We start from the raw sequence: 117,867 nt of genomic DNA on the forward strand, positions 1-117,867 counted from the left end.
AATGCAATATGCACTTAGAAAAAAAATCTAGTTTTCCAGTGCCCTGGACTATTTAGAAATATAAACACTGGGGAAGGAAAACGGCCTTGTTCTGGTTAAAACGAGCTAAAGATTGGAAACAATCTTTTTAGCTACTACAGACCAGAATTTAGGAAGACAAAATATTGTTATCACCATTTATAGTAACAGCAGTTCCGCAAATTAAGATAAGCATCATCTAATCTTCTGTTTCAGAAAACGTATTAAGTTTGGGAAGTATTCCCGGACTGCTGCAATGAACTACAGGTTTTATGATTATCCAGGTTTTGGTCTTCCTCTGAAACTCTGGAGGTGCAGTTCTGACTCAGCCGGCTGAGCAGAAGTGGAGTCCCAGGTTTCCTACCTCTCTGCCCTATCAGGCATTACTGACCCTCAAGCAGGAGTGGCAGAAGACGATAATATGTGATCAAGAGGTACAGATTACAGTCCTCTGTTCTAATTTAAGAAGGAAATTAGTGACAGTTCATATTAATCTGCAGGTTGTGGACTGCAGCGTAGCAGAGTTGTTTCATGCTGTGTCTCTGTTGCAGGGGTAGGATGCTGCAGGAGGCAGAGCTGAAAGGTATAAGCAGTAATCATTGAGCCATCCTATCCAAATTCACATGTGAACATGAGTCAGAGCCACTGCTAGAGATGGGATGTTTACCCAACTCCATTACCACGGAAATCAGTGGAAAATTATTATAATGAGTAGGATTCACTCCTCTGATCAGGAGAATTTTATAAATGCCTCCTCTGAATGTTGTTTTGTTTTTTTCAGGAGTATGCAGAGGAGAATTTTCTGTTTGGATTTCCTTACTTTTGAAGACTCTGTATTAAAATTCACTGTGGCAAAACTCACTTTTTCATTAGTATACCTATAAGCATGGTTCTGTATAAAATTTCATTTTCTCAAGGTTATTGTGAAAGCGAAGATTTGTCCTGACTTCTTGACTGGTTCAAAGCTCAGCACAGACAAGGTAATGTTGTCCATTAAAATAACGTGTACGTTCTGTGCCACCCAGGAGTTTTAGTTTTACCTGCTCACTTGTTTGCAGTATTGAGTAGATGTCTGCGTTGATCAGATAGTTGATGCAACTAGTAATGGTGTCCAGGAACTCTCCACCTCCCATCTGCTCATACTGCTGATAACACTGTTGAACCCCTGAATGATGGATTTCCTAAGTAGGTGAACAGTAATAATGGCAGTGCAGCCGTAGAGTAGGTTTGGTGGGGGCCTGGAGTGAGAGCTCAGCTGGAAGCAGCTCCCAAGAGAAAGCGGGGGAGGCACTAATGCTTCTTCCAACTCTTCTAAACTGCTCTTATCAGTGAGCCAGCCTGGAGCAGCCAACTACACTCTGAGAAGTGGAGGGGTTGCATTCCTGGCATGGACCCAAAGAGCTCTTTGTATGGCTAGGAGATGCTAGCACTTCCAAAGCTGAATTCCCAGGCAGACACTGCTCTAAGAAGAGCCAGAAGGAGAAGAGATTAAAGGGCAAGCATTTGTTTCTCTTTCCTTCTTAGTCTGCTGCCTCCTTTGAGACTCCAGTGTGCCAGGGAGAAAGACAGAGATGTTATCAGCTGTGCATCTGCTTCTTCAATTCAAGGGAATAAAAGTATTTTGAAGGGATGATAGGGATAGAGCACCAGTGTTATTACATCAGTTGCAGTACCCAGAGAAACTGGAGAAATACTTCTGCCTCCACATGTGCCATATTCTGCTGCTGCTTATAAAAGGAACAATTTACTCATGAAAGAGGGTTTTCAAATTCCCTTTTCAGTTGTTTTTTCCCAGCCTCTGTACTGTGCCTACTATTGGCCACACTCAGCTCTGGAAATGGTTCTTTTCTGGACTGAGATTTGCTAGTAAACCTTGAAAAAGTAACCCTGACGTCCCAATGTATATTTGGGTCACTGAAGCCTTGCGTACAGAAGAGCAGTTTATCCACTAGGTGGAGGCCTGTAAATACTAATGGATGATGACCACTGCAGCAATTAAAAAAGCCAGCTGAGATGGACTCTAATTCTTTCTCCTGATTTCTAAAGAAGGAAGGCAAGGTTATCCTGCTCTCTGGGTAGACCCAGACACCTCTTACACCAAAGAGCTGTCTCCTTAGGCTTCAGTGTGACTGACTCAGGAAGAACAGGGAATGGTAAACGAACAATGCCTATTTTGTAAATATTAATTTAGCTTCCATATGCCAGTCATGCCATATTAGGAAAATGAGGAGCTCTAAAAATCCAAGTTGTCTTCTGCTGCCTATGTTCTGTATTGAATTTTGTTGCTCTGCATACACATCACAGAAATTAATGCTGGTTTTGCTGTGTTCACAGCCAGATTCGCTTGCTGATTTAAGGCAGGTTGCATTCCAGGTGGAAATAAAAAGGCAAAAAAAACCCCAAACCCACAACACTTTTTGTACTGGAATTAGCTTCTAGAGTCTTTTTCAGGTTCATAAAATCTGAAATTTGGAAATCTGAGTATGTGCTTTGTGCACAGCCAGCTCTAGTGTAGTTGCACTGTGATTGCAACAGGTACGTTTAATAAGATTTTCTCCATTTAGACAGTACACTCAGCACTCTATTTTCTTGTTGATGTTTTGCATTTTCTATTCAAGTTCATAGGAAGTATATTTATCTATCTAATAATTTACATGCTATTACTGTAATTCCACTAAGCAGGTGACATGATCAAGCTATATGAACCATACAATGCCTGCACCATACAGCAGTCAGCGTGAGATCAGATCATTTCTAGATGGATGTCTATCTACTTCATCGGCAGTTACACTAACAAAATCAAACACTGAAAATCAAGTCAAAGGTGGTCTGTACCGTAAGTGGCAGATTAGTACAAGATTATCAATTAATCTGCATCTTTAATTTTCTGAAATACAGGGGCCAATTGTATCAGTGGCTCTTTTTTTGTACTGTTGATACAAACAGGTCCACAATTCTGAACAAACTGTGAAGCCACGTGTCTCCACTTCTCTGGTTATAGCTAGCAGAGAATCTGTAGTTGAGAATCCTTTGCTTTCAGCTGAAATATTCATACACCTGGAGTAGGATATTCAAAATGTAACCACTGAAGTTCTGGGCTATTCATTTGGATGAAACATCAAATGATGGAAATCATGCTGGTAGATTCATCATGTCTCTCAAATCTGAAGACTGAGAAACGTTGTGGGCTTGCTGCATTTATTAACAGAACTTTCATATGAGTCAATCTTAAACACGTCCAGCAGAGAACTTGGACTGATGCCTGCTTAGAAATGCAGTGCTAGACACATGCCGTATGGATCACTTACCCACAGGTTCATCAGTAACAGCTTTCTACAATACCTGATCTAGGACAAACATTTCAACTCACAGTCCTGATTAATAGTGCCTTTTCTGTTCAGGTGATCTGCTAAATTGCCAATGGGTACGCAGGAGGGTGAAAGCCAATTCAGAGCTTACCACAAGGCATATTGTTTCCTGACACACCAGAGATATCTACTTGTTCATACAACAAATAGCAATTATAGTCTTACAACAGTGCTGCTTCGTACAACATGAGCTAGAGCTGGAGTGCCGCTAGAAGGGAGCTCCAGTCCACACAAACATGCCCGACCATCTCAGACAGATCTGTAACCAGAGACCTCATGTGAACTGTAGACAAAGCAGATCACCTCTGCAGACATTTACTAGTCCATCCACCAAGGGAGATGTGGCAGCATGCAGTGAAGAATCTCCCCAGGTGGTCCATACTCTGTCTAGCTAATACACTGTCCTGAGGCTTCTGGAAAGTAGCAGTACCTACAGACTCAAGTAACCACAGGCCATCACAAAACTCAGAAGCTGAAGCCAATTCTCTCCACAGTTCTAAGGTCAAAATGGAGAAATAATGCAACTGATGCCTTGAGGAAGAAATGGCTTTGCTATGATTTGGGGTCCTGGGGTATTCCTCGGAAATCCAGTTCTGCATACAAGCCTAATAATTTTGTAGCTGGTTTACCTAGAATCAGCCCATTTTCAGGACAAAGAAACACATTAAGACCCTGTAGAGTTTATTAACTGCGGGTAACTACAGTTAGACAGTTTCTAGTTGCATTGGAACACCCTGGAGCAAATGCTTAGACTGGTGCTCCTGGGCGTCACTGTGCAGACAAGCACCTGGAGTAGTCAGGAGTGCTGTGTTTGCACCTCTATGAAGAAGACAAAACATAGCAAATGCTTCTTGATTGTTTTCCCTTCTGAAATGGAGTATATAGACCTTGAGACTGGAGTCTCATCTGAGATTAGCCAGACACTACAGACACTTACTTATCTTAAGAACAAATGTTCCTGAACCCAAGATTTTTGCTTGGCAGTACTCCTTACATGAACATCTCCATAAATCATTTTGATCTGAAATATGGCTAATGACAATATAAACTAGAAGCCATATTGCCTCAGGGTTGCCACTACGGCCCAACGACAGCACAGTACAAGAGAACAAAAAGTGAACGCTTGTACTGCTATCCTGTATAACCTACCTAGCTGGGAGTCCCTTTACCTTCACAAGAAACCCGGCTAAAACCTACCTGTCAGGGAAGACAATTTAATTAACAGAAAAAGCATGAGGTCTAGCCAACTAAATTCAATCACTAAAGTGCTTTTCTGTCTCAGCCCAGACTGCTTTCTCTCCAGCTGGATCCTTGTCTACCCCATGGGTTTCTTTCCCACAGCAGCTCAAGTGAATCCTGAACCACTAGCCTATGCTAATTGCTGTGAAATATAATCCCTGCCATTTCTTAGCAGGGTGTGCCCTCACAAAAATATCTAATTTAAGCCCGTTAGAAACCCCTTTGAATTTTCCTTTTATTATTTTTTCACCTACTTGCTGACCTCATTCATTACCTCTGCTGTGTATATGGTTAGCTGTCAGCTGCAGCAAAACAAAGCAACCCCATTCTTCCTGTCTCTGTTTACACTCTATCAGCTACAAACCCCATCTGTATCACTTCCTCCATGTACAAGAGTAATTTCCATGCAAGACCTTTTAACATCTGTCCTCCCTGTGTCTGAATCAGCTGCTTTTCTTGATTTGGCAAAGACTCTGGCATATGCTACAGAGAACATATGGGCTAAGCATGCCTTTCTGTTACAAGACAGAAGGTGAAATTCCTCTGAAGATCTCTACAGATTGGAAGCAGAATAAATCTCTGCTGTTACATCTTTTGAGGCAACTGCTGACACTAGTGAGGCTGAGCAGAGGTCTTATGTCACTGCAAGAGCATGGGAGGTAGCAGAGGTAGGAGGTGTGTCCAGGGCTAGGCACCATGGTCCAGGACTGACTGGTACACAAGGTAGGTGACTCGTCGCCGTGGGAAGCAGATAAGTCATTACTGGTGATGATAATACAGACATCTGAAAGTGAATGCTCTGGGGAAAAAAAGATCTGTTTACAATACTTATGAGTCAGGCACACATCCATGAGGGCAGAAAACGGGGTCCGTGGTGGACCACAGTGGGGTTCTGAAGGCGAGGGATGTGCTGGATGGAAGAGCTGCAGGAATGAAGGAGCAATTCTGAGCAATTATTATGTTTGTCAGTGTGATAAACAAAACCCCCTCTGGTAAAACATGAATGACTTCAAGCGCCAAGCAGTATCGACAGGTCTTTGATCCTGCCCTGAGCAGGAGGGGGTCCTGACTGTCACCAGGTGTGTGAACAGGCAGGTTTAGCTGAAGTAAGAGATACTTCACTAGTGAGCATCTATCTCTGAGGAATGCATGCCCTGAATTCTTTGAAGTGAGTACCTTTGCAGCAGGTCTGCACTTGAGGGACACCGAATCTTCGACTTAAAGCAACTGTCAACAGGCATCTGTGGCTGTTCGTGTGACTGTCAGATGACTACGAGTGTACAACTGTGAAGTACAGTTACCTCAGACTAAACACACTGAGTGCATGACATGCTGATTTTAAAGCTCACAGACACATTCTTTGCCTTTAGTTATGTTTCTAAGTGAAACAGACACGTACTTGCAAAGAACTGAGAAAGTTCAGACCAGTTGAATCTGAAGGACAACGCCTGCCCACATCTGGGAGGAAACATTTTTGTTATTTTAACTTGTTATTATAACTTCGAATTATCAGTCACGGGGCAAGGATCTTTTGGGGAGGAGCTTTGTGCTTTCGCTCGCTACACGGGGCAGGGGCTGCGTTCGGCGGGCCGGGGGCTGCGGGCTCGGCTCTCCGGGGACGCCGCTTGCCCATCGTGCGGGCTGGGCGGTTCCAAGCTTGAAGCCGCATCAGGGACTGGGCAGAGCGGTGAAGCAGCGCGGTGACACTCGCCTGCCTACGCGCGGGGCCCTGCAGAGCGACCCTACTGCCTCCCAGGGGAGGGGACCGGGACGTCCCTCTGGCCCGTGACCGGTGCCCTCGGGGCGGGGGGCACGGCACGACCCGGCCCCGGCGAGAGGCGCCCGGTACCCGAAGGTCGGCCGAGCCCTGCTGGAGACAACGAGAAGTTTCCAGCCGCCCAGCTCCTCGGTGTCCCTCCTCCTCCGCGTCCCTCCCCACCGTCCCTCGTCCCTCCCCCGCCACCGCCCCCCGCGCCGCCGTTTCCAGACACTTCCAGCCCCGCGCCTCCGCCCCCCCCGCCCCGCGGCAGATAAAGCCGCCGGTCCGGCGCCCCCGCCCGGCACTGGGCGCACGGCACGGCCCCGGTACTGGCCCCGGCCCGCCATGAGCGCCGCCGCCCACTCCCCGCCGCCGCCGCAGACGGAGGGCAGCGCCGAGCCGCTGCCCCCAGGCTGGGAGATCAAGATCGACCCGCAGACGGGCTGGCCCTTCTTCGTGGATCACAACAGCCGCACCACCACCTGGAGCGACCCGCGCCTGCGGGCGGCAGCGCAGGTACGGCGGCCGGCACCCCTCCCCTGTCCGTCTGTCCTGTCCGTCTGTCCGTCCCGTGGCGGAGGGCGGGGGGGGCCGGGCGCTCCCCTCGGCGCATGGCGATGCAGTGAGGGCAGGAGCTGCCTTTTGTCTCTGACGCACTGCGGTCCCTTTTTTGTGCATTAAATCATTTGATACCTCGGCCCTGTAATGTTTATTTAAAGTTGGTTAAGTCCACCCGGCCTGCCAGGGGAGCCGCGACCCGTGATTTATTTTTCAGCTGTGAACAGCCCGAACAATGAGTGCCCTTTGAGAAATCAGAAACGCAGCCCGGACTTTTACATGTCAAGTTTTGTTTTCCTTCTTATTTTCTTTTTTTCCCTGGTCACTAACCCTCTCGGCAGCTGCCTGGTCTGGATTTGTTCTTAAGCATGCTCAGAGAAAAGCCCTATCTTAGTCCAAATATGTCCATGGAAGGAGAGGCGCGGAGGGGAGAGCGGCCGTGATTTTGCCGGGGCCGTCGGGGATGGCCCTTTCGGGCGGATCCCCCCCGGATTTGGGATAGGCGGCCCACTTGGGGCGCAGCCCTCCGCGCCGCCCCGGTATTTCAGCAATGTAGCGGCTGTAGCAGAAAGTGCTGGAAACTTGAGCCGAAGTTGGAAGTCGCCTGGTGGGAAAAGGGTCCTCCCGGGGTTTGGTGGCGCTTCCCTGCGAGCGGCGCCGCGGCACAGCGGAACCGGGGGCTGGCTCCGGGGCGGGGAGGTGGGGGGGGGTCCCAGCCCGGAGGGGGTTCCCCGCCCAGCGGCCCGTTGCGGAGCTCCGTGGCCGGCGCCGGGCGAGGCGGGGGCGGGGGCTGGCGGGGAGCCCGCGGGCGGCTGCCGCCGTGGGGGGCCGGAGCGGGGCCGGGGGGGCCGGCAGCACCGCCCGGAGCACCGGGGACTCGGGAGGACGGTGCTGCTGGGCACCGCTCTCAGCGGAAGCCCCCTTGTTTTAAGAACTCGATGTCGCTTAAAATAGTAGTTGCCCAGTTCGTGAGCGCAGCCCGCGGCTCGGTGTGAGAGCAGCCCGGCGCTGGAAAGCCATGACAGGGACGGACTCCTCTGCCGCAAATTAACCCCCTTTCTCAACTTTTGAAGGGCTAGTTCGTTTGATCTATAAACAACCGATAATAGGAATATTAAGTAAGGAATAATTATGTAGGAATAATATGTAATTTGATAATAGGAATATTGAAACCGGCATAGGAAAAAAGTTCTTTGACTCCTTTTTGGAGGCACCATCTTCCTGCTGTAAGGAGGCACCTGCTAACACTGGTGATAAAAATAACAAATAGCGTGTTTTTTATAACCATAAAACATACTTGAGAAGAAAAGTGTGCTGTTTACTCAAAGGCTTTTGTTATGGAAATACCACTTGAAACTAACCCGTTTAACAGAAAAACCACATTTAAGCTGTTTTTGGTAATTGTGAGAACACAGTTTGAAGTGCTCTGGTGGGTCAGTGCTCTGCCTGCGCGGGGGCCTGAAACAAAACAAATTTTCACCCCTATCTGATGGGAAATCCATGGTAGTGAAAAGTGCCTCCTTTTCTGCTGACTTGCAAGGGTTATTGCAGATAGAAGTTGCACCTGCTCTTGAACAGCTTTTGTGGGATACACTTTTTTGCAAACAGGAAAACCTGTTACTGCTTGCTGTAAGCAGGAATGCGTGTGCTTTGGGAGAGAGGGAAATGCTTCCAGAGATGAATATAGAAAGTGAATCTGGAAAATTTGGGGGAGTTCCAGTCTAATGCTGCTCCAAGAAAAACCCCTCTAGTGTGTGGTGGTGGAAGTTGTGTGTGACTGTGATCTGATACAGCCAGTTGTCAGAGCTGTGAGTTAAGAATATCTGCTGGAACTACTGGACAGCTTCTGACACAGCTCTTAAGTGTGTTTCACAAGAACAGGTACTATTTAGCAAAAGAGTCTCAGAGCCAGACCCAGTGAAAGTATTTATCTTCCTGAATAATATTTTCTTAGCTAGACGATGCCAAAGAAGACAGATGACCCACTGACACTGAATTTCAAATCCAACAGTGATTTTTGAAGGCATTAGACCTATTTTAAACCTAAAGGGGTAGGAAGGACAAAACCACAGATGTCGTCAGAAAGAGAGCCCAGATATGAACAGCTTTCAGATTTCCCACATTTTTACTCTAGCTGAGATGAGAACTTGGGGCTCGCTTTTGGAAGTGATATGAGAATTGCAAAAGTTGACCACGTGTGTCAGACTTCACGCATTTTTAAAGGATTATTCTACCAAACTTGCACTGACTTAGCACTGCCTTGCTTTCATTGAAATCAGCCAGTGAAACTAGTGATTTTGTTGATGGCAATCAGAGGTTTTGTTGATTGTCTTTAAGTAACCTGTACAGTACATGTATCAATATTCTCTCTCTGAATATTCCTTCCCTTTCTGAAGAGACCTAAGCAACTAAATGAGTTGTGACACTGTAAGTGGACAGTGAAGAGAGCACAGGTCTAAAGCCAACTGAGCTTTTTTAGCTAAGTACTATAGCCAAGACAGTATTAATAATGAAGTCTGTGTTTCCCAAGTAGTTGATCTTGGTCTTCTCACTTACTCTAGGCTTGACATCAGTGTAACTATGCTGACTACAGTGAACTGTACCGGATATATCATCAGGTAAAGGGAGAGATGGCTCTTTTAAAATTTTAACCCGTGGGAGAGCCATTTTAAAGCAAAGGAACCAGACCTTGATTTTGCATTTAACTATGTGTTTCAGATGCATTCATAAATTCAGCTGGCTCTCTTATTTTCTCATTCAGTCTGGCCCTTTTTTAACCACACAAAGGATGGGTGTCCTTCCCCTCTGTGTTTAGCTCTGCCACTTGTATGAAATCATTGCAGTATAAGGCCAGACTAGGGACACCTTCCTGAGGAAGAACAGTAAATCTCTTGCTGTACTCCAGTGAGAAATAAGCCATGACTCTGCAAATGACTGACCTCTTGGTAGACTATTTTCTTCCAAGTGTCTAATTAGGTCATACTAAGACATTCAAAGGTACAGTCAATATGATGAAGCACATGTATGTATAGTTTTACTAGAAAAGTGTTTACTAGCAATGCCACTCCTCTTCCTATCTTTTCTTTGGTAGAATTACTGATTTCCTATGCTTATCTATTGTTGGTATTCTCTGTGTTAATCTACACCATGACAGCTCAGCATACTTGCTGCAAGATTGTCTTAAAATGTTAAACTGCTTACTTGGTATTCCCCACAGTGTTGATAAAAATAGGTTATATTTAAAGAAGAAAACAAAAACAAGCTTGTATAAGTATTTATTGATGCCCCTTGCATATGTCGTTTCTGCATGCAGTAAACCCAATGGGAAATACTGCAACTAAAAATAGACTAAAGGAATTGACTGTGCTGAGCTTCACTGAACTGATATTACGATGATCAATAGCTCACTAATGCCTTAGGTTTGAGATAAACGCTGTGCCAGCCAGCGACAAAGTCTGGGAGCCATCCTAAAAGCGATGCACTTACTGATTGCAACAGTGACTGCATATGCCTAAACAAAGGAAGAAGACGCCATCTTACCCTCTTACTGATGACTTTGCTGGTATTTGGGGAACAACTAACTACACCTAAGTTTCCATCCTCACCCTTCATGACTGCTGCATCTCTTTTCTCTCTGCTTCCCCAAATAAGTCTTAAGTCACTTGATTCCCATCTCTTTAGCAGTGAACTTATTTTTGAGCCATGACTTCTCACGTTCGAGTTGACTAAAAAATTCTTGGTAGACCAAATTAGAAATTGCACTGACAGTTCAATACAGCCTCTCTGAAACTCTGCGTCTTTTGCAGTGGTTCGCATCAGTGGAAGGGAATGTAAGGTTAGGTAGCAATTTAGGTCTCTTACCTGCAGTGATTCTTATATTACTAATGCTGATGTACATTCTGTCTCAGTCAGGTTAATAAATTAGTTACTGGATTTAAAAGGTACTGAATACTAAAAAGGCATAATATGTAAATATTAATATAATATTTGGTATATTAATACCATAAATTTGGTGTACCAAAATAAAATACCAAAAATTTGGAATATTAATATAATACCATAAAAATATGTGGTAAAATTATAAGTAGAGGATTTTTGGAAGGTTGTGTACTGGCTTTGTCCAGATCCCCTGAAAATGCTTTGTGTAGTTATTTAAAGCCCCCCTTGATAGAACATGGTAAGCAGGGAGTTGATTTATGGAGAAAGCAATTAATCTGAAAACAAGGGATGGATCAAATAGGACATGAGAGAAAGCAGCATGCAGAAATGATGTTAGAAGTAATGCGGCAGTGCCTGGGCAATCATGCAAGAGGAAGAGCAAGTAAGGTCTTGCATGGTTCTGTGTAACTCCCAACACGGCATACTCCTTATCTAAGGAGAAAGGAAGAATACTTGTGCCAGGTGTCAGCATTCTTACCTAGGAATCATATCTACAACACTTAGAACATATACACAGGCAGGACTTTTCCATAACCACATGGCAAAAATAGAATCATTCCCACATGAACCGTGATAAGGCAGGTAACAATCCAATATGCTTTGGGGTATATAGGTGGTATCACTCTCTAGGTAAGCTCTGTCTCCACCTTTTTCTGCGTCAGCTATGCCCTCTCTTCATGCCAAGTTAAATATAAATATAAAATAGAAGAAATGGCTTGTTCACACAGATTACATAATTATAGACGAAAAATGCTTTGTCTTCAAATAAGCTGTAGAAGCTGTTGCTTTGATTATTTTTCCTTCTTGGTTTTACAGACAGGAAAATGAGACATGGGGGTTGAAGTGACTGGTCTAACATTGCCCAGTTGGTCAGGTAGCACGTAAGTATGTTTTTATGGCTGATGGCAAAGCCTTATAATATAACGATAAATAGGATGCAGTTTAGCAAGTGTTTTTAGTGTTGGAAAATTGCTCTTTAAGGAAGCGAAATCAGAAAACTGCCGTGTGCAGAACGAAATTTAGATGAAAATGTAGACCCTGACTATAACCTGTGAAATTTGCAGCTGACTCTTCACTTGATAGCTGCTGCTACTTCTTTTTTTAATGGGGCATTGTTTTGCTAATTTTTGAGGCTTGTACTTTCTTCCCTGTTACAAATTTCTGGCTCACTGGTAAGAGCAGGAAGGCAACAGGTTGACCACCTGTTTCTTAGGTAAGCAGGCAGTGAACAGAAATAACTGAATAAAGTGCGTCATTCTCATCACCCTTGACAAGGGTATTTCTGTTAGCACTCTAAAGGGCTTTTCTTTAACCCTGTCCACTAAAGCTGTCAGGGTGGGTGGTGACACCAGCTCTTTCCTAAGAGTGCTCTACCCTTCGTAGCAGTCATTACTTCTTTCTCTGAATGTGTTCATTTTGGCCCATCGGATGCTTTACTGTGCAAGGGCAAACTTCCACTCCCGGGCATAAAGGGCAAGTGTTGTCGTGTCTGTGCCAGGACATTTTAGCCTAAGAAAGGATCATCCTGGTGATCAAAAAACCAGTTTGAGTTCCTGAAACAAGATTGGTGTTCAAAATACCCAACATATATGTTCCAGTAAGGCTCTCTGTTCTGAAAAGTTTAGGATTAGATTTCCCCTTCAATTTTTAATAGTGTTTGTTTATTTCTATTGACATCATTGTGCTTCATCAGTTAGAGCATATGTTAATGTAATACTTGTATAATACAACATGATAATTATAAGAGAGGACAAAAGGCCTATTTGCCTACACGTGTGTATGTTGGGAAATAAAACTCAGCATTCAACAAGTAAAACATCAAAAGCAGCTTGGCGTATAAAGGGGTTACATGATGTGATCGACACAAAGTTCTACTGGGACAGCTCATGTGACTAAGCTTATTCATGGTTTCCTTCAGTCATTAGCTAATGATATCTTGGCCTATGTGCTCAGTGTATATATTTAAGCACAAATTGTGAGTAAAAGAGTGAGAATGTAAAAAATCTTCAGTGGCTGAAGCGTGGCGGTAGGAAGTTAGGGGTCAGCGCTGAGAGCAAATCACTCTCCACCTGCCCACTTGTATAGTTCTCTGGGAAGTATTAATGAAGTGTACTTCAGGGTAATGTTGTGCTATTAATAGGCTTAAACACAAAGACTGTTGAGAAACTTTTTAGTACTTTAATCAAGTTAGAAGGAATACTTGGATATGCTGATTTCTATCAGTAGCAAAGCTAGTGTAGTAGTTGTAGTTTGTCTAGTTAGTGTAATAGCGAGAAAGAAAGGTCTGGCCAAAAGTAAAATATGAGCAGGTATGAAATCCAATTCTAATGGTGAAAGTTTTGCCTTTCCATGACATAAAATGGCTGTTTCTTTGTTTTTTAAATAAATAGGTTTGGTACATCATTCTCAGATTTGAATATTAGGTACTACTGGCTTTTTTGGTTATTCATGGCTATTTTTGATAAAAATTAGATTTGAGTATATGTGCAAAAACTTAGTTGTCTTATTTCAGTCAGTCATTCTAGTTTTATTGTTGTATTCTGTTGTGAAAGAACAAAATCATACTACTCCTGTCTTCCTAAATATAGGATCCAGGCATAAAATCATGGGAAGTGTGCTCTCAAGTCACATTTTGTCAGATACTGGCGTTTTCTCAGTCATTTGAGCAGCCAGAATACTTTTATTTGCATGATACTCTTCACAGCAGCAGCTTAGAAGTTCAGAACCATACTGAAGTCTGTTTGCATACAGAAAGAGACATTTAATCTCTTGGTAATATTTGAAATTTGTGTTCCTTTGCTAGATAATATTTACAAAACAAATACAATTTAAACATTTGCACTGCTGCCCTGCAAGAGCTACAGAGGTGCTGCACGTATGTATAATGCATACATGCTTTAGAGAACTGAATTTACTACAAATAATATCAGTACAGGTGAGGAAAAATGCAAGAGTGTGATGGCAGCAAAACTTGCTTTTTAACTTGTTTTTCTGTAGACCATTTTAGTATAAGAGGAATGAAAAACATACTATGCAAGCAGTCTCAAAAGGGAGATTCCAAGTTTGATACAACCATTCAAGTAATCTAGCATGCATACAGAGTATTTTGACAAATCTCATTCTACTGGTACAGCCATCTGGATGACTTCAGTGGCAATTTGCTAGCATCAGCAGTGACTGAGTTTGCAGGTTTTTGTGTTTCAGTCTGGAATCACACTTGAGCAGTCACTGGGGCACATGAGGAGTTAGGCCATTATCCACTCCAAAGTACAGCTGTACTGGGAGTTTTGTTGCAAGGTTATGTTTTATTCTTGCTGTCACTTTTTTCGATCCAGTGGCGTGCAGTGTCAGAACTCACTTAAAATCTGAGCAAGTTTGAGGATTTCAGCGTCACTGCAGACTGTGCCCTTCCCATGGGAAGCCAAGAGTAGGATGTGGGGGTATGAAGTGTTTTTTCCAGTTGCACAACTCGTGCTGGCTGCACCTTTATTTATCATGGTGATGGCCTCACAACAGAAATGCATGTCCTCGTCCCAGAGGTGGGAGTGCTGTCATTCGGCCTGAGCAGATCTCCCAGCATGGCTTGGCTGCTCTACTTGCAGCTTGTTCAAAACGCAGTGATGCTTTTTTTCTCTTGGCTGGCAATGATGGCTCCTTTATACTTGTCTGGAACCTCCTGAAATGGTGGATTGGGTCTGAGTTTCTAGTGGTGTTCAGGCTACCCGAAGTGTAGGCCAGGACTGTTGTCAAAATTTCTGAGCTGCTCGAGGGAGGGTTTAGGGTTTTTTTTCATTTTATTTTGTTTCTTTTTGGGGATTCTGTCTCTTAAATGTGAAAGTGTGTGATCACAGCTGGGATTCCTGCAGTGCTGATTGTCAGTCCTGCTACTGATGAGAAGATTCATCGATACTCTGTTGCTTACAATTACTCTCAATGTTACTGTCAAAGAACTTGTTTCCTTGAATGAGGGCAGGAGAAACTTACTTCAGTTTTTTTAATGCAGAAATCTGAGTAGGGTTCCTGTTTTTTATACTTAAACTGGGAAAGATGACAGACTACCACTTGCATTTATTTATTGGTCATATCTCTCTGTGCAGATTTGTGTTAAATGTGAGCTCTGGGCTTTTTCAGGTAACATGTTTGTTAATAGAATGAGCAAGAACTGTATTTGAAAGAAGGCAAATAAAACAAAAAAATGGCCATTTTTGGTCTCCTGGATGGCTGTCCTGTGGAGCAGGAATTAAAGCATTCAGAGGGAATCCATAGAACCATAGAATAATTTCATTTGGTTCATAGCGTCCAACCATGAATCTCTTCTCTGTAGAGTTAACATTGAGAGTTTTCCAGAGCTCGGTTCTGTTCTTCCCCCTTGCCGCAGTGTCCCCAGGCACACCTGAGCTTCTCCTGAAGTATTCTAGAACCTGTTTGTCCAGGCTGGAAATGCAGGCTCCCTTGCCCAAAACAGAACGGCTTTGGCTGAAAGCCTGACTGTGGGAGTATTGGGATCTGTGTACACTTGCTGTTGTTCACCACTTGCAGCCATCTACCTGACCCCAAGGCCTCTTTAGCCTTTGGTCATGGTGCTGCAGTGTCACACCTCACTGCAGGGAGTCTCAAAGCAGACAGGTTGTGTATGTTCATGGGCATACAAAACAGTGGGGAGAAAGGGAACAGGAAAGAAGGAATGTTGAAGATGTTGTGATATAGAGTGGCTAACACCATAAACCATTTATAGAGGTAAATATTAATGGTTGAAGAGAACAATGTGGATCAGGAAGCCTCAGAGCTACTGACAGTGGGGGAAAAAGAAAGGGATGCTACATTTGTTTACTGAGGACTGCTCCAAGACAGTTGCATGGTTAAGAGACACAGACACACACACACTAGGGCAGATATGTTGTACACCCAGGTGGAGGGGAGCAAGTGTGGCTGAGTGCTTTCTCATATCCGGACATCTGTCAGTGCTGCCGGCCCACCCAGCTCCTAAACTCTTCCCAGCACCGACCCTTCCCACGGGGAGTCTGACAACACTGGAAGTGAGTGAATCTCCTTTTTATAGCTGTGGGAGCCGTGCCTGTAGGTGGGGTGGCTGGCTGTGAACTCTCGGGTTTCACCGCAGCCTGCTGCCTGCTCCCTCCATCAGGGAGACTGTGCCGAGCAGCTGGTGCACGCTGGGCACAGAATGCATCGAGTCAGCGCAGAGCAGCAAGGTGCTTCTTCCGACTGTCGAATCATCAGTTTCTCTCCCTGCTCAGCTCTGCTCGCCTGGCCGACATTTGGCTCTGACACAGCCTCGCACTGTTGCTAGCTGAGCACACCTCAAATTTATTTTCCGGCAAACGGAGTTTGCTGGCATAACTGCGCGTCCCTCCAGATCCTGGGAGAGATGGCTGCCGGGAGTGCTGCAGGTTCAGGGTTTTTCTGGTAGAAGGTGAACTGGCAAATAAATGCTTGTTGTTCCTCAGGGTCCTGAAGCCTCTAGACAGCCTGCATTCAGCAGAGGAATGTGGTTTCCTGGTAGAATGAATTTAAAATGACTCATCTGTCGGCAGTGGATCCTGGTGCAGACCTTTGCATGAGATCATCCTTGTTCTGCAACTGGAAAAGCCAACTTCAAATTACTTCTCTGTGCAAACTTTCTAGGCTTGGCTCTCCTCTGTGCCTCTTTCAGAATTTTTCCTTTGTTTGTGGTTTTTAATGAGTAAAAAGAAATGCAACATCAAAGCTCTGACTTTGAACTTGTTCCTTTCAGTGCTTGTTATCTTTATTTTATTAGCTTACTTAAATAATAGTGTTTATTCTCTGCAGTTTCGCTGTTCACAGGAATTCTCAGAAATCACTTTTTAAGGGGATACTGTTGTATAGGAAGGAAGCTCAAGATCTGGTTGGTAAAATAGTTAATTCTCAATTAATTAGTATGTTAGTGTGTACAGAAGTGACATTAAATGTTTTTGTAGCTCAAATACCCCTTTAAAAATAGGGTTTCCAACACTTGCACCATATGTCCCCTTATTAAATTCTCCTCTTACTGAATAATGACATTACCCTCTGAATGACAGAGGTGCTTGTTATATGATCTGACTTAGAGATACATCTGGAACTTGGCCCTCACAGGGCCTCAAAATAGAATGACCGATGCAGGAAGAACTTACTAGAGGACTTGTGAGGGCTCTTAGTACAAACCACTTCCACCCTTGCCAGAGCTTTGATATTGTCCAGTAGGCATACTCAGGCATTGCAGGGGTTTATTTTATCTTGCTTTTCAGCGTTTTCCTCTTTGTTACACTGTCCTGTGTTCCCCTTTCCTCTCCTTCAATATTTACTGAACTGGATCCTCCCACAGCTGAAAGTGAATATATCCTTCAGTATGTGGCATTAGTAGCTGTTTAGATAGCCAGTGGGTAGAATAATACCAGCAAACATTGCACTTATGATGGGATTAAGCTTCCTTGAAAGTTTCTTGTCAGATGTTATCTATAGCATCTGGTAGGTTCTGAGAGGTGTAAGGAAATGTGTCGGGTCCTGCAGGCACGTGTTTGGAGGAGCTCTTTCAGAAGGGGCTGGGCTGATGGCTAAATGCAAGTAATGTATGGTAAGTAAGAAATCCTGTTGTAATTAGGCAGGTGTTTTAAAGGGGAAGTTGGTATTTATGAGAAGTGGGGGTGAAACACTCGTACATAAGCAGATTTTTTTAGCTTACTTTCTTCTCTTGCCTGCAGATCTGGAGTGTTAGAGCCTGCTGTGAGCTGTCCTGCATGGACCCAAGAGGGTCTGAGCTTCTCATATTCAGCTGATACTGCTTTTAGGACAGACCTTTAGGGCAGCTTTTTCTTACCAGGTGTATTGAGCTGAGCTACCAGCAACTGCTGTGTCATGTTTTTAATTTCTAGGAAGGCCAGTCGTCAGCAAATGGTCCATCTCGCGATAGCCCCAAGCAGCCACCAGCAAGAGAAGGCAACATGGGATACCCCAAGCTCCGGGCTGGCTATATCCCTATTCCTGTCATCCATGAGGGCATTGATGGCAGACAGCAGCACCCGTGCTTTTCTGCTCCACAGCCTAGTGTGCAGCGATACAAGACAGAAGCTGTGCCTACCACGATGCAGGTGCAGCCACCTCTAAGGGGGGCCTATGCTAGCCCCGAGTCCCCTCCAAGGGGACCGACAGAAGCTTCTCAGACAGATAAACAATGTGGACAGACAACAACAGCTGCAGCAGCTCAAGCGCAGGCCACGCACGGACCCGAGGTAACTTGTCAGTATTGCTGGGGTGTGTTTGCATTGGTCTTTGCAGCATTTATGACCTGAATGTCACACGGGTAGTTTACCCTTCAGAAAGCCAAACTTGCCACAGGATTACATTTTCCCAGTACTTCCAGAGTATTAAAATGCAGAAGCGCACAGTCATGGCAGCATAAATATGTAAGGTTTTTCTGTCATCACCTGCTTTCGTTCTGGAATGATTCTGCAGAAACAGATGCATGTAAATGACTTCTGCAAAAAGGGAGCCTCTGAGCCATGCAGGTCCTGCAGCAGGGAAGGATTGTTTTAGGGTTTATAGTGGTTCCCCCACAAGTGGAGGATCCAGGCACATGTCTTGTTCTGCATCATGAGTCAGAAACTGAAGAGAACGAAATGGGAGAGAAAAAACCAAAATGGCCAGTTAGCTAACAACACGGGCCATTTTAGAAGTGGTACTGCTGTGATCTTTGCTTTCCAGTTTAATACTTCAGTTTACAGATATACAGCTTTCAAAATGAATTGTAAAGTATTTTTGTCATTCAGTGGCATGTTAAAATACTTTAAACTATGAACTTTTTTTTAAAAAAAAAAGTCATCCTGTTTGCTTTGTGTTTCAGAGAGTAGGATTTTGGCTTGCCTGTTCCTCTAAAGAATTAGTAGAATTGGTATTCTTGTAAAATATGGAAATATCAACCTCATTTTCATTCAAAGTAAGATGAGCAGGAAATTCAGCCTTCGCCAAGCTGAAAATACATCATCAGGTCTGTAATTCAGCTGTGGTGGCTCTGAAACCTGTCTGGAGTCTCAACGATGTAATTAAATTCTGTTAGCAGGTTTCTCAGCTGTCTTGACTAACAATGTCTTGTCCATGCAGTGCCAGGACAGGAGGCCCAGTTTTTCCTTCTCCCAACACTGCACAGTTGGGACTACATTTTATCTTGTATACAGAATAGCTCAGCAACATGTCTTCTGTGCCTCTTGCCAAAGCCCTCTGAGATAACTACGGAGGACCTCAAAACTTGCTGTTACTTAGGCAGCGCAGTGTGGGTACCAACTGACCAGAGTCTTTAAACCCCATGTTGACAAGGCCACCAGTAGTGGCAGTGACAGGTACCATAATACAAACCAGCATTTATTTATTTAAGGTTGCTGTTTCATGGGTGGCTGAGCTGAGCAGTTCCCCAGTACCAAAAAGACAGGCCTTGTTGCCCTTCTCCTGCCTTGCTTGCGCTTCTTTTGCCTCTGGCTGCGTTATCCTGCTCCAGTCTGACCTGGCCTTTTACTCAGCTGTGTAACAAAGCTGCCAGGAAACAATTTTTTTTCTGCCTCTTACTTAGTGAAACTGGTCAGAGAATAGCCTAACAACTGCTGGAGCTGGTGCAAAGTAGGTGACATGATGGATTGGCATAGCAGGAGGAGGGAGGGAGCTGTGAGCAAACAAGCTGCCTTTCCTCAGGTTGCAGCCCCACAGCCTGGAACATGCTGGGAATGGGATTCTGCAGTGAGGCTGGTACTCGCTCCTGCTAACAGCAGGTCCAAGCTAGTGCGGCTCTCGCTGCTAGTGTCAAGGGGCTAAGCTGTCGGAAGCTTTTAGGGATCTAAGGGGCAGTAGCCATACTTGCATTGCCATAGCCTGCTACCCATTACAAGCTTTAAAAAAAAAAAAACCAAAACAAAACACAAAAAACCAACCCCAAAAAACCCAAAGCAAACGAAATCTGTTAGTGTGACTGGGATCAGAAGTCTAAATGCTGTGTGCCTCTGTTAGGAGTTTGTTTTCATCTCCAGTATATAATTTGTTTGCTTAACTTTTAGTTTGCCTCAAATTTAACAGGTTTAGACAGGAACAGCCATGCAAAAGCAGCAAACATTCTGACTGAGCATCCACTCCCTGTTCATTTGAGGGCTGGGAATGCTGTAGCTCAGGTTTCTACTCGTTAAAATGATGCTCCCTCAACTTCTGTGGTTTGTCTAGTGAGGCCCTTCGCCAAAAAAACAAGGAAATGGATCCCTTGCATGCCAGAAACATGAGTTCAGTTTCTATGACCATCTCCTCTTTTTCTCTTTGGAAATGAAAAGTACTGTGAGCACAAAAATGGTTAAAATTTAGTAATGTGCTTTGTTTTCATGGCAGCCTCAATCTCCTGGAGCTTCTGATTCTCCAACGGTTTCCCCTCAGTCCTCTGGCAGACCCAACACAGGAAGCCATCAGCTTCCTCGCGGTTATATTCCAATTCCTGTGATCCACGAAAATATCCAAAGGCAACCAACGCAAGTCTACCACCAGGCCCAGAAGACACACTACCCTGCCCAGCAGAGCGAATACCAGGCCCACCAACCAGTGTTTCACAAAATTCAACCAGATGAGAGGGAGCCTAAGACAACGCGAGCACAGTCTCCATTCAGAGTGTCTCAGAGAGGCTCATCAAGCCGTGAAAGTTCACCGGCCAGACTTACCACCCAGATACAGCCCCCAGGTCCCATCAGAGTGCAGACAGTTGTAGACAGACCCCAGGTACGTAGAATGGGGAAGGAAATTACCTGCCAGGTATTCTGTTCAGTGTGGCTAGAGCTGAAAAATTGTCTCATACTGACAGGTACATGAAAGCATGTAAAGCAGTCTCCATTTCTGTATTTAAACAAACTGGGAGATACTGAGATAATACACTAGCAGCAAGCTGCCTTTCCACCAATCAGGATTGTGGACTCTTTGGATCGCTGAAATATGATTTCACACACAATTTGATTTTCCTCTCGTCAGAGTATAATTTGGTGTAATTACACTGAGGTCACTGATGTTGCATTATGTTTGTGAGAAGAAAATCAGGTCCGTGGGATTTGTGGCATCTATGTAAATATACCTCATTGATGTCTCAGAACCATTTAGGATAGCATCAGATGCACAAAGTAATTTTAGTTGTGAAGAAAGAGGATACGCAAAGTCTAGTCTTACAGCTTTTTATTCTTCCCACATGGAGCATGTTCTTTCTCATAGAACATGTTGCTTATTGAACACTTTTTCCATGTTAAAATTCTTACTAAAACTACAGTTAGAGACTACTGGGAATTTGATAACTGTGAGTGTGTGGAAGGAGGGATGTATAAAAACAAGCCCTGATTTCCTCTCTGGAGAGATTTCACATTGAAAATGACAGGAACAGAATGAGGTTAATAGTTCTGAAAACCTGGGTGCTAGGACAAAACAATGGCAGACTGTTGCCATGTTCAGACTCAATGGCATATTCTAGGTTATAATGCTAATTTATTTTTATGGGTGAGAATTTAAGCTACCTAATAAAATTTTACATTTAATGGGTAAAGCAGTAACAGATTGTCAGCGCAGGCCATTGCTTATTTGGTTTAAATATAAATGTAGGTATTTTACTTCAGCCATCTAAATCCATGAGAGCTGGATCTAGTACCTTTCCAAAATCACTGTATAAGTGCTCAATTAAGTACTAAGGGGGTTGCAGGGAAAGGAAAATACAGATGTCACGAGTCTACTTTTCTGCTAAGATTTCAAAACTAATCTCAATTTGAAGAGATTTCTGATCTGATGACTCTTAGATCTGTAGTAATCCCAGGGATTGTCTCTAATCCCTATGGTGTAATAAGATTGACATAGTAACCTCTGTGTGTAAATACTCTAAAGGTAAAATGAGCAAAAGTAAGTAGTAGTGAAAAAAGAAACATCCTGAAAACAGGAATGGGATGAGAATATCCCAAAATGGGATTAAAACTCAAAGTAGTTAGCTTTTCAACAAACAACAGCTCTCAGTTAGTGACACACTGAGGATGAAATCCTGACTGTGCTGCAGTCAGCTGCAACAAATCTTGCTGATGTAAGTCAGGTGAGGGCTTTGCTCTAAGGTAATTTCTTATAAAACTGCTTATAGGGCTCATTTTCGTGAGTATGGGCAGGATTTGGTGGGTTGAAGTTTAATGTCTTTGAGAGTCGATCGGTGCTTGTAGTCTGCAATAGCTTGAAAACAATAACTGAGCTCTTCAGCACAGTGCTTTTTCATTTTAAAACAGTAAATTTCAGCAATGGACAGGAAAGATTAATCATCTGGCATGTGTGAAAATTGCACTTCTAGAAGTACAGAAAATTGGAAGTTAGGTTACTTGTTCTTTAGAAGGAAATAAGAAGCATTGTTCATTGTATCTCAACACAAACTTGCCTTGCTCATCAGGTTTGTCAGCAACAAGTTCCACCTCAAGAGCCACCAAGACCACCCCCACCGCCTGAAATCAAACCTGAAAGCAAGGCAGTTCCACCACCCGAAACTGAGGCGCCGTCACCATATATCCCAATTCAGGTCACCCACCAAGAACCAGATGCTAAACTACCACCCCAGAAGCCTCCAGCCATGGCAGAGAAAGCTGATAAAAAGGTTCCCTGCCCTGCTAAGATTGTTACCCCCCAGGAAAGGCCTCCTCCTGAAGAAGCGGCGACACCTAAGACAATGGAAACAGGAGAACCTCAAAAGCATCCTGGTGTTTTGAAAGTGGAGGCAATTCTAGAGAAAGTACAAATGCTTGAGCAGGCAGTCGACTCCTTTGAAGGCAAGAAAACTGACAAAAAATACTTGATGATTGAAGAGTATTTGACCAAAGAGTTGCTAGCCCTAGACTCAGTGGACCCTGAGGGTCGTGCGGATGTGCGCCAGGCCAGGAGAGATGGTGTAAGGAAGGTCCAGAATATTTTGGAAAGACTTGAACAGAAAGCAGAAGATGTCCCAGAACCAGTTGATGGACTTCAGCCAAATTTGCCAGAGCCTAAGCCACCACAGGAAATCATGGAGATTGAACCTGTGGTAGCCAAGAGCAAGGGAGATACCAGTAATAAAGATACTAAAGAGGAAACCGAAGTGGAAAGACATCAGCCTGAAACTAAGGAAGAGGTGTTTACCAATCTCACCACCACGACAAACACATCTAATAATCCAACTGAACCATAGCCCCATGCTGAAATTAAAATCTCTCAGACTTTATAACTTAAAGTGTGGTTAAGTGAATTTTAAGTTGCATGCATTTCCAGAGCTCTTTTCAACTGGTTTTTAATCAACATAGCAGCTTGGGACACAGTAAACACTTTGGGGAAAGGAGGGAGTTAGAAAGAAAGAAATGCATTTATCCTTTATTCTTACACTATGTAAAAGACATGTTTCAAAAATAAACCCTGTACATTAATCACTTTTAGATCAGCTGAGTGGGGAAAAAAAACCCCAACAACAAACCAACTACTTCAGGGTTAATATTGCTGCGTGTTGTTTAGGGTGTATTCTTTTGCAGGTGATTTTTGTAAAATCAGTGGCCTGCATTGTCAGAACACCAGTCCTTCTATAAGTGTAGCCACTCTTAACAGTAATGTTTTTATTTTTAATGTTCACAGTTGGGCACTTTAAGTAATGATGGATAGAAAGTGTGTAAGAAACTCTAGGGATATTTATATGTGTGCAGGACTTCAATGCTATATTATAAGAGGGAAATAAAATAATATAGAAGCCTGATCTAGTCTTGTGATTTTATAAGCTGGAAATGTAAGGGCAGTAATCGGTTTAAAATACACTCTTCTAAACATAGAGATTTCTTTTAGTACACCATTGTAATTGAAGTCTTGACAGGTGCTTTCTCATAAAGACCAAAATGTGCCTTCCTCCATTGACTTGCTCCCTTTTAATGCTATTGCTGTAGCACTTATGTGGTTTGAGGAAAGAATCAGCTTAGCATTTCCTTTTTTTTTTTCTTTCTTTTTTTTCCTCGCTCTTCCCTGGGAGTCACCATTTAACAGAAATGTTTATAACATAAAGGAATCTGTATCTACTGCTGTTGGCTTGCAGAAATTTACTTTACAACATCCTAACTTGTTCTGCAAAGTCATTAGCCTTTTGTTAAAAACTACTGCTGAATTTCCAGTCAAACACACTTTGTATTCATAGAGCCAGTATGATTAAGAGGTTGTTGTCTTGTTTTGTGAACAGTTTACGGAATACTTTGTGGTTGTTCTAAGTGTTTAGCAACTTACGCTTAAGCAAACTTACTTAAAGCATGCTTCAGCTACATCCGAGTAAAATGAAAGCAGCAGAGTCAGACCGGTGCAGAACGAGTGCAAGGGTGAAAAGAGTCCTAACCAAACTCCAGATGTTACCTTTGACTTGCATTATACCATAAACAAATCTTTTTACCTGCTAGCATATGTTTACAGCATATGAGGAAAACTTTAGTATAGCTGTTCAAGGCAATAGATTACTTATTGAATTATACTCTGAATCACAGAATTGAATTGGAAATTAGGTTCAAACCCATCTGTACCTGGTTTTAGGAGGCAGGTTGAAAGTGGTCATCTAGAACTGTCACTCTTTACATGCTATATTGTTATTTTAAAATAAATTATAATGCAGCATGTATTTTGAAATGACTGTTGGACTGTGAACTGTCTGCTTAGTTGTAGGTAGAAGGTTGACCCTTCTTTTAGTTTCATTTTGATAGTTAGCAGCACCATATAAGAATACACAGTTTCTTGTAACCATTTGCCTACTCCAGCTTTTGGAGCAGCGTTGTAGGCATTCCAGCAGAAGAGGTGTGAAAGTTCATCCACCTGCATAATTCTTCTATGAGCTCACTTCTGTGACACATTTCTCCTGCAGGATTTACAGTTCAGTTGAGGACACATGTCTATGACATCATATAACAGAAATAACTTAAATCAAGGAAAATCAGTTATGGGTTCTTAAGCTATAAACATGGTCTGTGGGAGGCGTGAGGCCCTATCTCTTTCTGGTTTCCCTTAGTAGCCCATTAAAGTAATTCAGATCAAAACCACCTCATTAGCTGAGATTGCAATGTGAAATTTCAGATTACAGTCATAAAAACATAAAATTTAAAAGAAGTTAAACAGGTGCTATCCTTTTAAAACATGTCATGTGCTGCTAATGGAGCCTGACTCATTCAATGTTGGTCAGAGTAGGTGGAGTCAAATTTAATTACAACTTTTTTTTTTTTTAAAGAAGCAAAGCTAGAGGTAGAGTTACATTTTGCTAAGCAGTACTTTAAAAGTTGATTATTAAAGTCAGTGATACTACTGTAGAATTAGGTACCACGCAAAATGAAGCAAGGTTTCATGATCTGGCCTAATAAGGGAAAGTACATTTAGCTGCCCTGGAGCTGCCTAGCTGGAAGACTGTTGCTCTGAGTCATAGTCTCTGTTTCCTCTGTTGCTCAAGATTAAACTACACCCAGTCCAGCATATATGCCTTGACACATCAGCATAGCTACAAATACTGCATATGGGCTGGGAGAAGGGAGTAGCAAAGGAGGAAGCAGATGAAGATTCCCACCCCATTCCCTGTAAGCTTTGCAGAGCCTGCTTGCTTGCTTGCATAGGTACCAATGATGTGAGTACCTGGCAGAAGCAGGGAAAAAGACCCTTCATTAATTTGAATTTCTGCAGTATGGTACTAGCTGGTCTGTGGTCTGACCCTGGGTAAGTTGAGAAACTTGGCTTTGAAACTGGTAGAAAGTAATTAGGTTTTTAGTACTAGCAGTAAGAATGACATTACATCACTGCTTTTCAAAAACAGACATGCAACAAACAGCAAATGTGCCATGGAATACAAGGTGTTCAAATACAGACACTGCATTTGCAGTAGCCATTTTAAAAAACGAAAATACCTCAAAGATTTTTCAATAAGACAAAAAATAAAGCTGCCTGTTGCTCATTTTGAGTCAATGTCAAGGATTTAATTTATTCAGGAAGGAAATAATCCCCACGTCAGCGAAAGACACTGTTTCAACTCTTTTAAAAGTAGCAAGAGGGATATGAAAAGCCTGTACGCAGAACCACAGTAAAAGCTTAGGCTATTTTCTGATTGCACTATCTTGTCCAGCTAGTGATATTTTAAATGCCAGTAGTGGCCGATTCCCTATATTTCAACAATTGCAGCAGCAAGGCATTGTGTTTCCTATAAATACAGCATTTTGACTATTTACACATGGCCAAATCATACCACACCCTGAGGAAGGGGCAGCAGATAGTTACATTGCCCCCAAAAGCACACTAAGACAGGACAGTGGCACTTCCTGGTGTCCCATTCCTCCCTTTCTCTGGTGAGAGGTACTCTGGGCTCTGGTGAGAGCCCTTTATTTGGGATACGTTTCACTTCCAACTTCATGTTAGCTGTGTTTGCAGACCAGCTGGGGAAGGAAAGGAGTACAAGAGGAACTCCACCGAGAAGGCAGGAAAGCAACACACCACAGTTTGTAAAGACAGGTTGTTCCCCTGCACTCCAAAAGCAATGTAGGCCAGCCTAGGAAAGCCTTAGTCTCAGTATCGGTGTCCTCAGTGAGGCTATCATGTGGCACTGTTTACTTTTTAAAATGATAGTTGAAATAATAGGAAAAAAAACCAACTTCTGGTGACTGGCAAATAGCTGCTGAAGAAGACAAAGGTTAATCAAGGTATGCTTATGAGAAGATTTTAAATTGCTAGGTTTTCAGTCTCCCTCCTTAGATATGCATGTATTGATCTTTTTAATTATGCAGGTAACCAAATAAAAGACACTACTGCATCATGAACTTAAATAAGACGTACACAAACATGAGGGTAAAGTGGGCTTAGACTAAAGGACTAGTTCTGGGCAGTAACTTCTGTGCTCTTGGTCCTGTTGTGTCCAAGGAATGAAATGCATGTGTCTTACGAAACTAAAACCTAAATCATTGGCTATAAACACTAAACATTGGATCAATCTTTGGTTTTGTTACAAAAGCTAATATTGATCAATAACAGTTTGTTGACAGAAACAAATCCAGCCCTTTTGGGCCACTTGGGTAAAGGAGGCCTTTAGGAAGAGCTAATCTGAGCTCAGTAGCACTGGCTGTAGAATAGAAGTTTAAGCCATAAGTTAATAATACAAAATATGATTTCCTGGAGCCTTAACATAAATATAAAGACCCAAAATCCAAATTTCTCTGGATATATAATATTGTCATTAATGAAATATGAACATAATAATTTTCGCAATAGATACAATGATCTTATTGGCACTTTCTTTATGTGGGTAGGAGTATCTCATAATGGTACACAGGAGATCCAAATGAACTAGTCTGTTTAACTATTTTTCTCTTAAGACAAAGCATTAGCTTAAAGATAAGTTGATGACACAGCCTTGCTGTGTGAAGAAAGAGCTATTTATACTGGATAATTGGGACTTCCTAGCTCTGCACAAACAACACATTCATTGTATTGTATCTGGTATCAGTCTACACTCCCGTGAACCACTGTGCGAATGTGAACTGTCTGTCCACTCTTTGTAATACCAGATACAATGTAATCATATGCCAGCCAGTGTAATCCAAAGCAAGAGTTATTTTAAGATAGGCAAGAAGCTGGTTACAAAGCAGTGAAATGTACCAATTCTCAACCACCTTTCCAGAATTTACAAATAGGCAACTTTAAAAAAATAAGGCGGGTAAAAATTAGAGGCTAGTTCAGTTTTTGCCTACCAGAATTTTCACTGCTGTCTCCAGAAGCTGGGAATTGCACGAAAGGAAGGAAGAGGTCCAGCCTTTAGTATCCATACATCCCTGCACTAGCAAACTGTAGGGCAAGCAGAAGGAGAGGATCACGGGTTAAATTTCAGATTATAAAAAGAAAAGTGCATTTGCTATGCCTTTTTCAGAAAACAATGCCAAAGGGCACTGATCTGTAAAGACACGCTTCACGTTTCAGAGTTAAACATGGAATACGGAGCTCTTCATCTCTGGTCCTTTACATCTGACAAGGACTGTGCAGTATTCTGTGGCCTGTTCCAAAACAAATACAAAAATCACCATTAGCATTTGCACTAATCGATAACATTGTTGGAAGTCTTGGTAAAAAGGCTGGCGACTGAACAGACATGAAAATAAGTAGCTTCTCCTAATGAGAAATGGCACCTTTTCTAGGAATGAGGTGAGCAGGCAAGAAAACTTTGAAGCGTTACTACTTCTTTTATAACTACTCAGTGGATAGAGGATCTGTCTGCAGAGCTGTTCAGCTGCCTTCACAAATGCAAAATTAATTAAAAAATCTTAGTTTTAAAATAGTAGAAAAAATAACTGAATTGAGCAACAAAGGGGTATGGAACTTTGCCTGGTTTTACTGTATTTCTGCAGCACCTGACAGTGAAGAGAATAGATTTGCAAAATCATCTACATGGATTACTTGAAGCCCTGACAGATTGCTTTTCATCATTTGGTGAATTTTGAGTTCCCATCCATTTCTGTCTTGTCAGGAAAGCTCAGCTCCTTCCATTTGCAGAAATGAGCAATGTCTGGAATAATTCTCTTGTGCGTTTCCCACAGAGTTGGCAGGCAGATGATGTACATGATCGCCATGTACCAGTACTTAAGGGGCAGCTACAAAGAAGATGGAGACTCCCTTTTTACAAGGAGTCACATGGAGAAGACAAGGGGGAACGGGCACAAGTTGCTCTTGGGGAGATTCTGACTGGACACAAGAGGGACAGTCACCATTGGAATAATCTCCCCAGGGAAGTGGTTGACTCGGCCACGTTGGACATCTTCAAGAGTTGTCTGGACAGGGTGCTGGGCCATCTTGTCTAGACTGTGCTCTTCCCAGAAAGGTTGGACTAGATGATCCCTGAGGTCCCTTCCAACCTGTGGTTTTGTGATTCTGTATGTTTTCGGCAGCCCATATACATCTGTGGCAAAGAATATGAGGAGTCAGTAGCCTCCCTTTCCTCACCAAGTACACAGTTCAGAGTGTAAAATCTGTTAGTAAGAGCCATAACGTTTAAGTCAGTGCAAGTTTTTTATTTAAATAAAATTGAGATTAAACCACAAAAAACCTAAAGCAGTGTTGCCCAGTGGCCAAAAATACAGAGATTTTTACTTCCAAAGGATTGATGAAATGATAACACATATCCCTAGTTAAGCATTTCAGTAGGTGTTGGTGACTACTTAGTCCCTAGGACCTTCCCTCAGTGTCATAATTTCTGATGAGCTCTCATCCCATCTCCATTCCTGCTCTCCTCAACTGCCTTTCCAACTACCATGAAATGCCTTTCTTTCTCTTGGCTTGTTACCTCTTAGGAAAGAGTGAGACAGAGCAGATTTGCATGTGAAGATTTCTCTTAACAATATAGAGAGCTTGGTCAAAACAAGTTGGGAGTTCAACTCTAATTTATCTCTCCAATCGAAAGTGATATTTATCCTCAGCCATTAAATTCAAACGTTTAGCAAAATTTCTGCATGCCTGCATACCAGGTATAAAGCTACCTCTTAAGATGGAACATGCCTGGAAGTATGGGGACGAAGATGAAACTAACTGTAATTCAATCCAAATTGCGCTTCTCTCCACCCAAAATACTGAAATCATATGATTTACTTTAAAACTTGGGAATTCTACACTTGTGAAACATGTAAGCACCTGTAATAGGTGCTGAAAGCGCACAGAAGAAATACCAGCTTTTAATTGGCCTTGTTTAAGTATTTTATTCGGTTTTGAAGATTGTACAAAGAAAGAATAAAAATGCTAGCAGTACATCCTGACAAAGAATAAATCTTCTACATCAGAGATATTTTGTCATTCTTAAGAGTAGTTACTTCAATATGTTACTCTGTGAAAAAAAGTATCCGGACTGAAATATAACTGTACGGATAAATTAGATTACACTGAATAAAGGATATAAGGTAGAAAGGGTTGTATAACAATATCATAAACAAATATTGCTGCCTAGAAACAACAGGCATAGACACATTAAAATATTTAAGGTACCTTAAATATTAACTACCTAGCAACAAGTCCCTGATTACTTCAAGGAAAATATGCACTACTAGGGAAGGCAGAAATCATAGCATTCTTTTTTTTTTTTTTGTAAAGTAACAATTAGACACATCACTCTTGTTACATAACATACAATTACATGCATAGGGAATCCCTGCCTTAAATAGTTTATGCTTGACTATACTAAGAAACAATATATGGCTATGAAATAACAGGATGTGTTTGATAGAGCTGAGAAATTGGATCTCTGCATCACTAAGTTCTAGTTCCTCCTCTGCCTCTGATTTACAGTGAGACCACACCAACTTGCTTATGTCCACCCATTCCTATTTTGGTGCTTGCAATTACAATGTAGCTGTGCCATAGCACAGGCAAACCTAATCTGAAGGACATTACATGACGTCATTTGACAAGAGAACTAGGATAGGCTGTGAGTCTTACTTCTCTTGACGCTGCTTATGTCACTTAATGTTCGTGTGTGTTACTCTCATAGTGACCTACGGTGCACTCGCATGAGGGGCTCCCAGGGGTTATAGCTCGGCACTGCTAAGTCTTCCTGCACCATTGCACATTCCAAGCATATGAGCCCGAAGACAGAATTTCCTCCTGCAGTATTTGTAAAACAGCTGAAAGGACTGTGATGGAAAATGGTTTTCAGTAATAGTTAAACAAACTTTCTAATCTTGCATGTGTTCATTACAGCAGTGAGTAAACATGTTGGCAGGATGCTTACACACTGTGGTGGCAGGCTCTAGTAGATGCCTACATTCTTATGATTTTTTTTAAAGTTTATAAAAGGTGTCAGGTTAATGCAGGTTTGCAGGGTGTTGGACGTCTTGGGTTCCTGCAGTTCTAGTTATTACAAACCACACTGACATATCCAGCATTTTAAAAGCTGGGATACTTTCAGATTTGGCTTCCAAAGCGGGTTTTGTAGAACCCTAGTTGCACATGACACTCTCAAGCTTCATGTAAAACCAATAACCATTTCCAGACTGGGTTCTACATGAAGACAGTAATCCCCTAGCAGAGGGATTAGAGTTTACCAAAAAGAAAGCCATTGGCTCATTTCTGCACCTCTTTATTCCCTAACCACAACTCTAATCCTCCTTCCAAAGTTTAACTCTACAAACAACCCTAATCCTTCAGTGTCTACCTGCCTCAAAAGAAATACAAGCCTGCAGGCTTGGGCAGAACAAGCCTTGAATTTTTCCAGCAGCACTTCTAGACTGAACACTAGCAGCAGTTCTTAATTTCCTGCAGGCTTGAAACTGAGCACAAGCTAACTGAGGAAAGGATGGTAAATTGGAAGTGGAAAAACACTGAGTGAAGGTGTAGTTTCAAATATTCTCAGTGACACCTAACGTTTGCGATTATTTAACAGATTAGCTTTTATCTATTAGGCTTTGCTTTTCAGTAGGAGGGAATGAATCAACCTTTTATAAAATCAGGCCCTATATAAATGTTGGTCCAGAAAAGGTTCACAGCTCTTACCCATTCTCTTGAATCTGTGCTTTTATTGAATGAGGAATGAGGAATTTAGCCAGATCTTTATTATTTGTGAATGCATATTGAGCTTTCTTCTCATAAGCCAGTACTTTATTCGTTTACCATAAGTCATGCTTTCTTGTTTTTGTCAGTTATTGAAAAATGCCCTAGTGCATACCTCACAGAGGCGTTTTCAGACACCTGGCTCACCTGGGGCAACAGCTGAGTGGTACAACCTGTCCCTTTTATGCTTGTGGTCTGTTAGCTTCAGGACACGCTGCTTGGGAAGACTCACTGACACCAGTTTAGCAGAGGATCTGTATGTAAGTGCCATGCAGAGAAGGGTGAAGGAAGACGAAAACTTCATGATGTTGGTTCTGGTTGCTTAGGGTGATGTGTTCCTTATGATCACCATTCCAAGCAAATTACTCTGGATTGTCTTAATTACATTAAAATAAAATGTGTTCTAAGATTTTTACAGGGAGGCTTAAAGCATTTATTTTTACAATTGCTTGATGCAGATTTTGTACTACCCAAGCCCCTTCATCGCGAGGATGAAATTATCTTAGTGTCATATGGTGATATTTTTGCTTTTTGTCCGTAAGTTTTCCACTGGGAATGCTGCATGAGTCTGCAATAGTTGTTGACAGAGCCTGATCCATCAGTGTAATCTATTGCTGATGTACCCTTTCCTGTAATATCCCTCTCATACAGGGGCAGGAAAGTCAGGGACCTTTTTGTGCTCACGATTCCCCCTGTTCTCCCTGGTGCATTTTCTGTCTCAAGGATTGCGTAGCTGGAGCTTGCTTTGTTGCCTGAAGTTGGAACAGAATCTGAGTATATTTATGTAAATGATGGAGGAAGAAAAGACCACTTTTTGTATTAGTTCATACAGACACTTTGGGTGTGATTCAAGCCGGTCATGTGCAGAAGGCACGTCTTGGCAAAATCAAGCCCTGAGACTTTTTCAAATTTAAAAATCTAAAAAACTAAAGTCACTTGGGCTTGAGCCAAGAAACATGTTTCTAACGAGCTTTATTTGCTACGTGGTGCTCTGATAATGGCAAAATCCCACCAGTGGTAGAACCCAGCAATGTCAGTAAATGGCTATTTAGCATTCATCACACAGCCAACAGCTACATAAAGGAAACATCATTATTAAAACCATCATATACGGCATAATTTTATACCGTGACAAAATTCTCTCTCTCAGGGCCACCGGATGCAGTGCATTACTGTAAGAGGAGAATACGGCCCCTTTGCTCATGCCAGCCGACTGTCGCCGTTAGATGCGGTACTTAGCTCCACGTATGACGTCAACAGCAACTTGACGTCGAAGCCGGGAGGATAATGGACCCCAGCGACCAGCAGAGGGCAACGGAGTACCGCCGGAGCGCTCCCACAAAACCGGGCGCGACCGCCCGGAGCCCCCGCCTTTGGAATCAGGGGGCGATGGGGGAATTTACGGGCTCGGCGTCTCTTTCTAAAGGAGCCACTTTAAAATATAATTTTACTTAAGCACCGAGGGTTGCGTGGAATGATGAGGGGAGAGAAGGTGACACAACTAATTTGTGCCACAGCAGCTCAGAGCTCATGCTGTAGAAATCCACCAGCAGTTCCAGGTTTGACTGTTTTGTGGAGGGTTTTATTGGTTGGTGGTTTGTTTTTTTTTTTTAACAATACCTACTGTCAGTATAGAAAAAATATAGGAAAGAAATGAAACTCCTTAATTTCGTTGATTTTATTCACGTCTGCTATCAGAGTCACAGAATCCCAGAATTGCAGAATGGCAGGGGTTAGAAGGCACCTCTGGAAATCACCCCGTCCCACCCCCTGCTTGAGCAGGCACACCCAGAGCAGGGGCACAGGGCCGCGTCCAGGCGGGGGGTGAATGTCTCCAGGGAAGGGACCCCACAGCTCCTCTGGGCAGCCTGTGCCCCTGCTCTGGCACCCGCACAGGGAAGGGGTGTTTTCCTCATATTGAGGTGGAACTGCCTGTGTTCCAACCTGTGCCCATTGCCCCTTGTCCCAGCATTGGGCACCAATGAAAAGAGCCTAGTCCCATCATCCTGACACCCGCCCTTTAGATATTTATAGGCATTGCTAAGACCCCCCCTCAGTCTGCTATGGCACTATGAAATACAGGTTCTTGTTCTAACTTTGCACATTTGTATGAATATATGAATGATATTAAAAAATCCCACCTGAGACCAGCACAAGAAACAGGGACAGTCACTGAGGTATGCACTTCGGTGCCAGAGCTGGTAACATTTGTGTCAGTCTTTTGGCACATAATCATAATTTTCAGCTCAGTACCGGTGTTGTATGTATGAGTGTAGACTAGCAAGAGGTGGCTGGAACCCTTCAAACCTCAAAACTACAAAATGTGAGCAGGGTTAAGTAGTTAGAGTACGTTGTATCAGAGTGCTTTTTCCTTATAAGGCACTGGGGAGTTGTACTGTGAGGCTTATGAGGACTAGCAAAATACAAAATTTCAGCTGTGCTCTTTAATAAAGTGCTGCTTCAAGTGGAAGGTTGAACTAATGATCCTCAGAGGTCCCTTCTGACCAACACTGGTATATGTACGCTTTGATTTCTGAAAGACTCATTTTAAGAAAGCAAGACATGAAAATCACAATCAGTTATTCGGTAAACCTGTCTTTTGCTGGGAGTGCCATCTCTTAAAGCCAGGCCAGGCCAGAATTCGTATAAGCCACTTTTTCCCTGAGATGGAGTGATTGGATATTCTATTTTAAAGTGACTTACATCAGCAATAAAAGCTGCCAAGAAGTCACCATCATCTGACTCTAAGGGTTGCGCCAATCTTTTTGATATGATAGCTGATGCAGCCTTCTCTTGAACAAACTGGACTATCAGAAGATGACATGTAAAGCATAGAGCAAATATTGGTCTTTGCGTAATGGAGTACTGTCAACATAAATTCATCCTATTATCACAATGGTTGGGGATTATTTTTCACCTAATTTCCATCTCAGAGAACCTTGCATGCTCTTATGTGTACTTATCTAGTATTTTGATTATATGATTCTAAAGTGCTTTCCAGTCATAAAATACTCCACGTGCATAGGTCATATGCATATTATTTGATTTATGAGTGGCATGGTAAATTATTTGCAATATCACTAGTATAACACAGCGGTGTTGATGCCCAGTCCCTCCTGAATCCTTTTCCAATAGGCGTTATACCGCTGTGGCAGGACATAATTGTTTATTTTATCTTCCATAAGAAGAATCCAAATACACTATAAAAACTTGAGGATACATAACAGCTACTTAAACTGACATACTCCAACTGAGAATCAACAATCACCACAGCTGGTTTTGTTAGTGTTAAATTGCTTTTGCCTGTGGATGCTGTGTTTGCTTAAGAGTAGGGTAGTAGCATCTATTTTTAAGATTGTTATCAAATTTAAATAGTCTGTTTTTATCTTTTTCACTATAATTAACATTGAGGCTTGAGGCAAATCAAATCAGCTGACAGAACAACTGCATGCATAATGCACTAGCTGGACTCAGAAACCTCATTTCAAACCCTTTTAGTTATTTCAGGACTTGCTCATGTTTGTTTTTTCTTTTTGGGGGGTTTGGGCTTTTTTTGGCACGTTCAGAGCTACTGCTTCTGTAAAGAAGCAATCATGGCTGACTGGAGAAATATGGAATGCCTTTTTTTGCTTTTTTCCTGTTCTCTGTGTGAACTTTTTTCTTTACATTGCTTATTCATTGCTTTTTGGAAAACATTATAAAAATCTCCCTCAAATTTTAAAGTACATTTGGACAACAGATGCCTAGAAAGAAAGCATCGCTAAACAGCACAGAAGGAAACAAAACTGTTGTGAAGAAGGCATTTTTTCTTAACTAAAACAATTGGGAGGGTATGGCCCAAACTGTCTGACAAAGTACTTACACCCTTAAGGAAGTGCTTGATTACATTGGCCTGAAATTTCAAAATCCTACCATTTCTCAGGTGGATCTGAATGTTTAAGATCACTTTGCACATTATTTATAATGAGGCAGGTTTAAATTACATTACCTCACAAGACCTGAGCATAGGACATGTCACTAAGGCCATCATTCTGAAGACCCAACCGGAATAAGTGCAGCAAGTGAAGAGGGTTAGGTAGGATGAATGTTGTGATTTCTGGTTAGCTAGCAAGTATTTGCAGTTCTGTGGTGTTGGTACGCCTTGACAGGAGCTTCTACTACTACTTGATAGATACATGCACAAAAGAAGAAAGACAGAAGGGGATGGATGAAAAGAAGGTCAAGGAATGTGGAGATGGGCAAAGAGACTGAGATTCAAAAAAATAAGTTTGCAACAAACCATCAAAGGCTGTGAATAGGAAGAGATCTCATTACCTCATTCCTGTCTTGCCCAACCTGTTCTTAAAAAACACTAATGGTGGATATTGCCCAGGTAATTTCAGTGAGCAGTCTATTCCCATGCTTATTTATCCAAATTCTTTGCTTCTAACTCATTCTTCCTGCAATTATGCTCACTACTTCTTCTTGTATCTGGGATGAGATCTGGGATTGTTCAGCCTCAGAAAGAAAAGGCTCAGGGGGGATCTTATCAATGTGTATAAATGCCTGATGGGAGGAAGAAAAGAAGATGGGGCCAAACTCTTCTCAGTAGTATCTAATGGCAGGACAAGAGGAAATGGGCACAAACTGAAATACAGGAAATTCCACTTAAAGATGGAATGGTAAGGGTGGTCAAACAATGGCACAGGTTGCCCAGAGCAGCTGTGGAGTCACCATCTTTGGAGATACTCAAAACCTCACTGGATGTGGTCCTGGGCAACCTGCTCTAGCTGACCCTGCTGTGAGCAGAGGGGTTGGACCACAGGTACCTTTTAACCTCAACCATTCTATGACTCAGTGAGAGTGAACACAGAAACCAGTTATTCTTGTCCTCTTTCCAGCAATTTTTATAGATTTCAAGACTCTTTTCCTGTTTCCCATGAGAAACTCGCCTAAAGAATCCTAATTCTTCAAATCATAGATCGTAGCTTCTAAAATTCAGAATATCCTTGATTTCATTTGGCTCATTTTCAGCTGATAATTCTTGAAACGGTTCTATCAAACTGAACATGGTATTCTCACTGAGGTCTTACTCATAGTAGAGTAAAGGGATTACTGCATAGGTCTTGCAGTATTCATTGTATCCTGTGTATTCATTTTAGTACAACTGGATTTTATTTTACTATTTTCTTACTGGTTGGTTGATTAATTTATGATCTAGGATTACCCCAGAACTCCTAATTAACCAGCTGTTCTTGCACTTATATTTATACAGATGATCATTGCTCTTGGAAATTTTTCTCTTGCCAGATATTTCATTCATTTCAGATAACTTATTCAACTTGCCACAATAATCTCATCATGGAATCCTTATATCCAGTGGGCTTTCAGGCCCTCCTAGCTTGACACTTTACTAAGTACACTTGTTATTCCATTATTTGGGTCATTGGTAAAGATACAGGACAGTACTAAACTCGTGAGTTAACCATTAGTAACCTCTCTACAAGAGAAACTTCCCAACTATTTGGGACTGTGGAGGTGTCCTAACTGGACCATATTTCCTTACATAGTTATGGGAAAATCACAAGAGACAGGATCAAAGCAGATATACACTATCACCCAGGACTGCTGGACTGTTTTAAGAAGAAAAGATATTGATTCAAGCTTAAATTTATGTAAACTGTTTCTTAACACTTTGCTGTCTTGCTGGTACTTGACAGTACATACTTTGATTATTTTTTTCTATCCTTTTTTCATTTAAGAAAAGGATCTGACTGACCTAAAATTCCCCAAGTCTTCCTTCTTTCCCTTTTTTAAGGCTCAGAATGGTGGCACAGATTCATCAACATATCGAAAGCTATAACCTCCAATTGACTTTGCAGACGTTAGAAAACAATAGCAAATTAGAAGCTCAAATACTTCTGCCTTCTGGGGCCTTGCTCATCCTCTGTTAGTCTTCAAAGATCAGTACTTACTTCTCCAAGGTTATTGTGTTATAGTGCTCTTATTTATCACACATAGTCATAGATCTAGGGTATAAAGCTATTATGGGTATGCAGTATAGATATTGCTCAAATATATATATAGTAACATAATTAAAATGTAAAACAAAGTGAAAAGCATGTTAGTAATTGCCAAGTGCTACATGTGGCTCTGGTTTTCCTTGGCTTCTCCCTGGTGCACCCCTTCACAAATGCAAAACCTGACTGACTCCAATGACAATACAGAACTTCCCTGATTTGTCTAAGGTATAGTCTTATACCAGGGTTTTTTTTTCTTATTATTTCCATAAAATACAGAGCTTGCTTTCATTTATCTGGATACAAATATGATTGTAATCTCTTTCACAGTAGCAGTAAAAAAACATTTTACACATATCAATATAGTCATGCTGTAATACCTCTGCACAGTAGGGAAATACTACCTTTAGTCATATATATGTAAAAGTGAGGTAGAGAGAGATTAAGTTATTAATCCAAGGCCAGGCAGAGAGGACAAGGATTTAGATTTTCTGACTTTCAGCCCCCTTTTGCAGTCTCATGTCTATCTTTTTTCCCTAGGTTTTACAATGACCTACATATGATTGTGCAAGAAATGCAAAGCCAGCAATAAACACATTTAGCCTGTATAGAGCAATAATCATCTACCCTAGTTATTCAAGTATAGAACATATAATCTCACAGGACAATAAAGTTCTTTTAATCTTCTGGTTTAGTCCTTTGAGAGTCATAAGAATTATAATTACTGGTACAGTACTTAACTGCACATCAAGAGCTTGAGGACTGCAAATTCTATACATGATTTTTTTTTAATCCGCTAGCCACAGATGAAAAGCTGGTTGTGGTTTTTTGACCTAAATTATTGCCTAGCAGCTAGAGATTCTGCTCTTGGGTGAAAAGGATTGAGTGTTACTCTTAGAACTTCATGCATCCCTACTCTTCTCATAAACACTGGTGTGTTTATCTGCAGTATAAATGCAGCTTTATGCAGAGGTTGAGGTTCTGTACACGAGTTCTATTAGAGAGCAGGGGGCATGTATGTGAATAAGATTTTATTAAGGCTCTATATGTCTTTTAGAACAGCTGCACTAGCAGTGTTAAAAAAAAAAATCACCTCTTCAGCCAGCACATTTGTGCTGGTGAACCTGGTCAAGATACAGCAAGGCTTACAGAAGACCACTCTCACTGTTCCAGCTCATGTCATTTGGGAAGGTGTTGTAATGGTGTCTGGAAAAGCTCCTTCGCATGGCACACTCTGTGTCTCATCACAGGGCTCTGCTGCTCTAAGTGTAGATGAGCACATGAACTGGATTCCTTACAGTTGAAACAAAACCAGAAGATGCACTATGCACTCCAGGACTGCATCTGATGTCCTCCAGTTGCCAAGGCATCTGTAGGACAAAACTCCATCTAATCTTCAATAAAGCTCCTGGAATGTACAGAGGGCAGAAGCTAGAACCTCAGCACCAGCTCCAGTTCTCCAGATGCTTTCCTCTTGTCTTGCACTGCTTGCTAACATAGGCACGACTGGCATTAGCGCATTCGTAATATAGTCGTGATCTGATTCTGCATTGCTCAGCAACTCAGAATGAATTGCCAAGTGAGTGACACGAAGGTAAACCCTGACCCTAAAAACTTAGGTTCTTCCCATTCAGTAAGGGCCAGGTAGGTCTACTATTACTCTGGTTACTGCTATTTGGAGTCCAGTTCCATAAACAATACTTTAGTAGGTCATTCTGCATCTGCATTAGTTCCCTGAATTCAGTTCACAATATACTGTGCAAATGCTTGTGGCTACGCAGTGCAGGCATGGGACAGGAATAGAAACACACAGCTGGGAAGGAGGAAATGATTATTTAAGCTGGCTTTAGCAGTATTGTTGCTGAATGTCACAGCATCTCAAACCTTACTCGGAGAAGTTGCCTCTGGAACATCTCCTGGGGTAAGGAAAGGAGAATTTGACCCCAAATTAATTTATTGCATAGGCTTTTGGTGCAACTCTACAAGTACACGTGCTATTTAAAAAGCTTATTAGTCACAATATAGAAAATTAAGTAAACTAGAGTGATAGCATACAAATATCTTGTAGTAAAAATGTAATAGTTGAATGGAGTACTGAAGTATGTTTTCCCTTTTTCCCTCACATCTTGGTAATGCTTAAACCTTGGAGTGCTGAGACTGCTGGCTTCCAGGCTGATCAATAATGCCTCATTTTCTTGCGTTCCATCCCTTAAACATCTGTTTGTTATTGTTCCTTGTCTTGTAATGATTCTAAATCTCTGCAATGTGAACAGACGTTATGCTCTGGCTTTGTGCAGTACCTGGCACAGCGGGGGCCCTTATCCATAACTAGAATTCCTGGCCATGACAATAATGTAAACAATGCAGAATAATTAATAAATATTGTATAAAATAATAAGTGCCATGAGAAAGGGGAGCAAGAAGAAAGGGATTTAAAAAAAAAAAAAACAACCAGAGGTTAGACTTTTCCTGCATTTATTTCCATCACATTCAACAGACAGAGATTTTTGTACCGAATAATAAATACAGTTCTTTTTCATAGGCTAGCCAAAACCAGGGTGAAGAGTGACAAAAATAAATGTATAACACTTCAGTACTTGGCAGCTATTGCTATTCTTCAGGCATTATTTGATGCGTGGTCTAAACAGTATTCATGGCACATAAAGTTAGCTATGTGAAGAATGGAATACATATATTCTGTTATTTCTGATACTTTACTATCAGATTACAATACTAAGAAACTAAGTAGTCATATTTATAAATAGAGACAGAAAGTATGATAAAACTCGAGGGAAAAGCTAGATTCAGTGAACCCTAATAACATTACAAAGATAACAGGATGTTTTTGTTTCTATAATATTAAAATAGAAAAAAAATCAGGGAAAATAAAGCAAATTCCAGGAAAACTACTTACAAAGTTCATTAAAATTGGCTAAATGGTATGAGGAAAAAAAAAAAAGACTTAAAATTTTTTTTTCTAGAAGACACATTAATTTCCAGTGATCTTAAAATGTCACTTTTCATCCTTTCTAAAAGCAAAAGTCTTGGTTTTGTTTTTGAAATGTGAAATGTTTTACTCTTAAAAAAACCAGCCTAAGTTAAATGAAAGGGAGATAAGCTCTTCCAAAGGGTAATATAACCATTAACTTGCTCAGACTGCTTTTAAATCTTGTTTTGCTAAGTATATCTTCAATGAATTGCTAATGGATTTCCATCCCATTTTTTATTAAATTTATTGTGCTCCGCTCCCAAGACACAGAGTTAAATACTGTTTTGTAGCTACGACCACCACCAAGACAAAGCTGTCTGTGAAACATTTCTGTAGAAGCCCAAATTCTGACCTCATGCCACCCTAATAAAGACACATACAGTTGTGAGGAAGCCTGTTTTAGAAACACCTACACTGAAGCTTCCTTTGATCAAACGTAGGTCTAGAAAGGGAAGCCTCTTGTAAGGCAAATGTGCAAAAGCCCACACTTGGGAAAAATGAGTGGATTGTGTATATTGCCTTGATGCTTTCTGGCAAATGGGATTGATGCTTAATCAGCCCTTTATCAATGAAAGGGCTGAAATGGGGCCATGGAGCAAAAAATACAGAATCTACTTGGTAAAGGACTTTCTGCGTCTGAACTGGTCTACTCTGTACATTTACAAAACTACTGGCAAAGCTGCATGCCTAGGTGATCAGATAAGGAAAAGCAAGTAGAATCTATTTTAAATTAGCTGTGAATTTTATTATGACAGCCATGAAGAGCAGCCTGTCATTTACCTTGGAGAAATTACAAATTCAATGTGCCCTTGGTGTACTACAAATAGTATTTTAACTGATGAAGGCAGACCAATGACACCACAAGGAACCTTTTCACATGTGATTGCACTAGCAAAGTGAAATTTGTAATTGTAGAATACAAGAATTGTAGGCAGTCACAATGTTCTTGTTTACTTTTCCAAATGGTCTCATTTGATCTTACCAGAAAGTGCAACAGAAGAAAATCAAAACATTACCCAGAAGCCATATAGTATACTGCAGATGTTAACCACGTACGCGTTGCTTTGAAGGGAAAATGTTATTGTTTTCCTGCGTGCTCAGTGAAGTTCAGTGAAGTCAATGGAAATATTCCCATTGGCAAGTAAGAGGTTTTCATGGGGAAGCAGGAAATACCAGAGTCCGTCTTCCTTTAGAGATAACTACTGCGGCTGCCATATGAAAAAGTCATTTAAGTGGAAAGAAAGCTAAAAATAAATTCAGGCAAAACTTCTTATGCCAAACTGCTTTCTCTGTTTCTGAGAAAGTTTTAATTTTCTTGCCAAAAGCTATTCATGCCAGTGGTTTTGTATTTTTCTGTTATAAAACACAACATACAAGTATTTTTCAGAGTATTTGATACTGAAAGCACATTTACAGGTACTTCAGAAGTGTTCTGGTGGCAACTGTTGGCTGTTACAAACAAATCTTATCTGCTATTCTGCCAATCAGAAGATCCTACTGTGTTACTTTTGTTCTGAGGAGGTTCTTTCTCAAAGCAGGCTTTACAGAGTGTCTGTTTAATGCATAATATAACTTCCCTACAAAGCACAAAAAAGTCTTTTTGAAAACATATTTCAAAAGAGGAAAGTAACTCAGGAGCACTTCTTGCACCATAGTTTATTAACCATCTCACACAGGTGGGCAGCTACCAGGTTAAGTAAATACGTGATGAAGGATTAGGTAAATTAAAGAATCTGACTGGAATATTGTAGAAGCCCTGATCCATGGGTGTGATTTAAGACAGTAAGAGTGTAGCAACATGGATTTATCATTCATATTGCTGTACTAGTAGGAACACATTAGAACCATCTAAGTTACAGAAACAGGCAAACCAGTTTGTCTTGCCTGCAGAAAGACAGCTTGCAAGGAAACCAGCAGGTGTAACAGGAGGCTGGCCTGACTGAATGCGGAAAACCTACACAAGCTCAAGTGCAAAAAGGAAGCATATGGGAGGTGTGAGTGGGTAGGGATTACTGAGGAGGAATACCGATGCATTGCCTGGGCACACGGGGGTGAAAACAGGAAGGCCAAAGCACAGCTAGGTTAAAAACTGGCAAGGAGTATGAAGGGTAACAAGAAAAGCTTCTATAGTTACTTTGGCATCAAAAAGATGACCAAAGAAAACTTAAGCCCATGGCTGAGTAGGGCGGGCAGCTTTGTGATAAAGAACATAGAAAAAGGCCAAGGCCATTTTGCCTCAGATTTCACTGGAGGATCTGCTTTCAGGCCACCCATGCCTCTGTGTCTAATAGCAAAGCTGGGGTACAGAAGCCCTACTAGTGGTAGAAGACGACTGAGATGGGGACTACTTAAATAAGGTGACATACAAGAAGTCCATGTTACCTGATGGGATGCATCCAGAAGTGCTGAGGGAGCTGGCTGATGTCACTACAAGACCGCTTTTCATAATCTTTGTCATAGCACTTGACAATCCCATAAACAACTAGACTGCATACACCTGGAATAAATAATAAGGCAGCAAAAATTATTTTCACTCGTTGTCAGATAGCTAAATAAGTGATGGCTCAACCTGTCAGCTGAAAGCAAAGCAGCAAATGTCCATACTACAAAATTTCCACCAACTGCACCTATGAACTGGTATCTCAAATAGCAGAAGAGGAATTAGCTGAGTACAACAGTATCATGCAGGCAAACAGGAGTGCTCCAAATACGTTACAGGTATATTCACTGCCAAAGAAAAATTTTCTAATATTCATCTGGAAGCTACCAGGAGTATGAAAGCCAAACAAACAAAAAAATGTTCCATGACTTCTTAATCACAGACACTTAGAAATAAAGATCCTCATGCTCTCTACAGTGTCATTTCCAAAACTGGTATCATTCATCCCAGGAAGAGTTGTGTATTTGTCCAATCTATCCAGTCAATTGTACTTCCAAGTATAGAGTGTTGCTTAATCACATCACTTGCCATTAATCAACATTTAAACTTGAAATCAAGCTGTGGGCAATCAGGTAATATTGAGAGCGAGAGTGCATGACTAATTGCCAGCCTGTGCATGTCCTTACTGCTAGCTATTGACAATGAATTGCAAAAATGCAAAATTCCTTTTCCAATTTTTTTTCCTATGCTAACTAAAGCTGACAGGCTCATAAAATCACCGCCCAGCTGTGAATCTACAGAAAACACACTGAATGTAAACAGAAAACTACCCAAGGGGAAAAAATCCTGATCCCAGGTGAAACAAAGGGTAAAACAAAGTCTGTCCTTGAAATCCTTGCAACGAGCTCTGAATTATTTTAATGGCAACCTTATGCACTGCACTACAACACTGAACTATTTGGGAAATGCATGCAGAATAAAGATGATATTGGAAGTGGCAGTGATAAATATTTAGCAAATAATAGTGCAGACTGCCCAGAAGTAGAGGGAAGAGATGGGAGCAAACATAAAGGGTTTTGTTTTGACCCCTTGAGATGTTCAGTTTCTAGTCATAAACCAGAAAAGTTCTGAAGCACATGCTCATCTTAAAAGATGTTAATGTCCAATCAAACATATTTAATTTACACATCTAAAGCCATGCATACACTTAAATGCTTTTCTATACTGGATGCTCAGTACCTTCTGAAATCAAGCTCTTACTTGGGTCTTGAACATTAACATTTATTAAAGAGATTTATCATTTCTTAATATCCTTTAGTCACATGTTTTGTAGCATAACTAATACATATGAGTAATACATTAATGGAGAAACATTGTATGAGAGAACTTTTCAAAGAATGGTTTGAAAGCAGTGCTGTTCAATGGTAGGTATTTTAATAATCATTAGTATATGTTTTTATTTGTGACCTGAAGAGGCTAACCTCCCTAGTAGTCCATCCCTCTCCGTCAGCACAGGCTTCAGTGCTCCTAGCTAGTGTGTGCCCAAAGGAACTCTTGATTTGGTGTGACAAAGGGAAGCAGAAACCTCTGGCAGTGGACGGAAATTCCTAAAATGGATCTGCTACTGACAGAACAGACTCACTCTGGAAATCTCTGCCCTCAGCTCCTGGTTCCCATACCCCCACTGGAGATTCCCCCTCCCTTGTTGTGTGACAAATGCCAAGCCAACTGTTCATGGAGCTGTTAACTGAGTGGGTGAGTCCACAGCAGGGGGCAGGACACCTTTCTTGCTGTCATTTTCGTATTATTGTTTATACTTACAAGACAATATTAATCATCTTTGCTAAAGCCTTTATGGGTTTCTCAGATAATTAATTCAACATATATGTAAACATCAAATGCTTACATTTACACAATGAAATGAAGGAATACCACTGAATAAGGTGTTTATTTGCACTGTCCAGAAACCACCAACAAAATATTCAGGCTGGCAGGTGTGTACAACTGGCAGCTAAAAGAGATTCTTCCACCTAAGGAGAGTTAACTTCTCAAAGATCTGGCTCACCTCCCATCTTAGCAAATCTCAGCTCCAAATAATTCTCAAATTTTTTTTTCTTAAGCCTTCACACATTGCACTGTGAAAAAGGGAATTCTGCAGCTACTGCCACTAAGATGGCGGTTGCCTGTGACACAGGCGGTTGCCTGTGACTTATTATTGCCCTGCTCATAGTGCAAGGCAGGGAAGAGACAGAGCAAAACTCGAGAATCTTTTCACTGTCAACTGCCGGTTCCTTGCAGGGTCGCAGAGCGACTTCTCTCCCAAAGAAGCTGCTGCTACAATTTTACTGAGCTGAGCATTTGAAAGACCTGAGGCTCTTTCTGTCCCTCACCCTTCCCTCTAGGCAGCTAAAACTGGAAGACGCATGCAGCTTTCTTACCACACCAGGAGCTTTTGGTTAGAGGCACAAATTATGTCCCATTGCAATCACAGCTCTGCTGTCCTGTCCGTTCCCTTTACCTGAAATTTCTCAATGCCTTCTCTACTTGGGCTAGGCTTCATTTTATGGCACTATAAATGTATATCATTTACAAGTGAGAAAACAGCACTATGTTGCCCTGCTAGGAAACAAGCTGTGGACCAGTCCATCCCTGTACTGCATTCTTGTGTATGTTTGATATGTCTTTGAAAATATGTGACATCTTGCTTATGGGAAAATCAAGAAGAAAGTAATTCAAAAGAGATATATTCATTAAAATGTTGAGAACCCATTTAAAACCTTCTCTTGCCCGGTACCTGCAGAGTGATATGAATTACTAGCATTACTAGCATTCTGCCAAGGGCCTTGACTGCTACATACAAGAACTAGGCAGGACAGTGATACACTGGAAGCTGTAGGGCATTCATAAAGCACAGGATTTTCAAAAGTGGGATCTGTAGCCAAGAAAGAATAGTGCCGTCTGTTTGCATACCTGCCCTGGGGAAAATGTTAAGAGATACTAGCATCTATTATCAAATCAAATAGAGTTCAGTTCCATTCATATCGTTCCTATACTATTTAAGTGTACTTAAAAAAAAAAAAGCAAAAATATCAGAGGTAAGACCTTATATTTGAAAGTAAAGTTTTAAATTGCATTCAAAATAATATAAAGCCTGTCTAGAGACACAAAAAAAATGATTCAGGAAAGAAGCACAGATGGAAATAAATAAAAGGATGAGAAAACTGGTTTTCCAGTACTATGTAAAACTACTTACTTGCATGTGCCATTAGTTTTCAAGATATACTGAAGATCTTCTTTCAACAAACCAAACTGTTCCCAAACGGCTGTATGCACCATGGGATGCTTTTTGTCTACGTCCATTTCTACTTCAGTTTTATAGGGAGTGGGACTTCAGCTTCGGTCAACAACCAAAAGCTCTGGAAACCTGTGGACAAGTGGACAGTAAGGCTGGGGTAGGTCTGTAGCAGTGACGGGTTTGCTGGCACATTTTCCAGTGTTGCCTGGAGAGGAGAGAGGGGGTATAATTACCCTTGTACAAGGAGGTGCAAGGGCATAAATATACTTTCTGTATAAATATTTAAAATCATAATGAGTCCTGTGCTCTGGCGTTGAGATTTCTTTCCACCACTAGCTGATGTACTATATCAACTCCTGCCTGTTTCCACCTATTATTAAAATTGCCCCTTCTTGGGAAAAGCTGCAAAAGCTTGGGGGATACAGGCTCGGCTGTTACACTTCGTCTGTGGCGGCTAACTGCAACCTCCTGCGGCTTGCGCTGCTGAAGGCTTCCAGGCCCTGCGGGGGCCCGGCTCTCCTCCAGGCACCAAGCGGCGGCGAGCGCAGGCCGGGGAGAGCCGGGGCCCCCCGGGGGACGGGCCGGGCCGGGCCGGGGAGAGCCGGGGCCCCCCGGGGGACGGGCCGGGCTGCTCTCGGCCTCGGCGAGAGAGCGTCGAGGCTGGGCATCACCGGCGCTGAGGGGAGGGCACGCGCCCCGCCTCTGACCCAGCCGCCGGCAGCCCCGAGCGCTACCGCCCGTTATCTCCGCCGCAGAGCGCACAGCGTCCTGCTACCCACCTCCCTCCCCGCCACGGCGCCTCAGCCCGCTCACCTCCCCGCTCCTCACCACCTCCGCGGGCTGCCCCGGCGGGGGGCTTACGGGACCAGCCTAAGGGGACCAGCCAGAGAGGACGGCGGACGAGGGCGGGGCCGGGGACCGCAGCCCCGCCCCCGTGCTCCTCAAGCCCCGCCCCCGCAGCGGTGCACCTTTAAACGCGCGCCGAGGAACTGACGGGTAGTATCACGTGCGGTGCGGGTGGGGCCTTAGTGTGCGCTCGTGCCTAGGCGGCTACGGAAGCGAGCGCGCGCACCCGCGTCCGGCTCGGGAGCGCGCCCCGGCCCTCCCCCTTCCACCCGGCGGGAGCCCCGCGGCTGCAGAGCGGCGGGAGCGCCCCGCTCGCCCTCCTTCCTTTCCCTTTTCTCCTTCCCGGTGGCGGAGTGCGAGGATGGAGCTGTTCCAAGCCAAGGACCACTACATCCTGCAGAGCGGGGAGCGGGCGCTGTGGTGCAGCCGGAGGGACGGCAGCCTGCAGCTGAGAGCTGGTGAGCCCCCACCGCGGCGCCGGGGCCGGGGCGGGCCTCCGTGCCCGTTTCCTGTGTGGGGAAGGGCGGGCCGGGACCCACCCGCCCGGGGTGCCCTCGCCGGCGCGGGGCGGTGGCTGCGGGCGGCCGGGACGGGAGGGAGGGTCGGCGAGGGAAAGGGCGGCGGTGGAGGGACTAGCCCTGGGGCGCCCCGTGGCGGTGCCGAGCCTCGGCTGAGGGCGGGGGGCGGCTGGGCTTGGTCGCCGCGGGTCGCCCTGGAGGCGGCGGCTCGGTGCTGCGGGGCTCGGCGCCTCCTTCGCCCCGGTCCCCGCGGTGCCGGAGGTCACGCGTGTCCGGGCACTGGTGGCCCGGCGGCAAACGTTATCTTCTGCCGGCTCAGGAATTGTTTTCTTTTTTTTCTTGCACAACGTGTTTTGTTTCTCTGCCAAACCCAGCCGGGCTGCCCCTGCCAACGCCCCGAGCTTAACCTGAATAGTTTGTAGCGTTGAAATGCATCTGGTCACCCTTAGCGGGAGCATCACCAAGTAAGAAAGGGCCATCTTGTGTTGGTGTCAGCCTTATGTAAGTGATGCTTGCCAGCGTTTCTGATAAACGGTGATTGTGTCTTTGAACGCCTGTGTTCTGCGGTCTGCTTTTTTGGGGGAAATTGAACAGGTGTCTGAGCTTGCAAATCGCTCCCAAATTTTTGTTTAGTGACTATAGGCAGTGTAAGTGACAATTACACAGGGGGCTCCGTGTATTAATATCAGGCTGCACAGAAGGTAGTGGGAACAAAAATTGTAGATGGAGTGAGTTGTGTTAACAGATATTTCGAAACAATGGTAATTATAATGTGTCATCGGGGAGGTTAGTCAGTAAAGGTGTCCATAAAATGAAATTCTGTCCGTAGAGATTAGCTTCCTTTGAGTAATATACATAGCTTAGACATAAAGGACTATAGTGTACCTGCTTATAAGTTAAAAATACTCTAAGTAGCTGGATGTCTCACCAAAGAGGTGGCAGGTTGCGCAGATGTTGCATACAGCTTTCTAAAATCGGGATCCATGTTGTGCTGAAACAGCCAGTTAAGCACACATATGACCGGGTTGGCTATCCGGGGACAGTATGCTTCATGAGCCCTTTTTTTTTTTTAAATAAAAAGGCTGGAATAACTTTATACTTAAACATCAAATACCATTGTTATCTGTGTTTATCCAAAGAACTGTTTTTCATACTGGTGTTTCTTGTGTTATGTTTTGTCAGTGCAATTTGTTGGCATCACTTAGATAAAATTACAGTCTGTCTCAAGTTAAACTGACTTATAGCAGCTTCACTTAAGGTTTAATGTCCAGTAATGCTTTGATTTATAAATCACCTCACAAAATATTTGATGTTAAGCTAGCAAACAATACTGGTAGTCAGTGAAATGCATGTTTCTGGGCGGGGTGGTGTGCGTGGAGGGAAACACCTCAGTTTTAGGTTTACGATAGTTATAGTCATCTGCATAGGCATAAAAGCTTTTATTTGACCCAGGGTAGTAAAAGAACAAACTAGTGAACTGTGGTTGTGGAGACTGATGCTTCTAAAAACTAAAGCTTTTGAACACCCATAGCTTGTTTTAATGCAGCCACTTCTGTGATTCTTTTTCTCTTGAAGTCTCTTAACTTCATGGAGACTTTGCCAGTGCCCAGCTGTTTATCTGCACACTGTTCAGCAGCATTTTGTCCTTAGCCTACCTCTAAATTTTCAGCCAGTATACATGTGATCCCTGTTGTGTGTCACCTGCAGATTAATGAAATGTAATATGATATTTGTTGAAGTCTCTTAGTCTGCTTGAAACTGTTGACTGTTAGTCATGCTTTCCCGTTTCAGTGTGTTTGTAGTTTTGTTTTTCCAACCGTGTCTGTCTACCCTCTTACTGGAAAGCGGGCTCTAGGGCTGTGAAATGAAATACCTTAGTATGGTAAAACTAAGCCCAAGAAAAAAACAGTTGCTGCACAAGAAGTATTTCTTGGATCAACAGCTCTTGTTTGTATTCAGATGAAGCTGGATATCCTCAAGCTTACAATTTTATTATGTTTGACGATTTATAATCAAGGCCACTGACTGGAAGTGAGTAAATGTATTACTGTGTGATGAGTCACTGCCATATTAAAAAAAGCCCAAAGTCATAACTTGTGTTCATTGACATGTTTAATAGTCTGTCGAAAGGCTATAATCTAATTATGTGTCTTCACTTGTTTTTGGGGACCTTGGTTTTATTCTGTCCCACAGAGGCTGCTCTGATTTAATCTTTATATGTTTGTGGATTGAAATAGATAATAAAGCAATACTATGCAAGGCTTGCCAGTATGTGAAAGGTCTGAATCTAAAGAGCTGATGCTAAGCTTTATAATACTCTCCTCCCTCAACTATAATGGCATGTTCAGAGATTTGCTAATCTTGAAAGCTGTATTTCTGACCTCTTTGAATCATGGAGAAAACAGTTTGAATTAAAAAAAAGGCAAAAAACCTTGGTAAATATTTGCTATAAGCAAAGTCTGAGGTTGGCCCTAGTTCGAAGGATGTCTGTGTTTACAAAATATTTCTGGTGGCTTTTTCTTTTTCTGAAGTGAAAGCACTAGTGAGTCACCTGCAGGAAATACATGAATCACTCTGGCACCATAGATTTCGTTAGGAATTTAGGTGTCTACAGTGTAATTTTTCAGTGTAGTGAAAAAATATCTGTTGTTCAGCCATGCTCTGAATACGTTATACCATGTCTTGATTGGGATTTCTCTCTTGGTTGACTCTGTTTATGCTCTGCTTGGCTGCTCCTGACTGGTAGATCTACACAGATTACAAACATTGTTTTGTTGATGTTGTTGGTATAAATTTTGTGTATACACATGCATATATAAATACATATAGAGAAGAGCAAAAGTATTGAAGACACTGAATTTTCTTATCAGCAGAAAAAGGAATGAGACTAGTTTATGGGATAAAAACTTCTATTATTATTGTGTTGCCCTTGATAATATTCCAGGCAGTAATGCCAGACTAAATAAGATTGCTACTAAAACTATTAGTAGTAGTTGGGCTTGTTTCTACCACCTCAGAGGAAAAAAAAAAACAACAAACCAAACTGAGATATTGACTGATACACAGATTGGAATTCTAATGCAACTTTTGGGGACTTCATGGTCAAAGACTCGATCACCTCTGCTTGTAGGAGTAAGGTGGTGGTAAGATGTGTCTTACCTCTGGAGCTATAACCAGAGGCAAATGAGCATTTGTTTATTTTAAACACTTTAGGAAATTAGTGTTACAGTACTGATTTTCATCTGTTGAAAATGGTTGTGAATCAGTGACTGAAGCAATGCCTCTTAAATATTTTTCTTTTAATGACAGTCATGTTACCAAACAGTATTTTCAGCGTATCAGGGGAGAGATGTCAGGTTAGGTGTCTTAGTCTGTAGCGTGGAATCTCTGAATCACAGATCATAATGCCATCTAATATTCAAGCTATGTGTGCTTGCCTTACTCCTCAAGGACATTACAGGAATCAGCAGTAATTACTTGCCAGGATTCCTGAGCTGTTCTTCATGACTGTAGACTGGAGGAGAAGAGTAGCTCCTTTGTTGCAAGTCTGGTGCCTGTAAATGCTCAAGTGAAGGCCTTCATTTAATGAACGGTGGAAGGAGCAATACTGCAGATACCAGTAGATGTATCCGTAGGTTTAAGGCTGCGGAATAGTCCTAGGCATGGCTCTGAGGGATGATGGCCTGAGTGTTACCTCATGCTACTGAATCAAGTATTTCATAAAAAACTGACTCCCTGGATTTCAGTTGTATGTGTGGAAACTGCCTATCTATTCTGGAAAAAGAATTCCAGAGGAGGTGGCTGTAGCTTTAGAAGAACTCTCTCCATAGCTCAAGTTACTTCATAAGGGACCTCAAGCTATTTTTTGACACTTTTTTAGCTGCAATGGTTACTGAACTGTTTCTCACCCTTGCCTGCTTCTTCTGTTTCTTCTTTCTCTGTACCCTTTCTTAGTTGTCAGCACAACATACTTGTGTATGTGACAAACCAGATGTCAGAACTGATCTGTATTAGCTGCAACCCAGCAAGAATGTATGCTTAAAAAAAATCTTGAGCAGTTAGTTCCCTGTTGCTGCTTGCTTCTCCTTGCAAAAGAGAAGAGAGAACTAGGGGAGAAGGGTAGGCTGCTGTATATCCTTCATATGATTGAATATTACACACATCAGTCAATTTTGTAGCTTCTGACTGTCAGGCAAGATCTTAAAATGTATTTACGAGAGATAAATTATTTTCTACTTCCATTAAGTAAGATTTACTCTGTAATTCCATCCATGATTCTTTTTACAGGGCATAGTAAATGTAAAACTGAGGCTTAAATGAGTTGATAGTATGCTACATCCTAACCTTGTGAAAACTAAATAAATCTTGAGGTGAGATGTTTCTTGTTTAGTCTTCTGTTGAGTCTTAGTAGCAGACAACAAGCTGAATGTAACAAGTGTCCTGTCTCTTCCCATTATATGAAGGGGTCTAGAAATACCAACCTTGACCCAGCAAAGATGCATAGGTATCTTGGAATTCCTGTCCACACGGAAATTACTTTAGGCTTTAAATAAACACAAGAAAAAGCTCTTAAGCTTGAGTTGCTGTTGCTTTTTTTTTTTCCTGATCTGGAAGTTGCTTGCTTTGTGGAGGAAAAAAACCTTCCTGTCTGAATCTGAATTCTTAATATGCAGGGAGGTCTTTAGAGAATAAGATACAAATCCGGTATCTCAAAATTTGCTTCTCATTAAGTGTTAAACTTGCTTATAAACTTGTGATTTTAAAGTAGTTCTGTTTACTGAATGTTCTGGATTTGTTACGGAAATGCATATGGCTATTCTAATTGAGAAATTGGCAGTGCAACTAAATCTGTATTTCTTAAAAACCCACTATCCTGCTGTGGTAATCTAACTTAATCTAGGATGACTTAACTCTTCTTTAAGTGAAGAACAACAACAAAAACCAACCAGGTTGATTTCAGTTGTGATTTAGCCATATCATTTACCCTTGCAAGTATAATTTGCAAAAATCTTAAGCAGGAAATAACACTTGTTGTAAGAGAGAATATGCAAGCAGAGTCTGCTGCGGAGGGGTGTGCCTGTGGGTACGTACAGGTTTTCTTCTCCCTCTATCCATTTAAACCTTAAGTGAAGTGCTCTAATTCCTGTCTGAGGAGTTAACGCTTCCAGCTGATGATCATTAGTTCTATCAGCTGATCATGTTCTATCAATATCCTTATTTGTTAAAATTGTTGCATTTCACATGTCTTCATAGGAAACAAAGTAATAAGAACAAATATCAAGAAAAGGAGATTGTTGGGCAGATTTCTAGAGGAGAAACTTGGGAATAGTACAAAAACATCTTTTATGAAATCTCTGCTGTACTAAACAGGCATATTAATTCTTAATGATCAGTTGTATATTCTCGGTCCAAACACCTCTTATTCCTCCCCCAATAAAAACTGGGAGAGGATTTTTTCCTGAAAAGCTGAACTGAAATGAATGGAATTCATTCTACTTGAACACTTAAGTTCTTCCTTTTAAGGAAGAAAACTTAGTTGAATAGAAGCCCTGAAACAGTGTTCATTGTGTCTTTGAAAAACTGCAAACAGGCCACTTGAACATAGTTTGAGCTGGAAAACCTGTGCTCTAATTTGAGTAATGTAGTAAGTCTTTATCTCTAACATGATAGGGGACAGTAGGCAAGATCGTACTGAGATGCTGAAGTAAATCACAAAACAGAATTCTGAGCCAAATGTAGAAGAATATGACCTTGCCCAAGAGGCAAAATGTATATGGCAAATGTGCTGGTCTGTCATTAATTGTTAACTTTCAGTTTGTTTTCTCTGTGTCTGTTTCTCAGTGTAGGGAAAAGAGCAACTTTCCCACATATAGCTGATGCTTGGGTTTTTCCCTGTACTGAAATGTCTTCCAGTAGTGTTTCAGTGATATATTGCTTGTTGTAATTTGATTAAATCATCAATTTGTCCCCAACAGTTAATCCCCCCACCTTTTCTTTTTTATGTGGTGTGTGTGGCATGAAATCTACTTTCTGTTCCTGAAACACATGCCAAGTTTTTGAGTATAACTCCCTTATTTACTGTTTGAAATGGCTGTTCCTAATCCATAATTATTTTTCTGCTTTGAGTTGGATTAGCTGGGCAATCTGAGAGGAAAGTTAATTATGGAGTGAGAAGAAAAGGTGACAGTGAGGGAAAACCTTACCTTGCTTAGACTTGGCTCACCGCAGCTATACCAGGATTTCTCTCATGGCTCTTAAAGAAGCATTAACACACGTCAGTTCAGTGATAAATAAAACTACTCGAGCAGAAGGATTTCACAATTGTGAAAAATAATGTTTATATTTAAATCTCTTGAGGATGGGATAGCTTTCTTGCATTCTCTTGGCTACAGCTTTAACTGTTGAGCACACTTTTTAAAACAGCATTATCTTCAGAGCAAGTGAACATAGTGTTTAAACTGTCAGTTCTGTAAGTAGGTTTGAATAAAACCTTTCTCCTGCCTTTCTGATAATTTCCCTTTTACAAAGTAAATAGGATTAAAAAAAATTGCAGACAAGCTACTGCTTTCCTAGCTTTAAGGATACCCACAAACAACTTGAGCTTTGAAATACCATCTGAAAATGGATGTGTATTGGTTTGTAATAATATTAATTAGTGCAGTGTTGTTACTTTTGGAAGGAGTAAAGATACTATTTCCTTACCTGTATCACTTCTGAGAAAATGTGTTTGCCAGCAGGGTTCAGCAGTGTAGAAGAATAAAGGGCATTCGAAAGTAAGAAAAAAACCAAACCAAACCCGCTGAGCTTCAGTGACTTAGTGCCTGTTTGCATTTTAAGAGTCACTGCTGGTCATTTATCGGAATGGTATTTACAGGTTTGTGGAAGGGGTGAGGGGGCAATTCTAATTTCAAGCTGTTGAAACACATCTAACATCTTGTTGTACACATTTAGTCCCCTATAGCAGTGGTCTCTAAAGTGGAAAGCACAAGACAATCTACTGGGTTGTGGGAAGAAAATATTTTGTACTATTAGTAAACACTATTTAAAAATTTTATTTATCTTTATTTCATCCATTAAGTTATATTTTTGTATATATTTTATAAATCTGTAATGTTAGTACAGCAGAACAGATATGTATATTTATAAATTATATATTTGGGGTGCATGCCAGAACACTTCTTACTGATGTGTTGTGTGATTGAAAAATGTTTGAAGAGCACTGATCTACCGGGTTAAACTCTGAGGGGAAAAAGTTTTACTTGGTAACAACAACTGGAACAGGAGTTCCTTGTGCAATTACTTGTAATACTGGATACTCTCCAGACAACTGAATGTTTTCTGTATGTTTTTAAGCTTCCTGAGCAGTGTCTGGTGGGTCAGGGGATTTTATAACTGCAACACAATACAAAGAAGTGTTCTTCATCAAAATGAGTAGCAAGGATTCATTTTTGTTTAGTACTTTCTCTGGGACTTGCATCCTGCTTTTGCAGCAATAATACAAACTTGTATTGTATACTCTGATATCCCTCGCTTTAAATCTCTTGCTATACAACTTGAATTGTGCTTGAACTGTTGCTGTTCATTTAGTCTAACTTTGAGATACTGAGTGGAAGTGTCCAAAGCAACTGAGTCACTGTTTCATTTTCCTAGGCACAGGCAGGGGGATGTGTACTTCATATGTGATGCGCTGCTGCAGTTGAGATGGGCCCTCTGTAAGAAACTTGCAATGAATTACTGTTTGGAAAACATGGTTCTCACCATTGCTTATCCTCCAGTCTCCAGAATTTCTAGCAAGGCTGTAAGGTGTAGTAGCAATGAGAAGACTAACTGGGATTCTTCCAAAATCCTCCTAGTGCAGCCTAGCTGTAGGCTTCTGAAGGGGGGGGGGGGGGGGGGGGGGGGCACGCAGACTGGGTAGTGGTGGTGACTTAATTTCTCTCTTATGAAGCAAAGCATTTAATTTCTAAGTGATTGAGGGCTCTCAATAACACTTACAGACAGCACAAGCTGAATAAATGACAAAGACAATTAAAACAGGTGATTAGCCGAAGGAATAACTTGTTTAAAGGTTGGAGAATATGCAATAAAGTTAACACTTCATGGCAATTAAGGCATTTAGTATTACACATACAAGCTCTTAATACTCCTCCATGTTTCTGCAATTATAGTAGCTTAAAAATAAAACTACAAATCTGTGCTGAAAGGAAAACTTAATTAGCCTCTTTGTTTGCTTAAGTAGTAACTTCCTGCAAGAGAAAGAAGTTCAAGTTATATCTTCCCAGTTAATTTGTAATCTCTTAATCTTGGCTAATATTTCAGAACACTATTCAAAGATGAACCAAAACCTGGAAACAGACTTTCTTTTGAAAGAGGTCATAAAGGTCAAATAGTGCTAATAATAAAGTCTTATAGCTGTCTTTGATCTGAAGCAGACACAATTTAAAGAAAAATTCTCAGGCCTATTTAAAACTAGTATTGAAGCTTTTAGGAAAAAAAAAGTTAACATTTCACATGTCAAATGTTACATTTGCAGAGCTGAAAGATTTACTTTGGCTACTTAGAGTGGTTACTCAGCTTTTAATTTTTATATAAAAATGTCTATTGCTTGTGTCGAATGGTGAGAGATTGCGAGAATTGCTTGTTTCTCAGGCTATGGAAAGAATTTTTGAAAAAATAACATGCATTTGTCTGTGTTTATACACTTACATATAAACTGAGCTTGAAGCTCAGTGATGTTTTTTATGGTTTTTTATACTGAGTACAGTGACTTTCTAGCTGAGGTCCATTCCTGAGAGCTGGCAAGGTTTGAGGAAGGTGGGTATATGCCCTGAACTACAGCAAGATTGGAAGATAGTTAGTTATTTGGATTGAACCAGACAGCGGCTCAGTACTAAGGGCTGGATTCAAGTAATTACAAATGAAATCTTTGGGTTTTTTTTCCTTCCTACCTTTCCTCCCAAAGGAGGCTGATAGCCTGCCTCCTTAAACTCTTTAGACTTGCCTGGAGTCATTCAGTGTTGAGCAAGTGGCTTATCTCAAAGCAGCGGTTTGTTTTCTTATTAGAATTTGTGCCTGACCTCGGATCAACTTTGCTGGTGGTAGACTGGAGAAAGCCAGAACTTAGTTTTGGCTCTTGATGCTCTTCCAAGTTACTTTTGTCTTGCCTCTTTCAGTATTACATTTGTGTAAACACAAAGAATTAAAGAAACCTTGTCTGGCATTGCGTAGCCCTGCCTCACTGCTGGTAAATTTTGAGGGGTGTTGGTGGAAATAATCACATCAAAGCTGGTTTTGTTCCAGATCGGTGATTTAATTTCTATTGTGCTGTGGCTACAATGCTGATACATTCACTGTGAACGGTAAATATAACTTGGTGATCGTTAATCTCTGACGGGGTGTGTGTGTGGGAGGGATTGGCAAAAAGAGGCAGCACTTATTTCAATAGCTTGAATTTAGTTAGCGGGATAAGGGGAAGAATGAAGCAATTTTGTACTTCGGAATGGAGACATGGTAAGCAAGTACATACCTCAGAGTATTAAGGGTGTGTGTTAAGGCCTATCAAACTCTGGCAATTCTTTCAAATTAAACATACTGAGGACACCAGAGAACTCCCTGAGTCAGGGAAGATCTTCCATGGGGCTTGGCTCGCTGCTCATAGTGACTCTGTACACAGCTTCCTGCTTTCTGCTTTGAAGGACAATGACTGTTTTGACAGTGCTCATTATCACCAGCACAATACTGTAGGAAGTCTGTTTCAACAACATTATGTTGCAGTTTCAGATTGATAAGTCTTTATTCTTGGTTGTCTGAGTTTGCAGAGATCACTAGGTGACTAGTATGACATCGATAGGATGATAAGTTAGTGTGGGGAAAAAGTAACTGTATCGAGAAATTGTATTTCACATGATATCTCAAAGCATTCAGTCTGTTTTGTGTGTAGAAGAAAGTCTAGTGTTTCCTTTGATAGAGCCTTGTGGTAACTAATTCCTGTTGATAAGGCATTTCTTTAACATAAAGACAAATAAAATTCAAACTTGCCATGTGTATGCTATCCGAAAACTTTTAGCTGAGGATTTTCAGTTTTGTTTTGTGTGGTTACTTTCCTGCTTGGCTTTAAAGATGTAAATACATTCTGTAACTTGTATTACTGTACAAACTTATGCTGCCTCTTAAATTCTGCTATATTTTACAGTTAAAGACTGATCTCCTACAGGCTTGCAGTTAACTTTCTTGGATCTTTGTGTATTTAAAACTGTTACATAAGCAAAGATTAAAAGGTTAGAATTTTCAAAGATACAAGATGGTGGCTGAAGATTGCGGCTGCCAGAATTGTCAGACAGACAAAATGTCCGCAAGGAAACAGTCTTGAAAAATCTTAGAGTATTAGACAAAACTTGGAGACACCTTCTTCCAAAATGGATTAAATAGGACTACACTCAACATGAAAGCCCATATTCTTTGGGGGTCGGTGGGGGGCATGATGAACCTTTTAATTTGGTTCATCCATGTTACATTTCCAGGGTGTACTCCTCAAAAGCAAGAGGTTCATATGGTTATTTACTGCAGTGATATTTATTCAGCATGATTGGGTGTTGGCTCTGAGTTGAGGTACAGCTGTCGTGGGAAACTGAGCTATAATCTGTAACAAAGTTGAAAACAGAAGGCCACAACCAGATGTGTTTTATTTGGTTAAAACAGCTTGGTCGCTTCTCTGCTGTCACACCTATTCCTATAGAAAGTTCTCTAGAAATAGTGTAAGAAAGTCTTGTGATACTGTCACCAAAGGAAGTTAGTGTGACTCCACAATTGGTATTTTTTTTCATAGCCTACAGGCATTTCTCTTGTAAGACTTCTTTGCATGTAGTTTTTCTCAGACACTGAAAAAAAAGTTAATCTCCTCAAATGTTGCTAAATATGCATTGATTTTTTTTTTCTATGCCTTCTCCGTGGAAAATCTTCTTGAAACAGTCAGTCTTCACTGTTAGTAGCTTGATAACCACACTATCTCAAAAGCCAGTACTGCTCAGCTGGTGGATCCATATTTGCTGTCTTTAAAGTCTTAAAGTGTAATGCACTTAATTCCAAATGCATTATCTTTTTCTCCCCAAGCTGCTCTATACTTTAAGTGAACATAGGAGTCAGTTTAGATCCAGTTCTCACTGTGCCTCTGTACCACTTGGGAGAAGTATTCCTGTAGAGGTCTTGGACATTGTGTATGATTATGTCTAGGGCTACATATGACAGAGTAACTCACAAAAGTAATAGAACAACTACATAAGACCTACTTGTCCTACAGTCCCTGATACCTGTTTCCTTATATCCTTTTGCAGGCAAGGCAGAGTTACCGAATCCCGCCTTTGCTTCAGTCTTTACTGCTAAGGCTGGTCCTCAGGCATCCCAGCCCCCAGAGGTGAGGGGGAGTCTGGAGAAAGGAAGATTTGCCCTTGGTTGAGGAGGATTGGGTTAGAGAACATTTAAGCAAACTGGATCCTCACAGATCCATGGGCCCTGATGTGATGCACCCACGAGTGCTGAGGGAGCTGGTGGATGCTGTTGCTAAGCCACTTTCCACCTTTGAAAGGTCATGGAGGACAGGAGAGGTGCCCGAGGGCTGGTGGAAAGAAAATGTCACTCCAGTCTTCACAAAGGGCAAGAGGAGGACCTGGGAAACTATAGGCCAGTCAGCCTCACCTCTGTCCCCGGAAAGGTGATGGAGCAGTTCATCCTGGAGGTCATCTCCAGGCATGTAGAGGAAAAGGTTATCAGAAGTAGTCAACATGGATTTGCCAAGAGGAGGTCATGCTTGACCAACCTGATAGCCTTCTATGGTGGCGCAACTGGCTGGGTTGATGAAGGGAGAGCAGTGGGGTGTTGTCTATCTTGACTTCAGCAAGGCTTTTGACACTGTCTCCCATAACATCCTCATAGGTAAGCTTAGGAACTGTGGTTTAGATGAGTGAGCAGTGAGAAGTGGCTGAACAGCAGAGCTCAGAGGGTTGTGATCAGTGGGGCAGAATCTGGTTGGAGGCTTGTAACCAGTGGTGCTCTCCAGGGGTCTGTGCTGGGTCCAGCCCTGTTCAATAGAGTTCATTGATGAATGACCTGGGCAAAGGGACAGAGTAGCCCTCAGCAAGTGCTGATGACGCCAAGCTGGGAGGAGTGGCTAATACACCAGAAGGCTGTGCTGCCATCCAGCGAGACCTGGACAGGCTGGAGAGCTGGGCTGAGGGGAACCTCATGAAATTCAACAAAAGCAAGTGCAAGGTCCTGCCCCTGGGGAGGAACAATCCCATGCACCAGTACAGGCTGGGAGCTGAACTGCTGAAAAACAGCTCTGCTGAGAAGGACCTGGAAGTGCTGGTAGGCAGCAAGGTGACCCTGAGCCAGCACCGGGCCCTTGTGGCCAAGAAGGCCAACAGTGTCCTGGGGTGCATTAAAAGGAGTGTGGCCAGCAGGCTGAGGGAGGTTATCCTCCCCCTCTACTCTGCCCTAGTGAGGCCACATCTGGAGTGCTGTGTCCAGTTCTGGGCCTCCCAGTTCAAGAAAGGGAACTACTGGAGAGAGTCCAGCGAAGAGCTATGAAGATGATGAGGGGTCTGGAGCATCTCCCTTATGAGGAAAGGCTGAGAGACCTGGGTTTGTTCAGCCTGGAGAAGAGAAGACTTAGGGAGGACCTTATCAATGCCTATAAATATCTAAAGGGTGGGTGTCAGGATGATGGGACTAGGCTCTTTTCATTGGTGCCCAATGCTGGGACAAGGGGCAATGGGCACAGGTTGGAACACAGGCAGTTCCATCTGAATATGAGAAAAATTCCTTCCTTGTGCAGGTGCCAGAGCAGCGGCACAGGCTGCTCAGAGAGGCTGTGGAGTCCATTCCCTGGAGACATTCAAACCTGCCTGGATGTGTTCCTGTGCCCCCTGCTCTGGCTGTGCCGGCTCAAGGAGGGGGTTGGATGAGATGATCTCCAGAGGTGCCTTCCAACCCCTGCCATGCTGTGAAGTCAAAATTATTGTTTCCTTATATCTGTAATTAAAACAAAATCTTTCTTTCTCTTTCTTAATCTCTAGTAAGTTACTAGAAGAAAACATCACTTGTGATCCAGAGGTTTCCTATTAATATCTCTTGTCATACCAGGAAATCAGTGGTGTAAAAGGACTTAGATGGTACTCCAGATTACTAGGCTTGTATTAACTGTAGTACACTCTCAGTGGTTTGGTTCTTTAAATTCTTCTTGAGCCTAGCTTTTTTTTGGCTGCTTGATGTTTCTAGCTCTCACAGTGGAATATGAATGCAGAAGTCAATTGCAAAGATAGCAAAAAGTATATTAAGTCTAAGACAATAAGCTCTAGAAAATTTCCAGGGGTGAAGACAAGACTCTGGGGTTCTGTGCGTGAACTGGGAAAGAAGGTAGAAGACTTGGTTGTGAGGAAAGCTGCTTGTGTTTCTTTCCTGTAAGTTTGATAGTGCTGAGTTTCCACTCAGCATACAGATGCTCTTGCATGCTATTTGAACTGAAACTCTGAGCTTAGGCTGTCCTAGAATTTGCTTTGTATGAGCACAAGTCTTTGGCATACAGATACAAGATGAGTGTAGGTACTTCAGCAAGGTTTGAGGGTAAATCAAATTGTTCACACTGTCATAGCCAATGTAACTTATTTCCTGGTGCTCAGCTATCTGTTTTAGTCTCCTTAAGAACTTGATTTAATTATGGTATGATTCATACTAGGTTCTGTACAGACCAAGTAACTGTCTGCAGCACCCTTACAGTGAAACTGGATGTGCTGGTTTTGGCTGAGAAGGGGTTAATTCTCCTCACTGTGGGGGGCGGCTGCCTTTCCAGCTTCCCGCGCTCTGCCGCGTGGCGGGGGGGGCTGGGAGGGGCAGGGCCATGGTGGGGGCGGCTGACCCCGACTGGCCAATGGCAGGTTCATTCCATACCACGTGACACCACGACCAATATATTGAGGTGGGGGCAGCTGCAGCGCCAGCGCGGAGGCGGCGCGGCGTCAGGTCGGCGGCGGCTGCGGCGCGGGCAGTTTGTTCCGGCGGTTCGTTTCCCCCTCTCCCCTCCCTTCCCCCTCCCCCGGGGCTTTGCGCCTCTCGTTGTTCTCCTTTACATTGCATTTCTGTTGTTGTTTCTTTTAATTTTAATTATTAAACTGTTCTTATCCCAACCCACGAGCGTTACCCTCCTGATTCTCTCCCCCATCTACCGGTGGGGCAGTGAGCGAGCGGCTGTGTGGGGCTGAGCTGCCGCTAAACCACGACAGTCTTTTTGGCGCCCAACGTGGGGCTCAAGGGTTGGAGATAACAACAGCTGCTGGTCACAGCACCATGTTGTCCTTTTTGCAGTTGGTGTTACAGATTGGTGTTGATTTGTTGAGTCTGCTGTGTTCTGCTGTGATCAGTAACGTTTTGCCTACAAGATTTGTTATACAAACACTCGTTTTCAGCTTTATCTGGTATTTGGGGTTTTTGCTGAAACCGTTACTGTACTTCGGATACCACCTTGTTGAGGCAATTAGCAATTATATCTCCTCCTCTGAGAGATTTTATATGGAGGAAATACAGAATAATACCTTTGCAACTTTGTTCTATGATGTCTGTGCCTTTGTTACAACAACGTCTTTGTATCTTGAACATCCTTGGGTGGTTAAGGTGCACTTATTGTTAGTTTTTGGGCAGGTTGTTTTGGTTTTGACTAAGCAACTTAAGAATATCACCCAGAAATCTGCCCCGAGGCTTGATAGTTACGAGTGGCAGGGCATGTGGGACAGCATGGGCAAATACCTAGGGCAGTGGGCACCCCCAGTGTTTTGGAGTTTCACCCCCGAACAAGTGCAGAATCCTAAAAAACTAGTAGAATATTTGGAGAAAGTATGTTGTTACGCTGGGAACTCCAGAGAGACACAGATAACTGCAACATGCTGGGGTCTGGCCCATGCATACCGAGCCCTGCTCAGCAGCATTCAGTGCCCCCAGGGGGAAGAGAATGTCTCTGGATTGAAATGCAAAGTGACTGGCGCTGTAGACAATCCAGCCCTGACGACAGGCACTGCAGCCACTCAAACCCCCACAACAAGTACCGGAGCTAGCTCAGAAAATAAACCCGTACCAGTATCAGTTGCCCCCATACACAAGACAAAATATTGGAAGCGGACATCAACTCGTTTAGAACGGGATGATGAAGAACCAGGGCCATCGCGGGGAGAGGAGGGAGAAGTAATAAATGAAATAGAGACCACCCGATCCCTGTCCTTAAGCGAGTTGTGAGATATGCGAAAAGATTATAGCCGTCGTTCAGGTGAGCACATTGTCACCTGGCTGCTCCGACGCTGGGATAATGGGGCCAGTAGCCTGGAACTAGAGGGAAAAGAAGCCAAACAATTGGGATCCCTTTCTGGGGAAGGGGGCGTTGACAAAGCAATTGGAAAAAAAAACACAAGCCCTCAGCCTCTGGAGGTGACTCCTGTCTGGAGTGAAGGAAAGGTATCCCTTTAAAGAAGATGTTACACATCGCCCAGGAAAGTGGACAACTCTGGAGAAAGGCATCCAGTATCTAAGGGAATTAGCGGTGTTTGAGGTGATTTATGGTGACCTGGACGATCAACGGTCATCCAAAGATCCAGATGAAGCAGAGTGCACACGACCCATGTGGCGGAAGTTTGTACGGAGCGCACCGTCTTCGCATGCAAACTCATTGGCAGTGATGTCCTGGAAAGATGAGGAGACACCAACGGTGGCAGAGGTGATAGATAGACTCCGAGATTACGACACAAATATCTCTTCCTCGCTCGTCTCTGCTGTGGAGAAACTATCCCAAGAGGTCCAGCAACTCAAAGAAGATCTGTCCTACTCCCCACCTCGACAGAGCAGTGTCTCAGCTGTTAGGAGTAAGCGTCCTTTGGCTCAAAGAAGGGGATACACACCACGGGCCACCCTATGGTTCTACCTGCGTGACCACGGAGAGGACATGATGAGGTGGGATGGCAAGCCTACCTCGACCCTACAGGCACGAGTGCATGAACTGCAAGGAAGAACAGTCACTCAGGGGGGCTCTTCCAGGAAAGCTGCTGCTCCAATTTCCAGTGAGCGAGTGCCTAGACAGAGGAGTAGAAGCGCAGATTTTCTTTCTAAGTGTAATAGAAGGACTCCTGATTCACATTTGCAGGAAGTGAGTTGTGACTGCCATGATCAGGACTAGAGGGGCCCTGCCTCCAGCCGGGTGGAGGAAAGGGATAACTGGGCTTACTGGACTGTGTGGATCCGATGGCCTGGCACGTCCGACCCACAGGAGTATAAAGCTTTAGTGGACACCGGTGCACAGTGCACCTTAATGCCATCAAACTATATAGGGGCAGAACCCATCAGTATTGCTGGAGTGACAGGGGGATCCCAAGAGCTAACTGTATTGGAGGCTGAAGTGAGCCTAACTGGCAATGAGTGGCAGAAGCACCCCATTGTGACTGGCCCAGAGGCTCCGTGCATCCTTGGCATAGACTACCTCAGGAGAGGGTATTTCAAGGACCCAAAAGGTTACAAGTGGGCTTTTGGTGTAGCTGCCTTGGAGACGGAGGAAACTGAACAGCTGTCTACCTTGCCCGGTCTCTCAAAGGACCCTTCTGTGGTGGGGTTGCTGAAGGTCAAAGAACAACAGGTGCCAATCGCCACCACAACAGTGCACCGGCGGCAATATCGCACCAACAGAGACTCTCTGATCCCCATCCATAAACTCATTCACCAACTGAGGAGCCAAGGAGTCATCAGTAAAACCCACTCACCCTTTAACAGTCCCATATGGCCAGTCCGGAAGTCTAAGGGAGAGTGGAGACTAACAGTAGACTATCGTGGCCTGAATGAAGTCACTCCACCGTTGAGTGCTGCTGTGCCAGACATGCTAGAACTTCAATATGAACTGGAGTCAAAGGCGGCCAAGTGGTATGCCACAACTGATATCGCTAATGCATTCTTCTCAATCCCTCTGGCAGCAGAGTGCAGGCCACAGTTTGCTTTCACATGGAGGGGCGTCCAGTACACCTGGAATCGACTGCCCCAGGGGTGGAAACACAGTCCTACCATTTGCCATGGACTGATTCAGACTGTACTGGAACAGGGAGAAGCTCCAGAACACCTTCAGTACATTGATGACATCATTGTGTGGGGCAGCACAGCGGAAGAAGTTTTTGAGAAAGGAGAGAAAATAGTCCAAATCCTTCTGAAAGCTGGTTTTGCCATAAAACAAAGTAAGGTGAAGGGACCTGCACGAGAAATCCAGTTCTTAGGAATCAAATGGCAAGATGGTCATCGTCATATTCCAATGGATGTGATCAACAAAATAGCAGCCATGTCTCCACCAACTAGCAAAAAGGAAACACAAGCTTTCTTGGGCGTTGTGGGTTTTTGGAGAATGCATATTCTAAATTACAGTCTGATCGTAAGCCCCCTCTATCAAGTGACCCGGAAGAAGAATGATTTCAAATGGGGCCCTGAGCAACGACAAGCCTTTGAACAGATTAAACGAGAAATAGTCCATGCAGTAGCTCTTGGGCCAGTCCGGGCAGGACAAGATGTAAAAAATGTGCTCTACACTGCAGCCGGGGAGAATGGCCCTACCTGGAGCCTCTGGCAGAAAGCACCAGGGGAGACCCGGGGTCGACCCCTAGGGTTTTGGAGTCGGGGATACAGAGGGTCTGAAGCCCGCTATACTCCAACTGAAAAAGAGATATTGGTAGCATATGAAGGGGTTCGAGCTGCTTCAGAAGTGGTTGGTACTGAAGCACAGTTGCTCCTGGCACCCCGACTGCCAGTGCTGGGCTGGATGTTCAAAGGAAACATCCCCTCTGCACATCATGCAACTGATGCTACGTGGAGTAAATGGGTTGCACTGATCACCCAGCAGGCTCGAGTAGGAAACCCCAGTCGCCCAGGAATCTTGGAAGTGATTATGGACTGGCCAGAAGGCAAAGATTTTGGATTATCACCAGAGGAGGAGGTGACACGTGCTGAAGAAGCCCCACTGTATAACAAACTGCCAGAAAATGAGAAGCAATACGCCCTGTTCACTGATGGGTCCTGTCGCCTTGTGGGAAAGCACCGGAGATGGAAGGCTGCTGTATGGAGTCCTACACGACAAGTAGCAGAAACTGCTGAAGGAGAAGGTGAATCGAGCCAGTTTGCAGAGGTAAAGGCCATCCAGCTGGCCTTAGACATCACTGAACGGGAAAAGTGGCCAGTGCTCTATCTCTATACTGACTCCTGGATGGTGGCAAATGCCTTGTGGGGCTGGCTGCAGCAATGGAAGCAAAGCAACTGGCAGCGCAGAGGCAAACCCATCTGGGCTGCCGCACTGTGGCAAGATATTGCTGCCCGGGTAGAGAAACTGGTTGTAAAGGTACAGCATGTGGATGCTCACGTCCCCAAGAGTCGGGCCACTGAAGAACATCGAAACAACCAACAGGTAGATGAGGCTGCCAAGACTGAAGTGGCTGAGGTGGATCTGGACTGGCAGCATAAGGGTGAACTATTTCTAGCTCGGTGGGCCCATGACACCTCAGGTCATCAAGGGAGAGATGCAACATACAGGTGGGCTCGTGATCGAGGGGTGGACTTGACCATGGATATTATTGCACAGGTTATCCACGAATGTGACACATGCGCTGCAATCAAGCAAGCGAAGCGGGTAAAGCCTCTGTGGTATGGGGGACGATGGCTGGAATATAAATATGGGGAGGCCTGGCAAATTGATTATATCACACTCCCACAGACCCGCCAAGGCAAGCGTCATGTGCTTACAATGGTAGAAACAACGACTGGCTGGCTGGAAACATATCCTGTCCCCCACGCCACTGCCCGGAACACTATCCTGGGTCTTGAGAAACAAGTCCTGTGGCGACATGGCACCCCAGAGAGAATTGAGTCAGACAACGGGACTCATTTCCAAAATGGCCTCATAGACACCTGGGCCAAAGAGCATGGCATTGAGTGGGTGTATCACATCCCCTATCACGCACCAGCCTCTGGGAAAATTGAACGGTACAATGGACTGTTAAAAACTACACTGAGAGCAATGGGGGGTGGAACATTCAAGCACTGGGATACACATTTAGCAAGAGCCACGTGGTTAGTCAACACGAGGGGATCTGCCAGCCGAGCTGGCCCTGCCCAGTCAGAATCCTTACGTACTGTGGAAGGGGATAGAGTCCCTGTAGTGCACACAAAAAGTATGCTGGGCAAAACAGTCTGGGTTCTTCCTGCCTCCGGCAAAGGCAAACCCATTTGTGGGATTGCTTTTGCTCGAGGACCTGGGTGCACTTGGTGGGTGATGCAGGAGGATGGAGAAATCCGATGTGTGCCTCAAGGGGATTTGATTTTGGGTGAAAACAGTCAATGAACTGAATGGCACAATGTGAACTGCTATATAATACTGTGTGTCACCTCTGTGTTGTACCAATGATATCAGAGTACGAGCCTCCCAACCCATGGAAGATCAACTATGAAACAAGCCGTGCAGCAGTGATGGAACGATGACTGACTCGGTATGCAGCGACCCAACGCCACACACCATCTCTCCCACCCGGAAAGACTGATACAACAGATGGAGCCCAGAGTCATGGACTGGGTGAACTCAATGGACATTTTTAATGGACATTGTACAGGGAAGGTCCATGAACTAAGGGAATGATGTCTGTGTATTATGTTAAAGGATGGGAAGGGGAGGGGTGGTGGTTGGTATGGTTGTATTGCATTATATGGGACCTGGGCATGGTGTAAATGGTATGGAATAAGGGGTGGAGAATGTGCTGGTTTTGGCTGAGAAGGGGTTAATTCTCCTCACTGTGGGGGTCAGCTACCTTTCCAGCTTCCTGCGCTCTGCCGCGTGGCGGGGGGGCTGGGAGGGGCAGGGCCATGGTGGGGACGGCTGACCCCGACTGGCCAATGGCAGGTTCATTCCATACCATGTGACACCATGACCAATATATTGAGGTGGGGGCAGCTGCAGCGCCAGCGCGGAGGTGGCGCGGCATCGGGTCGGTGGGTGGCGCGCGGCTGCGGCGCGGGCAGTTTGTTCCGGCGGTTCGTTCCCCCTCTCCCCTCCCTTCCCCCTCCCCCGGGGCTTTGCGCCTCTCGTTGTTCTCCTTTACATTGCATTTCTGTTGTTGTTTTCTTTTAATTTTAATTATTAAACTGTTCTTATCCCAACCCACGAGTGTTACCCTCCTGATTCTCTCCCCATCTACCGGTTGGGAGTGAGCGAGCGACTGTGTGGGGCTGAGCTGCCGCTAAACCACGACACTGGAAGAACCAGGATTTTCTCTGCAGATATGGTCCATAATGTGTGTAACCAGGCTGTACCATTTAATTGTAGCTCTGTACTGCATCCTGCAAATATAACTTCAAAGTCTCTTACCATGTGCTTTTCGTTCTTGCCTGTCTGCATACAAGCACACATGATATAACCCATTTAAATAAGTTCAGTTTAGATCTGTCCTGACTTAAACTACTTCTGTTGTATCTTGTGTAAATGCTTGTATTTAATGATGAAATTAGCTGAGTCTGGTTTACTATTAAATGTTGTGCTGAAAGCTATGAATAAATGTGTGTTCTTGGAATAGCAAAGTCTTGGTTATAAATGTTTCAGGGAGGATACAGTGTTTGAAAATCAGTATGTAAAAGTATTGAACTGACTATCAAGTTGTCACCTGCAGATCTCAGACTTCTAAGAAGAAACTAAGGCCTTGTAATCAAGTGTGTAGGTGAAGGATTTGTACCCTTCTGTATCTTAAGATATTGTGTGAGTTTTTTATTTCAAATCTTCATCTCCTTACACTGGGAGCCAAGATGTTGAAACTGGAGAAATTCTCCCACCTTGGAACAAGTGACTTTTGGTAGATAATAAGTTCCTTGTCCTTCTTGGTGTAGAAAAACCTTCTCTTCTCCTTTTGTCTTTGCAATTTTGTTCTCTACTACGCAGATGTTAATTGCTTTTGAGGATTTGTTTTCACTTAAAAGATTTGACCTAGGAAACTTATTCTTTCCCACAGTCCTGAACTCTTGAACAGGTACTACACCACTATTGGGAACTCTTAGTGAGTATCAGCAATGCGTGTGTGTGACCACAGGATGCTCTTCATGTTTATATGATTCACTGACTTGCATCAAGTGATGGCTTGCATGCAGGTTGAGAGGAGTACCCTTCACAGATTAGGAAGTTGATAGTGCTGCCTTCCTGCTTCCTCTTCTGCTTCCTATGTAGTTCACTGGAATTTCTTAACAGTGGGAGAACTAGAAACCTAAAGCTTAACTCTGTGTACTTTGGTATTCCATGTAGTTGTGTTTTAATAAAAGAGGAAGTGTGTGTGCATGTATATAGAAAGAGGATGTGAAACTAATAGTAATTGGATAGGTATGAGAGAGAGGTGGGGCTGAACGTTAACATCTGCTAGGTTTTTGAAGCTGTGTTAACCTAGTGACCTGCATTCAATTTCACTATAGCTTTGTAGAATTTCACTTAAGTTACAAATTCTAATGGATATTAGAAGAATTAAGCCTCCATTAAACTGAATCACTGTAGCCCAAACCAATTATGTGGGTTTTTTCTGAAATATTTGGGGCAGGGCTTTGAACTGGAAGCTTAGTAATTTGGTCATAGCTACTGGTAACAAGTAAAAACTGAACAGCATATGTATCCTACTCTTACTGCAGGAACTGTGGTGTATTTTCTACCCTCTAAGGTGGGGAAAGTGAAGAGAATGACTATCACTGGATTAATTTTCCTGTTGAGTTTACTTTAAAAAAAACAAACAAACAAACAGGAGCTTTGTTCTTTTTTGCAGCCACTGATCTTCTTTTGGCTTGGAATCCCATTTGTCTGGGCCTGGTAGAGGGAGTCATTGGTAAAGTTCAGCTTCATACAGGTATGTGGTTGGTTTTTTCACTTTTTTGTTTCTGTTACTGCTAATGCTCTGTGTTTTCAAGTCAGTGATGTTACAAATAACAATGTGTAGCTCAAATGGAATTATGTAGTGTTCTTTGCCACAGAGGAGTACTCCTCAACTATGTGAACTTGTCAGAGTGATTATATTATATCTGAGGTTGCAAATGCTCTGTATTTCCCAGTGTATGTTGGAGTAGAAATTTGTGTTTGAAGTTCTATCTGAGTCTCCATGTGAGATGCATAAAATTTGTGCACTTTTTTGAATAAACCTTTCAGGCAGTTCTTTGTTCTTCTATGGTACAGTGCAAAAACTAATGATGGAAGCTTTCACAAAAATATAAGGCTTGAATTCTCAATGCTATATGAAAACCTGAAGAGCAATTACTACCTTGGTAGATGACTATTTGAAAGTAAAAGGAACACAAACTTATTTGTAGTTAAATGTCAGACATAGCTATAAAATGAAAGCAGGTGTAGAATGCATTGTGATTTAATGCTAAGCCTGTCTCTGATTCTACGAACTTTTTCCTGTAAAATAAGGTCAGTGCTCTTTCAGCTTTAGTCAACTGTGAATTCCTGTAGCCATAATAAATACTTACTTTGATATATACCAGTTTTGTTTAGAAAGATTGTTCTGCCAGTAGAGCTCTAGATATCTATTTACTGTCAGGTAGGAAAGCTAGCCGTAAACTCTGCTTCACTTACTGTGTGCTGTGCTTTTTGTGAATGCTTAGACCCTGCATTTTTAAGTAGTGCCTGGCAATATGATCAATACAGGTAAAGTTTCAAGTGTGTTCCAGGATAGCAGGATGGATTAAGTGCTAAAATGGATCAGATGTTTGTGGTCCGGTGAAAACAAACAGATTAGTCAAGAGGGAAGTAGCATACTAGCAACAGGGGAGGAAAGAAGACGGGGCTAGTATACCACTGCACGAGCATGTGACAGATCTAGTTCTAGGAAGTGCTTGGCTCCGTAGTTTTTGTAATCCTTAGGTCTTGTTTCTGAGTAATAGTTCAGAACCCATCTCTCCATGAAACTTATGAGCGTGTCCTCTTTCCAATTATATCGCTTCATCTTTGAGTTTCACCTCATATTTTTGTCTATGCTCCTTCTACAGAACTATTCTGCATCCTTTTTCAGATCTTATGTTATGAAGTGGTTCAGACACTGTCATCTCACTTTCTCTTCTCATCCAGGTTGTCTGTGCTATGTGGCTGTTCATGACGAACGATGGCTGAGCTCCAGTAATGGCCGCCTCCTGCTGTGGGAGAATGTTCAGTGATTGTTTTTAGCATGAGGTGTTTGTGTCTTGTGGTGTGGGTTGTTTTTTTCCTCTTTATATTTTTTTAAACAAAACACTTAGGTACACAAAGGCCTTCTGTCTCTAGGGAGTCTAGTATAAAAGCCTTTGAACAGGGAAGACCTTGTCAAACACTTTCTGGAAGATTTAGTATGTTATGGCAACTGAATATCCTTGCATGTGTGCTTATTGTCAGGCACTTCCTCTGCTTGTGAAAGCTGAGTTGCAACTTTCCCCAGCATGTGACACTCAACAGATGCCAGCTTGCTGTTGTCAAGTAAATTAAGATTGTCAGGTAATAAGCCTGATATCTGGTCTTCTTTCCATGTGTCCTGTACAGCTGATTAATCAATTATGCTTATCCAGGCACTCAGTAGCTGCTTAGGCCAGTGGAGGCATTTTGTTTCCTCTGTGCCTTGTTCAGATGATATCACAAACTGTTCACCTTGTTGTTGATATTCTGGTATTTAATGATGTAACTGTCCTGTAAACAGACATTTATTTTTCTACCTTTAATATCTGAAGAAAGGTATTCTCCAGCTGTTTATCTTTAACCTTCTGCTGAGAACAGCTCCCTTGAATCTGCTGCTGATGAGTGTCCTCCATTAGGCTGCAGACAAAATGGGAGGGCTGACTGATGTCTTACATAGGCCTCTTGAAACCTATTATTGTCAATGAACTCTCAGTTGACCATATTCAAGTGTAGGTTTATGTTATCCCCTAGCTGAATCGTCCAGTGCTCTGTAACAGTAACCTGTCCTCATTACTTATTCTTGTATCAATCTTTGTCACCTGGAAACTTTATCAGCAGAAGTTGTATAAATATTTAACGTTGCTGGACCATTATCTCCAGACTTACTAAGAGTACTGTGCTGTCGAAGCTGGGTGAAATGCTTTTCTCCCAGAGCTGATCTGGAATAGGGGGACTTGTTGCTCTGATTTCTTCTCCTCTGCCCCCAGACTACAATGGTCAGACAACTTAAACTGAAGCTCTTTTGGCTAACTGGAGTCCTGTATGGGCTTGTCCTGCTCAGAACGTTGTTGTAAGCTATTGTTAGAAAGAAGTACTGATGTGTTTTTAAAATGCTTAGCACATACTGACTAATACTGGAAACTAAATACTTTATTACGCATTGAAATTGCTATCAGTGTACTCTCAAGTTGTCACTAAGCCTGTATTCACTTTAATGCCTTGGACATAGACCCTTGCATGCTCCTGAAAGATTTGCTTAATGCAAGAATGCTGGAGTAGTCCTAAAATGACCTTGAAATGTCCTTGTAGTCAGTATTGGGTTGTCCTTAATTTAGCATTGAAATACCCTTGGCAAATTGCTGTAACTAGGAATGGGATTTAATTTACTCTTGCTGGCTTTATTGCTGGCCTAGTACAGGAGAATTTGTAGAAAAACTTCTGTGGCAGGGAAGCAGTCTTGTAGAAATCACCTAGCCAATATTACATGGTTTATTTTAATTCTTTAAAGATTTTTCTCCATGCGAGGTTCAGTTGTTCATCTGGACATAACTGTACATTCACATTGGAGATGAAAGTCTACTTAAAGTATCATTTGGCTCTTCCCCAATACTGAATTTTCTTAAACAATAAGATGCCTGTTTTTTGGGGGGCACCCAACACAACAAAGCCTTAATTGAATATCAGAATGCAAGAATATGGTCTCTTATATTGGTAGCCTGAAATGGAATAATTTTTGCTCAGATACTAAACAAGTTGATCAAACATTGTAGTGCTAGGATATGCTCAGAGTTAACACTGTATATCTGACTAGAACCAAAGCTGGATTTCTTAACCAGTTCCAGCAACTTGGAATCATACAATGGTTTGGGTTGCAAGGGACCTTTAGAGGTCATCTTACCTTCCACCTAGCTCATTCATTGCCACCACATGTTTTTATGTTTCCAGGTCAAAGCACACCCATATACAGTTTAGCATCTGTACTTGTGTCAATTTGGTCTTTCAGTGCTGGTTAATAAAGACCCAAATTAAATGCTGCTGGCAAGGTTTCATAAACTCAGTAAACAGAAGGGGAGTTCCTCCTTCCCTATCCCCAGGAAAGGAAAGCTATTTATGTTAGCATACCTCTGAATCTTTATAGAAACAATGAGTGGCTCAGCATCTGAAATATCTTCAATGAGATGTAACTGCTGCCATTTCTAACTTTATCCAGTCAACAACTTAAAACATTCTTTTTGCATGCAACCAACTTAAGTTATTCAAGTAACAAAATATAAGAAAATGGGAGCATGGAATTTCTTGGCTAAAATAAAACTAATTGCAAAAAGGAGCATTTATAGTAAACTTACGCACAGTTTGAGAACTTACTGCAAAAAGCATTTGGAGAAACTGGATGCTAGATTGTTTAGGAACTGTTAGAGAATAAACAAGCAGTGGTGTGCTGACAGTGTTGAAGCAAAGGAGGAGCTAAACTGTCTCAATGAGGAATGGGAGATAATAGCTTACTTTAGGTATAGTCCTTTAATTTAGTTGTTGCCATCTGCTCTGCCATAGTTCATACAATGCTAAAAATGACCTCTGTATCTTAAGAGATGATTTAAAACATGCACTATTCTGAAATGACATAGCTGTAGTGTTCTCCTGTAAATACTGTACCTCCCACATTGAGTAGACATATAATTTTTTTTTTTTAAAAAAAGCTATTCTGTGGAACTATGTTTTTAACTGCAGAAACACATTCTCTATTTAGGGTTTCAGTCACTTAGATATTGCTGGCACTTATAATATGCTGCTTCTATGGCTATTGTTGAAGTTTTTACTTTAGGGCATACTTTATCTGCATAATTACTTCCTGACTGTTTTCTTTTGATCTGCTGGGGATTTCCTGTTTTCTTTCAATATTTTGTGGCTCTGGCATTAATACAAGTAGTGTTTTGAAATGTGTACCAAGATGACTTTGAGTGCATTTTTAAAAATGGATACAGAACTCACTTGGCTGTATTAAGCTCCTAAGTTCTTGTTTACTGCTAGCAGGGTTGGTTAACATGAGGTAAATTGAAGAGTTACCCAGAGATCTTTTTCTTTTCCAGTTTTCACTAAGGCGTATCTGTTTAGAAATGCCTTTACATCGTGCTTTCCCCCCCGCCCCTCCCCCAATGGAATCATTGATTATTTCACTGGAGCTCTAGATGGCATCCATTCTTAAGAGTATCTGTTTTGTTTGCTGACGTACACGGGTGATCTCATAGGAATGAGTTGTGTGGCTAACCTTCTGTAGGTGGGAATAGATGAGATTATAGGACTGCCCAACAGGAATATTTAGATAGAAGAAACTGCTGCTTATGCATATCTTGTCAGAGTTGGGTTGAAATGTACAAGTTTTTTTTTAAATTGCAGTTATTAGGAAGATGATCACAATTTTGATTAAGCTTTAATTCTATGCTGAGTATATTGGAAAATACGGAAAAAGAGAACAATTCTGGGTGTCCTGTGACTTTAAACACATTATCCTGGATTTTTCTTACACGTTCAGAAGATGAAATACTGGTTAGAATTTACTGAGTGAGGAAAACAGACTTTGTATTTGCTATAAAGCCTCTAAAGAGATTTTTTTCAAAGGCTGTGTATTATATCCAAAGGCATACTATATGACACAATCTACTGTCACGGGTGTGGAAGCATATTTAAGTCTAACATAGCAGGCTTTTAATGCCTGTATATGATCTCTTCAGTTAAACTCAGTTGGCTGCTTCTCAGTTGGGAGTAATAGTGAGTGTAACGTGTGTGTCTAAGACTTTCTGTGCCTTTTCCATTTCTCTTAACAGAACTTTCAGTTTTGACTCTCAAAGGTCCAGCATACTACTAGCATGCTGCTGATCTAACCAAGGGATTAAAATCTGGGAAGCTGATATCCAGGCACTGTTCAGCAGTCAGTGGCAATTGTTGTCCCGTTTCCCTGTCATTTTACAGTGTTGAAGCTATAATTGCAAATGTTGTAGACTGAATGTGTGTATGGAATGCACCTGTTACCAATGTAAACAGCATCTACTTCAGGAATGATGTTGCGAAGCTGTAGACATACAAGAGCTGCTTTATGATGCAGTCCCTGTTTGCTCACCAGATTTCTTACCTCATGAATCTTGTAGTCAGATGCTACCTGTGTCTGTCTTGTTTGCTGTTTTGTACACAACAGAAGGTACAAAGGGAAAATCTTAGCGTACTGTCTGAGCTTGAGCTATTCTTTTCAGATTGTACTGCTACTAGTGAAACTGGTAGGAATGTGCCTCATCCTAGAGATTGCCTAATTGCTATAGATGAAGCAGTGGTAACTTTACCTTTAATGGCTAAGTCAGTGAAATAGTTAATCTCCTTAATATAATAAAGACTGAATAAGTATTGGTTTTTAGAGTGGGTTTTTTAATTGCAATGCATAAGAACAAAACGTAGCAATAATGACTGATTGTTCATTGGAGTCTCCTAGTCAAACGATTCCTGGCAGGAATTGCTTTGGGGAGAAGCTTCTGGCAGACTAATCAAAGTACATGCCTGATAGACAAATCAAAGTATCTAGTAATCTTTTTTTTCCAGAGTTACCATGGTGGCTACTTCTAATTCGTCAGAAAGCACTGATTGGCAAACTTCCAGGAGACCATGAGGTTTGCAAAATAACAAAGATTGCAGTGATTCCACTTTCTGAAACAGAACCTCAGGATCTGGAATTAGAGGTATGACTATCTTCATTGAATTCTAACTTTCTTCCTTCTTCAGTGAAATTTCGATGTTAAAAACATGCCTCTTATCTCTTTTCCCTGGTCTATGCAGACATACTGAACATTTTGTGCTTTTTAAATACCGTTTTTTGTTTAAAAGGGTGGGTTTTTTTTTCTAATAGAAATCACAAGTTCTGCTAGGCAGGGAAATTATAATAAAATTATGCCCAGATTTCATAAAGACCCTTGAAAATGTCATACAAGAACAAAATTTTTTTAGTGTAATTGAGCAACAGATCACTTGAGAACGGAACTGAATCCACGGGCATCATCTAGAGGGACAGAGTTGTAGACTAGAACAGAAACATTGGTTTTTGCTTTAAAAAAAAGCTCTTCTGATTACTTCTTAATGGCTAGGATGGCAAGACTCAGTAAATTCTAGTACTCTAAGATAATGTACACCATGGTTAGACTGTTGGGAGAACAGTTCTGGCTTCGGGCTTCTTTTCTGAGCGTGTGGCAGGGGGAGTGATGATGGGGAGGATGACTTGTGATAGCCTCCATGATGCTGTCATACAGGCACGAGAATCCTTCCCTGAAGAGGGAAAGAGTAACATGGAATCTCAAAAGCTTTGGAACTCCAGGAGCATGAAGAGCTGCTGAAGCAGGACTTCAGAGTCTGGGCATTAGAACCTCCCAGAGTCTGAGATTCAAGAAAATGACTTGATATCTAGATGTAACACATTTCTGTTGTTAGCTGTGTAGGCAAGAACATGCTACATCTGCTAGGTGCTTCTGTGTCTAGAAACCTGTCCAAGAATTCAGGTTTGCAGTGCCCTCTCCCAGGTATTTCAACTGACCTACTCCTGAGGTTATCCCTGGATAGCTCAAAGATAGAGCTTCATGTGTTTGGGGGAAGAGCTGCCATATCTTCACCCCCTCCTGATCCAGAGAGTGTATTTTTTTAAGGGATGCTCTTGCTTCCACCCTGTTCTTGGAATCTTAGTTCTATAACTTGGTTTCAAGGGAAACCCTTACTTTAAATGTTGCAGATGTACATTTTCTCCTTTTGGAAAAAAGAAGAGTAATACTAATTTACACTGTAATTTGGTTGGGAAGTTGAGGTGGGTCTGGGTACTCAAGTCATGTAAAATTGAGGCAGACATCCTCACAGGATAAAATGCCTCTTATAAAGAAGAGGGAGAAATATGCTATAGATAGAAACCTGTGTGATCCCCCTGTGTTTCAGAGCATCTCCCCTATGCTTGTGGACATTAGTCTTGCTTTTGTAGATTTTAATTAAAATTTCCTTGAACTTATTAAAGAGTATTTAAGTGTTGGCTTTAATTCAATATAATTATTTAGCTTTGTAAAAAGCACCATTTTGGGATCAACAAGCCGGAGAAGATTACACAGTCTCCAGATGATACAAAATTTCTGCTGAAGACTTTTACTCAAATTAAATCAAATGTGTCTGCTCCAAATAAAAAGAAGGTAAAGCTTTCTACTGGTTTCTTGTGTTTTTTTTCCAAAATATTTAGTTGATAATTCAAAGGCTGTGGTGGATGATCAAATGAAGTTCTGAGACCTAGAAAGAGAACTCATGGAAAAACTACAGAATGTGCAGCTGCTGTCTTGAAGTTCAGTTTAATTTTTTGTTGTTTAACTATTGCCCTTCTATGACTCTTCATTTTGTAATTCTATAATTCTGGCAGAATTACCAAGACTGCCTTCTTACCAGGATTTCCTTCTAGTGGCATTCTAAACTTCTACAAATTGCTCTGCATAAGCATATCTTCCCACATAGAATTGGAGACAAAATTTGATGCACAGTTCCTCAGAGAACACCATACGATCTTATCAAAATGCTTTTTACACAGTAATGACTTGGATTTGGAAGTCCAAACAGTATTAGAACAGGTAGATGTGGTATTTCAGAATCTTGAGACTGAAACTTCTGGAGTATGTTTCAGGGTCTGACTGCTCTGAATGCCCTTACTGCTAAAAGTATAATATCATGATATTTCTAAAGATGCTGGCCCTTGTGTTTATCTCTGCTAGGAGACCCTGCCCCTCAATGAGAAAATGCTTGTCCTGCAGGGTTAGAAATGGCATTTAGCAAATGTGGCTGGAGTCTTTTTCAATCAAAAAGAAAGACATAAGTCATTACTTCTCTTTCAGATTAAAGAAAGCAAAGAAAAAGAAAGGCTGGAGAAGAGATTATTGGAGGAGTTGTTCAAAATGTTCATGGATTCAGACTCCTTTTACTACAGCATGACCTATGACCTAACAAATTCTGTGCAGAGGCAGAGTGCATGTGAGAAAACTAACTTACCACTGTGGCGAAAAGTAAGTGTTTGCGTGTGTGTTTGGTGGTTGTTTCTTTTTTTGGGGGGGGGGGGGGGGGGGGAACGACTGGTGTGTGTGGGTGAGAAGGTGGTGGGTTTGTTTGTTTTTGGGAGATGTGCTGTTCAATAATGTATGTGGTCCAAACTTGACTGGTTATATTCTCTGCTGGTATAATCTACAGCAACTGAAAATCTTGCCCTGTAACCAGCTTCAGTGCAAGGAAATGAAACAAAAATCTCCAGTGGCATGTCTTGAACTGAGCTGTTATATTCAAAAGTACTGAACACTAGACTTGCATATATAGTTGTAGTGAGTAACGGTGGTGTCTTTACCAAAGATATTGCCAAACCTTACTTAAAATATTGCGAAAACTGCCCTTTTGGTTTTTAACAGGTTGATGACAGATTCTTCTGGAACAAACACATGATTGAAGATCTCATTAGCATTGATGTGAGTCTTATTTCTAACAATAACATGTATTATGGTAACTCTTCTTTGGTTTTAACTGAAATGTTTACTTAAGGCCTTATAGAAATCTACTCAAAAACCTGCTTGGCAGGCAGGTCAGGATCAGGGCTGTGCGTCCTGAAGCTGAGCAGCTGGCATGACCTTCTTTCCCCAGCTGGCATTACCACCTTCTCCCAGCAGCCTTCTAGTTAGCCTGTGATCATTGCTAATGAATGCACATCAACTGAATTTAAAATTCTGTTACAACAAAGCAATGCAGAATAACTGGGTGTGATATGTTTGTGCTGATTTTTGAAAGTAAACTTAAGATGTATTTATCTGTGAAATAGATTGTCCTTGGACAGAGCTGATTATTTGATCAGGAGAAGGAGCCAGAAAAGAAAGAAACTCTGACTTACAAAATTTTCTTGAGACAAGATTTTTGTCTTCCAAAATGGAGGATACTGTCTTTCTCCTTGAACAGAGTAGGTGATCAATGTAACAGTACTGTAGAACAAGTTATCCTGAACAGCTATTCAGTGCAGTAGATAAAGCATTTTCTTAGTTAATGGGCATAAATGAAACATAGAACAACCACTTTTTCTTCAATATATATATAATCTCACTTCCCTTTAACCTCTAGATAAAGGACTGAGTTACTAACTACTGTATGCCAGTTTAGGTCAAGTCTTACTTTTTTAAAGGTGACAGTGGACATTTACCTTATGTCCTGCATCCCTCTTTGATTAATAATTCTATGTACTCTAATGCTTATGGAGTCAGAGCAGGGTAAACCTAGATGCACTGTGAAAGGTTGTATATAATGCAGGAGTTGTAACATGAAAAATACAACTAGTTAAAGATATAAATGGATAATCTTGAATTAGTATGGAACTCAGATCTAAATTCTGTTTAAGAAATTGAGTTTTTTGGGGTGACAAAGCACTAATGTGCAGAGCCCTGAACCAGTTGGCTTGGGTAATAAGTTAGCCCATACAAAGCTTATGCTAGTATGTTTTGCTGAAAACAGGCTACCAACATTACGTGTTTCAAGATTTTTATCTGTCTACCCATATAAATGTAATATGCTGTATGTCCCCATAGAGGTTGTAAAACTGCCTTAAAGCAGAAACTAGATAATAAATTACTAAATGTGCTGTTCTGTCTGAACTACCTTGGACATGAGAAGTTGCTGCTTTAAGCTTTTAATGTGTTTGAAACATCAGATGTAACACTGTATGAAAACTCCCTTTGGGGAAAAGAAGCTCTTAAATACCTTCTATCCCTAGGGAGCTGGAAGTAGAGGAAGGTACTTTGCCTTGCCTTGATTCAGCTCGCTTCATCTCCACAGAAAAATCTCAAGTTGCTTTCTCTTTCTTCCTCCTAATTTAAAAGTCCTGTGGCTAATGGAGGAAAAATGCTGATATCTCTTATAGAAATGAGACAGGGATATGGCAAAGATTTCTTAAAACATGGAAAGCATGTGAAGCAACTGTTTATAAACATGAGAAATGGCAGAAGTAATTGTAGGTAATGTAGAACCAACAAGAATGTAAATGTTTTTTGTAACCTTCAGAATGCTGAAGTGGACTTCTGGATTATACCCATCATACAAGGATTTGTGCAAATTGAAGAGCTTGTAGTAAACTATAGTGAATCTTCTGATGATGATAAGAGCAGTCCTGAAACTCCTCCTCAGGAATCAACTTGTGTAGATGACATTCATCCAACTTTTCTGGTGGCACTTATTTCACGCCGGAGTCGGCACAGAGCTGGTAGGCAAACATAGCTCAAGGTATTGGGATTGTTCCTGAACACTGGAGAGGGATGCAGAAGATAAAACTTGGAGGAGCTCTGTGGTGTTCAGCAGACAGTCAGCTCTTGTCAAAGTATGTGCTACAGTCTTTTCTGCTTATAGGAGGAAAAGAAAAGGCTGTAGTGCATACAGTGCTACACAGCTGTTACTTAGAGTGGTTACTACATGAGTTTCACTAGTCTCATCTTGGGCACTGAATGCATCTGAGTGTATCAGTTCTGAGATGAAGTTCCATCTTTGCAAAGAACACCTTGATTTAGGACCTTGTGTACAATTCTGTCCTGGTGTATCTCAGTAGGCCTGGGTGGGAGTTAAATTTTCAAAGGTCTTCCTTTTGACGACTTGGCAGGAGCTCATAAGAGGCTTGAAAAGGCATGTGTGTGTGCACACCTGCATCCCAAGAGATGTTTATGTAGGGCCAAGGTGTGAAATGAGAGCCATGCTTTGCTTGAACTTTATTTGATTTATTCTAATAGCAGCAAGGCAAACAGAAATCATTCCTTCTCCTTAGGAGCACAGAAAGAAAGATTTAATCACTTCACAGCTCAGTAGGGCCTGTTCAACTCCAAGCCTTTTCAGTCTATCACACTTTTTAAGGATATTCTCCACCATGTCCAACTCCTTGCCTACACAGTTAAGTTTTTTAACGTGTCAAAACAAGAAAAAAACCCGGTGAGTTTACCCTGATATGGGACTGGCTTTTGTACTGCAGCTCACTTCAATGCATTTAATTCAGTTTCCAGGAAAATTATTTGTCAGAACAACTCAGAGCAAATATTTAAGGGTTTCATGTTAGTGTCTCATTTGCAGTATGCTTTATTATTACTGAAATGTTTTACAGATACAGAAACTGAATCTCAGAGAGCAAATTGCTTATTGATTCCCTCTTACTATTGATGACACTCTGCTCATCTGATTGCTAGCCCAGAGCATAAACTGTGTAGAACTTTCTCCCTTGACAGAAAAAGATTGTTTCAGTAAATTGATCAAATATTTTGACTAATTGTAGGATTGTTTAATTCATTCTGTAACACATAATTTTAATAGTGTTTTCATTTCTGAAATGTTGTAGTTTATAAAACAAAACCCAAAGCAAACAAAGAAAACCAAACCCCATACCCTGAAAACTAGAGGAAACGCTGACTTGAAAGCCTAGGATAATGCTATTTTAAATACACTTACTCTTTATTTGTCAGGCATCGTGTCTGTGATTTAGAAAAAGAATAACCACTGCACCAAATTATCAATGTACCCAAGACCTTAAGGAGAGGTATCATGAGATAAAGGAAGAGACAGCTGCTCTTAAGCTTAAGAGGGCAAGAGCCTAGTGTCTGCAAAAGTTGATATCAAAAGTAAGGGAGCTGTTTCCTGTGTAATGACTTAGTTTGGGTTTTGGTGTAACAGCTGCTACTGTCGGCAGAACATAAGTAAAGGGTATCTGATGCTTTAGTCTAAAGCCCCCTTCTGATTAAATGCTGTAAAACTGCTGTGACATTTTGTGACCCTATAAAGATCACTGATAGGTATTCTACATTCCTCTCACTTCCCTGTTTCTAACCTCTTCCCTCTCTCCCATAGTCCTTAGCTAGGGCTGTTGGGGTTCAGTTCAAAAGTTTGGTCCAGTGCTACTTCAGGACTTGGAACAGAGTTGTTCCAGTTCTGTGGAGCTGAATTTTCTTACTATAAACCATGGCTTGAATCTTTCTCCCACCCTTTTTACTCTTTCCTTCCCTATCCCTTGCTACTACCTGCATCCTTTCTGAAATAGTGAAGTTCTCTCCTTTGAGTAAAGGATGTGAATACACTTACCTGTTTTGTTTTCATAATCGCATCAGAGATGGCTAGGCAAAAACCTGTGTAGTCAGAAGAGCAGTATCTATTCTTAGTGTGCAGAATTAGTTTTAGAGGTTAAAATTGTGGGGGGGAGGGAAGTCTTGTGTTCTGAGGAACATGCAAATCTTAGGCTACTTGTAGGATCTCTTACTGTAAGAAGTGGAGCATCTGCCAGTGAAAGTGGGTCTTCTGGTTCATGTAAAATACCATGCATTGAAGTAAAGCTTTCTACTAAACTTGACAGAACAGGAAATAATGATCCTTTAGGGTGGACTAGATGTATCTGTGACTTTATAGTGCCAGCAGGCTGCCTTGCCCAGTCAACTTACTTTCTGCCGCTCGTAGTATATCAGTAAATAAACTTTATCCATAGAGTCAACCTTTGGGGATTAGACTAGGGTAGGAGTGACCTTTACCACTGGTCGTGGATTTCGGCTAGAATTATCTTCTTGTGTTACTGCTGTCAAAAATTATAACAGAAGTTAATAATCCTAAGACTAATACTTATATATGAATTGATAATTCTGATTCCTTCTAGGAATGCGGTATAAGCGAAGAGGTGTTGATAAAAATGGAAATGTGGCAAATTATGTTGAGACAGAACAATTGATTCATGTTCATAATCATACACTTTCATTTATACAAACGAGAGGCTCTGTGCCTGTTTTCTGGAGTCAAGTTGGATATAGATATAACCCACGGCCCCGACTGGACAAGAGTAAGTATTTGTGTAGAATACCTGAAGATCAGAGTTCCCTTGGAAATAGGTTCATTGGAGTGTTGCTTTATCACTAGTCTTTCAGTGGCACTTTCTACAAGCCAGGAATAACAGTAGTGACTTGACTTCAGTTAATTCCTCCTCTAATTGCAACTATGCGGAGCTGTCTTCTTGTCTGTTGTGAATTCCAACAGGTCTTGAATTTCAGTATTTAATGAAGTACCTGTTTTAAGTCTAGTTGTACTTGTTGCAGTGTTTTCTGGGTTGGGAAGGGAGACAATTTGGCTTTCTTTCTTGAGAACCTGCTTTGGACATTGATGCCTTACAAATATCTTTGTCCATGAAGTTAACTTATGCTGAGGTTCCTTCTGTAATAAGAACTTCTATTTCGATGTGGGAAAACACAAATGTTTCATAACACCAGTTTTGTAATGCACTTTTGTCTTCTCTGAAACTAAGCACTATTTAGTGGGCTTTTTCAGATCTAAATTGCTTTCTTTTCTAATCAAAGATAGTGCAAAACCAAAACATGTAAGATTATTGATGCGACTGTGGCAAATCTGGATGCTTGTGTGAACTAGGTATTCATAGCCTGAACTTTCTTAAAAGATAGAGGTCAAGAAAATCTTCCCTAGGTTTAGCTTTATAAAGGAGAAACTTTCCTTGGAAGGAAGCTATTATATTCATGATCTTGCATAATCAAACTCGTATAAGGATGTCAGTCAACCCAATCCAGCGTGCATCATAAGTGTACTTCTGCAAGTCCAACTTCTGCGTTGGACTCACATTCTCCTCTAGCATTAGCAGGTCTGGTCTTCTGCTATTGAAGACTATTTTCAGCCTTAAAAATAATCTGCTCTTTCAGAGGGGGCTGTGATGTTGGGAAGTTAAAGGACTTTTTCCCTGGGTTTTGAGTAAGACCTAAAAGGGGTCTTCAGGCTTGCTTAGAAGTTGGGCAAAGCACATAATTAAGTTGACAAGCAGTTACTATCATTGCAAGCTTAAGGGCAATGCATCAACAGCTTTGGGTTTCTAGTGACTTTATCACAATAACCTGGAGATTACTGGAGAGGGATGACTTGTCGCCACATTGTGGAAATGGAAATTAAACTCAAAGTGAGGAAAATCAAAAGAAAACACCTCCCAGTGCATGTGTGCCCCCATCCCCCCCATACTTGGAAGCAACACTTGATTAGTTCCAACTGAAAGCTTGTCCTGTGACACCTGTTTATAGAGCTGAGCAGTTTTTTTCCTTTTTTCTAGTAGGATTAGTTTAAAAAAATACTGAGGAATTGCATTTAATTTGATAGATTTACACATAGCAATTGAGACTGAGGAATCAGCGGTGCCTTGAATCAGCTGGATGGTTGTTTTTGGTTTTTAGTTAAAGTAGTTTTATCTTTTAGGAGAACTGGATTATACTTTCAGTATTATCCCCTGTCCTGCATGTCCCCCCTTTGCAATTTGCAAACCTTTCTTGTACTTCAGTTTGCTTTTGAAAAGATGCAAAACAAATACAAGCACCCTTCTGAGGGAGATGTTTACATGGGAGTGTGGTACATATGTGGAAGGATTAAACAGGCTTTTAGAACTGAATTTTTCATCCAATCCACTCTGCACAAAAAGCAAAATAAAGCAAAACTTAAGAATGGTGTTTCCTGTACACTAGAATAGTAGAAAAACAATGCTGAAGTTGAGCAAATTGATGGAAGACCTTTAAAAGTAATTGTCTACAATGTTATATTGTGTGTCTGAGTATTTTAAGCAAAGCTATCTTGCTCTTTTTAGAGTATAGATTTGGGCATGATTTAATACTTCAAACAGGACTTGTTGCTGAACAGGCTGTTTGTCTAACACTGCTCTGCCTTGTAGGTGAAAATGAAACAGTGTCCTATTTTCGTGCACATTTTGAAGAACAGCTGAAAAATTACAAAAAGCAGGTGAGTGCTACATGATAAAATAATCATCAAAATACAGGGGATGAAAGTTAATGTTTTTAGTTTTTCTTGTTGGTGATATGGGTTGTGGTTTTTTAGCTCGTTGATGATTGGAAGGCTGGTACATAACTAGAATTTTACTAAGTTTTTCAAGTATCCTTGTAAGTAACCTCAAAAAACAGCACTAACCTACAGAAATGTGTAAGCCCCACTTTTGTGTACCTGTCCTCTGAACTCATAGCTTCTGTATTAAGATCCAGGTAGGCAGGTAACTGTTGGAGCTTATTCGATCTTGGGTAGAATCTAGCAAAGGTTGAAACTTCAGCAAGATTACCTACAAATCTTCTAACTCTTGAGCTATTTGTAATTCCATGGTATATATCTAAGCAAGCCATGTAGCAGATGACAAGTGTTAAATAATAAAACTTTTGAACAGGTTATTATTAATTTGGTGGATCAGACAGGCAGAGAGAAGATTATTGGAGATGCCTACCTTAAACAAGTTCTTCTGTACAACAATGCAAACCTGACTTACATTTCATTTGACTTCCATGAGCACTGGTAAGAAACATTTTTAAAATGTAACTTTGCATCTTTTTTACTAGTATGAAAGGAGAGTAGAAAAGCCATTATTATTTCTACTTCTGCATGAAACACTTCTCAATAGGAGGAATAAATTTTGTAAACTAAAGCACTATAAAGGTTCAAGTTTTGGGAGACCAAGCACTGCTGTTTGCTGATCTTGTGTCCCTGATCTATCTGTTAAATATGCAGTTATTTATTATGCAAAGTTTAGAAGTTGTTATGCATTTTAAGCAAGAGTGTTTCCTTAAACATGCTATGAATGTAAAGCTGTGGCTGACACGCTTTTCAAGCTACATAGCATTCTGCTCCTAATTCTTTACTACAAGCCATTCTTCTGTTTCTCTTGCTTGTTTCTGTGAACATATGATGGGTTCTTTCAGGACCCTGATGCTTTTTTTTCCATTATAGAATACACTGGATTTTTATTTTAATCCAGTATAAATAGGTGCTGTTTTCATGACCACGCTCTGATGTTGACATGGTCTAGTGCAGTGTTCACGTGCCCAAGCATGTGATCTGTCACACAGACATCTATTTCTCATGTTTCCCTCAAGCAGACTGCATTTGTATACGAATATGAGATCTAAAAACTGTTTTAATCTTCATTTCCTAATTTAATCTAGGAATTGCATCTGCCTGGGAAAGCATTACTAAGTATGTCATCAGTAGATAGTGTCTGATAGGAGAAGGAAAAAGTGAAACTCCCCTCAAAATAGTAATGGCCTTTGAGTCTTCTCTTCTGTAGGACTGACATCCTGAATTGACGTGATACTTACCCTTTTGCTTAAATGGACTTTTAGTTTTGTTCATCTGCTTTTCTCCTAAGAACTGCTGTAGTGACCAGGAGAGTTTCTTTTTGCAGTGTGAGTGGATAGAGAACAACACTGATAACAAAACACTGTTAACAACCTGGTGGGGTGTGGGGAGGAGGGAATGGTGTGTCTATAGGTGTTTTTTCTGTAGAATCACTGGTAAAGCAGGGCAGGCCATCCTGTTTTCAAATCTATAGCAGTTACTTTTTTGAGATTCTGTCTAAAATTAGAACAGAATGTTGCATGTGCCTGAATAGCCGCACACTTGTTCTTCCGTACGGAAGCAGCATTCAAGAAAGCAAATTCTTGAGAATTTAAAGATCTGAATCTCTTGCCTTGGATTTAGATACTTTAAAATAATTCTGAATGCTGGCTACTATTTAAAGTTTATTGCCAGAGAGATTGTCTGTTTCTCCCACTTAGCCAAAACACTATCTTTGTTAACATTACAAATAATATAAAATAATAAAGTGAAGAAAAAGCACTAGTTAAAACTAACTTCTGTGAAATTCTGTCTTTTAGCCGAGGAATGAAGTTTGAAAATGTTCAAACACTGACTGATGCCATTCATGATATTATTCTTGACATGAAGTGGTGCTGGTAGGTGCTTAACTTTTTAGACTGGTATGAAATATTTGTAGAAAAAAAACCCCTGAAACCTGAATACATATTCAGAGGCCTTTATTTTTGTCATAACTGGTATGTTTTATATTCCTTTCTTGGTGCCCAGCTAGTGCATCAGAGGTTTCTGTGTCCTGAAGTATTGCTGTTCTACATGTAACAGCAAGAACTCTGAGATGGTGTGTTCTGCCTGAGGCTTACTGCATGTAACACTCTTAAGGTTTCTTGTATTTAATGTGAAAAACTTTATTTGACCCATAAACCGAGGACGCCAACCTTACTGTTGAAAATAGTAGGCATGTTTGACCTTTAGTTTGTACTGATTTATGTTGTGCATTTTGGCAATGAGTATGGCTGTAGTCTTCAGTCAATTACTGTATGTAGTTCAATGTATTTTGTGAGATGTTGCTGTCACTGTTGGCTTATCTTTTTGAAATTAAATGCCTTTTGTCTTGAAAGCTTGTATTATATATATATGAATTGAATTAAACATCTGATTACGTATCAAGTTTATGGCCCTCATAGGATATATGTTGTAACTCTAGCTTAGACTGAAGAGGAGGATAAGTGGGAACAAGAATATTAGTTCTGAGTGGGGTGTGGCTGGAGTGATGACTGCAGCTATAAGTAGTGCTCTGTGTGTAAAATTTCCTACTGTTTGTAAAAGCTGATAAATTACACTGGATTTTAAGTGTTTCAGTATGCTTTTTCTCTGTTTTTCTGTTGAAAGGGTTGACCAAGCTGGTGTGATTTGTAAACAGGAAGGAATTTTTCGAGTTAACTGCATGGACTGTCTGGATCGTACCAATGTTGTGCAGGCTGCTATTGCAAGAGTGGTCATGGAAAAGCAGGCATGTACAACTAATATACTTTTTCAAGTACCAAGTACCTCAGAACTTAAGTTACTCATAGGGAAATCTGTGTGTTTGAAAAATGCTAACCCCTAATGAAAAGGATCTTTGAAAACTACTTAGAGTTATGAAGCGGAAAGTAATATGCACAACTAAATAACTTAAAATAATTCTAAAAAAGTGATGCCTAGTGTCATTCTTCAGACAGGAAGTGATTGTCTCTCCACACGTTGGAGAGGATTCTCTTATTTTGATTTAGTCATTTTAAGTTATGAAGTAATACAAAGTTTAAAAACAAAACACCCACCCCAATAAATCCCTTCCCCAAATGAGATGTTAAAAGACTGAAATCTAACTACAAGCTGGATGCTATTTTAGCTGCCTTGAAGTGAAATACTGTGGTGCAGAAGGTAGGAAGGTTAATTGCCTCCTCTGTGTGTAGAGGAATAATTAATTAATGATGTAAATATATCAGATGGCTGACTACTATGCTCTGGAATAGCTCTACCTGTATAGAGAAGGCATTTCCAAGAAGACAGAGTCCTTCCTCCTCTTTGTCCTGCTCCCTATTTGCTTTTTGATATAGAAGCTCAATATTAAGTCTTCACAAGGAAAGACAGTCAGTACCTTAACTGAAACTTTGAAGCCTCAGTTACAGCCCAGCCCAAAATGAAAAAAGCTTGACTATGTTAGGGTGAAGGATAAAGGATGAAGTGGGTCCTTCATTAGGATGAAGAATGAGTGGCTCTAACCATTGGATCTGGCAGCTCCTGGTTGTCATCTGCTTTTATGAACTCCTGACATAGAGTACTGGGGACAAGGGGTGGGACCAGCAATCCCACAATCTTTATTTTAGAATAAGTTTTCTATATATGTAAACTCTGAGTCCAAATGCTTTTCAAAAGCTATTTTTCATTTTTCAAAATCAAGAGTTGTATAGATTGTTGTGAAGAAGAGGACTTAGTAATTATTGCTGTAGTATTAGCTTGTGATTGTTCTTGTATTATAGCTGGAGTACTTCGGAATCAATTCATAACTGAGAAATGCCCTAAACATTGGAAGGTGACTGACATAAAGCGGAAGACTGAGAGTTACGTGCACCTTACCTTTGCACTCCCTTGGAACCACAGGGCTTGTTTTCTCTCAGCTAGAAACTTGATAGGGCTTTCAAAGTCAAGGAATAGCCTTGTATCAGTTTTCCCTGAGCTTGCAAAGAGTGCTTGAGCAGGTTTTTTTGGTTGTAAAATAAAGTTTGCCTATCATTTAGTCAAAGTTATGCAATGCAGTTGGCCTAACACTTAGTGATGTGTTGCTTTACCAATTTAGTGTGTGTAAAGGACTAAAGTTTGTTTTGTACCGGAGGCTTATCTTGGAAAACTTATACTGGTTGTTCTGAAGAGTAAGATAGCTTATTTTCAGCATCGGTGTTAAAACAGTAACTGTCCAAAATGCACAAGCGTTAATAATGAACACAATATATGAATTTGTTTTAAGGCTTTATTTTGGGGGCGAGTAAGTTTGAAGATGGAGCCACTAAATTTCCTTTAGTGTCTAGAAGCAAAAGATTAAGAATCTGGTGTGCTTTTTTTGTGTAACTGCATATTCCATTTCTTTATTTTCAGACTTTTGAGGTCATGAATGCCTTTGCAATAGAATACAATAACTTGTTTATCCATGTTGAAGTTCTGTAATGTCTGTTCTTTTCATAGTTCTCTACAGCAAATATGAATGTTTCCTATATCTTGACTCATCTAGGGGAACTTGTCTTCCTTCAGCTAATTTTTTTGAAGATTGACTCCGATGTCCATAATTAATATATTACTGCTGAGTCCAGTGATATGACATTTAACGAGTTAGTGATTTATTGCTAACAATTAATTTGACAAAATCGCAGAATGGTTTCCTTTTTCAGATAGTATAAAATTTAACAACTAAATGCTTGCAAGTGTTCCCATTTTCTGTCAAGCTCTGATATTGAGAATGATTTTTATTTTGAACCTTATATTAACGTGTATGTCAAATTCCAGCTCAAAAAACTGGGTGTGATGCCACCAGAACAGCCTTTGCCAGTAAAATGCAATAGAATCTACCAGATAATATGGGCGAACAATGGAGATGCCATAAGCCGGCAGTATGCTGGCACAGCAGCCTTAAAGGTAAAGGGTGAAGAGTGTCTGTTCTGATGATGAGTAGTATGTTATGTTACAGGCTTTATGTCCAATGGAGAACTCTTGTATATGTAGCAAAGTTAGCCAAACATTCTGCATGGCTTTTGTCTTGAAAATATGAGGCCTTTCAATAGAAGAATATTTTGTATCACACTTGTGTGAGCTGGAGCTTAAGATCAATAGTAAGCATTACTTCTGTTTAAATTTAGGCACGGTTATGGTACTTCTAAGTAGTTACAGTACTTCAAATAATAGTCTGAAAGGCTGAAGATCAGGAGATGTAGGTAGTAGGGTGATATTAATTCGTTACATTTTCTAAAGACTTTTCTTAATTTGTTATAATGCAGTCTGTCTACCAAGATCAGAAATCAGGCATGAAACTTCTTACTGTTCACTCCTGTTTCTTTGAAAAGTCATAGAATTTGTTCCAACAGTGTCTATACACACAGCAAGTAGCTCAATTTTTAAATCTCTCTACTAAACTTTGATTAGTCTACTACATTAATCTTTAAACAAACAAACAAAAAACCCAAAAAACCAGCCTGACATGCCTGTCTCAATTGTGAATATTTAACTTCAAATCTGAAGCACAAAACTCAATTTATAGATCTACATTTTTAGCCATTTTTCTTGAGTATTTCTCAACTCACTGTTGAGGTTCGTGGATTAAACTTATTTGCAGTTCAGTTGTGGTATTTCTTTTAATTTGAAAGAGAAACACACGTGAAGTGTTCTTCACAGTAGTTGGTGTGGTTTTAAAACTGCTCTGCGCCAATGTTCAGAGCATCTCAGATAGAATCCTCTAATGAAGTGTAACTACCAAAGTTACACTAAGCCTTTCATGGCCTAGAAACACTTTTGTTTCTGAGCTTATGAGGTTATGTACTATTTTCCTTCAGTATGTAGTGCTTGTCTTGTTTTGGTAGCAGAAGCAGAGAAGATGGAAACCATTTTTCAGTAAGCTTCAGTCTTCTCCACTGTTCCAGTAGTGTTCCTTTTATATTAAAGACCAAAAAAAGGTGGTTTAGGTTTTTTTGAGGTATCCAAGCATCCCAGTGACTGATGTCTTGAAAGTTCTGCTTTTTTTTAATGTTAGCTGGCATATATGTCTAGATTACTGTTTTCCATTAGGACTTTTTATAGAATCATAGGTCTCTCAAAAGCGTAAGATTCTCTGCAGAGTCAAACAATGCCATGAGAAGTAGATGCTCTTTGAAAAATCAATATTTTCAACTTCTGTATGAAATAGTTACTTGAACATAATTTCTGAGTTGTCACCTATTCAGTTCTGAGGTTCAGAATGCCAAAGCTTTTGAGCTGAGACTGCTACTTCAAAGTTGTGTATGTGCATGATTTGCGTGTTCTATGTAACAGGGTGACTTCACAAGGACCGGGGAAAGAAAGCTGGCTGGGGTAATGAAGGATGGAGTTAATTCTGCAAACAGATACTACTTGAATCGTTTCAGGGATGCTTATAGACAAGCAGTCATAGGTAAGGATACAATTTCAACTAAGCTGAACTGTGGTATTTAGAAAAGTTTATTAAAATTATCTTGGCTTTATCTTTCTGACTGATTTTTTTTTTTCTGAAGCTTAAAAGCATCTTGAGTGTATATAATGTTCACTTCTAGGTAGTGGACAGCATAAGTCATTCTCAATCTAGAGATTAAAGAACACTCAATTCAGAGGGATTACATCCAGTGTAACTCATTGTAGAATTTGCTTCTAACTTAATTTTAGCATTATCTGTCTTGTAACATCTCTCTTTTAGGCAAAGTTATATTTATGTCGTGAGTGTTTCTTAAAATGGTGAGTTAACTCTTGCTTTTTCACTGAGAGAACAGTGTTATACCTACTGAGTCTTCAGTTTCAGGCAACATTCTATTCAGAAAGAATAACTATTTTCCAAGAGTATCTTAAAATATGGAGCATATGGAAGGAATTTACAAATTAATCAACAGACTGTTGCTGTGTATCACTTCTAACTGATCATTTATTTTTTGATATTTTGGGTTTTATTTAGATTTGATGCAGGGTATCCCTGTAACAGAGGATCTTTACTCCATATTTACAAAAGAGAAAGAGCATGAAGCCCTGCACAAGGAGAACCTGAGAAGTCATCAGGAACTGGTCAGTCAGCTGTTGCAGAGCTACATGAAACTGCTCTTACCGGATGATGAAAAATTCCATGGAGGATGGGCACTTATTGACTGTGATCCAAGGTTTGTTGAATACGTTGTTACTGATCAGCTGCCACTATGACACCTCTGTTAATTACCACTGATGTGAAATGATTTTGATAGCCGATGTGTTAACAGAATACAGGAGGACAGTTCTGTAGAACAAGTGTCGTTGAAGGGATTGAATACTTGCAATTGTAAAAGGAAAGGTTCTCTAAACATGTGCTTTTCCCAGAGTGCCATAGAAGTGGTGCATGCCCAAGTTACCTTTGAGACATCACCTGGAAATGCATGCATTCTGTTACTGTTGCCAAAATGTGGTAGGCACCATGAAAGGAACTTCTAAAAGGGGCTGTTAGGGAGCTGTTGTTCCTTATTGCTTTACAGGGAAAGTATAACTTGCCTTCAAAGCCATATCTGATCAGATTAAACTCTTGTGTAATGAGTCAGTAGTAGGAAAGCCTAGATTTCTTGTCCTGAAAAGTAGTGAGCGTGAACTCTAACTTCACTGATAAGTGTCCTTGTCAAGTTCAGAGTTCACTAACTTGTAAAAGAAAAATACTGCTTAGGTCTTCTGCAGGTTAAACTTCAGTATCTAAAAATAGCAAAGCAAGGTGTTATGAGGCAGTTTTGAACAGCTTTCATCACCTTAACTAAGTCTGAGATATTTTGCCATTTCTGTTAGCATTTTCAATAGCTTGTGGTTTTTCTGGTTTTGGACCTGCTGCTGACCTGTTTGAGCTATTAGGTGGCTCCAGGTTTGAGTGCTGCTTACATGGATCCACTTACTGTATGGTAAGCTTAACAACACATCATGCATAGGTGAGAGACTTCACAAGTCAAACTTGGCTTTTTGGTGGCTGTGAAGAGGTAGCAGCATCACACAAGAAAACATACCATAATTGAAACCTCTTGTTGCAACGTGCCTTCAGTTTTAAAAGAATGTCCCTAAAATACAGTGGGGATGGGTTACAGCTGTGCAAATAAACTTCTCTCCCATATTCATTCTTCTTCCCCTTCCTCAGTCTCATTGATGCTACTCATAAGGATGTGGATGTTCTGCTGTTACTTTCTAATTCCGCCTACTATGTGGCCTAGTAAGTTACCCCTTCCTCTTACTATGTGCAGTTTATTTCTGTTAGCTTTGTTTTAGATAAGTAGGAAGCATTACATCCTGATTCTTCTTTTTCTAGTTATGATGATGAAATCGACAAGGTGAATCAGTACCAAAGGTTAAGTCTTGAAGCTCTGGAAAAAATAGAAATAGGTAAGAATGTAGCCACCATATATCTTCCTTAAATGCTCTTAGCAATAGCGTGAGCGCTGATCAAAGCCTCCTACAATTATATTGAAATAGCAAGCCTCTAAATATTGCATATATCCTGTGTAGTCCACCATAGCCTAGAAGTATGCTTTCTTGCTGATAACAGATGCCAGGGTTGAGTCTGTTCTCTCACAGTCCTGTCTCTTGCTACTGCTTGAAACGGCAACTTTGATCACTGGTAGGGTTCTAAAATTTTTCCTTTTTATAACTCTTAAACATAGATTCATCAAAACCAATTTCATTGCTTATCAATTTGGCAGCAACAATCTGATCTACTTCTATAATGAAGCACAGGTTTGTGCATTCAGTGTGCTCTTTTGTTGATCCAAATAAAGTAGGTGGTTCTGAATTGTACTTCAGATTTGTTTCATAGCTTTTTTTTAAAGAACTCTTCTTTTTCTAGGTCTGATAAGAAACACGCTATTATAAAATCACCTTGTTATGCTGATTAACTTATTTGTTGGCTAAAGAATTTAACAGGTACAGGCTATATCCAGCACTTTCAGCTGAAAGTGTTAAAAATGTGATATCTTTGACTTTGCAGATGAAAAAGGTGTTCCAGTTAGAGGGAAGGAAATTTTTGTGTCCACCTGGTAGAGTTTAATCCTCCATTATATAGTGCATAGTGATTTCATCACCTGATGTGCAGAATGTAGTTGAAACATCTAGACCAAATACCTTATAAACCACCCTCCCCCCCCTTGTTTAATGGTATAGATATGACACAGTGCATTGAAGAATTGAAGTACTTGGTCTAAATCTTGAAACTTACATTGCTTCCACTTGGTAAAAATACACTGGTTTTCCCTTTAATCCTTGCAGGAGCATACCCTAAAACACAGGATGTATTAGGTGTAGAATTACTTTTCTTCTGTTTGAAAGGGTGATCTGTATTAAGCGATCAGGCTGGATCACAATAGACGTACAGAGAGCCTAATTCCCTTTTGTAAGTCATTAATTGTTTTGTTGTTATGAAAATCTTTCATTTAAAATGTCTGTCCTGCTCTAAAGGAAACATGAAGCTTTTTGTGATGAAAGACTTGTCAATTCTTACATATATTTCGGTAGTCTTTGCAATACCTCTTTCAGTGTTTGGTTAAAGAAGCTTTCTAATCTCCTGGTTTATTTCTCAGGGCCTGAGCCTACTCTTTTTGGCAAACCCAAGTTCTCTTGCATGAGGCTCTATTACAAGTACAAAGAAATGAGTGGGTATTTTCACACTCTTAGAGCTGTGGTACGCAACCCAGAAGATGATGGAAAAGGTTTGTTTGATATGTAAAAAATTTTATACCTAAAAGTGTATTCAGTGTACTGGTGTTTCTCTAGAAAACTTGTTTTCCATTGCTCTTAGAATAACTTCTGAAGAAGGACAAATTTTAATATAATTCAGTTTTGTGGGCTGGGGAACCAACAAAAAAACCCTGTATGTGGTTTCCTGTGTGACCACTAGAATGATACTGTTCTAATACAAAGAAAAATAAGTTTCAGATATGGCTTTAAAGAAAAATGTCTCTTCAGAATTGAGACATTTCCATGTCCAGATCCTTACTGCTCCAAAACCTCATGAAATTAACTTAAAATTGGCTCCTAAAGAGTGAAAGAAATTGATATATTTAGTGAAAGAAGTGTCTAGAAATGTTATTGCTTATTAGTGCTTATCTAATTTAGTTAAACAACAAGGGAGAAATATCACTTTTTGGAGCACTGAGGTTTTGTCAACAAGGGTTAGAATAAATACAGTTGCTGCCTTCCACAAATGACGAATCGTGGCAGTGATTCACTTACACCCAGTATTTATGGCTTAAGGAGAATCTATTCTTTAAGCTTATTTTTGAAGCTTTGAATCAGAATTGCAACTTGTAGGGTGCAACTGTTCGGTAGGGTGGAAAAAACCAAATTGAGAAAACCAAACTAACTCAATTACAAAAATAATTCTAATTTTAGGGTTTGGAATATGGGATTTTAAGGGTGGTTTTTTAAGGGTCTGACAGGCTGCTAATTGGATTTCAGACACTCTTCAGTGCATTGCAGAAATGCTGAGAATCACAAAGCAAGCAATGGGATTAGACGTGCCCATTATTGAGAAAAAGCTAGAGAGGTGAGTACTTCAATGATGTGAACCTTCTGTGTCCTAGTTCTGCTCTCTTCTCAGTGGCTCTAACAGTGCATGGTAACAGCCATACATGTATGTGATTCCTAAAAGAGATGACTGTATCTAGCTACTGTGCTAGGAGTTAATTTGTCCATCCACTGCTTCTGCAGGTGCTTATCTAGAAGTATAAGCAAGAATACCACTTTATACGTGTGTGCTTATAGGCAACGTACACTACCAAATGTAAATAACATTCTGCAAATCAGATGGTTCAGGATGAGTTGGTCAAATGTAATTTTTCGTATCTGAACTTAATGTCTGTTTCTGTAGTAAGATGACAACCTGTGAAGTGTAAATCTGGCTTGGATTCCACTGCAGATGAGTCTTCAAATCCAGACATTACAGGTCTTGTGTGAAGAAATGGCTGAAGTTAAATTAATGAACCCCAAAGTGTTAGTCAGAATGGCACAGAAGGTTTCATTTTGCAAGCTCATTAAGAGAAAAGGGCATGTGAAAGCATAGTTGATAGAGAAAACTACGTAAAAAACCTAGTAATTACTTTTAAGTCATTTGTCTACAATTAAACAGAAGTAACCTTTATCTACACACAGGTGAGGTGTTAACAGTGAGGAAGTAATTTACAAAGGACAACGGAGAAGTAAGAGAGGATGGCTAGCTGAAATTTAGCACGTTTTACCGGTTCAAGGGTGATCTGTTGCATTATTTTGGGACCCTCCCACTCCAGACTGTATGAACCACTAGAAAACGTGCTGGTAGCACGACTGTGAATTGTCAAGTGGAAACTATTAGGGCGCATACTTCAGTAACTTTCTTCCTCACTTGATTTTTGGGCTTCTATTTTAGCTTCTTTTCCCAGCTGAGTAGAAACTGTAGCAAGAAAATCTTGCTTTTTTTACAGGTACTGAAGACTTTCTAAATTTCTAAATTTTCTAAATTTCTAAGTTTGCTAAATCTGGCTACTGAGTACAGAATGCACGAAGTCAGAGTTACAAATATAGAGGATTCAAGCCCAGTTTCATTTAAAATTAAAAATCCCTACATAAGCTTGTTTTTCCCCTTGTTTGGCTACTGTTCTGTAGCAACCCTCCTTTGTGTTTGTTGTTTTGAATTTGATTAGCTTATATGGGTATGATTATGTAAGGAAAGAATGTAGTTACTAAAATATCCCTCTTTATTATGGAAATAGACTCAAAGATGGTAAATACTTGGTGTTTATAAATAAGACTGCCTTGATTGTATGTTAGAGACATTTTTCTTTCTTCCAGGAAGAGCAGCAAACCTCATGAAAACATCATTGGCATTCGGTCTCAGAACAGAGGGTCCCTGGCCCAAGGCAAGAATTATTTACTGAGCAAGTTCTCGTCTCTCAATCAAAAAGTAAAACAAACCAAATCCAATGTAAACATCAGCAATCTTCGGAAGTTAGGCAGCTTTACTAAACCCGAAGTGAAAGTCAATTTTTTAAAACCAAATTTGAAAGTGAATCTTTGGAAATCAGATAGTAGCCTTGAAACTTTAGAGAATCCAGTGGTAGATACTAAAGGCCATACTGAATCTGATATAGAAGTATCAGATAATGATTCATTCCACTCAGATGACTTCCTGACTAATTCCAAATCTGATGAGGACAACCAGCTAACTGACTCTCTAGAGAACGTAGGGCAGACAGACTATGTGCTGCCTAGCTGTGGTATCATTGCCTCAGCTCCCCGCCTGGGCAGCCGGTCCCAGTCTATAAGCAGCACTGACATGAACATCAGCATTCACGTTCCGTCTGAGATCCACATCTCTCAGGCTAGCCGGTCTGACTGTGAAGACATACCTACACCTTCCGCTGACAATGTGGAGATGGAATTTGCTAAACCTATTGATGCGTACTGCCAGAGGTTTGTGCACGATGCTCAGAGTAAGGCGTTGGATGGTTTGGAGGCTGAGGCTGGTTCTCAAGAGCCCCAGCACATAATAAACCAAACCAGCAATAATATGCCTAAGAAGGCAGAAACCAAGGCTGGAGCTACTGGAGACATTCCTTCCAGGCCATCTAAGTTGGATGTACAGCCTTCTGAGCCAAATCCTCAGCTTTTAGCTGTCGGTGGGACTGACATCACGAAGTGTCATAAAAGCCCAGGATCTGTGCCGGGTAACCTTGCGACAGGACTCCACATGACTCCTTCTCCAGCTGACAGCAGCAGCAGCAGAGCTGTATCTCCTTTTGCTAAAATTCGCAGTTCCATGGTCCAGGTTGCCAACATCACACAAGCAGGATTGACTCAAGGGATTAATTTTGCTGTGGCAAAGGTCCAGAAGAGCCCTGCAGAACCAGAAGCTATAAATGAAATAAAACAAAAAGAACTGAAAGAAATGTTTACGCAATGCCAGACAAGAATAATTCAAATCTAGTTGACGATTTAGGAAGTGTTCTAGTTGTGGCTCTTAATACAATACTAAAAAAAATTTACATCAGGACTTATTGTGGCATGAACTGCTACTGAATACTGGGATCAATAATATAGATAACTTGTTTACAGGAAGTGAGAGATGCAAATGAATTTGGTTCTGACCAAGCTTCAGAATTCCCTCAGGCAGCTGGGGCAAAAGAATGGTGAAGCATATTTAAACAGGTAGCCTAGACACTGGGATTTAATAAGCATGCTCTCTATCTTAAATGTGTTGCACAGTTATTTTTTGAGACTAATTTTGTAGCTCTTCTGACTTACGTAGAAAGTATTTATACTAACAAGGTGATACTGCACTTCTGTGACCTTACTTACCTTGCACTGCACCAGCAAAATAACTTACGGTAAACTAAATTTTATTTATTTTTGGACTAGTATTTTTACTTGCTTCCACTGAAGTTTTAGATGCAGCTTTCTATAAGTTGTGCCTCTACAATGGGAATTAATGTGGTTTTGTTGAATTTAACGATGTTAACCAGAAATTAAGATTTCTTTTTGCTGTCCTTTTCATTCCACACATCTTGGGACACTCACTACAGATAAAGCCTATGGATTCCATCTGAAATATCCATGATCCTGCAGTGCAAATTTAGTTTGTAGATTTTTTTTTCTCACTTGTTTTGAGGTGAAGGGAAATGGAGCAAACAGCCTCAAATTGTCTTGCCCATGCTAAAGCTATATCTGTTTCTTTTTTCTGAATTCCAAACACTGGCAACTTGCTCTATTTTTTTTTTTTTTTTTACTTTGTGTAAAGCAAGATGAGTGGGATACCTGGCCTTCAGGCACTGTGTCCCTCTGCTGTGATTTTTTTTTTAAGCTATATTCTAACCGTCTAGATGCAAAAGTTCTAAAACAGAAGGCAAGTGTACTGTTTCAGAAAATCAGTATTGCATTAAAGCATAGTTGTCAGCACCTAATCAAAACCAAATTCATTACCAACTCAAGCTTTGCATACTTGCAGGATAAGGCTAAGCATCCGCTCACGCTGGGAATTGGATAAAAAAAAACCTTATCTATGTGTGTCAAAAGATTAAACCTATCTAAATTACTCTTTCCCAGAAATGCCTTGCCATGCCATTCCAGTATAGGACACTATCTAAAAGCTACTGTAAAGCAGGACCTTACTATGCTGTGGTTTGTAGGGATAACCACTGTTATAGACCCAGTGCCTCTGTGTTCTATTCCATGTACTGTAGATAGGCTGCACGTGGTGTTCTACGAAAATAGTGTCATATGGGTAGGGTAGTACAGTGTCTTAGGACTTCTAGTGTGTCTGAAATGATTATCGTTGAACCCTGATGGTCTGAAATGTTGATAAACAAATCTGATTTATTTATTTGCTTTATTAAAGTGATATGGGTTTGGTTTTTTTGAGTGTCTATACTTGTGGCTATATTTAAAATGAAACTGCTGTATTTTAATGTGAGCAATATACATGAGATATTTTAATTAAAAAAGTGGAATCAAAAGATGGTGTTTTGGCATGTGATGTTAAGGGATAGGGTACTCAGGGTCCTGGGGTTTTAAGTTTCAAAGGTGGGTGGGTTGTCTTAGCTTTCTCTGGCTTAAGAGTCACAGAATGGTTGAAGTTGGGAGGTACTGCTGGAGGTTTAGTCCAGCCCCCTGCTCAAGCAGGGCTGCCTAGGTCTGGGAGCCCAGGACTGTAGCCAGCTGCCTTCTGGTTCTCTTGAATGATGACTTCACTTGTGCTCTGGGCAACCTCTTCTAGTGCTCAGTCACCCCCACTGTGAAAAAGCATGTCCTGATGTTGGGAACAAACTGTGTTCCAGTTTGTGCCCATGGCTGCTTGTCCCAGCACTGGGTACTGCTGGAACATGCCTAGCTCCGTCCTCCTGTCAGTTCAGTCCTTTGTCCATTCCTTGAGCACTGCACTGCTGCAACCCTGGCCTCAGGGGAGGGAAAAAGTCACAGACACATTAATGAGGACAACTGCCTTGGCACTTGTACAGGCTCTGGAGGAGGGACAGGAAATCCCAAATATGCCATTATTTCAGTAGAAGAAACTGATCTCTACAAATACGTAGTGACTTCTACACCCTAAAAGAATCCTGCAGGGTAAGGCTGCTTGTAGCGATAATGTCACTCCTATATTTAAAAAAAAAGGTGGCTTGGGCAGCAGGCTGGGTCCTGTCTTCCTGGAAACTAATTCCTGATCTGCTTTATTAGTTCCTTGCTTTCTGCTTGGTGATCCAGAAGTATCGTGTCCTGCCAGCTTGTGCATTGTCCGATACTTATCTCCAATAGTTCATAATCTCACATAATCCATGGCAATATGCACAAAGCCATCCTCTAAGTGGCACTGAAATAAAATGTTGCCAGGCCAACTCTGCTTTCCAGCCTTTTAAAGAGATACTTCATTTTCTTCCTGTATTTGTTCAGTTGCTTAACTCCATAGTAACGTGGCACAAGTCAGATGAAACCATGAATATTCATTTTACTGTTCAAAAATGGAAATAAGCTGTGATTTGAAAGGGCATCAAACTTGGCTCAAGTTTAAGATAAACACTTTCTGTATATCATAGTTTGAGTGTTTTCTATCAGTGTGTGTAGGCTGAAAAGGCCACTTTCAGCTTGGCTGCACAGCAAAACCGAACAGTTTAGAATGGGAAAAATGCAGTAAAAAAGGGCGGGGTTTCCTGTTCACACCCTCTCAAGCATGAGAAAACATTAAGCTGATACCACCTTGACTTAGTGCATCAGCCTCTTGTTCAGAAAAGGATTAACTGAAGCACACCCTAGGCCTGACCCTTGCCGTCTGGCCCTGTGAGGACAGTCCTACTACTATAATACAGTCTTCCCAGGTTACTCTGACTCCATATTGCCTTAATGTTTTGCTACTTTAACAAGGGTTGTTTAAGTAGCTCTGCAAGTCATTCTAGGGGCAGTATGTCCTCTGAAAACCAGATCTAACTGTACAGCATGAATAAGATGAGACCATTCTTAATGCTTAATTCATATTATTCAAACAACTCACACACACTGCATTATTGGTAACATAGAAAGTCAGATCTGTCTTGTATGAGTACATGGGTATCACCAATTCTCCAATCAATGATTTTTTTTCTCTTTTAAAAAAAAAATTTTGTGCTAGAATAAAGCTCAGAGGTCTGAGAGCTAAAGATGACCCTGACTAAGTACAATAAAGATGTATTTTGTACTGGAACCTTGTCATGGATAAGATCAAATCACTTCTTTATACCACAATGTAATCACTATGCTGATGCTGCTATGAGTGCAACATGCCTTAGCTCAGGGGAAAAACAGTACACACTTCTCCATACTAAAGTCAGTGTTTGTTTCAGCTGCAGCTGCTGGTTAGCTGAAACCTCTGATCTGCAAAATTCAGCTGTGCAAGAATTGTATCGCAAACTCATTCCAGAAGAGAGCCTACCACTGCTGTGTATGAAGGGCTCTGGGTTGAATTTTTTTTCTTATTAAAGGAAGTAAGTTTACACAACTTCAGTATTAAAGTTTAATATCAAACAATTTGCTCATTGTTACCAATTTTCAATTACAAAACAGGCTCCAAAAAAATTTCATAAAATATGTTTAACTGGCTGAACAGAGTTAAGTGTGTTCAGACTGCGAGGGTAAATATCCTTAACTTTTTGGTATAAATTATCTACAAAAACTGCTATAAACAATATTCCAATCTTAGTATGGGTTCCATCTAGGATTAGACAAATTTTCATAGCAACATCCACAAAATATTAAAGTTCATTCCCATTAACACATTTTTGCTGCTGAAGTCTGGCTTTACGTAGTGCCTCCAGTTGTTTTGCTCTCAGCCACCTCTCTCTTGACAGCGTGGTCTGCCCTGCGCTGAGAGACAGGAACCTAGATGAGCAGAAAGAGCAATTAAGAGCTTGTTCATGTGTCAGGTTGCTGGCCAGCCTCATGCAACTACAATCCAATGGCAGGCTATGAGCATCGACTTCATTTGTTCCCAGCTTGCTAGAAAGTAAGTCTTCCGTTACAACAAACGGCGCTACCCACCGTGCTACAAGCAGAGTTCTGTGCAGATCATCAGCTGTTATGCTCTCAGGGTCATTCTTGCGCATTTCCACAAAGTCTTCTTCTACAGCCTGTAAACAACACAGCATGGAATGAAGCAGCAAAAAAGAATCTTCACTACAAGATCAGCTTTTAAGGAGCTAAACACTATAACAACCCTTAGATTACAGGAGAAACATTTCCACTCATTATTGTTGGGAAGTGAGCCTGAGTAAAAATCGGCTAATGCTCATCTTTGAGAAGAATTAGTTTTTCAAAATGAGTTTTAGAAAGCAGGGTACATATAAAGTATACACTGAATACTCAAGAGTACAAATCCTTGAAGGCACATTCAGGACAAGAAAATTACAGTGCTTCTACCTGACTATACAGCTGAAAACATATTAGTGAAGTCTTCCATACCTTGGTCACTTCATCAGATATACTGTAGTCCAGCAGCCTCAATAAACTTAGATAAATTCGAAATTTGTTCAACACAGAAGGGAGCACTGCTGTTAGGAGGCTGTTCATATACTCTTCCATGTTTGGTGGAATTATCTGTGGTTGTAAGTGGACTTGGCAATCTGACTGAAAAATAAGATTACATATAATCTCTTTCCACATCCTATTTTGTTCTATTCCAAGACTAATTTAATCTCTAAAGCAACAGAAGTCACTATTTCCCAGAATTAAGGTAAGACAATTCATGCTTTAAATATTTAATGGTTCCCTTTTTGAAAGCCAGCATGAAGTCCTTATTCGCGAAGCAGTCAGTTTCACTTAGAGGCAAGAGAGCAAACACCCGAATCAAAGCTGGAATGCAAGAGATCAGATATTTCTAAGCTTAGGCTACTCAGTTTTTCTAGGGCCAATGCCAGGCCTGTTGCTCTTCATCCATGTGCCCAGCACCCCAGAAGCTGCTGTACTAGAATAAGGCTTTGAGAGTGGCTGTGTAGCTGCAGGCTTTACCCATTACTGGGCTCTCCATTAGTAACTTCAGTCCCTGCCTTGCCATCGCTGTACTGGTGAGCCAAGAAGGGAAGGTCAATCTCTTGGTTCTCCTTTGAACAGGTTCTTGGCTGGGCTGCAGCCACGAGTGAGAACTAATGCTAGTCTCATACCCATCCCTGGTCACAAAACAGTTGTCCTGTCTTCACTTGTCTCTGGAATGGCATGCTCTAAGTAAGTAGCTACCAAGTGTCATTATTCCCCAAATTCAGGAAGACCTTGCCATACCGGTAGGAGTGATCGGCCCTCTGAAGTGATAAGAATATTAATATTGCATGGGAATTCCATCTGGTGGTAACTGAAGTCATAATCCACCTTCTGCCAAGTTATCAGGTTACCCAGTGCTGTTACATTATGTACACCTAGAAAAGCAAGAACAAATCCTGACAACTGCACCTAAACAAGTATCAGACCAGGATCCCCCCCCCCCCCCAATCTGTTTTTAATTAGCAGATGGTAGAAAAATTCTTGCAAGCATCCTCTTGTATCTGTGGTATCTTCCATATACAGATAGCCACGTCTTAAGATCAAAATTAAGAATTCTTGAAGGATTTCATGCCTAAATTTTATCTGGTCTAGTATATGTGCTAATAGCTAATGTTTTTATCACACCTGCAAAGCCAGATAACTATTTACAGAGAAAAAAAAAAAATCTCTCCTCAGAAGAAGACAAACCACTACCAACTACCTGACCAAAAAGGGTAACTTAACAGTTTAAGGGGAGGTGGGGGGAAGACTTGCTGGATGAAGAACACATTAGATAGGCTGGCAAGACCAGAACAGCTGAAAAAAAATCCATAGTCATCATTTTGCTGAATTGTTATAGAAATCCCTTGCCTTACCTGGAACTAAGTTATTTAAAATCTAGACAGTTAAGACTGACCAATTAACTGGTTAACTCTTGGAATTCTCCCTTTGAAATACTCACAGGCACCCAACAATTTGAATTTCCCCTCAGCAGTGTTACTGCATCAAATCACAGATCTCCTGTTTGGTTTTTGCCTTTAATGAATTAGTATAATTTACTATACTGTAAAGAAAGGCAAAGTTAGTAAATAAAGGCAAATTTAATATTATGGTTTACTTCTGGACATTTTCCCCTTTGACATCTCTAAGCTGTAACTTCCAAGAATTCCAAACCAACTACCAGATCTGAAGAAACTTATTCTTCTCTAGGATTACATTTTGTTCCCAACATTGCTACAAGAAATTAAAACTTCTTACTTTTATTCTAAATTCAATAGAGAACAACATCACAGCAACAGAAACGAAATAAAATTAACAAGCCTTTTTTTAATCTGCAACTTCTTATACTTAAATATATTAAAGTAATATGTAAAATATTACTTTTCATTAAATGTTGATTTTTTTTAGACAAGGGCAAACGTTTTAGAGAACTTATAAACCAGCACAGCAAGATTTTTCTGTAAATGTCAGTTTCCCATGTTTGACTTTTTTTTAAACAGATAAATGCAAACATTTCTACTAGTTCTACCATTTTCTTTAGTGAAAGTTTGTAACTTCACTAAAGCAGAGTAATAAAAAAAAAATACTGAAGACTCAAAACCAATTTAATAAATTCAGTGAACAACTTTTAATAGTGGTAATTAAAAAAAGAGATTGTGTTTCTAAATGGAATCAACCTGAAACCTGAACCTCACCTAGTTCTGCCAGACTAAGTGCTTGAATGGGACAGAGTACTGATACTTATTGGGGAGTATTGGGGAGTATAACAAATACATATAAAATAAATATAAGCAAGGCTTATAGCATCACACAGCCTAGCAGGTTTGTCAGGATAGCATTTTTATTTTAAAATAAAGCCATTTCTGGTGACTTCCTCTTCACCTTTCCTTGAAATCACCAGAGATATCCGTACTATGTCTCCAGTTACTGAACTTTTACTGGGTACCACAACTCACCTTTTATCTAGGTTATTAATAAATTAATGGTCTAAAGCTCTGTAGAAAGCATAGTACACAGCACTACATCAGCTTACAAGATGGACTCATCATTCTGTTGGAACAGCTATTTTTTATCTCCAGTTTTTAGCTGGGTTTTTTAGGGATGGTCTCCATATATACAGTAAAAGTATAAAGACAAGGCAGCAGCGTATGCTTCCCCCACTTCTTCATTCATTATCACAGAAAACAAAGGCCATTCTAATGAATCAGAGGTATTTTGGTCTAAAGACTTATTCGAATCAGTGGCCTTTTTCACCAAGTCTCAGAGGTGCTGTCCAGCGTTCTTTACAATGCAAACAAAGCTAGACTAAACAAGGAACCATCTTGTTTCATTATTAGTCATTTGTGGACTGGGATGGAGATACTGACTCAATGCAGGCATTTCTGAGCAAAATATCAGACACTTCCAGAAAGTAAAATAGGTAAAAAAACCAAACAACCCAGCAGATCAAGCTGTAAGTTGCTGCAAACTAGTCGGAAGCTAGTTCAAGGAATGAAAGAGGATATAGAAACCACAGTTTTGTAACAGAAAGTTACACAATTAGCATCATCTTAAAACACAGCAACTTTTAACCTTCCAAATGATTTTCTTTTTATTTTTTGTTTAAACAAAAAATATCTACCTGTTGTGTCAAGCTGTCCTTGCTCAAGCTGAGTCTCATCTACTACAAGGGAGGTGTTGCTGGCGAGCTGCAGTACTCCACTGACTAAGCGATTAGCCGTGTAGTCTTTGTGTGGGATAAATCGTGAATGGTTCATGTTTTCAATGGTCATTTGTAGGCGATAGGACTGCAACGAGAAAAGAAACTCATCAGCCAGGTTCCCTAGTGAATACTGCTTCCTTTAGGCAAGAGTTGGAACTGTGAAACTCCACAGTAAGTAAAACAAAACTTGTTACCACAATATAGAATACACTTTATCCCAAATGTCCAAATGCTAAATACTTAAAAAAAAAGATTTCCCAAAGGAAAATAATGCTGTTCAGAACACACGTCACCTGTATTAAACATCTACGATGAGCAAAAAACCAAGAAGTGATTTATCGCAGCAATACAATTGTTACAGCCCCAAATTGAACTACTATGAATTTTCTGTGGAACAGTATCTACAAACTTGGGGGTAAACAGTAATGACACAATAATTAAATGACCCAAATGTCTAAACCTATCAATCCAGAAAGACAAAATAAAGTATGCAGCATCTGTCAGTTTAACACCTCTGAGGATATGATTTTATTCCATATTCATCCCAGATGACTAGGTAAAATAGCGACTTCAGCTGACAGGCAAGCCACATCTCCCTTTTTATCTGCCCTCTAAATGGACAGCAGGAGCCTTTGTTTAAGAAGCCTGCCCTTAACTAAAATATTGTTTATTTGGTTGAAACAATTAGCCCAACATCTACCATCAGAAATAAAGCACTACAAAGCCATTATTCTTACTGCTGGAACAAGCTGCTGGATAATGCGGTATATGTGCTCTGTGAAGATGCTATTTCTTGGACATCCGCTCAAGTTGACTGTGAATTTTCCCAGAGGCAGCACATCTCTTCTTGCGTAACTAAACCAAAATTAACAAAGGTTAGGCAAACATCTGATTAACATGGTGAACACAGATATCTATCAGTCTGAGCATTGTGCAGTATGTCTGACCTGACAGCTACCAGGATTTCAATACTCATACATACATAAATAGCAGTCACATTTTCTTCCTTCTCCAGTGTCCAAGGAGCTAAGTTAGGCTGAAGGCTGCTGTAGAAAGCTTTGCAGCATCGCGCAAAAGGAGACACTTACAGTGCTTGAGATCCTGCAATGTGCCTTCTAGACGTTCTGTTCTCCTGGTGCCCTACTGTTACTCAGTAAGCACATTTCATCCTCGTCCTTTCTCATTGCCCAATCTCAATTTCCCTGCTTATCATGCTTGTTTATTTCCTTTACCTGCCCTCAGCTTTTCTCTCCCTCTTCTTACTGTATATCTTCTCCCCATTCTTGACAACTTTTTTGTGATATCAGCTAAGAGAGAAAACACATTCTAGTCTAAGTGTGAGAGCATTCAGAGTCCCCCTAGAAAGAAGGAAGTATGCACAGAATAAAAAAAACAAGTATACTGATATTGAAGTACTTGTATTTACACAGGGAGTGCAAGGCAGTCTGCAAACAAACCCACCATAAATCTTGTCAGCTCGTAGTTATGCTGCCATGGCATTATGGTTGGACCTATCTTGATACCACCTGACCTGCTGAGGCTGAGAAATATCTTATGGCTTTTTACACATCAGCTGCAGGTATGAGAAAGGTAAGATGCTGAGTCCAATTACAGCTCTGTAAACACGTCTGTTAAACAAATATGTGCTGTACTGTTCACTTCATAGCAGAATGGAATTTTTGAAAACCATAAAACAAGTGGTTTATTCACCAGGATTATTTTTTTATTAGAAAATGGAATCCATTTTCATTTTGAAGAAAGACTAAAAGTAAATTTGAGCCTGACGACTATACTTACTCTAATCAAAACACATTGTCTGAAGTTTCACACCTGAAATTTTAATGAGTCAAAGGATGCTGCTCTTTCATCCAGTGGCAGTTCAAACCAACATAAGAGGACATTACACAAATCCACTTTAATCAGCCACGAAGACAGGTCACAATGCATGCACATCCAGCTACAACATCAGCTCAGGTGGTAGATTTCTATCACATGCTAAATGAAGGTCACTTGAACTTATCACTGAACGTGTGTCTACGTTTAATTAAACAAATTCCCAGAATGTACCTTTCAGTATCTTTTAATACCTAAACAAGAATTACTGCAGTTAGCAAATGACATCTTTGATAAGTCAGTTGCGTGTCCTATTCAATAAAAGAAGCTAGAGATAAAAAGATGTTTTCATACACTTTTGAAACAGAGGTATCTTGGAGATTTTGTTCAACTCTCAAAGAACACTGGAAGGATATACTGCCACAAAACTGGCCTTTTAAAAAAGCTTGCTGTTATTTCAGACAGTGAAATCTGTTTGTTGTGTCCATTACAACAGGACAACTCTAGTTGGACAAAGTACTACTGGAATAAGTACTATTGAAGCTATTTCTGCCATTTATTTGCAGAGTGGTGAAGAAGCCCATAAAAGGGGATTTCTTTTAAAAGATGAATATATAAATTACCAAACATCCAAATACTTACACTGTGGAGATGAGATGCAATATAAGGTATTCAGCAGCCAAACTGTCTCCCAAGAGGGCATGTGTGAGGAACCCAAACAACTCTGCTCTCACTGGTGACAGCTCAGACATGAAATTAGAAACAACTGATAAAAGAGCAGAAGACAACAAATGTCAGAAAATGTGCCATTCCTCACCCTCTTCCCTCTATATAAACCTTACTTTCCATTACACTTTGATGAAGAAAAATGGTTACTCCAAAGCAGTCTAGCAAAAATAAACAAACATTCACTGGTTTTCCAACTGAGTAATTACTAGCTTTGGATAACATGAGTAACTCAACATTTCCTTGAAAATGCTTTCTTTTTTCATTAGATATTGTGTAATACATTTGCAGAAGGCTGTATGGTTTGGAGCCAAATTTCTAAAACCGATAACCTATCTATCCTATGTTAAAGGCAGAAAAAGAACCCCCTTACATGTAGCACAGCTCAGGACAACCAATACAAGGCATGCAAGGAAGAAAATTATCATTTAGGCTTACATGCAATAATTCAGAGACATAAAAATAAGAGTCAAATAGACCATGAGGAATAGCACCGTTGCTTAAAAACAGAATTGCCTTATCTCCTTCACAGTGTTATGATTCTTCATGTTGTTGGTATGTTTCTTATTTTCACTGTTACACTACATTGGAAATCTGATTTTCCAGCAATTCACTACTCCAAATGAGAACAAATAAAATGTTATGACTGAAAAACTTCTTAAAGTCCTTGTTTGGCCTTCTACGTGCCCAAGTTTCATATAAATCACATTTATTTCCAAAAAATAAATGCGTAAGCATGACATAAACACAACCACTTGCATCTTGTCCAGTTCTGTAGTGTTGAATGGTTCCTCTGTTTAACAAGATTTAAATTCAAACACTGCCATTGCTGCATTTGTCTTTGGGCAAAGAAGTATTTGTTCACAGGTACTAGGAAACTGCACATTTACATGTACACAGAGAGAGGTCAAGTTCAGACACTCACAGGTTTTACTCTCCTCTTCATTAAGGCAGGCAGGCAACAATGGGTTAATGTGTTGTAATTTCTGTGCCAAAATCACATGGATTCTGGGGACCAAAGAGGCTGGAGGACTGTGTACTCTCTGTTCTTCTGCCGTGTCCATACACTCCATAGGGTCGAGGGCTGAGCTCTCCCTAGGAAAGGGCACATCACAACTGGACTGGGAAACATTCCACACCAATTTCTCTTCATCTGACTAAGAGCAGCTGGAACCAAGCCAAGAACACGATGGAACAAACAACATCCACTCCCAGCTCCTAGTGACTCCTCCCATATTCAAACTACCTTCCTTATGATTTTTATAAACACCATAAATACTGAATCACAATTATATAATGATATAGAAATGCCAAACCACACTTGACCAAAAAAATTTGGATTCTATAATTTTCAGAAAATAATCAAAACTTACTTTTTTTTTTTGGGGGGGGGGGGGGGGAGAGGAACAAACCAAAACCAAAAACCCCAAACAAAATCACATTTATTATTTGCTGCACCATTTCATAAGATGTAGCTTCAAATAAAATGTTACACTCTGTTCTGTCCAGCATGTACTGAATGAAGTCTAAACAGTAACTTTTGAGAAAATAGGGCAATGATTTATGGCATTTGTCTGTGTATGCATATGTGGGATTTTCATTTTCCTCCGGGTTCTGGAGCCTGACAACAAGATCTTCTATACAGTCACATAACAGTTGTATCACTGGCTGATTAAAAAAATGAAAATAAAGAAATTCTAATGTACCTCAGCTCAAACTTGAAGGAATTACCTCTTAAATTAAGAGTTCAGATACACAAGCTTTGCTCTCCCTCATGATGTCTTACAAAATTCCTTCCAGGTTGTTTTCATTTTTTGTGTAGAAATTAAAGACCCTAAAGTGACTATACCACATGACAGTAAAGTTTAGTACAAATTTAATCAATTTGCAGTTTTAAAAGCTGAAAGGCTTTATAACTTCAAAGCCTCTTCAGCAGTCCAGCGGACTATTCACTCTTTCCATTAAAAGAAACTTCTTTTGTTTGCATTCAAAACATTGCTAAATGCCACCATTTTGTCTATTTGTGATAGAATGACATGCAGGAAAAAAACCCTCCAACCTACGACAGACCAACTGAGCTGTCAGTCCCGGATTAGCTGTCAGACAGATGATAACCAAAAGCAGCTGACCAGGCTGAGTTAACTTTTAAGAATTTGGCACTATGAAGGATTCACACTGCGCCCTCCATATTGTACTTCTCAGAAAGATAAATTATTTCTGTTGGTGGTTTCGTTTAAAGCACAATGGTTCAAGACATCGGTAGTACATGTGTCAGACTGGTCAACATTTTTATTTTAAATGCTGACTTCTTGCGTCCTTCTCAATTTGGATTTTGTCAAGCAAGTAATTGCAGAACAGCAGGTGAAATGGGAAGTTTCTATCAGTGGTATAATGTGATGATATACCTTAATTAATTGAAATGATCCCAACTTTTACTCATTTTGGTCACTTTCACTTTCCATACAGATATGAAACTTTTTTTTTAAAATACCCTTCAGAACTGTTTATGGTAACAAATTTCATGGACTTAACCTATTTCAAAAGGACGTTTTATAATTTTAAAGATGATTTGAAAGCTTTGTTTGCTATTCACTCATTCACTGAAAGTTTAAACAGGCATAAAAGAGTACAAAATATTTAGCTATAGAAGCACTTTCTGCTTTATAGACCATACAACAACCTAAAAAAAGATGCATCGTGTATCTAAGGGTACCAGAGTACAATGGACTTCTGTTTAGAGGATGGTGGATCTAACACTTCCCATGTCAAGCTTTTAAAAAGCGACAAAATTCACCTCTTAGGCATAATTGTTATATATTTACACATTTACCTGTCTGTATCAAGGGAACAGCCAAAATATTTTCCTCACTGAAATAAAACTTCCCTTCATTTTATGATCACACATCAGGGGAGCCTTACCTCTCTTCACTATTTACTATGCTTAGCACTGGATCCACCGACAAAATACCGTACACCTCCAGAACATCATTGACTTTGAAGCTATCCCAGCTCTCATAGACCTGCCACAAAGAAAAAAAAAAATCAAATACAGAGACAGATGGGCCAGATGCAGGACTGCACACAAACGCAGACAAAAGGAAAAATTTCAGGAGGCTCAGCTGCAGCCTGAGAACAGTCTGCGCGAAGAGGTCTCTCCTAGTACTCACTGTCAGTAAGCTTACATTGGAAAAAAGAGTTTCTATGCCTGCATGCTTTTTCCTATTGGGATTCTTTCGCTACACATATGTACACAATTGTATTTTAATCTGATTTATCAAGATTTGCCGAATAAGAGAGCATTCAACACAGTAACAGCATAGAAATTTTGCATTGGAAGTTTCATAGTCACTATAGCATACTACCGAACCAAAGACTATTTCAAATAAAATACAAAAACATGTAGGGTAGTGTTTTGCTTGTTCCATCACAACTTTTTTCCTTAAGAGGACAAATCCTAAAAGCAAAATACCAGGAGTCAGTATCAGCTACACCCTTGAGCACCTAGTAACGGATTTTTTCATTTCACTATAGAATGCACAAGCTCTAATACATGCTGTTGAAGGAGTTCAGCAAGTCACATACCAGGATAGTGAAGAGAAACAATGTAATTATCTGTAGAAACAAAATTGTGGACTTGAAAGACAATTTCTGTGCCTATAAACTAACACAAGACTTACTACTTACACTCTAACTTCAGATTCTGTCTGCCTCACTGAGGCTACAGCCACGCTCATCACCTCTCCACTTTTGTTACCTTGACAAGACATGCTGGTCCCTTCTCTCCTGGCAATGGAAAATTTAAGTCAAGTGGAGGGGAGCAGTTGGGAGAAATGAGATGATGACCTGCAGAAGCTTCTGTTTCGAATCTCTTTGGCTCCACACATCCATGGATGTCACCTCCACTGCCTGAAAAATAAAAGTATTCATAGGCTCTTTAAACAGAAATGCAAAAGTGAACAACTTTCTTCAGTGAGCAACACAGAATTAATGAATTTAACAAGATGTCTGAGACAAAAATATTTAATAAAGCAATATGTTTGGCAGAAGATACTCTTAGAATAGAAAAGTCTCAGAAATGCATATTTTATATCAAAATAATCATGAGAGTGAGTACTGGTAAAGATCTATGTGTCTTAGAAACCCAAACATGGCCACAATCTAATTTTCAAAATGTAATGCTTAAACTGTGTGAATGAACTTTCTCTAAATTTGGTAGGACTGGAAAGGTTATATTTTTCTGCACTTCCTGCTCAAAAACTAGATAGTTCTTAAAGGTAAGAGTATGCATCAACATCACAGCTTACATTAAAAACCTCTGCAGATTTTAAGCAATAAAGCAGCTATTCTACAATTGATCAGCCTGAGTATGAAGGCAAAACAGTCTAAACTATCTAATAAAACAATAGCTTCTACAATTCTTTTTTTTAATTTAACAGGACTGACAATTTTAAACTAACCACTTTCTCTTATTCAAAAGAAAACATGCCAAAATCTCCAAATAAACTCCCATGCCAGTTTAAGTGGCATCTCCACAGAACAGCACCAGGACAAATAGTTCACAAACTGATTACAGCATAAGTAAGAACTGCACACTCTGAACCCTGCTGCTGTTTGAAATACCACCCTCTTAAAAGGTTTAATAGCTTTCTTCAGGAAGCTTCAAGTGTCTGGTATTAACGTGTTTCCCTTATGAAGCTGGATTAATAAGTCTAATATTAGAAAAAGGTAAAGCTGGAAGGTACTTTTTAGATATATACTACTGTTCGCAGCAAAGAAGCACCTGAGATGCAGTTCAGCTTCAATTTACACAATAACATCCACACAAAGAGTGCAAGAGAGAAGATTACATGATTTTTCCCCAGATTACCATGAAATCTGCAATAGAGTGGGAAATTAAACAAGAACTCCCAAATTTCAGCCTGCTGCTGCTATAAATTGTGTGTATGCTGTTACATACAAGAGGCAATACACAAGTGTTGCTGTACAAAATACTAGTTTAGGAAATAACTCTAGAAAGTACCACAAGCCATACAATATATATGGAACACTGTAGGCTCTCCCACACTGATGACTTCATCAAAACCACCAAGCTAGTTACAAAGGCTGCATTAACACTATTGATTCCAACAACTGCAAATATTTCCACTTCTGAGAATGAAATTTCTGCAAATTCTGGAAAGATATCACAATAACTATTCGTCATAACAACTATTACCTATATGTTGCTCTTTCTGTTTAGATGGATGTAGATCCATATCCTCATCTTCCTCATAGCTCCTCTTGTGGCGACTTGGTGTGTAGGATGTTGAAGGACTAACTCGAGCTTGGCTTGCACTAATATATGCGTAATATTGACAATTAAGGACAAGTACAAACTAAGTTGAAAAAATTCTGGCAAAGTAAATTGGTGGGGGGTTTTTTTGGTTTTGCTTTTTTCTTTTTTTAAAAAATGCTATTATCCTATTTTGAGCAAGGCATTAATATAATGATTGAAATTCTTATCTAGATGTCATCTCTTTAGATACCTAAATAACCTGCTTAAGAAGCGCACCACAGATATTGGCTTCAAACTAGAAACTAAAACCACTGAGTGCTATTCCGCTACCAATCTCCACAAAAGGCTGTTTTTTTTGGTTTGGTGGGGGGGGGGTTTTGTTGTGTTTGGTTTTTTGTTTGTTGGGTTTTTTTGTTTGTTTAACACTCAGAGAACATGCACTTGTGGTCAGATGGAACTCAAAATCTCAAAGATTTTCTCTCTCCCACATCTCAACCCTACAGAACAGACATGATGATAATATTTAAAGACTTCCTAGCTGATGCAAGTATTATTATTACTTTAAAAAGAAACACACAGAAAATGTTTACATACATATAAGACACTAGTAATACCACACTCAAATTAATTTTGAAAAAACTAATACAATTTTCCTTTTCTTAGCATGATGGGCAAATACTGAAATCATGTTCGCTATTTTCATAACAGTCTGGCTCACTCTAAATTTCCATGGCCACAGCACTTTGCTGTAAGATTCATTCAAAGACTAACTCTTATCAATCATTTTATACAAAAATTGTGTTACCTTAATTTTAAAATTGCATTGGCATTCTGTGCCAATGACAAGTAGTAGTTTTCTCAAATTCTGAACTCTAAGTATGAAATATGAAGTCATATTAGATTTACCATCAAATTTGTATCTTTTTACAAAATGCAACGTATCTTAAGTTTTCTAGAGCTCTTCCCCACCCTCTTGGTGTTAAAAGAAGCATCCTGTATCCATTCCACTCAGACAATTCGACTTGCATTTACTGGAAGAAACTAAAGACCTTTCCTGTGCTCACTGAGCATACTGTGGCCAGACTATTAGAAACACAATAATTCAATTTTCCAGGAATTATTGTCTTAACATGCTCAGCTACAGGTGTTTTCACAGGTTCTTGAAGGAGACTCCCACTATGTAAGAGTGTCCTAATTTAATGAGAAAATGGCAATAGAATGTCCATGGCTCAGCTGAAGTTTCTCCTTTTCTAAACATTTGCAAATAGAATTTAACAGAAATTTTCAAGACCAAAGCAGACATGAAAAGTTATCCTAAGTCCCTAAAAAGCAATGCTCCTAAATTCATTTGTATCCTCTTTGCACATAGAGCACAACTCCAATTTTTACATTTTGTCTACACCTATCAGCTCTCCTCACCTATCCCGATTCACTCAAAAAAACCCCCCAAAAACTCATCTCCTTAAATCTAATTAATTAGTTGGTGATCACTGTTTGTGTAATAGAGCACTAGCTCAGTCAAAAAAGATATTTCTTTCACCCATGCAGATTCACCAGGCACTGGAACGCAGTAGAAAGTCTGTCTCTCTGAGGTGACTGTTTGTGAGGAGTTCAAATCAATTTCCTGCTGAGGCTAGAATACCAAGAGAAATTTTGTTAAAAATCTGATTAGTTTTCTTTTTTTTTTTTTTCAACTAATCCCAGATTCAGTTACTTAGTCAGAAACAGGCAAGAGTATGTACATATGAAACAGCAAATCCAAACAGTCTGTATCTATGCTTTCTAATCTAATCTAATATCTATCTAATCTCTCTCTCTCTCTATATATATATATATAATCTACCCAGTGCTTTGATTCTAACAGCACTGGGCTACCAGAGGAAATTGTTTTCCACAGCAGAAAGTTTCACGACCAAGAGCTGCCCCCCCCTCCCCCTCCCAAGCAAAACAAATTTTAAATAAAACAGAAATGGCTTGAAGCCTGATGAACTTAGAATGCCCATGAGCAGCTAAGAATACGCTGCTTTCCAAACCTGAGATTAGTTTTGCATTTTGAGAGTACTATCTCCAGGAATCCCCTGGTGAGTACCAAACAAGCCATACTGCACTTATAAAAGGCATCTTTCTGTCTAACATGTCATCTAAACCAGGGCATGGTTTAGGAGATATGGTAGTGTTGGGTTGACGTTTGGACTTCATGATCCTAGAGGTCTTTTCCATCCTTAATGATTCTATGATCTCAAAATTAATATAATGTGTATAACTTACCCCACATTCTGCTACATCTCTGTATTTACCAAAATGCAAAACCTGCCAAGAAGGAAAAGACAATGCAATCATCATGTTTCTGACAGCATCCTGAATATGAACTGCTTATACCAAAATCATTGGGGTCTAAAGTCCTTTAAAGACATACTTTAATTATTTTAGCCATTTTTTGTCCCCAACAGAAATGGAAGAAGTGATGCCATTTGAAGCACGTAAACAGAGTTCTATTAGATAGTGCCCAAACTCCATAGGTTTAATTCAGAAACTAGAGGAAATACAAAGACTAGAATGGAGAAAACGCTAAGCATTTACTGAAATAATAAATCAGTATTTCACTTACACGTGCATTTGTGTTTAGGTCAACTGTTTCATATACTCCCATGTAGAACTCTGGGTCAAACATATCTTGAACCATGCAGCGAAATTTCACTAAACTGTTGGGCTTCAGGTAATGTACAGGAACATCATTCAGTGATGGAACCTGAAAAAAGAGCTTGTTCTGAACAACTGGTATATCAATATTAAGAAATGCCCTGAAATAAGCCAAAATCAGCACAAAATCTGTCACCGACTTATTCTTGAATCATCTGGTATATCCTATTGTTCACTCACTTGCCTCAACCCCTGTGCTGTTGTTGTTATAATCGCCTCTGACAATTCAGTGCCTCATCAGGAACACACTGAATATTTTCTGAGTACTTTTCCCCCACACCTACTGCCCTAATCCAAGCAGTAACAGAGCATGTATATCTCAACACTGAAGTTTCTGGAATAGCTTTTATAGATAATAGTTATGATTATCAGACAGTTAACAGTTCCTAAATTCCTCCAGTCCCATTCATTTCTCAGTCCCAATACTTCACTATAAAGAAATGAATTTCAGTCACTGAAACTGTAGGGAAACTCTACAATAACATTTAGAACTAACTCTTGCACTGGGAATTATTGCAGCTGCAGTATTCAATGGAATTTATTACTTACTTTATTCCCATTTTACAGCACTTTTACCATGTATATAATACCAGTGGTACCATAGCAATTGCATGCACAATTTCTTGTAACAAAAGGCTGTGGAAAACCTGTATGTTAATTTCTGAGTCCACATTGGGGGAGTCTTTTTCAGGCATGTTTACATGACAATGGAAGAACAGAAGGGGAAAAAAAAAAAACAAACAATCAATGCCTAGGCAGGTGGTATAACTTGAAATACTAAGACTTGCAATAAGAATAGAACTTTCTGATTTTGAAGATAAACTCTTTGTTGAAAAAAACCCACATCCGACATTAGAAAGCAACAAAACCCAGAAGTGGCCCTACAGGAAACAGCATTTTAACAAACACGTTTATCCTGAGTAAGAAAATGTGCTTTCAATTCCTTCTAATGCTGTAAATTTAACACAGTTTTGCCATTTACAATTTGATTCAAACTGTACTTGAATATTAATTACAGCATACTCTCACTGACAGAGGAAGAAAAAAACCAAACCCAATAATTTTCACTTGTTTTTTTAGCCCTAAGTAGAACAGATTTGGTATGAAAGCTTCTAATCCACCTTGCAGTGTTCCACGATGCTGTTTTCACCACAGCCTTTTAGATAAAAAAAATCAGGTTTTCAACTCGTGTGCATGCTTTATTTTTAAACTTACAGCATAGCTTCCTCGCTAAACTGTGAAAACCGGACCTGATCCAGCCCAATAAGGTACAGTTTAAGCAGAAAGTATTTTTTCCTAAAACCTGAAAGCCAAAGCAGCTATTCCTTCAACCCACACAAAGTTTGCAGCTTCATGCTAAAAGATCATGAGAGAAGGCATTTATAAACAGCAGCTCAGAAACTTGTGGTGTACAAATCCTTATTGCAGACTCAGAGTAGACAGGGCAGGCATTAACACCTTCAGAAATGACAGTATTTGTCAGCTCCTGCCATCTACTGGATTATACCACAAACAGGCAGCATCCAGCAGTTATGGCCCATGGCAAAACAGTACACTGAAGTCAAGTGGATCGGCTTCTCCGGTTTCAGTCAAGATTTTGCATCTTTGCTTTACACAAAGGTTAAAGCAAGATGAGATGCGAGTAAGGTATCACAAAGCCTAGGCCTAAAATTCGGTAGTGTCCTTACCATGAAACAGAAGAGCTACTCAAAAACATCTAAGAGGAAAAAAGAGTGAAACTTCAGAATGGCATAGCTCTAAAAGAACAGAACAGTCTTACCCAGTTAGTAGCATTATTTTCTTTTAATTTCTCCTTGAAGTATTCGGTCACCTTCTTTTCCCAATCAGAGTTTGGAACATTTTGGGCTACAAACAAGACACATTTATATGTGTATTAGCACCACAAACCAGACTTCTATTCAGCACACCCCTAAAATAGTAACCAATTTAAACATTTACTTCTATTCTAGGCAAATTACTGCATTTTAAGCTACTTTATGCCTCTTACAAATGCACTGACTTCCCAT

General features: G+C 40.7%; 2 protein-coding genes and 1 long non-coding RNA gene across 10 annotated transcripts; 2 read left to right on the top strand and 1 right to left on the bottom strand.

The window, feature by feature from the left end:
- Nucleotides 1-6,613: 6,613 nt before the first annotated feature.
- Nucleotides 6,614-23,635, top strand: BAG3 (BAG cochaperone 3). Its single transcript, XM_064464275.1, has 4 exons — nucleotides 6,614-6,900; nucleotides 17,772-18,128; nucleotides 20,257-20,637; nucleotides 22,316-23,635. Exons 1-4 carry the CDS (start codon nucleotides 6,730-6,732, stop codon nucleotides 23,081-23,083), a joined length of 1,677 nt encoding a protein of 558 aa, XP_064320345.1. The 5' UTR covers nucleotides 6,614-6,729; the 3' UTR covers nucleotides 23,084-23,635.
- Nucleotides 9,996-47,012, bottom strand: LOC135315519 (uncharacterized). 4 transcript variants are annotated; one of them, XR_010375012.1, is made up of 5 exons: nucleotides 46,938-47,012; nucleotides 46,083-46,329; nucleotides 28,635-28,825; nucleotides 27,627-27,720; nucleotides 9,996-17,453 (listed from the first exon to the last, which is right to left on the bottom strand). It is a non-coding gene; the product is annotated as an uncharacterized LOC135315519 (long non-coding RNA). The 4 variants fall into 4 exon arrangements; XR_010375010.1 differs by lacking the exon at nucleotides 9,996-17,453 and having other exon boundaries at nucleotides 23,262-27,720; XR_010375013.1 differs by lacking the exons at nucleotides 9,996-17,453; nucleotides 27,627-27,720; nucleotides 28,635-28,825 and adding exons at nucleotides 39,750-41,657; nucleotides 42,832-42,946.
- INPP5F (inositol polyphosphate-5-phosphatase F) lies at nucleotides 46,670-99,085 on the top strand. 5 transcript variants are annotated; one of them, XM_064464261.1, is made up of 20 exons: nucleotides 46,698-47,428; nucleotides 69,325-69,405; nucleotides 75,285-75,421; nucleotides 76,772-76,900; nucleotides 77,588-77,755; nucleotides 78,149-78,205; nucleotides 79,779-79,977; nucleotides 82,390-82,569; nucleotides 84,442-84,509; nucleotides 84,943-85,067; nucleotides 86,426-86,503; nucleotides 87,255-87,375; nucleotides 89,403-89,531; nucleotides 90,918-91,035; nucleotides 91,567-91,765; nucleotides 92,749-92,820; nucleotides 92,917-92,990; nucleotides 94,181-94,309; nucleotides 95,058-95,145; nucleotides 96,426-99,085. In XM_064464261.1, exons 1-20 carry the CDS (start codon nucleotides 47,332-47,334, stop codon nucleotides 97,558-97,560), a joined length of 3,384 nt encoding a protein of 1,127 aa, XP_064320331.1. In that variant the 5' UTR covers nucleotides 46,698-47,331; the 3' UTR covers nucleotides 97,561-99,085. The 5 variants fall into 5 exon arrangements, 4 of the variants coding, with proteins under 4 accessions (XP_064320334.1, XP_064320332.1, XP_064320331.1 ...); XM_064464262.1 differs by lacking the exon at nucleotides 76,772-76,900 and having other exon boundaries at nucleotides 46,697-47,428; XM_064464263.1 differs by lacking the exons at nucleotides 46,698-47,428; nucleotides 69,325-69,405; nucleotides 75,285-75,421; nucleotides 76,772-76,900; nucleotides 79,779-79,977 and having other exon boundaries at nucleotides 77,689-77,755.
- The last annotated feature ends 18,782 nt before the right edge of the window (nucleotides 99,086-117,867 follow it).

This window comes from Phalacrocorax carbo, chromosome 12 (genome assembly GCF_963921805.1).
Source record: "Phalacrocorax carbo chromosome 12, bPhaCar2.1, whole genome shotgun sequence".
In the NCBI taxonomy this organism is placed as follows: Eukaryota; Metazoa; Chordata; class Aves; order Suliformes; family Phalacrocoracidae; genus Phalacrocorax; species Phalacrocorax carbo.

Excerpts from the sequence above, each read along its gene's own strand:
- BAG3 (XM_064464275.1), top strand. The coding sequence starts at position 6,730 with ATGAGCGCCGCCGCCCACTCCCCGCCGCCGCCGCAGACGGAGGGCAGC. Across the intron at positions 6,901-17,771 it reads GCCTGCGGGCGGCAGCGCAG|GAAGGCCAGTCGTCAGCAAA; the intron begins GTACGGCGGCCG and ends TTTAATTTCTAG. Across the intron at positions 18,129-20,256 it reads AGGCCACGCACGGACCCGAG|CCTCAATCTCCTGGAGCTTC; the intron begins GTAACTTGTCAG and ends TTTTCATGGCAG.
- INPP5F (XM_064464261.1), top strand. The coding sequence starts at position 47,332 with ATGGAGCTGTTCCAAGCCAAGGACCACTACATCCTGCAGAGCGGGGAG. Across the intron at positions 77,756-78,148 it reads ACTTACCACTGTGGCGAAAA|GTTGATGACAGATTCTTCTG; the intron begins GTAAGTGTTTGC and ends GGTTTTTAACAG. Across the intron at positions 87,376-89,402 it reads GAGTGGTCATGGAAAAGCAG|CTCAAAAAACTGGGTGTGAT; the intron begins GCATGTACAACT and ends GTCAAATTCCAG.